Genomic DNA, 144,179 nt, shown 5'->3' on the forward strand with positions numbered 1-144,179 from the left:
ACGGAACCTCCCGGTTGCTGCGCCTACGCCGGGCAGCCTCGGGAAGTGCTGCTGGGGCTGCCTGTCCTAAGTCCGGCGGGGGGGTGGGGGGGGGGCTCCGCTCTTCCCTGACGCGGAGATGTCCCTGCAGTTCGGCCCCTGCGGAGAGGAGCTGGCGGCTGCTCACCACCCGCCTCAAAATACTGCTCTGCGGGAGCCTGAAAGGTGGCATTGCGGCCCTCGGGCTCCTCCTCCGGGCATGCCACACGCCGCTCCTTGACCCGGGGCGACTCCGTGCCCACTGAGACAGGGGCGGCCGGGGCCGAGCACAGAGCAGGGAGGGAGGCCTTGCGCCGGGGAAAGCACCGCACACGCGGCCGGGATCGCTGCTGCGTGGTCGTGTCTCCCCAAGGGATGGAGAGAGGAGATAATGACACTTACAGAATCAGGATAGAACGTGACCCCGACAGGAATGCGGCCGCACCGACGAGAGAGCAGGGGGATATCTGTAGGTTTCTCCGGCTTTACGGGAAATTAGCGGGATGGACTGTGGGGAGCCGAGAAAGCTGCGTTGAGGGAGGGATAAAGGTTCAGCTGGATCAGAGGGTATCCCACGGCGTAATCGCTCGTCGCCCTCCGTCCGATTCTAAGGTTTCTATCTTCCAGGCAGGAGAAATCCCTAGGAGGACTGCAGGTCGCACGGCAAAAAAAAAAAAAAAAAAAAAAAAAAAAAAAAAAAAAAAAAAATAAAAAGAGACCACAGATACCAGGAGAAATTCCTCCCGCGAGCCCAAAATTTCACCCTGAGACAGCCCGGGCCCCGGCAGCTTTCTGGTTACTATAAACTAATAAAAACACTATTAGAAGCTAATAAAAGCTTGCTTAATAATAAATCTGGGTAAATTTCGGGCGCAGAGCAAAGGCGGGAGAGGTTTGAGATGCAGAAAAGAGAGGGTCCGGTGGGTCATGACCATTTTCGAGGGGCTTGGAGATGCGTGTCTGGCGTGCCTCCCTGACACAGCAGCCGTGTTTCACCTGGGTCAAAGTAAGCCGTGTTTGAAGTTCCCGGGCTGTGCCATGAACATATCTCGTGAAGAGGCCAGGGACCACTCCACTGCTCCTTTAGTTGTGCCTAGCGTTGATAGCACGGGAAGGTGGATAAACTTCTGTTTTACATAGTGGGAGGATTACATCCGGCGGCCACAGATCTTTTGAATAGTCCCATTAAAGTCTGCTTCGTTTTAGGTTCGGCCCTAAACGGGATTGTTTACAGTATAAGACATCATGTATGAGGTAGGGGAGCGCAGAGACGTCTCTTGGTTCAAAGAGTCGTGCCTTGAAGAGAAAAAAACCTCCCCTTATATTTATTTTTTTGACCTAACACACATTGAAATGCTGTGTGCATTCCTGCTTTCCTCCCTGGAAAAGCGGGCTTTGGATCCCGTCTCGGTAACAAGGGGCCGGTTGTCCGCCTGCAGCGCCCCATATGAGAACCATTGTGCGCAAGACCCACAGCGCTTTCTGGGGAACGCCACTTTTTCAACATGTGTGAGGCTTGGGGACAACAGCGGGACAACGGGCAGCGTGGCTGCCGGGTGGGTCCTGCTCAAACCCGGGGGAGGTTAAAGCACGCTTGGCTTCTCCCTCTCCTCCTTCCCGGCGGCAGCTCGGACTAGTGACGGTTGCAAGGTACCATAGGCCCCGTGTCTCCAGATCTCTCCGCTGGCCGCACTCAGTCCTGTGGGTGTGGGAGCCGAGGGTTGCATTTGGGCTGGAAAAATAATCCAACAAAAAAGGAAACAAACCCGCAAACGTCAGCTCCCTCAAACTATCCCAAATTGTAATAGCAGCAGTTATCTGCGAAGGAGCAGCTCTTCGACATGCTGCTGTGTGAATGCTGTTTCCTACCAGCAGCTTTAAACTGATTTCTTTTATTTTCCCGACGGAAAAGTAGTCAGGCTCCCTGCAGAGAACAGTCACCTTTCAGACTAAAATCTCCCTGCCGGGACTCGCGCGTGGGCTGCCTCACCCCTGATCCTGGCCCAGCTTTCCTGGTGCCCCCCGTGCGGTGGAAAAAGAGGCATAATCCTCCCGATCTGGGGTCGGAACCATACGACTGCTGAGCCGCGGCAGAGCTGAGCCCCTCGGCCTCCGGGACATGCTTGTCCGGCGACTTTCTCGGGACCAGCTCTTGTGCCCTGACTCTGACAGGGGATCTGGTTGAAGTTCTTGTCCTGGAGTTTGTCTAGATATAGCCTCACTGCCGGCTTTCCCCCGCTCCTTTCGAGGTATCCTAACCCTCTAGAACTCCGAAATTCCTTAAGCATGGTTTACATATTGGGGAAAAAACTCCAAACCAGCCAACAAACAAACAAAAAACCCAACCCAGGCCTATGAACTGCTTTGAAATTTCTCTCAGTCCCGTCTTGCCGGCTAACACCACTCCAGAGTCCACCTGCGAACAGGGGCAGGGGCAGGAAGAAGGAGGCCCCGAGGAAACCTCAGTGACCCAGTGCAGATGAGGCCGGGGGAGCGCGAAGCAGGAGAGCAGCGGAGTCCAGGCGCCCTGCACCTTCTCCTCGGCATCACTGCCCTGTGTGAGCGACTTCGGCTGGTTTTGCCACCTCTTCTCAGGGGTGTGAGCGTGTGTGTGCAAACTAGGTTGTCAGGAAGGTAATGTGGCGGGTGGCATGGCTGATTGGACACCTCTGTCCCTCACCCTTTGAGCCGAGCAGTGCACAGTTTTTTCGTGGTTGTTGTTTTTTGGTTGGTTTTTTGGTTGGTTGGGTTGTTTTTTTTTTTAAATCGTTTTTGGTTGTTTGGTGTTGTTTTTTTTTTTCGGGGGGGGGGGTGGGGTGGCGCTCAGCCCTGCTTTCCGGTGGTCTTTGCCAGCCTCTGCCCTCCTTAGAGCTGCCTCCGGCTTCTCGCCATCCGAGAGCTGCAGCCACGAGGATTCACCTGTCAGCAGAGACCTCAGCACAAGGCAGGGAGGATATCTGCAGAAGCGGGAGGAAAAATAAATAGCTTATTAAAAAGAGGGAGGCAGGAGCAGCCGGGATTGGGTTCGAGGCGCCCGTGGGTGTGAAGCCGAGTGTCCCGGGCGGGCGCGCCCCCAGGCTGTGCCCGAGGGTTGCAGCGCACAGGGAGCGTGGAGCAGACCAGCCCGTGTGTATCTGCGGGTTTCACGCAAGCAGCGAGACCTGAAAGCTGCAGAAACTCCGCGAGCCTGCTGACAAGCAGGCAAAGCGGGTCTGTAGTCTGCAAATGAAGAGAGAGACCATCTAGTCCCCCGCTTGTCGTTCCGGGTTGTTCTGAAGTTTGGCGTGGTAAATACAAAATGCATGGCTTTTAATCCTGCCTGTGTTGTTCCAAGTCAGTAGCTGAGAAGGCAGAAGGGTCTCTAGCCGGGACTTTGGTCTTTGTTTGCGAGGGGAACCTGCTTTGTGTGAATTATTCATCATAATTGCCTATTTCCAAACAGCTCCGCGGGGAGGCTCCGAAATGCAGTCAGGTCTGACTCGTGCCTGGAGAAAAGTGACGCCCCGAGCTGGTGGAAGATCAGGGACAATTTTAAGTTCCCGATTCCCCTCCCCACCGGGAACACTGGGGTCGGGATGGCGCTGAATGGGGGGAGAGGCCCGGGGACGAGGGGCATTTTGTTGCCTTAAACCCAGGAAACGTGCCGTTGCATTTCTGCTCTGCCTGACCTCCTTCTGTCGCCCCGAAAACAGGAGAGGAGAAAATAATATACACGACGAAACAAACAGGGGAGAAGTCCTGGTAAAATGGAGGGAAAGTAGTGGCTGTTTTTTATAGTCCAAGTGTATAATCGGATTTTTTTTTTTCTGTCCTGATAGAAAGCAGATAAATTTAGGAAGGGAGAGCTAAGAGAATAATTACAGGGTGAAGGTAGTTAAATTTTATTTCGAGTCCCAAAGGCAAAACCTGACATTTTATTACAAACATCTGGAAGGGTTAAGAGACTGGCATGGTGTTTGTTTAAACACTAATAGAGATTTTTATTCTGTAAAACACAAACAAAGCCCATTTAAAAACACTTGAGACTGTAAATATTTTGCGGTGGTTCAATTCTCAAAGCCTTAGAAAACCGGGGGAAGAGGAGGGGGAACGAATCGACAGCATAATAAGGGTATAATTATGAATTAGTTAATATACGCAACAATACCGTTTGTGCAGACCATAAAAATAAATTGCAGGCGTATTTTTTTCCTCAGTCACAATAACTGACCCTGCGCAGCACGGGAACATCACCTCGCTCGTGTTTCCAAGCGGCGACTTGTGCTTGCTTTAAACTTGCCTCTTACTAGAGAGCCAGCCTCGAAATCCTCCGATCCGCTAAAAGATAATCGGCGCTGTATTAAAGCCCAGTCAATCACTCGCTCACGTTATCAGACAGCCTTCAGCCCGCACCCGCTGACTGGTTTTAATATTGTTTTCACAAACAAACAAACAAACAAAAAACCAAAACACAAAAACCCAGAGAAATAATAAATCCACTGGCTAAATCTGGATGAAGGACCTTCGGAAAGGTTTTTCTTGCGATGGAGCATGGTTTGAATCTGGCCCAGCCCCTGCAAACAGCACATCTGGACGGCACTCCCGCCCAGCAGCCGGCTCCCCTTATTTCTCTTTTTCCCCCCAAATATTTCCATATATAAACAAATATTTTTCAGGCTCACTCTGCGACAACTGGAAAGCAGAAGTGAATGATTTCTTTATAAACCCCGAGGCCTGGCCCTGCGACCCTTGCTCCTGCCACTTTATTCCAGGGAGCAGTTTCCTGGATTTAATGGGAGCTACCCCTGCGAGTAAGAGTCTGGAATAAAGACCAGGCAAAGGGACGCATTCATCTCTGGCGGCCGGAGGTCGGAGTCGGATCTGAATCCAGATTAAGGCCAGGCCTGTGGTAGACTCGAGGTTTACACCTCTCGCCGCGGGGAGAGGGGACCCTGGCCCCGGTGCCACTGCGGCTGAGGGGAGCCCCGGGGTCCGGGCGTCGGCGGCGCAGCGCGGATGCATTTTTCTCAGTCAGATGTTGATGCAAAGGCTCAACCGAAATCCCATTCCCCGACTCGGGGAGAGGGGGTTTTCTCCGGGTGAGCTTTCTCAGCTCAGGGGGCAGAGAGCCCTGCGAGGGACAGCGTTGGCTCTCTGTCCCCCCCGCCCCTCTCATCCCTCCCCTTTCCCCCGGCACATCCAGTGGGGCCGCAAGGTCGCTGCAGGGTCTGCCCTCTCTCTCCGCTCGCACGACGGAGCAGCAATGCCTTTGTGTTTACCGCTTTTGCACCACCAGGCGCTGACGGGCGCAGGGAGGGCGAGCTCTCCTAAACCTCCCGGGCACCAGGATAGGGTCAGAGAGGAGGGAGAGGAGAAGTCGTCGGGGCCGTGAATCCCTGCGGTCCCGGGAGCGGGGTCCGGGACCACGGGGAGCTGCTCTCTCGCCCCTGGCAAAAGGGTCTGTTCCCTGGGGTTTGACAATTAGGGGCCGTATTGGCTTGGAAAGTGTGCCGTGTTTCTTGTCGTTGCTGCAGAGGCTGTGCTTGGCTGTCAGAGCCGGCCGCGGAGTGCTCGGACACAGCTCGCAGAGCTCGGGTGGCGCAGGAGAGAGCCCCAAGGTAAGAGACCCAAAAGGGGTCGGGGCTGCTTCAAACTGTCCACCAGTAAAACCGCACTTAGTGCTCTGGAAAACGTATTTCTGAATTCTTACATCAGTTCCCAAAATTCGCTAAAATCTCCCTGCCTTTCCAGCACCGTTTCTTTTCACTAAAACGCTATAAAAATAATCCACTGTTTTCTTGGGCTCTTTTGCTAAAATCTCTCTCCAGCTTCTTTAAAAGCCTTCCTCGGTGTCTGCCTCCCAGACAAGTGTTTCCGAGGCTTTCGGAAAGAGGGAAAAGATTTGTTTGGGTGGGGTTTGGGGTGGGGGGGGCTTTTCTTTTCTTTTTTTTTTTTTTTTTTTTTTGTTTGAGACATTCCTTCGCCTGGGAAAAGAGACACAGCCGAGGGACCCGCTGGAAACACATGTGCCCTCCTCCGAGTCCCCGCTCCCGCTGTCGTCTTTCTCCAAGCCCCTGCCTCGGTCGCTCCCTTCTTATTGCTACTCCTGCCCGGCAGGGCTCCCCGCGGAGCCGGGGCAGTGCCAGGGTTGGGAACACACGACATCTCGTGAGGCAGCGCCGCCGTGCCCGTCGCTGAGCCCGCGGAGAGTGACCTGTCAAGGAGGTGTACTGGAGGGGAGGGGAAAGGAGAGACGGGGAGGGGGATGAGGGGTGTAGGGCGGGTGATGGAGACGTACAAAACCTGCTCCTCGGCCTAAATAACAGGGTTTAGCTTTTCCGGGATTTTCCGAAGAAATGGCTTCTTTCCCGCTTTTCATTTGAAATCCGTTTCCATGCGTGTGAACCCCGGGCTGTTGTCAGTCGGTGCTTTAGGCCAGGGCGAGAGCGCTGAAGGGCTCCGCCGTACCACGCTGTCATGGGCACCATGGATCCACTCTGGGAGCAAAAGGAAGTGTCTTTCCCCCCTACACTCCCACACGTGCCCCTTTCACTCGTTTCCAGCCCCATAGGAAAAAAAAAATCGTCCATGAAAAACCTGCCCTAAGCAGCTCTGCACCTTCGGGGAGCAGCTGAGAAACAGTGGACAAAAAATAATCCCTTCCTGTAAATTTGTGTGTATCCTTGCCCGCTTTTCCACCGCGGCTCGCTCCAGGCTAATCCCCTCTCGTACTTAATAATTATTTATATTTGATTTTCAACTTGTATCGAATTAACCCCCCGCGGCCTTCCCCGCTGTATTCCCCGTGTACAGTGTTTCTCTTGACTTCACCTATTTTTCCGGGGTCCCACCAGCTAATGAGAACACACGCTCCTGTCACCTTCTCAAAAGCAGCCCTTGCTGCTTGTCACTGCGGGCCCCCCCGCGCCACGCGTGACCGAGGGGCGTGGGAGCAGCTGCGGACCCGCCTCAGCCGGGAGGATGTCAGGTCAGAGGGAACAAGAGAGAAGAAACAAAATGCTGAATATTATCCAGGCAACCAGCCGGGATATGTACCTAGCGGCTCTGTTTTCGCTGTAGCTAGAATGAGAGAAGGAAGGGAGAAAGGGGAAAAAAAGTTTTTATTTAGATAAAAAGCCCTTCCCAAAGAGAAGGCGCTGCCCGTGCCCGGGGGGATCTGGGTCTCCCAACCAGCCCACGCCGCCTGCTCAGCCCCGCCGCTCCACAGACACTCATCGTTTTGAAGTGAAATTTCAACCCCCTCGAGACGTTGCTTCTGCTTCTACCAAACACCGATTCCGCCAGCAAGGGCAAGTAATACATGGCATAAATGAAGTTTTAAAAACAGCCCCACATCCGGCACCGCTAGGTTGTAAATCACCTCTCTCTCGGGTACTTTGCGTGGGGATTAGCCAGCAGCAGCGTTTGGGAGACCTGGGTGCGGCGGAGAGAAGTGCGGGAGTTGTTACCTCTCTGTGATTAGAGTTATGGGTTTCCTACTTGCTCCCCGTTCTTCAAACAGTTAATTCTCCCAGCCGGTGTTCCAGGACTCAGATGGCCAAAATTCCTCTCCCTCAAGCCCGAGTCTCTCTCTCCTCCCTATTGGGTCGCAGCTTTTGGGTCTCTCCCGAGCTCTCCCTCCTATTGGCCGGGGATATTTTTTTTTCTCCCCTTTTTTTTTTTTTTTTTTTTTTTTTTTTTTTTTTTCTTGACAGGCGCACGCAGCCTGCCTGACTCTTGGAGAAAAAAAAAAAAAATCCCAGAAGTTTGGATCAATCAGAGAGAGACAGAAGGAAAGGGGAGAAGAAAAAAAAAAAAAAAAAAAAAAAAAAAAAAAAAAAAAAAAAAAAGAAATCCAGCCTGCAGCCCCTCTGAGCAAGTGCTGGGACCTGGGCTGAGCACACCCTCCTGGCTCTGCCTGCGGAGTATCTGCAGCCTCATGTAGAGCCTTCAGGAGACTGAGGGCTGGTTCTTCTGGGGGTGCAGCTGGGGAGGGTGGGGGGGGAGAAAGAGGCAAGAGGCTCTGCCTCTGGTCCCCGAGCTGTGTGCTCCCAGCCACTGGTCGCTCCTCTGCCCAAGGGTCTGGGCTGGGGGATAAGATGAGTGAGAGGCGAAGATCGGCGGTGGCCCTCAGCTCCCGAGCGCACGCTTTCTCAGTAGAAGCCTTGATCGGGACAAATAAAAAGAGGAAACTGCGAGACTGGGAGGACAAGGGGCTGGATTTGTCCATGGAAAGCCTCAGCCCCAATGGCCAGCTAGGGGACAATGAAGACCCGACTCAGTGCCTGGACCTCAACCCCGGTTAGTGCGACTCCTTTCTCTTCGGTATCCCCCCTTCCCCGCTCCCTCCCAGCCTCTCTCACCCCGAGTCCTGCCGGGAGCTGCCCGCCGGGCAGCGCGTCCCGGAAAACATCCGAGACTGGGAGTACAGAAAAAAAGTAGCGAGAATTTCGCGGAGATTTCTTTTTGTTGTTGGTGGTTTTTATTTCCTTTTATCTTTTTCTTTTTTTTTTTTCTCTCTCTTTTTTTTTTTTTTTTTTTTCTTCCCCCCTTTCATTTTACGGGGACCTTCTCTTACTTACTGTGTCTCTTTCCGCCCCACATAGCTTCATGGTCTCCCGCGAGGGACGGCGTGTCCCCTCTGCTTCCTTTTCATTCCCCCCTTTTCACTCCCTCCGTGCCTGTCGATAGCGATAGTCCTTCCCGGGTGTCTCGGAACACGCGTTTCGTTTCCCCCCCAGAGTTTCCCAAGCCCCGATCGTGGAGTTGCCGGGTGGGTCGGGGGCAAAGGAATGGGGTGCGACATGCACCCGTCTCCTCTTTTCCGAGTCACCGGGCACCCCCCGCCGAGACAGTGCCTCCCTAAGCGGAGGTTTTGGTGTAGGAGGAGGATTTAGACATCCAGGATCCCCGCTGCTCCCGGGCGAGGGTCGCCGGTTCCTCGGAGCGATGGGGACCCTCTGTATACCCCCGCAGCTCGGGATCTTTCTCCCGGGATCGGACCCGCTGGGTTTCTGGCGGCGCGGCCTCGCTCCGCTGCCGGGACGGAGCGCACAAGGCGCGGCGGAGGCGGGGGAACGCGGAGGGGAACCTGCCCTCTCTGGAGGGAAAACGCTCCCGGCAAGGAAAAGGACCTCAGCGGGTAAGGGGCACTGCGAGGAGTCCAGCCCCGCTCCCGAGCCTGGCTCCTCCCGGGAGCCGCGGCGTGTGGAGCAGCGCCGGGCCCGCGGCCCCAAGGCCGGCGGGACGGGCTCAGGGGAGAGGGAGCACAACACTTCCCTCTCGGTGCCTGAACTTTTAATTTTAAACTCTCGTTTGTTTATTTTTATTTAAAAGGGTTCCAGTAGCTCGCAGCTATCTTTTGGCTCAAGCCAAACCCTCGGTCTCCTCTTGTTCCCCTGGGCCATCTCTCTCCGGCCTAAAACGAGGGTTCCGCAAACGCAGCCGCGGATCCGCGACGATCCCGAGGGTGAAAACGCGCTGGGCCTCGCTCCCCGTGCTGTCCCCGCGCCCTTCTCGTCGTCCCCACGCCCCGCTCCGCGGGGTCTTAACAAGGGAGAGTTATAGTGTGGAGAGAAAGCGAATTTTAGGTCATTTCTTTTTGCTTTTAATGTTCGTATGGGGCAAAAAGGTCAAACGATTTCTTTGCGCAGCCCCTAAGAAAAAGGGCAGAAATATCCTCCACTCCTGCCAAGTCCATTACGCTGCACTTGGAACAGCAAACACCTTTTAAAATTTGTTTTTATTTATTTTGGGTGACATTCCCTGAGCTATCAATTAGCGTAAGTTGCCCAAAACGCAGAGTAAAAAAAAAAAAAAAAAACCCAAACCAACAAAAGAAAACACAAACAAAAGGAGGGGGAAAAATAGAAAGAATTTTTGATCGAGGTATCAAAAATGTTTGCTGTAAAAAAATATATATATATATATATTTAAAGTGTTTTTGGAGGGAGCTAAAGACCATGAAGACCTCGCCCCTCTACGCCCTCAAGTAACCGCATTTCAATTTGCTTTTAACAGCAGCAATTTTTTTTACTTTCCCGGTGCGGATCCTAAGGAGAAATAGGTAAAATCTGCTGCCAGGGTCGTCCCTCTCAGCGGAGGGACGGGCACAAAGGTGAGGGGACAGCAGCGATCAACCAGTCAAAAAAATAGCCTAGGGTTTCAGAGGCTTCCCTGTCCAAAAGAATAATTACACGACCAGAGACAAAAATCCGCTTTCTAATAACAGAGCGTATCTGTGCATCAGGTTTCTTTTTTTTTAACCTTTTTTTTTTTTTTAAGAACAGTTTCTCAGAATTTTTTAGCCGCAATTGGATATATTTTTGTACAGTCTAAAAGTTTAATTTGCCTGTTTCTCTGTGAATTCGAATTGGAAAACTGGAAAACTCTCCGTGCGCCCGATTGGAGAGAGGAAGAGAATGGCTGCTAATGCCTGAAACCTCAGAAAGTAAACGTGATGTTTTTCATAAAGCAAAGGAAATCAAGAACAGTTTGAGAAATCATTTTTAGTAGGTTGATAGACTTTAAATAAAGTCCGCGACTGTAATTTGCACAGTCACTTCATTAAACCTAATTCCTCCGCGGTGTACTTTTGCTGCTGGGTGAAAATTGATTAGCGGCTCTATAATGGCCACCAAATTCCATCTTTACAAGACCTAATTAAGAACAAACTTTACACCTAACGTATTTTAAACTTGCCAAATCTCCAGCGATATAGAAAAAAAAAATTAGACAAGGGAATTTTTATAGCGTCCCAAAGGTTCAACACTCAAAGCCGCTGCCCCCGAGTAGGACGGGCTGTTCCTTCTGCTGGCGGTATTGCTGGTACGCGGGTGTTTGCGGAGAGGCCGCAAGTCGTACAGTACGCGCTGGGAAATTATATCTTGATTTTCGTGGGATAACCTAAATCGGTCTAGACCCATTTATCGATCTTTTCGCCTAGATTGGCTGCATTTCAGCGCGGGAGGGTCTGAGAACCATTCAGTGCGGGGAGTTAAACGCGGCCACGAGTCGAGTGAGGCTTTGCTCTCCTTTTTCCCAGACCTTTTGCGGTCAGGCGGGTATGGGGATTTCTCTCCCAAGCGCGGGACACGTCCTCTGGCTGCGGTGAGGGGAGAAGGAGGCTGAGCGGCCCCGCTTCCCTGCCCGAGTCGGTGCGGATCTGTGCTGGACGTGTACAAATTGCAGCCTTCGGGAGTGCCTGGGAGGCAGCGCTACATGTTTCCCCGTTTTGGCGGAGTCCCTGACCCCTTACGTGCCATCTTACAGCCGTGCCCAAACCCTTCGGTGACGATATTGGCGAGACGGAGTCTCCCCGAGAGACCTCCCCTCCCTCCGGGGCCGCATCTTCCTGGGAGAAGAGAGGTGGCAGGCTGGGAGGTGCCGGGTCGGGCTGTGGCGTGGGCAAAGGTGAGAAAGCAAGCGGATAAATCCGCCAGGTTTGTAAAAAACTTCTCCCGAGAATCCGAGTTATGTCTCAGCCCTGAATTTTTGTCTCCAGAGTTAATGTGCTTTTTTTTTTTTTTTTTTTTTTTTTTTTTTTTTTTTTTTTTTTTTTACGAGACTCATTTAAAAGGGGGATAAACCTGGATTTTAATCATGTGCGGGTTCAGCCTCGAAGTTGTGAAAAGGAATTCGGGATTACAGCGTCTCTCACCTTCTCTCCCCCGCCCCGTGGGCTCGGGCACGCCGTGCGTGGGGCCGCGGCCGGGCCGGGGAAGGCTGAGCTCGCCCACGGGCTCCGGGAAGCATCTCCCGCTGCTCCGCCGCCGCCCACGGCCGCTCTCCCGCGTCCTCCCCCGACACTCAGCTCTCGCCGCCGACAGGCCAAAGGAGGAGGAGGAGGAGGGTGGCGGGACGCCCCTCCGTCCCCTTGGCAGGTTCGGTTTCAGAGGGCAGCAAAACAATGGGCTCGGATGTCTTCTGGGTATTTATAGATTTAACCTGAGCAGCGGAAAGGTCACGGGGGCCCCGGGCGTTGCCTCCCTTGATGTACATATTGTTTACCGTCGCTTACGGCGGTGGCACTCGTCCGCCCGTCCCTTCGACACCCCAAGGGCGCAGGAGGGACAGACCGAGGCAGACCCAAGCGCGCTCCTTTCCTCGTCGAAAGTTTAAGACTTCTTTGATTTTTTGGAGAGGGTGAGTGGAACGTGTCTCCGTGGACGCGTTTGCCTTCACAAAAATACGGCTGCTCCTGCAGGCGGTCAGGGTCTTTTCACGGCGAGACTAGCAAAGGCGCTTCAGAGGCAGAAGAAAACGGTGCGGCCGCTAAATAGATAGACCTTTTTCGGCTTTGGGACCGTCCTTTTCCTCGCGAAGGGACACACAAGCGATTTTGCAAACCAATTTTACTGTCAGTGCAGTCTTTGTATCACACGTCCGTCCCATCGGTTTTTTTGGTCGCATATATTAAAAGTGCACCTACTGGTTAAAAAAACCCCGAAACCACCGGAAAACAAACACACTACTCCCAAACAAGAAATTAAACAAAAGAAAACAAGGCATTTTTCAGAGTTTAATTATTCGTTCCTTGTGTTTATCTGAATCTACACTGCCGAACATCTGCAAAGAAAGAAAAAACACGGCACACATTTTAAGACCATCAAAGTGTTTATTACAAATGCTTATCCGTAAGATTAAGACCCGAGAGCCTGACAAAGCCTTCAGTGGCTTACAAGAGTAAAACCTTCAGCTCTTTTAGCGCGGCATGTTCTCCCGTGTCTCCCGGGGGGTTGCATCGATGTCCATCCCAACCCCGCTCCGCTGCTGGGCTCCTGCTCCTCCTTGCCCACGGGCAAACCCCCTCCGCCGGCGGGGGTGCGGGATTCACGCAGCCCGCCCACCCTCTGGAGAGGTAAAGAGATTTTAAGAGCAGGAGAAAATGCGATTGACCCGTCTACTTCCTTTTTTTCTTTTTAAAGTTTTTTTTTTTTTTTAGTTTTTTTTTTTTTTTTTTTTTTTTAATACCCTTGCTTCTGAATACTTATATTGATGGAGTCCGTTCTTTGGCTGTTAAACCCGTGAAAAGGGAGTGACTTAATTCGGTTTCTCACTTCAGCTTTTGTTTGAGTGCTCGGTGGACGGGGCTAGGATTTCAAGCGCTGGCGGAGCAATTTTTCTTGTCTCTTTCTCGAGGTAGAGCACATTGGCGTACACCGTCCTTTGCATCGTCCTCTGTATGAGGCTTGTAGGTGAGCAGTGCTCTGCGATAACCAGATGTAAGACAGAGAGTGTCAGCTTTCCCTTTGCCTTGGGACTGGGCGTTATTGATGAGAAGTCTTCCTAACGAATTTGTGTGTGACTGGGATTGTATGAATTTATTCCACCTGTTGGATCATCAGTTTGCCTCTTTAAGACGGGATACGGAGCTCAGATCCGTTGGTCCCTTGTGTACACGACTGAAGGAAACGCGAAAATCTGCCCCTCCTAATACCTCTGTTCCCCCCATAGTCCAGCAGCAGAGCAAATGCTCTCATCTTTCCCAGAGGAGACAATTGCAGGAGGCAGATGGAGTTGTCCCGATGAGAGCCAGGAGAGTCGAGCCCTGTGGGGGCTCGGGGATGGGTTGTCTTAGTCAAGTTCATGCAGCTCTGACCTTGGAGCCCCAGGAGACACAGAGCGAGAAGGAGTTTTTTCTGTGGTAATGTGCATCTTACTGAATTGGGGAACTCCTCATGCTGGGTGTGTGAAACTCCTCCTGCAGAGAGGTGAACTACTCACACTGTATTAAAAGAGCAGGTAACAGAAAAATAGAGGTAAATCTTAAAGAACAGCAGGGTATTAGAAAAAGTGTGTCAATCAATATCTTCCTTTCTTTTATATGTATTTTAAATCTGCAGCATTTTTTACACAGGTTTATTCCATCTGCTGATAAGGGGAAAGCTGCTGTTTCAAAAGATGTTTCTTGTCTTCGACAAGAATTTTGGGAGAATCCAAAAAGCTTCTGTTACAAGCAAAAGTCAAGTAATTCCTCACGAACCATCAATCACTTCTCCCTCCTCCCATTTGGGACTGAGCACTTATATCAAATATCAGCCCAGCTAGCCTCTCCTCAGGCAGAAATGTCCTGCTTTATCTGTATCTGTCTTTAAGGAAAACTGATGTTTTTTTCAGATGGAAAAGTTGAAAGATGCCTTCCAAGAGCGCTGCATTCAGAAAAGAGCATTTGCATTGTTTTACAAAACAGTCGGTGCCATTTGAGTCACTTCTATTCACACAGATCACTGTTCCTATTGTAATACATTGGATTCCGGAATGAATCTTTGCTTGCAGTCTTAGGTCTTCAAAGACCATTTCCCCCCCCCCCCCCCAAGGTTTTCTTTTCCTGACTTCTGATCTAGATTAATAAGGTTACAATAGTTTAAATAATGCTAAAACCAGTCTAAGAGTATTGAAAAAACTCCTGAATATATTGAGACAGGATCAGATGGCATTTACATTGTCCTTTTTGTAAAATCAGTAAAATCGGTTCAGATGTGATTTAAATCACCCCAAGTGTCCATTTTGAGATCTGTAGCTTATACTGGTGACGTAAAATCAAATTCAGTGAAAGGAACTTAGATTTTCTAAACCTGACAATGTTTCAGAGATCGACAGAGTTTCCCAGAGAGCCTGAGCTTGCCTGTTTATGGAGTTACAGGATTTTGTGCTAACTCTTAGTTCTCTGACATCCTCTTAAATAGTGCAATTACTTGGCAGTAACGGGGTGGCACCTTCTGTTTAAATCCTGACAGAAAAGGCATCGTGGGTATACACAGGTATGGGCAGTGTCTGTCAGCCTGGCAGCTGTGTGGCTCCTTTGGGAAGAGCAGCAGTGGGCACCTGAGTGTAGGGAAAATGCAGGCAAGTGGGGTCTTCCCAGTTCTCCAGTTCCTAACCCTGTCCAGAGCACCCCTGCATAGCAGGACATTGAAAGATTTTGCTTCTATAGCTTTTTATTCAAACTACAGTTTCCTCAGATAGAGAGTACCATGCAGCAATGCTGAGACATTATTTTTTTCAGAGGGGAAAAAACCCCAAAGGTGTAGCTTTCTGCTGCTTATTTCCAATATTGTTGAAAATAGGTTACGATTGCAACATTTACACCTGTGAAACATCTGCTGTCTCAAAATACAACCCCATTGCATTTCCTGTGTTAAAAGCTGTAGTGTGCTCTGGTGAGAAGTTCTAGGGAGAGATAACATAGTGGTATGGTAAAATTAAATTGAAATATCTTTGAAAGAAGATTGAGGATTTTTGAAACTGAGAAGAAATGAGTGCCAACTAAAATTCTAGTAGCAATTTGCATCCTTGGGGCATCTTTTAATTGCATATTCTTCAAGGTCTGAAAACAATGAATCAGTAAATCAATCCCAGAAGTGATAAAAGCACTTGTTACAATAATATTTACAGTATTATTTTCATATACCCTTTGCTAAACTGAGCTATTGATCTGAGAGTATTGTGAAGATGGTGAAAGGATTTTCTGAGTCAGAGCCCTGTGACAGTGGGCTGACCACTGTTTGCTGTGCGTTTGCAAATGCAGCCTCTCAGCTGTTAGGGGGAAGGATTCACCTAGTAAGTGGCTTAGGCCAGCACATACTGATTCACAGCAACAGAGGAAGTCAGAGGAGGAGTTTCATTTTGGGATTCAGCAGAAAAAAAAAGTGAAGACAGCAAGGATTCACTTCGGTTTAGCTTAGTAAATGATTTAAAAAAAATATTTCATGGAGAATCAGAAAAGCTTAGGGTTTGGCCAGTCTTTAAGTATTTATTTTTGTATCATCAAACTACCTAATGCTTTTCACTTGTGCAACCATTTTAGAAATGGATCTCAAGCCTCCTTGTTTAATTTAATTAAAAAATGGTTTTAAAATAGATCATAGAATGAATTAACAAATAAAGAATAAGGCATTTTTTTATATACTCCTCAAGTAAAGAATTTGGACACTCAAAACTGCTTCCCATTTTTTCTTTTTCTAAAAGTGAAAGCTACTTGGAAAATTTTGCAGGATTTAATGAAGTTTTGATTTCTTCTAAGCTGGATTTTCTTGGTTAATTTTATAAACATATATATAATTAGAAAATAATGTCAGCTAAACTCTTGCATGATAGAACTCAGTCCCTGCCATAGTGGATGGCTTCACTTCACTGCCACTGCACCTGCTCATTCTTCTCAAGGCTTTTGCTTTTTGGGAAAGAAATCTTCCAGTATTGTTAAATGGACATTTCCAACTATGTCCACATATGTAGCTCTTGGAAAGGAGCTTGGGAAGAAATTATTGCAAACCACCTTTGAAAGAACCTATTTAGAGTTTCTAAAGAGTACTTAACCAACTGGTTAAAAGCTGACACAAATCATATTAATAATCAGCACATTTATATGAATGCAGCCACAGCAAAAATTGTTTTAAAATCAGTGGGCCAGGGCACACAAAATAGTTATGAATGACTTACAGTTCTTTGACTTCACTCAGGGGCTGGATGCACTCTTGGCTAACACTGACATTTTTCTATGACCAATGAATTAACAAACCCAAGCTTCAGCTTTTAGGAGCTCCAGGAAATAGAGAACTCCCTGATCAGAAATCTCCCCCAAAACCAAGGAGAAAATTTAAGACATTTAAGTGTCTTTGCTTTTAGTAAGAGTGAAGAACTATGCATCATAGACTTCTTAAGAAGTTGCACTAGTAATAACACTATCCCTAAATGAGATATCAGAAGTGCTGCTTTCTTATGATACCAGTGTCTGTGTGGATGCCCATGCAGAGAAAATAATTCTAATAAGAGCATGTTATAACAGTTAGAAATGTATAGTGCATATGATATGTAGGGTTAGGGAGGCTTTTAAAATAGTTCTTCTTGGTTTACCCCTGAAATGCCTGCAGATCAGTTCTGTAAGTCTGAGTTTATCAAGAAAGAAGGAAGCTTGGGAATAGATGGAGATTCACAGGTTTGGTTTGGGGTGGGTTTTTTTTGGGTTTTTTTTTTTTTTTTTTTTTTTTAGTTTTTTTTTTTTTTAAATTTTTTTAATTTTACCTTAATCGCCACACAGGATTTCCCACAATTCTGCTCTGAGGATCCTATTGAAAGGTCAATTATTAAATGTTCCTAGGTGTTATTGTAAACACACTTAATGACTTTTACAAGAATCACTTTCTTTGATGAAGTAATTATCCAGGTTTTGCCCTGTCAGCACCCTCTTTCAGCTTTGCACTTTGCACAGAAAAAATGCAAATGAATTTTAATTGTGCTTTAAGCAGCCTTTTTCACCAGGGTGAAAAAATTGTGGAAGACCCTTTGAGTATTTCCTTATACTCTCTCTGACTTATTGGAAACATTCCCACTGACTTTTTAAAAGCAAACTTCAGCCTTCCGGTTGTGCTGGACTCTGCTGCTGCCTTAACTTGTAATTAAATACCATGCAAGAATTGGGACTGGGAATACTGAATTTTTAGCTGACGTATCCTAGCGTGAAGGCTGTGTGGAAGCACTGCTAAAGGAGGGCCTGATTCTTTGACATGACAGGTATCTGCCTTTCAAAGGACTATATGGTGCTGATTTTCACGGGTGCAACTTCTGTGACCTTATTTTCAGAGGTGTCAAGAATGTGTAATCGCCACGGAGATCTTAACCTCTCCCTTGATTTCTGCACTGAGATACCCTAAACAGGCTGTGATAGCCAGAAAGTAGGCTCCTCCTCAGCACAACAGTCAGGATTGGAATAATTTTGGGGGGATTCCTTTTTCTTCTACTTCAATACCGTGTCAGTCTGTAGGAGTCAAATGATCATGACAGTGAGGTCAATACCTGGGTGATCATTTTATGCTATAGCTGGACCATGTTTCCTCTTCAGATTTAGTGCAAATGCCTGATAGTATGAAAACAATCTGGTTGGATCAGATGCAGGTTTCTGGATTGTGCCTATCTTTGCAATTTCTAAGTGCTCCTGCCATTTAATTGTGTCATACAATAATACAGTGCTCCATAGAAGGCAACGAGGCTGTTATTTTTACACGGAGAAGTGGGGATTTTTTTCTTCATAAACCCTAATCTCTTTATGCCAGAAGATTGTAGCAAGCTATGAAAATACAGAATTCAGCCCATGATTCTGGGTGCTTAATGGTTTTTATTTTGCTCTGGATTTTAAAAGATAAATGGAAGATTTATTATTGTAGGATTTGGGGGTTTCCTGTGCCAAGCTCCTTGGAGCAAAAAAAAAAAAAAAAGTCCTCATTTACCATCAAAGAAGCCTAGCAAAGTCTCCATGTGCCTAGTGGCAAGGCAGGCACATTATTCACCTCAATGCTTGGGAGTGTTAGCCACATAAACTGTAACATCACAGTGCTGCTGTGCAGGTCCCACACTACCCCATTAGAGACTGCTTGGATTATCCTGTACAGTGTAATTCTGTTTACTCCATAACTCAGGAAATTGTGCCTGAGCTGGGGAAAGGAAGGGCAGCTGTGGAAGTGCCTAGCAGTGTGCCATTACAGAAATGGACAATAATTAATAGCTTTTGTGAAAATATAGCCGTATAATGCAACTTCAGGAATAAAAAAAGCCACCTCAGTCTGCTTCTCAGAATGAAAGATTCGATTGTGAATAGTCTGGTTATTAAGAGCATTTCAGGACTGTTTGCTCTAGTTACATTAAGGTGCTGAGCATCATTTATCCAGGGTAATGCTGGAATAATTGATTTAGAAAAAAATGAAAAGAGGTTGGATTGAGTACACACAGGGCACATAAGAAAGTAATCCAGTATGGTTACAGCCTTTCACAGAAAAGCAGTTTTGCCCCAAAGAGGAATGAAAAATATCTGGGGCATTTTTTGCCCCTGTTCTGTTGCAGTGTCAGATGCCCTGCTCCTGATTGTGCTCTCAGGCACCCACAGGACTGGAGAATCCACAGGCGTCTGTAGGTGCTGCCTTGTCCTCGGGCTGAGAAATGATAGAAAAATAGCAAATCAAAAACAATAGTGCTCTAGCTTAGCTGGACGAGGACTAGGTGTCCTGAATCCTTCTGAGGGGCTGGGACACTTGGCTGGGACAAGGGATGCAGTACACCAGGGAATGAACCAAGTCACCATTGTGTTCATGTTGAGTCACAGGTGTACATTATCCTCCTGGAATGAAATGATGGTGAAATCAGGAAGAGATGAGTAAATAGTGGCAAAGGAGTAGAAAACCAGAAAACTGATAGAAAACCAGAAAGAGGGATCACTGTTGGGAAGGAAGAGGAGAATGAGGTGGGGAAATGGAGCAGTTTAGGGCTTCATTTCCTACCCACCAGCTGTTCTCAGCATGAGAAGAAATTAGAAACTATTTTCAGACTTTCTCCCCGCATCTGGGTACCTTCCTGTGTTGTTTTTATTTTTTTTTTCAGAATAATGAATAGCATGGTTCCTATACATGAAATATACTATTCAAGATGATTTCTGAAGACAACTTAGGACACTATATGCGTAAATGTAATAATTTGGTGTAGTTCAGATATGTAAGAGAGAGGAAAGGGAAGACCTCTCAATTAAGCAGGAGCTTTCATGAAAAAGAGCAGGGTTTCTTCCCATGGTCTTTGTTCTCCATGGTTTAATGCAAAAAAGTTAGAAATTTCAGGAAAAATTAAAAAGACTCTTCTAGGGGAAATATTTTCTCTTATAGTCAGCTCCACAGGATTTTTTTCAAATAATATTTAAAATCCTGTTTGAAACTTTTGCTACTTTATTCAGGTCTTTGGCCTTTTTTATAATCAATAGCTGTTATACATGAAGCTCAGTCTATGGATTTTCATTGAATATAAACATCGTATATTTCAGTACTTCATAGTATTATCATTTAAATTATCAGTATACAGAAGTCTTTTATGTGCCAGAAAGATTATGTTAGACATTATTGCAGTGAGTGTAGTTATTTATTCTACAGGTATACCTAGAGGCAATTTCTAATTGCTAATTAAATTACACATAGCACATTTCTGATTGTTAAGGTGATAATTAAACTCAATTTATAATAATCAAGTACTTCAGATAATTTAGTCTTCTCCCTCTACAAATTTTTAAATGTTATTAAATTAAAATTATTAAATTAAAATGTTATATTGTTTATTTGCATGTGTTTTCTGGGGGCATGGCTGGAAGGAAGTGGGACCAGCTTTTCTGCACACCAATGGAAGTTTTTTGAAATGCCATTCTGGCTAGGACCCCCCAATTTAAATGAAGAATTATAAATAGTAGCAATGGTTTCTTGTTGCAATTACTTGCAGTTGAATGAGAGTATGTGTTTGTGAACTGACTCTCAATCATTTTATTTGTGAATATTCAAAGAATTACAGATTATTAATGAGGATGCTTGAACAGTCATGAATTAAAATATAAATAATGACGTCTCAGGTAGTTGCTATTTGCTGTGCCATTTATAATGATGTTTGCTGTGCAGACAAATGGGAAGAAAAAGCTTATTATTATGGTCATCGAAGGAAGTGAATAATATTTATTTTGCATTTTTCCCCTGAAAATGAAGCATTTATTTTTTAGTCTTCTCCTCCCCCCCTCCCCCTCCCCCAATTTCTTCTTCCTTCTTTTTCTTTATTCCACATTCACAGTTGTATTATTTTTGACCTGTCTGAGTCGTGACTTTTCTCCTGTAAGTCAGGGTGTTTGTCCAGCTCTGTTTCTAAAGCAGGAGGTGATTCATTGTTAGCACTTGAGCCTTTGCACGTACTTTGACTGGTGACTCCTGGTGACAGCCCAGTGCTATCCTTTGCTCACATTTAACAGCACAGCAGAGCACCAATTCACATCCAGGGCCTCAGGACATGGCAGCTGTACAAAGAGTAATATTTTTAAGGTGTTGCTGGTCAGACACTCACCTTTAATAAGACAACATTCGCACCAACTCTTTACACTTTGGTTGGCTCAAATTTTCCCCACGTACTCACTAAGATGTGATCTTCATTGCAAATGCCAGAATTGCCTCTTTGAGCACAGCAGGTCAAATGCTCTTAACTCTTCCCTGATATCTCTGTCATAAGGGCACTTCAATCAGGATTTATCATTATTTTACTTGTGGTCTGATTTTGATATAGTTTAATAATAAATTCAAAAGGATGGTCAGTGATATTTGAGAAGGAAATCAAATCTCAGTGCAGGGGAAATCCTAAATGAAGAATGAAGGAATAATAAAAGTAAAGTTTTGTGAAATAGAACAGAGGTCTTGAGATTTCGTTGGGGGTTTTTTTGGGTTTTTTTTTTTTTTTTTTTTCAGTGCACAATGAGTTACAGATGAGATATCCATTTATAAAGGGATATTTTGTGGAAAAAAACCCCAGAAATTCCTGAACTAAGTTTCCTCTTTGTCTAAGATATTGTGAAAACCTCCCTTTATTTTTGTATATCTTAACAGTAAACAAGGGAATAGAAAGCAGTAATTTCTCCTTTGTGAGGGCAGAGGAATCTGAAGCTGGAGGCCTAGTTTGCAGATTTTGTAGAGCAATTAAGCATATCAGGATTCCTAGTTCAAAACGTTGGCTCAAAATGCATCCTGACTTAAAAAGGAAAGAAGAGGAATAAATTCCTTGCACAAGGGATTTACCAAACTGGAGATCTATCATTTTCATTTTCTATGATTACATTTTGACTACCCTGATAAAAAGGTCACATTTTTAAAATGAGGACATGAATTTCAAAAGTTATTATAAAATATTTGTTTGTTTGTTTTTCTTCAGAAGTGTCTTTAGATACTTATTTGGGGCCAAATTCAGCAAGCAACTGAGAACTCGAGCCCATCCATTTCCTGCATTTAAACAAAAGCATAACAGTAATGATGACTTATACTTTGATATTCCCCATTTTTTGTGAATGTCGTTCTCCCTCTCTTTTTTTTTTTTTCTTGTAGTATTTTTTTAAGAACTGAGATTTTTTTTTCACTGAAGACATTCCCGCTACTCCTACCAACTCAAAAAAAGTGACTATTTAACACCGGACATTTGACAGTTTGAATCCCATTTTACTTGCTTTATGCCTTCTCCACATCATGTGCATGTATAAGTCTCTCCCTCTTTAGATAGATCTATAATATGTACACATATACATTATATATAACTAAAATTATTGTTTTATATATATATTATGTATTCTATATAATACTAGTATTTTTGATATGGTTTTTGAATAGGAATAATCTGTAATACAATCTTTTTCTAGGGACACTTAAATGCTGTATTTAAACATTTAACATATCTTAGGAGGTATTTCAGAAATACCATCCTTCTCCATTCCCATTTTGCACTTACTTTTTTTTTTTTATGGCAACAAGTGTTAGATCCTAGTGTTACATTTGATGGCTAAAAATCAAAGAATTGTGCTTTGCAAGAGCGGTTTCATGCATTTGATGGTGAAAGCTACTTTAATTTTGTAATGGAATTTTCGCACATGTTTTTACATAGAGTTGCAAAAAAAGGCCTTGCTTTTTAATGGGAGAAGTATTGTTTTAAGTAGAGATTTGTCCAATTAAGTTTGCAGCAAGAAGGTAACATTCAGGACTTGAAGGTAGAACTGCCTGCTGTCTTTGGTGCTAATCACTCAACAAGAGCATTCCCCTTTTTCCAGCAGATATATTTGTGGCAGCATGGGTTTCCCTCCAGGCAGAAGTGGATGTGAAATCTTCTTTTAAAGGGCAATTCAAAAAATTCCCTGTGTTAAACAGAAGTGCAAAAAACTCTTCTAATGAAAGACAGATTGCAAGCGTTTGCCTATGATTATCACTCCTCTAAACTGAAGCAGAGCAGCCGAAATTCCTGCATCATTTACATCCTGTGAGCAAGGCAAAGGCAAAAGCTGGAGGGAAAATATTTGATAATGGGCGAGCAAACAGCTGTGAGGAAGAAAAAGCTGCACTTTCAGTCACTGAATGTCTTGGCAAAAGAAAACATTAGTTTCGTCAATGCCAAATGAAGCAAACCCTGGGCTGTGCCATGTCATAAATCCTTAAAGGGACACTCTCTACTTGGATATTTTTAAAAAGTCAGTTCTGGTGTCCTCCAATTTTTTCTCCTTTTAAATACTCTGTCTGGCGCTTAAAAGTGCATAAAACTTTAATTTCTGTTTGTAGGATCTTTCCCTTTTTAATGTTTGCAAAGGTGGTTTCTGTTAGCTCGTTTCCTCCTTGCTATCTGAGGCCCTGATCCTGCCAAAATGTATTCATGTCCTTTATTACAGTGGGTCTCCCATCCAAATCCCTCCCAGCAGGAAAGGTGAGCTCACACTTATGTGTTTGTAGGAGCAGCGCCTAATTGTAGGGGAAATGGAAACTGCACAGGGTTTTGTCTGTGGCACAAAATAAACAATAGAGACTATGGAGTAAAGTATATTTCTTTAAGATTTCAATTATAGACGTGCTAGATGTGATGTGTAACTTTAGTAAGGGACAGTCCCTTCAGAGAGAGATGTAATATTTCATCTTACAAGTATATACTTTTAAACAGAAATATCTATGGAAATAGTATGTATTGAAATGATTTCAGTTGTGAGGTGAGGAATCAAGTTCTTTATTTTCATCCTATATTTTCATTTCAATGTAAAACTGTCAAGTCCTTTTGTTGCTTGCCATGGAACTCCAGTGGGGCTTTGATTTTATTTCCCTCATGCATGATCCTGTTTTGCACATTTAGCAGTTCTGATGTTGGAGCTTTAGGTTAGTCCATTCAGAAATTGCAGTATTTATCAAATCACCTTGTATGGTGTCAACAGAAGACAGAACATGGAATAAAATTAAATTGTGACCCCTTACATGCCACTATTCAGAAAAATAGTCTCACTGAAGTCACTGGCAGCTGCAAAATACATCAGATGCAATTTAGGCATTTACTTGAACCTAAGAGCCTAAACTGCATTTGAAAATGCATGGGAGGTGGGGTGGGTGAGAAAAGTGTGCTTAAATTATTTACATGCCTTCAAAGGTATATCAAGTTTTAAAGCATGGTATTGGCATGCATGACCATAATTGAAAAATCCAGCCTAGCCATAACAGGCTACTTTACCTAGTGCTCGAGGTGGCTGTGCTAGACTGCAAACCTGCTGGCCTCTTACAGAGCTTGGTAAAGCTGCTGCACAAACAGCTGTTAGACCCAACAAGAAGAATGGGAATCATGGAGCACTGAGCTGTTAGGGGAGAAATTATCTTTCTCTCTTTCTTTTCTTCTGGCTGACAACCTGTGGAAAAAGTTGGGCAAAGGTGTTTTACTATTACTTGGTTTTCGGACTTCAGTTGCAGGAAAGTTATTTAGAAGAGAGGTAATCTTTATTTCTTCTTTCTTCTTGCACACTGGTGCAGCAATTTTACTGAAAGTTGTTTGCAGAGCACAGGCAAGATGGCATTATTTAGGTCTTGCAAAATGAAATATGAACAAGCACATACCAGCACTTCAGGAAAATTTTATAAGCATTTTCCACCCCAAAAGCCTAGTTTGGCTCTTCCTTTGGGCCCTGAACTCTTGAAGACTTTTAGAGGGTATACCTGTGAAAGGAACAAGCCTCTTGCAAGCAGCTGGACAGATGATTTGCATCATGTTCTGATGTCAGCAGAAATGTTAGTTCTTCCTGCCCCTTCCCCAATGACTGTATCCTGTTGTTTACCAACATTTTCAGCTCCCCATACATTTCCCTAAATATCTCACAGCATCCTAGGTGCAGGCGAACATTTTCTCCATCTGGCTCCTCCTGTCTGAGGATGTTCTCCTGGGCTCAGCATGCAGAGCAAGTAGTCAAGAGAGCCTCTTCAGTGGAGGTGTTAATTTGTTTTTGATTTTTCACAAAATGTGAAGAATTGTAATTCATTTGACAACTTCTGTCAAAGTTGTTAGAAGCTGACCAGTGAGTCAGTTTGCATCAGTGGCTGAGAATATTAAGGGGAAAAAGAAAATTTACCAACTGATGGCCTTCTGTGAGCCTATATTCCTAAGAAATACAGCTAAAATGTTTGATATGTAGACAGGTAATCTGTCTCCTTATTTTACAACCCAATGTTAAAAAGTGATGCTTTAGGCTAGAGTTATTTTATGTACTTATGAAAAGATGATGAAAAAAAAATTCCACACTTTCACACATTTTTTTGTCATTTGTGTAGTTTCATTCTTCAACTTTCAGATCTGAGTGCCACTTCAGGAAACAAACCCAACTGGATAAAGCTTATGCACATACTGTTAAGAGGTGCTGATTCTCTGTGTCCCTTTGTTCCTGACATAGGTCTTTTAAATAACATTTCTTCTCCTTTCCCAAAATACATATAAGAAGGCAGCTAACAAAAATCAGCATATCACCATTAGCAAACAAATAACAACCTGAAGGTAGAAACAGAATATCAAAAACTGCTGGTTTAGAGATGGCAGATTCACAAAGACATCCATAGGGTTGTTTGCAGTGTTTGGCACCTTGGTTTAAAGGATGTTGCACTTCATTTTTCCAGAAGGAGATCTGAGTTGCTGTACATTCAACCCATGTACTGTAACATTACTTTAATTCTGACTATGGCAAACTATCCAGGAGCGTTTCATTGCTGTGCTTCAGCTACTGCCCCTTTTCTTGGGCTGGCTTACAAGCCCTGACAACTCAGAACGAAGTGTTACCCCTTATTTGGTAAATGGTAACATCTTTAAATGATAACTAACACACAATTAACCTTTCATAATTTTTTTCAATGGTTTGACATAAATAGTTACACCCTCTGTGTAAAGATTTGCCTGTTAGGGAACCCAGATTAAGAACCCATTTACAACATAAGACGAATTAAAACCTCTTATTAAGAGTTCAGTATAGTTGGTTGGTTCTTGTGTGGAGCACTGGATATGAATTTCATCAGAATATTTATAGATACAACATTCCTTCTTTGTATCACCATCTGCTCACCACCTCTGATTCTCTAGCTGAGCTTCAGGGTCTGTACCAATGTCAGCGGAAGCTTTAAAATCTGCCATTAAAATAGAAACAACAGCAGAGATCTGCTGTTAAAATAATAGCAACAACATCCCTCTGTGGGATGCTGGGGAACTCAAAACTATGGACAGGCTTGATCCAGCATTCCTTTCCTGCCCTGGGAGCTCTTTTGGGGGGTAAAAATAAGAAAAGAAAGAATGCACAGGCTGAGCCCGTTTGTGTACAGTTAGATGGAAATGTGGAACTACTTTCTCCCATTGTCCTTCTAGCTGAACACTGGGGAGAGATTGGAACAATGCATGGAAATGCCATGGAGGGAATGTAAAGAGATGCTCAGCAGATGAATTCAATATAAACATAGCTAAAACCATTGATAAAGTCAATTTATACATTTTCCAAATGACTCTCCATGTAATTGTGACTAGGCCAGCTTCTAAGCATATTACAGTTAATGGCAGCAGGACTAAAATTAATAGGAGCAGTGCTTATACTGGATTGTAGTGGGACTGAACTTAGGGGTTATGGATGAAACACCCTGAAAACACACACAAGTAGAGCTGTGAGCAAGAAAATAATGTGTGAAAATAAAAGTAGTGAATAAATGTTAGCTTTTCTGTCTGGCAAATTTTTAGTTGATTGTAAGGTAAAACCACTGAGCAGCATCATCTGGTTTGGCCCATGAGTTGTTCTTTTTTTTTCAAAGAGTGAAAGTGGCCATGGTATGGTTGAGACGTATTCCTGAAGCACATCTCAGAAGACACACATGTCTAATGAATTCACATCATGTTCATCAGCACAACTTCTCAGCCCATCTTCATGTGTTATACTAGCAGAACTTCAGACACAGTGTAATTCCTGACAAGAAAATAGTATTGTGGTGGCTAGTATGAAAGAAAAACATGATTGCAGTGATCAGTTGTATGTCTTGAGAGGCTTCACTTTCCATATTTTGATGCTGCTTTGATAAAAAAGTAGTCTGAAATATAATATAATGAACTTGTTCTAAGAGAGAAACTAAGGGCTTTAAAAATTAGCTTTTTCAACAGAAGAATAATTTAGGACCAACGAATAAAGCTAACCATAACAAAAGGATAAAAAAGGACAAATCCTCAAGACAGAAATTGCCTTTGGACAATTTCTTATCCAGAAAAAAGAATGTGAGAACCATTTGCAATGGATGTTAACAGTGTAAAATCAGTGGGGTGTTTTAGGTGCTTGGAGTGGGATAGGACAAAGTGCATCTCTAGTGCAACAAAACCTGTGAATTCTCATCCTTCACTAAACAAAATTACAGTAGTTAATTGACATATAGAAGGAGGTTTGCTGATTTTGATGCAATTACCTGCCGAAGAGCTAGACAGAAAAATAATTCTGGGTTTTGTGGTGCAATCACTGAGAAGTGTATCACTCACTGGAGGAAGCATGAGGGATGCAGTCTGGAGGACTGTGACTGTTATTAAGTATCAGCAAAATGTCAATGAAGTGATTGTGCTGAATATATGAGTGATAATTGATAACTCATCAGAACAGCAACATTGTTAAAAGCAAAGTGTTTGATCTCTAAAATACTCAAGGTCCTGGTCAGCTATTGCAGGGTACAAATAGACACTTGCAGTTTCATGGCACAGGAAAAATACACACAGAAATAATTAACAACGACTAACACAAAATGGCAGCATGATAAACAATCAGTTAATGTTTCAACAATGTTGAAGTGTAGTGGGAATACAATCTTTGTTCACAAATTAATTCCTCTTATACTGTGTAGGATTTTTTGTCTTGCTTCCCTTGTGCATTCAGAGAGTGCTGTTGGTTAAATGGAACATCAGATGAAGGTGTTAAACTGCCTGTGTCTCTGAGGTCTCTGTGTCAGGGGGGAAAAGTTGCTGCATTTTGTTTTAATCTAAACTGTGTGAGTCTGTCAGCAAGACTGTGGAAATTAACAGGAGACCAAAACAGGAGGGCAAAATAAGAGATCTCCATGAGATAAGGGAACCCAATTTACTATTTTTAATGACAGGCATATGGGAGAGATGCATATACCACAGTAGTAACAAGAAACAGCCTACCATTTAATAACAGGAGAAGATAGCATTTATTTTTATGGCAGGTCAAGAGCCCATGCCACAAAACAGATGAAACTTTGCTTTCATGAGCTCAGCAGGCCAAACCCGCACCATGCAAGCCACAACTGCAGTTGGACTGGCCTTTGAAGTCAGCTGTATCTGCCTTTGCAGTATCAGGCACATGAAGCCCTGGAACACTACAGGACAAAACCTTTAAAAATTACTGAAAGGGGAAGTAGCATAAAAAAAAAAAAAAAAAAAAAAAGGTCAAAATCCACATTCTTGTGGGTATAAATCAGTTCCAGTGGCCTGAGTGAATTTTCCCTTGTTGATACTATGTGACACTGACCCAATAAGACAGAAGGATGAATACAGTAGCCAACTGGAGAGAACTTCAGTGAGATAAGCATTATCTGTGCAATCTGAGATAAATTAATTTTATTTTTGTTCAATCTGTGCAATCTGAGATAAATTCATTTTACTTTTGTTCAATTAGGGAAGAACTGCAAAGTGCAAACCATGCAGAGGTCAGATTGATCTACACCTTTGCTATGTGCCAGTGACTGCAAGTCAGTAATCTACAAGACCTTGAGGCATGGGCTCAAGGCTTGAATTTGATCTCACACATCTATAGCCTTTTACTTTCTTGGTCTTTTAAGACACTATAGGGTGTCTCCTGGTCACTCTGGGTTTTGCAGAGAAGCAAACTGGGGTGGAAAGCATAGAGGAAAGTCTCTGGCTAGGGACACCTTTTCTGTCAGGGATATATCTGCTTGAGTAGGAAGAAATAACAGTTTATTTGGGTATACCAATCCTGCTCGTTCTTGCTTTTTCCTGGCTGTTTTCAGCTACTTTCCATTCAGTTGGTAGTTTATTATCTCTTCTCCAAGTCTCCAGCTTCTCGCTTTTGTTTCAGAATCCCATTTCTTTGCTTTTCCCTAGAAAACTCACCATGCTCATTTTCTTAGACTATCTTGTCTACAGGAACATTACGGTTGATAATTCTCCCCAGATGTTGTCTGGCACATGATCATGAGGCCAGGCACTTCCTAAGCTATTTACCTTCCATTAAATAAATAAGGAAAAAAATCCAAACCAAAAGGAAAGATGATTTTCTGTTTAGACAACTAAAAGCCTCCAGTCCAAACAAAGCTAGAACATGTAGAAATTGCAAAACAAGATATTCAAGATTCACAAGAACGTTAACATGATCCATTTAACTTAATGGAAGTATTATGCCTGTTAACAAATTTAAAGAAAAGTTGGATGTGAATAGTGTATGTGCAATATGTAAATAATCAATATTACTGATAGAAAATACCACGACTAGGAATCTGGGCTTAGTCCCTGCTGAATTTCTGCCTTCTTTGTGAGTTAACAATAGAACTTGGATTTAAAGACACTTTCTCATCTTCTGACTAATTTCTAGAAATGTGAACTGATGGGCTTGTCCATCTGCTGCCAAGGTGTCCCAGAATTAGCAAGCTTTAAAGAGGAAAGGAGAGAGTGGTTCAAGGATGAGACTTGATATCTTCCAGGTTTGATCATTCCACACATAGGGTCTCACAGTAAGAGGGATTTCCTCTCTTCCTTCTGCCCCAAGTAAACTCCACCAGAGGGGCAGGCAGTGGGCAGCCCAGCAGATACAAGGGGATCTATGGTCAAGTCCACTCAGAGCATGTCTGTCATCCCAGGTCCCTGATGCAACTAGGATGACAGGAAAGCAGCTTGCATCTCAAAAGGTTCTCCAGGAAGAAGAATCACCGCACGGAATATACAGTTAATTGCTACAGAGGCAGATACATAGGTAGAAATACTATTTTTTAAAAGTTGGTTTTAACCAAATCACACCTGGAAGATGAGTAGCATCATGTTGTCTCATTCCCATGCTGAGGTATCCATTTCTCTTTAAAATTACATGTGTTTTAGCAATTATTCTATTTTTCCTTGAGTTCATCCACATCAGTTGCTCCAAAGTGCAAAAAGTTCAGATGAGAGCTTGTATATGTTTACTGCTGATTGTTATTGCTGATAGAATAGAGGACTTCTTGATTTAATATAACAAATTTTTGAATAGTATTTGATATCCACCTCCAAAAGGGCTAATCTAATCATTATGACATTATTTGCTGTCATAATGCAAAGAGAAATATTCATTGGATAGAGCCAAGAATTCTTTATTTTTAACCCAGATGGTAAAGAGAGAAAGATGAAGGGGAAAGAGTATTTTCCTACTTACTCAAGGAAGGCCAAATAAAGAAGTGGCATTAATTTAATTTTTTTTTCTTTCTTAATCCCTTTCTTATGCAGTACTCGTCTCAGAAATTTTCTCACACCATTCTCATTCTCTATTAGTCTACAAATATGGCTTTTTCTTCAAGTATAAAGCATCCTTCAGCTGAGGTTTTGTTTCAGCTGAGCTCTGTAACAATGTGCTACCCTTTCAACCCTGTAAGATTTCCCATTGTGGGAGGCCTTAATAGTATGGAACAGTTTGGTTTTGGCTCTGTCTATTGCCAGATGAAATTAATGACAGCAGCTTTTCAAGTCTTTAAAGTGCTGTCTGGTACACACACAAGTAAGTGGTGAAATGGGAAATGAATGTGAAGGAGTATTTTCTTTTTCACATTTTTTTATTTTTTTGCCCATCTGAGAAACCTCTGTTCTTACCTAATTTCTTGAAGTTTCTGAGGACTTGAGACATCCAGGTGTTTCATTGAATCTTTAATCCACAGTCGTTTCTGAGGGCTTTTTTATTTTTTATTGTGGAAATCCAACACCTTCCTTTTCTCTTATCTAACAATTTTTGGTGTGGAAGCTGAGCAGTATGAGGCATCCTGTGTTCCATGTTTCCCAGAGAGTTATTGCATGTCCTGCCTCTTATCTGTCCCTCACTTGCTCAGTTTTGAGAATCCTCCTTGATTTCTCATGGCCAAAATGAACAGCTGTCAGCTGTCAGCAGGGCCTCATCAACTGTCTTCTCCTTGAAGACATTCAATCCAACAATCCACAGACAGACGAGCTGTAGGACCTTTATAGAGCATGAGTGCCAGTCCTTGACATTTCTTCAAAATCATATTGTTTCTGCCATGACTATGAAGTCCTGTTGCTTAATTATTTCTACATCCAGAGACAAGAAGTCCAGCCCATACAATTTTCAAGATTTGAAATTTCCTGGGTTTTAAATTTGTACTTATTTTACTTCTCAAAGAGAAAGTACCATTTTATTGAGCATGATCTTGTTAAATAAGTCAAAGGACACCATATTTAGTCATAAACCCATCTGTTCTTGCTGCCTTATTTACATTCAGACTTTCTATGATAGTACTCACTTCCTCCTTTGAAGTGGGTTATCCAAGAATTCTCAGTGCATACATTTATTTATTTATTTATTTATTTATTTTTTTTTTCTGGTTCTGTAGGAAAGAAGCCCCTAAAGGAGTTTAAAAGTTGTTCGCTTTTGAGAGTTGAGCAATAAATAAAACATGTCCTTTTACTGTACCTTTTGAAGAAACTGCCATATTATCTGCTTTTTCAAAAACCTGCCCACCATCTTTCCCTTACATAATGCATTGGTTTATGCATTTTGGGGTTGGTTCTGTTTAACAGACTTGAAGGAAATCCAGTTCTCCAATCCTTGTGGATTTAAGCATATTTTAACAAAACCTTTAAGTAACTTCCTGTTTATCTCAGACTGAAAGGGATTCACCAAGCCTTTTCTTCACTGATTCTTGATTTTTTAAGATGGAAAGCTTTGCCAGTACCTTTGCCATTTATCCTCACCTTTAAAGCAATCTGCAGAGGTTTCTCATCCCAATGAGTTTACTGGGTTTTTTTTAGATAACTCTGATAGGAGACATCAGTGCCTGAATTTACATCACATGGTTGTCAACAGCAAGAGCATCCTTACCACCTCTTGAATATTACTAGCATCTAACAAGCTGATTAGCTTTAAATTACCTACTGATCTGCAAATCCTGAGCACTTTCCTCTACCAAGGGCTGGATTCATGAACTGACTACAATTTTCTCTTCTGTCCTATATTTTATTAAAAACTCTTTTAAAAAAAGGGAAGTGATATGAAAGAAGCTTGTTCCTGTATGGAACAGTATGGAGTATGTACTCTTTCAAGTTACCATTTTAGAAGTCTTTGATCAGAATATATCTGCCATCTTCAAACACCAACCTTTTAGGATGAAAAGGAGGTATTTGACTAATAAAACTGCCACCCCTACTCCTGGTGGCCTGACAAGCAGTATGGTATATTCTCAAATTGCAGCTCAAGAAGCTTTCATTGTTGCTCTGCAAAGGAGCTTCTTGTAATTGCAAGCCGCCTTATTAATTTTTAAATGTTTTAATTGCTTGTAAAACTTGTTGACCTAAGGTGGTCAAGCATTTAACAGTTAATGACATAATCTGATTTTTTTTCTTCTGCTCTGTTGGCTTTCCAGCTGTTGCTTTTCAACAGTAAAACTTACAAGATTTTATTCTAGTCCTTTTAGCTGATGCTTTCATAAACACCTCAGTGCTGCCTGTTGCAATAGCCAGCATCCCCTTTTATTAATAGAGGAGATAAAAAATTTCAGATAACTTTTCAGGTTTCATGATACCCCCACTTTATTTTCTCACTATATGCTTTATACTATACCACTGCCCTAACATTCATTAGCTTTAGCCATTCTGAATTTCTCCCACCTTAAATACCTTACTGCTAGCCTTCTGGGTCTCCAAGGACTGCAGCGTCCTGTGCCATTTGGAGCACAAATGCAACCTCAAGTGACCAGAAATTACTCATTAACAGAAGGTAGTGACCACTGAAGTGGGAGGCATTTGCCTCAGAGAGATGCTGGGAGAGCAGGGAAGGGAGGACATCATTATTTTAAAAAACTCTGCTGGCCTGGCCAGGGGGGTTAATTACAATAATCCCTGACAGCCTACACAAAAAGCAGCTGTTTGGCTGCCAATCTCTGCAAGCCATTCAAATCAAATGAAGGCCAAGGTTTAAAACACTGCCTGGACGCAAGTGGCAATGTTCAAGATGGTTCTGTTCAAGACGGTGTCGTGCATGTTGTGCACCCACTGCCAAGACAATGGTGTCCACCAGGAGTTTTATTTCTTACATATGGAGGAGGCCTCACCATCCAGGGTAACTTGGCAGCACAAAAGTCTTTGGGTGTCCCCAGAGCTTTTGCTCTCTTTGAAAGTCAAGGCAAGGAAGGCACCCTGCCTTGCTGGAGAGATTTCTGCTGCCCAGACGGGGGAAGTGCTGCTTGTTATTAAGTCTCTTGAAACTGGGAGCAGTTGTGAAAGCATGTTTGAAAGCAGGATATGCTCTACAGTAATATCCAGGGCTCATAAGAGATTTTAAAGGGCTTTAAAGAGGAAATCAGACCTGATCAAGAGAGCTTGAAAACGGTAATTTAACAGGGGAACTCTGTATAGTCTGAGGGTGTTGCTTTCCTGTGTATTGATTTTTCTGTGATTCTGAACTGAAAAAATGCACTAGGATATTAAAACCAGAACTTCTGGAGTAAGTTTGGTCGAAATCATGAAGTGGGAGAGTGTGGCAAATTTGCCCCCACAAAGCCCAGTATAAGCTTTTCCTTGAAAAGTCACATCAAAGCCATAAACATTGCAAGATGTAAAGCACAACAAATGTGCAAACAGAAATACCTCTGCCTGTTCTTTCCTTTTGAGCCTACAGAAGAGAGCATAGGATAGGCTAGAACAGTTAACAATCCAGGATGCAAAAGGAAAAAGCAAAGAAACCTAGTTCAGAACCTAATGCAAATATTAGATTACTCTCACAGGCTTTGCTGCAAATTTACCATCATATGCAGCTATTGGAGAGCTGTTTAGTGTGAAGTAGGTGCAGACGGTACTCCTGATAACACCTCTCCCCTCAACAGAGATCCTCTGGATTCTTGCCACTGGCAGGGAAAGTGAAGGGCATTATGGAATTCGGCATAATGGAATTTGGCCCATCTGCATTGGAGAAAAAGGAAGTTGCTTTACTTCTCCTTTTTTTTATTATTTTTTTTTTTTCATCTTTACCTCTGATTCAAGTTGCCTCTGCTTTTGAAGCTCAGAGGAGCTGAGCAGGGCAACTAACTGATCCCTTCTGTGATGTCTTGCATCCTCTTTGTAGTGAAGCTTAGTGAGTGCTTTTGGCTTTCTACCTTTGATAACATTTTTTTCCCCAATATTGCCTTTTTCTTATAAGTACAAATATAAGCATTTATACTTTAACACTGCAGACCACCTTTTCCACTAGCAGTAGGGATATGCTGTAAAGCACAAGGAGCATAGACTGAATATCCTTCTGATGGGTCTTAGTGGCCTTTTTAGGATTTTCTTCATGTTACACTGATTAGATATAGTGTTTTACAGTTTTCTACCAATAAATAACATCAGCAGCTTGTATTTTGCTCTACAATGTAAAGTGGTATTCACTGTTTTTATATTTGCTATCATGTGATAGGGAAAAGACACACAGTGAGCTTCTATTTATTTATTTAAATAGTAAGAGGGCCACACAGAAAAGGGGCTGTGAAACCCCCTTGAAGTCATCATCAGCATCATCATTATGCAAAGAAAAAGCTTTTTCCTTGTTCAGTGCTTTAATACAAAAGCCTTAAGTTCAATCAACACAACTAAAAGAATTACTCCTTGGTGAGATCACCTGAGATACATATAGATTTATGCACCCTGGTGTGGGGTAAGGGATAGGCTTTGGCATAACATTTTTGCTTACTTTGATGAAAATCCATGGAGACCTGCCAATGTTCTAATTGTGATAAGGAACAGCAGTTTAGATATATGGAGTTTAAGGAACAAAGAGACTCTTAGATTGCCTCATTACCTTTCCATCTACCAGAGACTGAAGCATCTTATTCAGTCAACTTATTATTTGGCTAAAGAATATATTCTAGGAGAGCACATAGGCTTCCTGTGTAAGGTTCAGAAGAAGAATTCAGCACCACCTGCAGCAGGAGATATCCCACTGCTAGGAACATGTGTCTTCTTCCCTTCAGAAAGGAGCTTCAGCTTCCTATTTTGGTTCTTGACAAGCCTTCCGCCAAGAAATTAAAGAATTGCCTTATATTTTAGGTTTTACACTGTTAGCATATTCCTGCATTGTAGGAAACTCACTCTGTCTTCCTTTGGTATACAAAGCTGGCACAGCTCCTTGTATCTTTCTCTGAAACACATTTTTCTCAAAATCAGAAGTAATTTTGCTGTTTCTTTTCTCTATCCTATTGAACTTTTAATTATCCTTTGGAAAATACATGCACAGGACTATATAGAGTAGTCCAGTAGTAGTACCATCTCTTCTTTAAAAGCTTTGAAAATCTAGATTTAAACTACCTCAAGTCCCACTCAATACTCCCCAGTTTAAACACAGTTATTTGTTTTTTCCAGAGCATTACACTGGAAGTTCTCATGGTGTTCTTGTCACTGTGACACCTTATCCCTTTTCAGGCACACCACTGTGCAAAACACAAGCCTCAGTTTGTTGGTTTGGCTCCCAGGCTTTGTTCCTAAACACACAACTTTGCATTTGCCCGCTTTAGCATGCCCTGTTTAACAAGATTTATGTTCCATTGAAATATATGGTCTGGCTTTATTTATATCTTTATTCTTTAGTTTTTTAATGAATGGGATCCCTTCCCAACTTCCCCTGCACTTCCAGCAAACGTTCAAGACCATCACAGCAGGTCAGAGATCTCTTCAGCCAAGTCTCTCAGAATTGTTATGCACAAGTGGCCTTGGCCTGCCAAGTTGAATATGCTTACTCCTAAGGGGCTGATCTGAATTTATGTAGCATCCTCCTCTGTTACTAATAAATATAAATGTTCTTCAGCTTTCTTACATGTTGCTGTCTTACTTCTGAGACCTAGACATGAGTAATGGTTATTTTGTTTTTATATTAATGTATCTGAGTGCATTGATCTTAATAATTCAGCACTCTTAGTTTTATAGGCTACAAGCAATTATTTATTGCTGTTTTCTGATGAAGAGTGTTATGCCTGTAAATCCCCAATACTTTTAGCACTTACTAATGTAGACCTTCTTACTGGTTTAGGCTTGACTCATTCAGATAATTTAAAACTCTATCAAAATTGTCTCCTTTGCCCATTGCTTCTGGCATATTTGTATTCCAATGGACACTTACTTCAAAACTGTGTTGGGATATTGAAATGGGCTGTTTCAGAATACAAATACCAGTGGACTTTTAATCATTTTTCAGGTCAGGCTTGAGAACACAATTTGACCCTTAAACTGTTAACCACAAAAAGTGTTAATCTCCTGCCCCCACCAAGCAAACTATTTTTATGAAAGCGATTATCTCGATGGAAGCACTCCCACCTGCTCTCAGGAAGCCTTGGTGCGTGCTAATAGTTTGCTGTAATATTAGAATTGCAGCTGCTTCGTGACGGGGTGTTCTCGGCCCTGCTGCCATTCATGCAGACACAGGGCTTTCACTATTTGCTCCTGGGACCTGGGTTGGTGGCTACCAGGCCACTGCTGTCAGATTTCAGGGTGCTGCCTCCATCTTCAATCTCTGGAGGAGATCCTGGTGTTTTGATGAACAAAACATCATTTCCATATGTTTGAATTCTTCCTCAGTCTGCTCTTCCCACCCACAACTGGGAATCTGGGTACTGCTACAGTTGCATACACTTGAACTTTTATGGGAGGGAATAATTTTTCTTCAGGTCAGTGTAGGAAGAAAATAACAGGGGAAAAGAAGAAATAGGGGGAACATTCACTTACAACCAACAACCACCTGAGGGATGCATGTTAATTTCTGCTCAGTCCCCTCCCCAGAAAAAAAAAAATTGGTCATACTGAATTATTTTTGACATACAAGGCTCCAGAGACTGGGAGACTGAAAAATTACAACTACTCAGTGTAGAGAGAAAAGCTAAATACCAACAAATGAGTAGGAGACCAAAGGTGAATTTTTGGTTCTTGCAATACAATACCAGGGAGACAAATTTAAGAGCAAAATGCCTGGTGCGTGTAGCAGAGATCATGAGTGAAGTGAGGGTTCCAGATATGTCTGCTGTAAAAAGATCAAAACGTATATAAAACACAGAACAGAGTTATGGTTCAAAATGTTGGCATGTGACTGTGTGAAATATCATGTATAAATAAATAGGTAGCACCTTTATCTCTAATCCTAAAACAGAAATCTCCTTCTTCTCCTGCAAGCCTGTAGGTTAGAATAAGAACTGGAAATTTTGCAGAGACATATTTCCATTCCACTTGGATTTGGTACCGATCAACACCAAAGCATGTTCATTTAAGGTTTCTCTAGGCTTGTCCCATGAACTCACTGCTTTGGTGGGCAGACTCCAGCCCTACAATTCCTTTACTGTGGCATGGGAAAGGTACTTGGAAGATGCAGCAGCATTTCCCTTTTTCTAGGAGAAGGCAAGAACTAGAGAAGGAGAAGATGGGTGGTACCAGAGCTGCTCTTGCATTCTTTGGTTGGAACTAGATATGTATCAGGGCAAATGAATATACATACATTTGCATTTGCACATAACAGTGAAATATAGGGAAACAAGTGACTTTTCTGAGATTATTTCCTGAAAATGCATTAGCTGATTTACATGAAAATCTTGGGTATCTATTTTTTAGAAAGGAAGTAAATGAAATCAGGTCAGCATCATCTTAACTCTCAGTAGGAATTTTCTCTTAAATACCTTATAGCCTTTTAGAAAATCCACTTTAAATTACCAGCTTTGTTGGTTTAGTATAGTTTTCCTGAATATCTCTGTGTAGATAGTGGCTTGAAGAATTCCTGTAAAGGTAGCAATTTTAAAGCAGCATGGGTATTTTTTCAGTTTTCTTAAGATTGTCTTAAAAAAATAAGATTACTAAAGTAAAGTGAAATAATTTACTCTTTACGTAGCTTAAAGAGGTCACAGTAAGGTTTAGTGCTGACTTGCTTAGCAATATTGCTTAAATAATTCTTTCTAATAGAATCTATCTAAAGGCAAAGAAGGAATTCTTCTAACATAGACAACACCCAGGCAAGCTTCTGGTGATAAAATAGGGGCTAATATAAGCAAGATGGGAATCTACTCAGAGTCCATGGAGCCGGAGGGAGGAGGTTAAATGAGACGTTCTGTAGAATGCACTTGGAAATTAACTGTCCTGATAAAGGAGGCATGAAAACCACTGTACAGAAGTTTTCACAATGAAAAAAAAGGTCATCAGGGGAAGAAAAATAATGTCATCATAAAAATAGTGGAAAACTGGGTGTTGGGAAGATTGAAGACCAAAACTACTTCTGCATACGGGAGGCATCAGGAAGGCATAGTTCATGTCACGGTGACTTTGTAGAAATGAATTACTGAGCAAACCCAAACCTGAACTGGAAACACTTTCTGAACTAACCATTGCAGTGGATTCTGATGGCTCTAAATTGAAAGTCAGTTTTAGCGAATATGTTGCTAATTTTTTCCTCATTTGTTAAAATGTTTTTCATTTTCTGGTGTGCTGAAAATATCTCTGAATAGGACCTTACAAATATATGAACTTCTACCACAAACTGTGCAGGCGGTGGTACAAAGAATGTTGGAGAAAATTGCTTTTGGCCTGCGGGACACAGAAGACAATGAGGAGTTTCTTTTAAAAAACCCCCAACCAATCTAGTTTGTATTTTGTTGTGGAGCAGACCATAGGACCTGGTTATGGGAATCATCCCATACAGAAACCCAGCCAGAATCTCATGTTAACAGATTTGTATTGTGCAGCAAAAGATGAGCCCGTATTTTTTGAGGCTTTGGTGGGGGACAAGAAGTGTTAAGTGAATGGACTATCACAGACTGCTCTACAAGAGGAGGACAGCCTCACTCCTTCAGCTTTCCAAGACAAAGTAAAACACTAGAATCCTTCTGCCTTCTAGAAGAGGAAAAAAAAAATCACAGGAGAGCCTGCCTATTGCATTAGAGCTAGGGAAAATACTGTGACACTGGGAAAAATAGGAAACTAGGAGATCGTAGCCAGGCTGTGCAGTATATTGCCCATGTAGATTTTCAGAACAAAACACTTTTTTCCAGTGTTCACTCAAGAGCTGTAACTGACCCTTAACAGGAGCAAAAGCTATCTGGAATAACTACTGCATAGTAACTAAATGTGCAGTTAAACCCAGACTTCAGTTCCTGGTCCGAGCAGTCAGGTCAAGCAGTAGGCAGGGAACTGGGCTGGGAGGAGTGAAGGGAAGAAAACCCTGGGAACTATTTTGAACCTTCTCCACACAAGCCCTGCAGTCTCTTTTGTACCAAAGACTATCTGAGCAGGCCCTGTGGGCAACCATGTCTCTGTTTATCCTTCTTGCCACCTCCATCTGCATTTCCACAGGACCCCACACAGTTCTGGGTAGTGCATGTCTCCCTTTGGCTCCTTTGCACCGAGCAAGGCCAGTGATGATACTGGGTAGAGATCTTTGGCCACCAGTAATGAAACATGGCATTTACAATTCACCAAGTCCCTTTGCAATCAGATTTTTCTTTCTGAATGCCTCTCATGGTATTGTTAGTTTTTGCTCATTTCCTACTCTGATTTGCTCTGTCCATTTGGTAACATACCTCAAGCAGTGTTTTGTCAGCCTAGCTAACAGTTGCTTTCTCTGTCTTCTTTATGTCCAAGGACTTAATCCAATACTTTGTGTCTTTTCCTGGTTTTCATCCAGGTGCTCCCCCTCATTTTATGAAAGGTGAACTCCCCATCTTGTATGCTCTAGCCCTCATGCACAGCCCTGAAGCTTCTCTTCAGAGGCTGAAAATCTAAAAATTAGGGGAAAACCCTCTTCAAAACCAACTTCCTCAATGAATAAATCAGGGCACACATTTTCCAAAACTGCATGTGGTATTTTTGGAGGAAAACCTGAATTGCTCTGTGTGTATTTGCTTTGCATGGTGTTTTATAGAATTCTCAGTGTTTGCCTTAAAAATGCAATCTCAAATGCTGTACAGGCAGAACACTGGTTAGATATTAAATCCTCATTTATGTCTGACTGCCTTTGGATGTAATTAGATGAACTGCAATTACAAACAATTGTATAGTCAGCACACTGTGCAATGCTCAGAATCCCGACCACAGTGTTTGCCTCTGAAATTCTCTCACTTCACTTCACAAAAAAAAAAACAACCAAAAAAACCCCCCAAAACCAAAAAAACCCCAACCAAACAAAAAAACCCCAACGAAAATAAAAGGTGAAACTGTTGTTATTAATTAAACTGCTAGCTGTAAACTGCACCATGTTTCTGTTCTTCCCTGGAGTCCCTAACTGCAGCTTCTAATGACACTGCTCCAGCTGCAAGAATCTGCTCAGTGAAAGAGGAGGAGGAGACGGGGAATGGCTGCTGGCCATTTTTGTTTTCTAACGTGCATGGGTTGAAGAAAGAAGAATCCCTCATGGGATTTGATTTAGATGGTTTTGGCAGCTGTAAATTACTCACAGCATGCTGCAGAGTTTGTGCTACGAGATATTTTCAGTTCCGTTGAAATCTCATGCTAAAAAAAACCCCAGCCTCATGAAACTCGAACAAAAATAAGGCAGCAGGACAGAAGATTGCTGCAGATGACTTTCAGCTGGCTCATGCCTGCCTGCTCCATAGGAGGAGTTTTAAGGAGCTGGGTTGAACACTTGGGGAATCTTGAAAAAACAACAGTGAATGACACTGAAATGTTGTTTTTCACCCTTAATGGCAAAGAAAGTGGTTTTTTTAGACTTTGGATTACATTAGGGTATACTTACTCTTTGTCTTAAGATAATGCTGCACAGGTCTTTAGAGGAATTGTGTTAGTACTTCCTAAAACATTGTTTTCTTCTGTGGTTATGTCCTGACATTTAAGAATGAATCTTAGTCAGAGAGCAAAACTGCTACTTATAAAATCCACCTCCACAAACAAACAAACAAATAAACAAAAACCTGTGCTAAAATTAAAAATGTCTTGTAATCTTTGGTGCCCTGTGTGCAAATACCTCTATTTTATGGAGGGCTGCTCTTAGAGGGAAGTGAGATTACTTTCCATGAAGAAAGGTGTTACTGGAATTGAAAAAATAATGTCTTTTTCAGTGGAAGGGAACATCTTGGACGTACTCAGCTTAGGTTTCACATGCCAAGCCAGTTTGCAAGGTTAGATTTCTCCCAAAAATGTTTGAGACATTGAATGGATTTGACCTAGAGATGACTGAAGAGTGGGCAACACAAGGTGTCCTTGCTGACCCTTTAGTTTTTCAGAGCAGTTGTGCTTTGTCTGGACATTTTGCACTATAACAGGCGTGGGGTTGCACAGTCTTCCCACACCACATGAGGCCTGCAGCAGAGCAGGGCACCTGTAGAATTGAGTTGTGAAAGGAAACAAGAGCTGCTCACCTTTCCTTCTATCAGCTGGATCATTCCACCATCTGTTCTTACAGATGCCCGGTATCTGCATTCTTTTTCTGTTTCCTGCATCACTGCACCTAATAGAGGGTAAAATCTTTTAGTAAGTGGGAATATGCAAGACATTTCAGAACATTACATATGGACATTTTAATATTGACATCTTTACAAATGTAAATTTTTGGAAATATATAAAGAGGATTCTAATCAAAATGAAACAGAGAATTCGGCATAGTTTCAGATATGAAACAATATTACTACCTCTTGGGTACACTTCTACTTTCACGAAATAGCGTTTTCTAAAGAAAAATTATTTCATCAGCAGGTTTTGAGCAGCTTCATAGTTTCATTTTTCCATCTTTTTCTCAGCTAGAGCAGAAAAAAAAAAGAGTCAAGAAATACTGGTATCTTGTGTTACTTTGTTAATGTTTATGAATGTCCAGTGCCTTTGCTACCCTCCTCCTCCTGGGGGGCCTTAAGCTGCAGATAGAAACGCACACATACCCACACACCCAACCCTGAGGCTAAAGCCAGTCTGCTCTAGGCCTTGCTTGATGCCAAGAGCTTGGTCCAGGTGCTCTCACATCCACCCTCTGCTCTGTGCACTCCCATGCATCTGGAGGACCACTGCAGGAGGAATGCTGTTTGGCATGTGAAAAGTTCTTCCCCAGGCTGAGCAAAAAGCCAAAGAAGAAATTGCATGTCAGGTATTCATCCCACATTTTCCCTTTGAGGCCAGAGAAGGACTTCCAAAGTTACTTTGCTGCTGTGGGTTGTGTTGCCTATGCAGGGTGAACAGGGTCCTTGTGCTCCTCAGGTCCATGGTCCAGCACTGTGCTGAACCTGCATGGATGTATTAAGATCATTTTAGGCCTCCTGGATGATTCAGTCACAATCTGTGTTTTACAAAGGCTCCTAAATATTTCTGCTGCTGAGAGTCCCCATATGGTGCAAGAAGGCAGCATTTTCGGAGAGGTCATGGTTGCACTGTATCCTGGTAAGACACTATGATTATAAACTTCTCAAGAAACTGACTTACAGGGCCATGGGACCCAGCCAAGCCTTCTGCTGGCAGCCATTCAACCTCCTTTGATCAAGAGGTATTGGTGGAGGAGGAAATGGGAAAAACAACACGGATATAAATGCAGTAAATTCTGTTGTTAATACTCATTTTGTGTAAGGCATCTGGACCTGCCCTCTCTCTACTATCAGGGGGATTTTGAAGATTGTGCAAAATGTTTTCTTCTGTTCCTCTGCTGGATTAACAGCTGCAAAAACTGGACCAGCTCAGCAGTTTTAATCCCTGGGTACCTGTGTGTACTTTCTCATTTCAGAGGCCTCTGTTGGTAGAGAAAAGAGAATTCATACCTCAGTTTGGGGTCAAATTATATAATAGTGGTTATGGGATGTCATCTGTTGTCTTGCACATAATCTTTGCATGCTTTCCCAATCAATCCATAATTGCTTCTATCTGAGCTTCCACAGGGTGGTGTGGAAAGTCCTGACTTTGACTGTCAGGAAGTCCATTCCAAGGTCCTCGGCAAGCGCACTCTAATTTGAGATGGAGGTGCAGGAGTGTTTTCTCTGATATGTTACACTGCAGAACTTGTTCTCCTTCATTTTGCTGTCTGAGCTATATCTGTGGAGAAAAAGAGCACAATAGAGAACAATTAAAAATCTCCAGTATCACTGGAAATGAGGAAAAATGCCATTGAAGTAGAGAATGTAACAGCTGTGATTGAGGTGAGAGTTGGGATTTAGTTGTATTGAATTAAAAGCGCACAGAGAAACACGGTAGCAGGTTAAGATTCAGTATTAGAGGAGTTTCATAGATCTCCTCTGTAATCCAGTTTATGTGGCTTTTTGCTCACCTACATGTGGTTATGTGTTTCATGCAATGCGGGAATCTCACAGAGGAATAAAAGTTATACCTGGGGAGCACTGGTGAGGTGTTCAAACTCCTTAGCATATAAAAGTAATTCCTGAATTTCAGCTTGACTTGTATTTTCCATAATCCCTTTCCTCTTCATATTTTTCTTTCAAGTTTTTATGCCTTTCTAATGTCCTTTTAATATCTTTATGTTTATTTTGCTTTATTACTTGCACTATGCTTTTTTAAAGCTGTGCTGTTATACAGATTTACTGTCTTTTCATTTCCTAATCTTTTCTCCCACTGATTTCTTTAGCATTTTCCCATTCTCCTTTTCCTGTGCTTTCTCACCCTTCTTACTACAGAGTTTCTACCTGTTTCCTCTGAAGATATTTGAACTCAAGATGGTCTGAAGAGTTTCATGGGTGGATATGAGTCAACAGATCTTTTAGGCAAACTTACAGCCAAAGCCTTAATTTTAGTAAATAAAAAGTATTTTAGCCTTCCCTGTGACTGGAGAGGTGGTTCCTGAATGTTTGCATTAGCTACCAAGCCACATAGGAAATGCTTGAGAATGTTTTCAGTGATTTAATTTCTTGGTTACTAAGTCTGCAGACACTGAATTATTTTGAGTATGCGTGGGCAGATTTTATTTTTGCTTTATTTTTCCACTATTCCTTTATTTCATTAAGTCTTTGGCCCACTGTTTTTATTTTCTTTTCCTCTTCCATAAATTATTTTTCTCCCCATAACCTCACCACATCATCTCTTTCCATCTCTGTCTCTTTCCAGGTCCTTTTCTTCTCACTTCTTGTCCTCTTTTTCTCCTTTTCTTCTCCCTCTTATTGTCCCTAACAGATTTTATCTGCTCCATCTTAATCTGCTGAGAGCAGAGAGCACTATTCCTCTAAAGAAACAGGCTTTTATGATACTAAAAATTGAAACTTGGGGTGTTTGGCTTAGGAGGTCAGAAGATCACCTTTCCTGAGACAGTAACTGAATTGAACCCAAATTTCACATGTGTTTCTCCTGTAATGTACCTTGTGAGATGCCCTGATTTTGGGAGCAGAGAAAAGAAAATGCCTGAGGTGTCTTTTCTTTGCTAAGCACTCAGGTGGAGTCCAGCCTTAGAGAGCACCAGTGTCTGCCACTTGCCATTGCCTATGGCAAGGAAAAATGGAAGACTGTGAAGGGATACAGGATTTGCTGACCAGCTCCTCTTGTCTGTAGCTTCCAGTCCTCAGACACTGTCAGTGAGCCCAGATTCTGGGTGAGGGTTTTGTGTTTGTGCAGGAAAGCAGCCTGCCCAGTGGTGAATGTTAATTCACACATTGCTGCTGCTTTGAGACAGCAACCATGAATTAATCATGGTCTCAATGAGGGAATGGCTCAGGTTTGAGCAATTGTCCTGTGATTCAGCTTGGTCCTCCCCAGGATGCTTTTAGCACAGCTGAGCACAGGCACAGGGAAATATTCCTGGCAGGAGGTTGAGGACATTGTATGTAAGTAGATCTGTGTGTCTTTGCTCTCGCACATGTGTAACCCTTATGTAAACCCCCTCAAAACAACCTTGGTCTAAAATAAGTAGGAAATTGCTTGAGCTCATTGAAGAAGCTGGAATATAACAGTTTTCTGTTAGAAATTCTGGATAAAATTGCTTTAAATTGGATGTGGAAAACAAAGCATTTATTGGGATATTTGGATAGGTACTAAAACAGCCTGTGCTACCACAGATTTTTGCTTTCTGATGTTTTGCACTGTCAAGGCAACCATGCAGCCTTATGAAGTTTAAAAGCTCTACTTAGATGGGCTGTGCTGGCCTGCATGAATGATTTGTGTGAACTGTAATACACTTTTTACTCAAAAGCTCTACATTTCTGGCAGACTCTTTTGAGCGCTTTTCAAACCTTTGAAATAAGAAGCTAAGGAGTAAATAAATGGGAGGAAATCACATGCAGTAAATCATCAGGAGTGCATAGACTGTCTCAGGACTGTGAAAGAAATAAAGTGTGAAATAGCAATGATACTGTAAAAGAGATACAATAAAATCAGAAAAACAGTGGGTCAGGCGCTAAGCAGCATGAAGGCTGCTTTGCTCTGCTCCAGCAGCTCAGTGTAGCAGGTAAACAAACATTTTATAGCTGGAACAGCATACACTAGCTCCTGTGAAGCTGGGTGCTGTGCCCCTCTTTCTCTGGGTGAACGAACAGCACACAGCCCTTACATCGACAGTCTGCAGAACTCATTTAGTGGGTCAGTGTGTGGGGATGGGACAGAAGCAGTACTCACTGAATGTAGATTTCAGTGGTTGGAGTTCCTGCTTAGTTCCCTGCCAGCTCCCAAGTTGCTCTGCCCAGTCCTGCTTACAGCAAGAGTGAGGGAACCCAAGTTTATCTTTGCAAATGTTCACAAATATAACTGTGGCAAGACTGTGCTAGATTCAAGGAAAAAAAAGATTTTGCAGTGAACAACAGCAATATTGACAAATCTTATAATTACTGGTGGTGATAAATCTTACAGCTCTATCACAAAAAAAGCCAAAGGATTTGTTCACTTTGCCTGAAATCACGTTCTTGCCTAATAATAGCCATTAGTACTGTGTGTGACATATTTAAAAGGGGGAAAAAATTATTGTGCAGAAGTAAATGTGGCCAGAGAAGAGAGGAGTGAGAACATGCGAGAGAAACAATTATGCAGACACTAGGGTTGGTGAAGAAGAATGGGAAGAGGTGCTAGAGGTGCCAGAGCTGAGATTTGGAGGTACCAGGGGGAGCAGAGACCCACTTACAACAAATGCAGAACTCCATGCCAGAGCAAGTGGATACCTGGAAGAAGGCTGTGACCCTGTAGGAAGTCCTGGCAGGACCTGTGGACTCATGGAGAGTGGAGCCTATGCTGGAGCAGGTTTGCTGGCATGACTTGTGACCCTGCAGGGGCCCCATGCAGGAGCAGTGTAAATGGACCCACAGTGGAGCAGTTTGTGAAGAACTGCAGCCTGTGGGAAGGACTCATGTTGGAGAAGTTTGTGGAGAACTGTCTCCTGTGGGAGAGACATCATGTTAGAGCAAGGAAAGGGCTTCATCCCTGAGGAGGAAGCAGAAACAAAATGTGATGAGCAGATCATAACCCAAATTCCCATCTCCCCGTGCCTCTGTATAGCAGGGAACTCTGGCTGTTGTGTGAGGGGTTACGTGCAGGGTAGCAGCACCCTGTGCTACATTGCAGGAGAGAACCGTGGTGTTTCCTGGGATGAGGGAAGCTCTTTGTCAGTCTTTCCAGGAGGAGGGGGCTGCTGTGGCTCAGGTTTCAATGAGGGGGACAGCACATGCCTCCTGCTCGTGCTGTGGAATGGGGCAAGCTCTGCCACCTGTCCCTCCAGAGAGGGCTTTGTGGCCTCTTGCTGCTTGAAACACAAGGGACCCGAGAGAAACAAGTTCTGGGGGTGTGAGGCTGGGTAAGTGTGATGAAGACAGTGGAATACTATAGGTTATCCCAGCAATATCCAGCACAGGACACTTGCCCTGTGCTCTGAGGGCTTTTCTGCACAGGAAGTTCTTACTGAAGTTTCTTGTTCTTACAATCTCTTGCTGCTTTTTTTTTTTTTTTTTTTTTTTTTTTGACAATCAGTATAAGGAGTTCTTTATTCAAGAAAAAACACAAACTTGTGCTTGCTGAGTAACCCTATAAGCTGACACAGAGATGCCTTCCTGGATTTAGGAACAGCACAGTTCTTACACAAAGCTTGTCCCATGGATGTGACCTTGTCAGTTCCTCCCACTCAGTAAACAGAGGAATTGGTTGCTCTCTAACTGCGTCTTCCTTTCAAGAAAGGCACACACTTTAGAGTAAAATTCATAAATTAGCTGTTTTTCTGTGAAGTATTTAATTTAATGAGCTTGTCTTGCCCCAGTTGCAGAGAAAGGCACAGAGAGGCAGGGGATGTAATAGATGCAATGCTAGATTTGCTTCGCTGCCTTCTAGGGAAAACCCATTGCTCCTATTTTCAAGTGAGGCCAACAAATTTCATTAGTTTACCTTTCTGTAAATATCATGACCTGTTTTAGCAGCAGAAAGGTAACTGTGGCTGCAAAACTGGCATTTTGCAAAGACATCTTGAAATTCAGCCATAGAAATAGCCATTTAATTTCAGACAGCTACTTCTATTTTCTTTTCTTTTACTTTTTTTTTTTCCCTCTCTTTTTTTTTTGTTAATCTCTGTTCCTCAGTGGAACTTGCCTGCAACTGCTCTGTGCAAATGTATGACAGCATTTTAGTACTAGTTTCTTTACCCCTAAAGGCCATAAAATTTATGTAAAAAAACCAGACTCTCAGGAGTCAAAAACAGAATGCCAGTCAGGATTCTGGGTGCTTTTTGCAACAAAGAGCATTCTATTGAAGCAACCCCACATTTCCCTATTGCGTTAGTGTTTTTCTTCATCATGAAATGGATGTGGGCAAGAAAGCTGCTTAGATGGGTTAAGACGTCCCCCCTTAGCTGATGCACACAGGAAGAAATGAGCTGATCTGCTTGAGCAGATCAGACCTGCAGCCAGCAGTACAAATACAGACTGACATGAGCTGTGGAAAGGGAATGAAGGGATGTTGTGGCTTCAAGAACATTAGCCTGGCTCACTGTCATTACTTCTGCTGGGGAGTTCTGTGAGAAGGTTGTAATGCCTCCTGGACCATCCTCTCTTTACAGCATTTGGTGCCAAGAAGCCAGTTCCACCCAATAAACTGTCCTAATCCCCATCCTCTTCCTTCTCCTTCCTACCCTGTACATTTGTTGTACTTCTGTTTTAGCCTTGTCCTTTCCCTCCCTCTCCATCTTCCATGGAGCATCTCACTGAAGAGCAGACCAGCTGCATCTCAGATCCTGCTGGGCTCCAGGATGGAAGGGGTGGGTCAGAGTTTCACTTTGAAGCACCCCTGGGGGGCTTCCAAACTGTACTGGAAGAGGAAATTGCTGCCTCCTCCCATAGCCACATGGCCAAACTCAGCAGCATCAGAGACCAGCCCAGGCTGCTTTTTACATCAAATTTTACCACACAAGAAGAAGGTGACAGAAGTATGATTGAAGGAAAGGTGGAGAGAGGGGGGGAAAAGTATGTTCTTCTGAGAAAATCATTTTCTTCTTCTCTTTTTCCATGAGAACTGGTGGATCCCTTAGTAGTTCAGTGCTTCTCTCCAGCCACTTCATGCCATAGCATGGGAAGGGCTGAAAGGAAGTTTTGAGCCACAGATGGCAGAATTTCAGCAATAAGGAGGGCATGGGAGGATGCACAAGAGCATCAGAAATAATAAATTAAGTGATTAAATAATTTTTTAGAAACCTAATAAGGAATGGGCTATCTGGCTGTTGTGCCATTATGCTCCACTCCCAATGAAACCCCAGTGACAAAGTCTGTTTTTCCTCTGTGTTCTTCTTGAACTGAGCAGTAAGATAAATCTATAGCAGCATCTGGGAAGGATGTGAAGAATTATCTGTATGTCAGAAAAGTCACACACTTTTTCATTAAGACCTTTTGTGGGGAATATGCTAAATGGTAATGAGTACTGGTAGGACTGACAGGCACTGAATTCTTGGTGTGTTGGTGTCCATGAAGGTCTTTCCATCTCTGGGCTTTAGTCTAAAAGATTTTGACTTTCCATTCTCTGCATTTTCTGCAGTAGCACACCTTCAGCTTTCTCTGTGCCACAGTAGCTTGTGACAGAAACCCCGAAGTGAGAGAGGACTGTCTCAGTGTGCAGGCTCTAAAGCTGGATGGCAGAGTGGCTTTTTGGGAGACATGTAAAGACTGCAAATTCAGTGTGCTATCTCTACATCTGTTGATTTTATTTTAAACTCATATCATGAAGGCTAAAGTAGAAGTTATTGGTGATGTAAATTCTCATTTTCTACTTCAAAAATATATGGAGTATTTGCATTTTTAGTTGTAGCGGAGATTGAAAGTTTTGAGAATTTTGTATATTTCCACATGAGAGTGTTCATCCTTGTTTTCTAAATGAAGTAATTCATTAGAATGCTTCATATTCCTTCTTCTCATCTGCAGTAAGATACAGCAAGCCATTCTTTCCACCCCCAAAAGGCCAACTTTTTTAGAGAAAAGATGGTTGGAAAGAACCCTCAGCAAGCTCAAAATATGCATATAATTTTCCAAGTGTAGTACATGTTTTTAAAGGTTTTAAAAGAATGGGTTATGAAATAGTTTAGTTCTGCATGGCTGAAAATGTGTGGGTATTCATATCCAGAAGATTACTGGCACTCTTTTTGACATCCCTAAACGGTGCTATCTGAGGTCACAGAAACCAACTGCTTTCTAAGGTCACCACTGATGCTTTGACATCACTGGTGGGGGAATCAGGCAAACCTGAAACCTTTGTGTCTTCAGTGCTTCCAGACCATGCACTTCCCAGAGGACATCCCAGTGGGGCATCCTATTGTTTCTAGTTTGCCGAACTGAGAGTCAGGCAGGCAGGAGCATTCTGAATTATTTTTCATAAAATACCAAACTATCAGAAGGTTTTGGCAACATTCTCCTTGAATATATCTTTCATATTAGATGTGGATGAGAGAAACAAAAGAAAACAGACTGGAAATTTTCAACATTCAGAAATGCTGAGTTATGCAATCATCAGTTTTATTCTTAAGCAGCGGGATGTTTTTAGTTTAATAGCTATCTTGATATGATTCTCCATTTCCTTTTATCAGTTTTATTCTGGCACAGCTTCTAACCAGAAAGTGGAAAAGTGAGCCTCACAGTAGGTAAGGCATGTAGGCACAGGTACAGGTATGACTAAGAAATAGAAAGGTGTATATATATAAAGTTGTTGTGTGCAACACCTGTGAAGCGTTTATGTCAGAGCCATTCATGGCCTGTTTTCAGAAGGACCAAGTAAGTGCTTTTAGAGTAAGTGTAAGTGATTGGTTGTATTTCCCTGTGTGTGCCTGTAAATGCCACATTAAAAGCCCATACTTCTTTCAGTGAAGTGAAAAAGGTTATGCACCTCTTCAGTTGTACAGATGAAGTGTTTGTGAGTTCTGCAAAGATGAATGAAGTTCATGGAGTTTTTACAGTGAGCTTGGGATCACCAGATGTTGGAGTATGTGTGTGAACACATGCTGGTGCATCTGTTGTTTGGATAATAGGATATATACACATGTGGGACAACTGTGCAGTTGTAGGTGTTATGACACTTGGGACCACGGCTTCAGCAAGCATAAATCAGGGTGGCTCAGTGGAAGGAACAAAGTCCAGCAGTGTGCGCTTCCTGGAACCAGCGTGTGTGATGGCATGTGGGGACTTAGACTTGTGGGATTGTGGTTGGCAGACAGTGTCAGGATGTGACTTGGGGAGCTTCAGCTGAAGATAGTTGCTAAAAGAAAAGAGAAAAAGCCAAGACACAAATACACATCTAAGGAGCATGAATGTTAAGGGAAAAGGAGAGAATGCATTCACTGAGGCTGATCCCTCAGGCTAAGTCACCAGTTTTGTGCTGCTTTTCCACTGTGGAAGTACATGGGAGCTGTGGGATTTTAGAAAAATTCTGAGGGGAAATCAATTCATGCCTTGGCACGTGTATGTGATATTTCAGATCTCAAATTAAGTTGTGTTTATATGACACAGTTGCTTTTCATAGCACAGGCTTGATTGAAGTTCCTAACACATCTTTTCCAGGTCCATGCTCCATACTGTTGTAATACAGCCCAGTGACCTATTCAGTCACTTGTGGTTCTGTCCCCCATAAACTCACACCAACTCCATCCCCCATGTTGTTACTTTTAAAAATAATTTGGTTTATTCCTGGCTTGATCTTGAAACGCTAGAAGCTAATAAAACCAGAACTGTGCTCAGGTTCTGGAGAATTTTTTTCTGAATCCTACCTGTGTGGCTACATAGTCAGAGGTGGAAAATTGGCTGGTTTGGATGCAAGTCAGTTGTATGCAAAAGAAATAAAAGGAAGAATATGTTTACCATTTGTGAAAATTCCCTGTAATCATTGCTTAGGAAAAACATCTGGTGACTCTGCTGAGGTGATCAAAACAACAAATAGAGCATTAGATTGCAAGAAACTTCCCAATGGAGAGAACCATTGAAAATACTGTAATTTCTGCTATGTGATTCACTGGCAGATCACTGACTTAAACCCCAAATACATTTTTAGGAACTCAATCCCATACATATATTTATGTGTCTTTATGTGTGCGTGTACCCATGTATGTAATAAAAATAGGAGAGATTGAGCAAGTGAGCAGTTGGAGTGTTTAGATAAGGAGAAGCTTTGTCATGAATGAAATCTGAAAGGATTTGGATTACAGTCAAGAGGTTTAGATAGAGGGCAATCTAAATTGTACAAGGGCGGATAGTCTTCCAAAGTCTGGCTCAGAAAGGGATGTGGGAGGTCTGAAAGATAGCTTGGCTAATGTAGCGTGTAGATGAAAAAAATGCACTTTAATGATTTGTTGAACTATTACAAACCCAAACATCAGTTCAACAGGACTAGCCTGATAATTACTGTTTTCCCAAAAGAAAATTGTAGATTGTGAATGAAACGAACAACTCAAACTTGAAACTTCAGCCTAATGGAGCTGTGTTTTTCTTGTGAAACCATTCCCATGGAAATTTCCTAACGATTTCCTTTTGAAATAGTCACATTTAGAAAGGAAATACATAGAGTGGCATGTAACTTGTTACACACAGCAGAAAATGGACAGTCATACTTTAAAGGCAAATAAAAAACACTCTTTCTCTTCTTGTGTATGCAGTTACATTGTGGAACTCACTGCTGTGTGACAGCAGAGCCAAGAGTTCAAAAGGACTAAGGGAAATATAGGACCTTTCTTGTTATTAAGATACCATCTGGCTCCCTGATACTACTGTCATGATAACCACCACGGTATAGGGAAACATGTATAATGCCTCTTTCCGCGTGGTTTGCAGGCCACCAAATATCAACTTGCAAATATTTAAAATGTTAAGCTTCTTCTGTTTGAGCTGTGTTATGCCTACAAAAAAGGTTAATATTTTTGGGACTTCACAGTCATCTTAAATTTCCCAGCGATTTCAGATTGCTCTCAGGGAGAATGGATACCTCTGCGGCCTTAATCTTGTGTCATGTTTTCCTTTTATTATGAAGAATTTTTCTTTTCCTGTCTGGCAGAGAGTAGTCCAAGCCGCAGAATCCAGAAACTGACTGTCCCAGAGTTGGTGCCCCTTTACATCAGGGAAGGGCCTGCCACAGAGCTGGGATCTAGTTTCAAACTCCTGCACAATTTGTGGTTATTTGGAGTCAACATTTTGGTTTGAGTTGGTCTCTAAATATTTGTTGTATGGTTTTATTTATAAGAATAATGGCTCTATGTTTACAGGCTACAGCAAATGTATCTAATGCCTGGTCTCTTATTTTTTTTAGCTTGCTCTAACTTTCAAGTGCATTTCCACTCTTTAATTTTACACAAACTCTTGGACATTGGCCAGACAAATTCTTTGTAGTCTGTACAGTTCAGGATCTTGGCCAGATTAAAGTTGTCATCAATTTCACCTCCCTCTTTTAATAACATCCCACTTTTCTCGCTTGTACCTCTCATGTTTTTAAAGGTTGCTGTTCTCTGCATTCTTCTGTATTTTATTCAATATTATACTGTTTTATTTTTTCTTCTGGTTTAACTGAATCTTACTTTTCTGCATGCTCGTTTTAAGTCCCATATTAGTTTAAATATGGTCATTATAAATATTCACTACTCAGCAGTCTTTTTGTGAGGCTGTATTGGTTTTTCCTTGTCCTAAGTCCAATCTGAATGACAGCTGCAGAGGGTCTCCTCAGGGAATTTTAGGAATCTCTTGGTTTCTTCTATACTGAAATTTCAAATTGCATTTTCCTCAAAGCTAGTCTGACATACTGAAGGCCCAGGTTATTCTTGTTTTCTAGAAGACAATAATACAACATAAAACTCTGAGTCCAACTTTTGCTGCTTCAGAGGATTTTGTTTTGAAATATGATTGCCAGAAGCCTCTGCTGGGAAAAATTATTCCTATAAAATTCCTTCAAACAAACAAGATACCACCATCTACAGATGGGAGAGTTTATAGAACAGGTTTCTGGTTGACATCTATTTGATAAATTCAGTTGTGATAGATAGTCTAAAGCATGGACTGATGAATTGCAGGCAGTTTTACTCAAAGAATACAATGGGATTTGGTATGAAGTCTACAAAGAAAGCCTACACTGTGATACTTCTCAGTACAATCTTGGTAACCTAGCTTACGCTTCTGTAATGAGAATTTGTTCTTGCCAAGGATGAGTTCAGAGCCCTGCAGTCAGCATCTCCATCTTCAGCCGATGCAGTTCAAAACTGGAGTTGATGTCTTGGATGTCTGGTCCTAAACTGAACATTGGCGTAGTGTATAAGTTTTCTTATTCTTAGCATTTTTTGAAAAATTACAATAGGTTGTGAGATGAAAAATTACAATAGATTGTGAGATAAAACCCCACTTTAAAGTTTAAATGTGGGTGATATTCCTTCTTCTGGCTGGAGCAAAACTCAACTTTTAAGGGAAAACCCCCAGGGCTGAGTATACTAGTAAACTCCAGCTGCTTTGTACTTCTTTGCCAATACTGAGAAGTCATAAACCCAATTTAACTTTCTGGTTAAACCAGGTTTACAGCTGTTTTGCATTGCTGGAGTGGAGCAGAGCATCTGGAGCATACCCCTGAACCAGGATGATTTTTTCTTTGCTGAGTCTTGTGTCTCTTTGTTCCGTCTTACATGGAATAAGACAAGGCAGAGGCAGTCAGCTCTTGGCAGCGCACACTCAAACTGATGCAAGACTTGCATTTAGAGCCAAAGCCACCGTGGGGTTTTTGTGTCTTTCTGTTTGTTTTTATATTCTCCTACTAGTTGTATTTGCCATGGGGATATAGATGTGTGATAACTGTACTGGCTTTAAACTCAGCTTTGGTAAGTGCAGCATTTTTTGAGTGGGTTTTGCATGTTTTGTTGGCTCAAGTCATGCTACAAAAACACCTTATAGCACTAATATCAGGAGGATGAATAAGATTTTGAGGTTAAAGTGCCAGCGGGATTCTTCACTTCAGAATCAGCTTGTCTCTATTGGTACCACTTGTGACAGTATCAGGTCATTCCATTTGTCTAAAGCCACATCTCTCCATCTCTGCAACATCTTCCAGTTTTGTCTTTTTGAACCTTGCTGATATGAATGCCATTCTGTCCTGCCTTGGTTTCATGGTCTTAGGCTAGAAATGAATTACTTGAATGCTTCTTTTGGCCGCCTGAGATTGCAATGCAGCATGAGAATAGACAAAGTTCTTGGTTTGGACAGGTTTGTACTGTCTCCAGATCAGTAAATCCTGATGTTGGTTGCAACCTGTAGTCACGAATGGAATAATAATAAGTATTATTGAGGGATACACTAGATGAACTTTAAAAGGTTCCTTTGAGCAAAAAAGCATTCCATGACTCTATTATCAGTAATAAACATAGGTTTAATTAATATAATTAATATAATTAGGTTATAAATTCTAGCAGTATGTAGTCAATAATGGGCTAATGCTGGAAGAAGGAATGATTAATGTGGTAGGGCCTGTGAGTGAATGGAAAAGTTCAGGGGGATAAGATAATCTATAAGAACACCTGCAGAACTATCTTTGTGTTATTTGTTGTGTGCAGTATGCCCATATGGTTACAATCACCAAGTGTTTAGAAACCTTTGCCTACAGCAAGAGCAATTGCTGGATCAGCTGTGCAAAACACACCGTGCTAATTTGAAGTGCTCTGTTGAACTCCAGACTGCTTCACCTCTGCTGCTCCTGCTGCCTTTGCCACAGCCAGACTTCTTGTGTGTTTTTGAAGTTACTGAGGTCTTTGGTTTAGCTTCTCCCTGATTTCTTATCAGGTAAAACAGTTGAGTACCTGAAGTAGTTGCACCAGCAGCTGCCACACCAGAGCCAGATAAATTTCCACTCTTACAAACTGTTTGGACTTGGTGAGTTTCTGTTCTTTCACTTTTATGGGGTTGTGACATTTTGTTTCTAAATTCTAGTAATGTCACGCTGCTTTATGTACGGTTCTTAGGCTGCTGATTTTGTGGGGTGGCAGTAGCCAGTTTGAAAATCATAAATCTAAAGAGAACCATGAAATTGGTCTGTAACCAGCAGGAAAAGCAAGGTGTCCACTCTGCTAATTTCAGCTGAGTTCATAGGAAAAAATAAATTCAAAAAAAATAAAGTACTCCAAATTTTCTTTGTCCATGCATATCTCAGATTTTATACCTTCTTTGTAGTCTGCAGGTCCTAATGGCCAGCAAATCAACTGCAGGGGAAAGGGAAAGACCACCTGTTGCACTAAATATTCACAAACCCTGCAAACAAAAATAAACAGTAAAAGACCAAACCCTTAACAGCTTGTAACAGCTGCCACATTCCACCCAAGAGAAGTCTTTATGCTAATGGAATCTGACAGGATCTACATTAGATACCTACACATTTGGGAAAAAAAAACCTAAACAAAAAAAAAAAAAAAGTCACAAGAGAAAGAGAGTAAGTCTGTTGGTCTCCTATGCGCAGGTGATGTTTTATGTATGTAAGTCTTTTGTCATTGTTCCCACACCTGCAGTTTACATTTTTGATAGTTTGAAGTAAAACAGTTGTTGAGTGCATGAGCTGCATGATACGGCCAAGGACTAAATAGTGCTCTATTTCTTTTATTGGTTAAGTAAGGGGAGCAGTATCCCTGCTGTGCTCCAGCTGCAGAAAAAAATCTGCTGAAGATTCATCTATGAAGATGCGTAGAAAATAGTCCTTTAATATCTCACATACCAGTTTACCTCTTGTACCAAATTGGTGAAAACCCAGGAAATTTACATGAGGAATGCCAGCCAGTTGAGTCATAGAAAGAAGTCAGGCAGTAGCACCTTGCTGATTTGTGTGGGACAGCCCTGATCCCAGGACACTGGTGCTGGAAACTGACTGGAGCTATTGTCTATCATCTTGGGGCACTCAGTGCAAATGCTGACCTCAGAATCACCATGCTTGTCAGAATGGTGTTTACTTTCCTATCTGCCAACAAGAAGCCTGGGGATTTGTGAATCAGAAAAAAATATAAGTTGAGGATTTTCAGGGTGATACAGAGATAGTAGAAATGTGAAAGGGATTAAGATAGAAAAAATCTGAACTACTTTAATTTTCTTCTACAAGCTCAGATATGGCCAAAGGTATCCCTGGAAGCTTTGAAAGTGACCCTCTGGTCTGATTAGACTCAAAGGTTGCTAAAAGTGCTGAGAAATTTCCTCCAATTCTGTTCAACTGCAGTAAGTAGCTGGATGTGTGGTCAGTGTGGTAAGAAGGGATGGTTGGAAGCCATCCAAACAGGGCAGTAGAAAAGGGAACTCTCTTTTCACACAGTGACAGTGAAAGATTTATGCTTCAGGCCTTAGAAAGTTTTTTTTGCACCTTGAACCCAGGGGTCTTTTCCATGAAATTTACAGTATTTTCCCACTAGATAGTTTCAACCTCCTTGAAGTGCAGTTCTTGCAATAGCCTGTCTGGCTTTGACAGATCAGTCCAGGTCCCATGGTCAAAAACACTTGGTCAATCTGTTTGTCCAGTAAGTTGCCTAGAACAAGGAACAGTGTTTTAGTATTTCCTCTGTATTATCTGTAGGGAAAAACGTGTTAGTCTGGAGGAGTGAAGCGTTGACATTTCCATGTGTTCACCACGTCAGTCTCCACAAAAACCAAAATGTTTGTGTTTTCTTCTGGCTATACATCACTCCATAGAACAGCAGAAATAATTGGTGGAAACATCAGAAAAAAAGAACATAAAGAATGAGCAAGAGTGGAAATGGATAGTTTTGGAAGAGATTGGAAAGAATGGGGGAATGAAGGAGGCCGATTGATACTAACTGTGCAGTCAGCAGTAGTTTTGGAGACGTTCACCTCCATAGCTATTGTGCAACAGGAAGGGCCCTGCTTCAAGCAGACAGGTGAGAGGAACAACATTGTAGAGAAAAGCAGTTAAGATCACAAAGTGCAAGTTCATGCATTCTTGTAAAATTGATAAGGAACATTTTGACCTGAGACAGTCCCAACTGAAACTCCAGTGAAATACTGATGGTTTAGAAATCTCAGTTGCATCTACTCCCACTTTTGTTAGTGGTCAGTGATGGATGAGCTGGTTGTGAAATATTAGTTCTCAAAGACTGTAACCTAGCAGGAGAAAATCATAAAACTACTTTAATTGCTGCTTGTTTAACTTATGCCTAAAGTGGCACAAATTACAGATTCATCAGGCTTGAAGGAGACCTTCAAAATCATCTAAAACAGTTAAGCTAGCACCACCATAATCACCCCTGAACCATATCCCTAAGTGCCACATCCAGACACAGTAGGATTGCAGCCTAACATAGTGCAAGAGAGTCAGCATTCCTGGAGCAGTATTCTGAGAAGTTCTCCTAACTCCGAAAAGAATCCATGTCCTGGGGGATCTGCATTTCCCCCTTACTGGACCCTGAGTTCAGAATGTGGGCTTTTTTATAAGGCACCTCTTAAAGGAGAGACAAATGCTCTTATCTTGCCACTTTAGAACTAGAAAAAACTAGAGGTAGCTTATCTTCCTCAGAAATCCTTCTGTTTATCCTTGAGTCATACACAATTTTTAGTACCAGCCCCAGTCTGCATCTCTGGGTGCTCACAGTTTCATAAATCATGTTGGTGCTTCAGGAGCTATTGCCTACTTTCCCTCTGCTCACACCAATGTAAAATAAAAGTAATTTCTTTGAGTTTAGCAAAGCTGCACCCCACTGAAGCTGATGTGTGAAGAAATCAAGTTCCCAGTTTGAATGCCAGAAGAATATTCAGATCTTCTTCCTGATTGTTTCATTTCAGCAAGTATGTGCACAGAGTGGCTTGAGCTGTGCTAGCTGCCAGCGGGCACAGTTAATTACTACTCATGGAGACTAGTTCACCCTGCATCCCTCTAAAGACTGCTCACTTACAGATGTTCACACCTGTCTCCCGATTAATTCAAAATCATAGCACATAGAGAGAGCTCTAGTTAAAAGTCACAGTCTTATGGACCTGGATGTCACTATGGTAGAATTTTATATGTCAGATGCACTTAACCTCTCCTGAAGTCCCTGGGTCTGGACTGTCTCCAACTGGATGACAACATTCAGGAGAGCTTAGCTCAGGAAAGGCTGAAGAATTCACAAAACATGCATCAGTTCCTATTGAGTCTGAACTAAGAGCAACAGTGCTAGTGACTCTCCATTTCCAAAATTAGAAGATGGAGAGGTAACTACTGTACTGTGCACTAACTTGAGGGTAATAATAGTTCGTAACTCAGGGCACAAAGTAATATCCTTGGGGAAAAAAGAGTTCTATTTTCCTTTGTGCCGTACCACATGTTTGAGTAGATACTGGCATATAAGTAATTACTGAAATCCTTTTGCAATTTTTGATTTGTGCCAGCATGGAAAATTATATCCAAGGTTATGGCTCTCCTTTGACTTCCATAATTAAAGAAAGGCCTCTCCAGAAGCCTGTAAAGTCAGTGAGATGATACCAGTATAAATCAGTGAGAGGGGACTTAAGCCTCTGATACTTAATTTTTTTGCAGCATGACATTCCAGTTAATTCTCAGGGATTCCCAAAGCTCCAGCCACATGCCCAGTTTGAAAGGCTGTCCAGGAAATGCTGGAATGAAGAGGGGACAGCACCTAGCCAAATGCCATCTGTTGGCTGTTTACCATACAGCCTCAGAGGACAGTTTCTGAGTCCCTGAACCAAGCACAGATGATGTGGTCTTAAACACATCTCTTTAAATTCAGACCCACAGTTTAGCATCTCATTTCAGAAGGGGGGTTCCACTTTTCCCTAGATCCAGTCCCTTCAGACTACCAGTGTAGTTTATCTTTTAGATGGACATTAGGAAGTATTTCTTCACAGAAAAGGTGATTAGACATTGGAATGGACTGTCGAGGGAGGTGATGGAATCACTGTCCCTGTTTAAGGGAAGACTGGATGTGGCACTTAGTCCCATGGTCTGGCTGCCATCTAGTTGCCACCATATCTTATGGTGGTTTTCAGTGATAGGTTGGACTCGATGATCTCAGAGGTCTTTTCCAGCCTGATTAATTCTGTGATCTCAGAGAAGATGTAAGACACCTGATTAATGGTTTAGGACATGAGCAGGTATACAAACAAATCTTACAGTGATTTGTGAAGTATCCTCTTTCTTTTTGTTGAAGGACAAATTGATTAACCATTCCTAGGGAGACCTAAGCATAGCGACCCCTACTCATGCTTACTTCTCCAACATTTTGAGGTGGGATAATTTGAGCTAGAGGAAGAAGATTTTACTCCTGTGTCACTGGGGTAGTGAAGCAGGGAGAAAAAGTCTCAGCCTCTCTGTACTCTCACATTGATTATCTGTCCTTTGGCCACAGAACCCCAGAAGGATATCCCATATTACCTTGAATCACCTTGTGTGTAGGATATTAGTTTTGGATGTAGGACTGGTCTCCATGTAACAATCCTCTATGCACAAGTTTGTGCCACTCCATTAGAGGGATAGACCTATTATTGCTTCAGCCTAACTTGGGAATCCATGGCAGACACAAAAACCTCCATTTTCAAAATGGATCGGGAGCAATAAGTACTGAACCTTTCTCATGTCCTGCAAAATTTCTACATTGTACTGGCAGATTGTCTAAATAACTGACAAAGCCTACTTAAAAGACCAAAGTGTTATAAGTAAAAGCAAAACAAGCAAAATGTCCACTGTCCAGTGACATCACCTAGGGCTCTCATAAAAGAGAAATGCTTCCTGATGACACTTGGGAATGGAAGTTTCTCATAAACCATCAGTCAAACAGTTTATGTCCATACCATAGCAAAATGGATTTTCCAGAAATGTTTCCATGTGGCAGGAGGTGAGGAAGGTGGATCTGTGGGTGGCATCTTCACTGCCTCCTTCTTATCCATAGCCCTCTGCACTGATGTGCAAGCAGTACACCTCAGCCTCCACGACCTCAGGGTTGTTAAAGAGTTTCTGGCATTTTCTTGGTGTGGAAGGAATTTTACATGACATGATTTAATCACATTTTTAAGACAGATTGTTACTTCTTGTCTCTTTGGGTTTCCTTTGCAGACAGAGATATCTCTTTCTTTCTTTCTTTAAGTGCAGAGAACACATGTAAATTGCTGTTTCGTTCATTCACTGGGATGCTTTTACTGGTGTGATCAATGAGGACGCTCTAAAATAATGTTTCTGTATGTTCTTTGAAATTCACAGAGCTCTTCCTGTGCCACTTGATGGAGTGTTTCATGTAATTTTATTCTTTTCCTAATCATCTATATAATACTCGTGTAAATTTATTAAAAATAAGGTTTGAAACATAAGCACATTGCTTTGCAGAATATATTGTGAATTATATTGATGCAATGTGGGTGTGCAACACTGCTATTTGCAAAATTTCTTAGCCCTCTGTATGAAAATGAGGACTGAATATATGCAGCATATCTACCTGATAAATATATGAAATATTTTTGCAAAGAAATTGCCACCTGACTCAACATGCCAGTCCAGACTTTTAAACTAGTTGAACTTCACTTTTTTGTTGTTTGTTTGTTTGTTTATTTTTTGAGCAAACCTCCTTCTTCTCCCCCATATAGGTGGTTCTGTCATGAGATCTTTTCTGCAGTTTGCTTCAGTTGTTTCCCTGGTAGCATATTCCATATGTTTACTAACACCTTTTTTTGTCCTTTAGTAGCCTAGAGCACTTTCCTCACCAAAAGCTTCATGATTATCTTTCCAGGAAATATCACTGTTCAAAAAAAGTTTTATAGGAGCAAATAAAACACATTTCCAGAACAGTGCTGCCAAATAGCAAAATAAAAAAAGTTTGTTGTTTTTGATGACAAAGATATTAAAGGGAATAAAAAACTGTGTTGTTTAAAAATAACCACCTCTTTAATAGTACTGCAGGAAAATATTCAATTCAATGGAATGTAGTTTTCCAGTAAGCCCATCTTATCTTAGCTTGAAATGACAAGTTGAATTAATTCTTTTTTTTAATTTCTGTTTTTCATCTATATTTTGTACTCCTGCCATTGCTTTCTACTATTTATATTTTATGTTGAGGGTCTTTTTTTCATCAGTTTCTAAAATTTTGCAAAAGAAGCCAGAAATCATGTTGGAAACTCAAAACCCCGAATCAGGCTCTAGATCCCCAAACCTCATAGATATATATGCCATTTAAAACACCACTGTACAATTCTTTAGCACTTCCTGTGTTGACTTTCCTCCTCTTCCCTCCTCTTACGCCTCACAGTAGTTAGAACCGAAGGATCTTACCTGGCTTCTTTACTTTGTAGACTCAGAACAGAGCACTGGGTCTGACACAGAGGTGCTGGCAGAAAGGACATCGTGCTCATTTGGCTCCCATTCTGACCTTACATCTGGTGGCTCAGGCCCTCAGCCTCCTCCGCCTTCATCCATGGAAGAGATCCAGGTAGAGCTGCAGTGTGCAGACCTCTGGAAAAGATTTCATGACATTGGGACAGAGATGATCATCACGAAAGCAGGCAGGTAAGACATCTCTGGCTGTCTGTCTAGTTAAAAAAGAAATCATAACCAAACAAAACAATTTTTATTTCATTGGTTTTTTAAGAAAGAAACATTTTTTTCCTTCTTGATAATCCAAAGGGATAAATATGCATGAAAAATTAAACGGCTGTCTGAGTTTCTCAGCTATATCTCCTATTAGCTTTCTTAAGACAAGTAAATTTGTTTCATATGGCTGTTTGAATGACTGGCTCCGAAGGAGAACTGGCAGCTGTAGGAAACCACTGAGGGTAGTTGTTCCTTTGAGCAAAAAATAATGTACTGTTGGCTGTACTGAATTTAAGATGAGCTATGAATTTGGGGGGTAGCCATTTGAGTTTCCTTTCAAGTTGCCATAGCACTCCATGAGCTTATTGGTTTAATCTCAAATGTAGTGAAATACAAACTCAGCTTTGCACCAAACGAAGATCTTCCTGCAGCTCTAAACAGATGCAGTGTTAATGACTTCTGGTATAAAAACTGTGCAAGCCTAATGTTTTCCTTTGCTATTGCAGTGATACCACGACAGCTGAGGTTAGAAAGAGCCACTAATTAGCCAGATTTTTTTAAAAGGAAAATCTCACCATGACAGTTCAGCCAAGGGGAAGATCTTCACTGCTGAATACCATTTAAAAATGGCTAGGAGTCTGTTTGCCAAAACACGACCTGGAGGTGGTTGCACATTTGTAGATGTCCCAAACTAGGATCTTTAGGCACGTTTGCATTTGCAGGCCGTTTCTTACCTCCACCTAATTGAGGTTTTAATTCCGATTGACGCGGAGAAGGACGGCGTCAGCACCACGGACAGAGCCCGTCAAGACGAGCAAACACCAGGAGTGACCCGGGAGCTGTCCCGACTGCGCCGCAGAGATGCAGCAGGGAAATTTTACCCAAGTTTTGGGGGAAACCCACGGTGCTCTATTGTTTACTGCGTTGTTTCATATCTGTGCTCCCCTAAATTTGCCAGAACAGCTCGACTTCTTGTTTTACATTCTTGTGAAGTGAGGGCTATTGCTCTCTAGCCCCAGAAAGTCCAGATAATTCAAGGAAAGTTACACTGGAAAAACAACCCAGATGATCCCTGAAAAAGGTTATCAGAGTCAGATTAGCTCCCAGTTTTAGATTTCAGTGCCAAAGGAAGCATTTTCCATCAGTACAGAGTGGGATGCTGGTTTTGACCTTCTGCTCAAATGGGAGAGGCAAAGTAATAGGAATGATTTCACTTGGCATTGTGCAACACCTCTTCTCTGGAGATGTTAAAGCAGACACAGAGAAAATCATTATTATCCTCTTTTCATAGGTGGTGACACTGAGACCTAAACAGATCAAGTGATCTGTCCAGCATCATTAAATACGGCACTTGAAGAACCAAACTCCTTTTTTCTGGGTTTATTGTCCTGGTGGCTGGACCATGCTGTTTCAGAAACTTAAAATAATACATTATTACCTGTTAGATTAACTATAATTAATTCTCTGCTGATACATGGAGTAGATAGACCTAAAAGCAGCAAAAAAATCTCTATGTCCACCAGTTCAAAGGAAAATGGCTGGAACTTAGTGGTATGAAGAGGATCTTGGCAGCTAACACATTTCTGAATAAAGTAGCTGACCTTTCTGACACCTTACAAGCTCCAGTGTGGATAATTCTTTCACTTACAGATGACCATGTATGACAATAGAGTCATAACTTCCTGTGAAAATATCTTTGTTATAATCAGAAACAATATTCTTTCTCCTTGAAATGTTTGTAAGTATTTGAGTACTGATGGTCAACTGTCTCATTACTGCCCACAGAAAATCTATGTAACTACTAAATAGATGTGGTTTTTTCTGCTTGATGAAGTTCTTCTCCAGAAGTGATGTGAACAATATTGGAGGGCTGCTGGGTTGTTTTTTGTTGTTGTTGTGTTTTTTTGGTTTTTTTTTTGTTTTGTTTTGTTTTGTTGTGTTTGTTTTTATTTTTGTTTGTTTTTATTTTTTGTTTGGTTGGTTGGTTTTGGTTGTTTGGTTGTTTGTTTTTGGTTTCATTTATTTATTTATTTAATTTATTTTACTGTTGACCACACTTGTAGGTTAATAATTGCAAAGCATAATGAAGAGCTGCACAGTTTCTTGAGGTAATACACCTGCTTATTGAGGATAGTCCTCACAGGTGTGATAGAATTTGCAAATTAAATGGTTAAATAGTTCAACAGGTTAAACAGTTTTCCCTCAGATAAGGTGTGTCTGTGATGGATGAGAGCTGGGTCTAGCAGTTCTGTTTCTCCATATGGGATGCATGATATATGATGCATTCCAGAGATTAGATTTTGATATTTCTGGCATAAATACAGAACTGGTTTTTACCTGAAGATTTCCTACTACTTATTCAAATTCCTAGAGACACACAGTGTAATTTGCATCTTCTTCCCTCTACACAGAAGATTTTGCTCTTCTTGCTTTCTCTTTGGAAACCTTGAGTCCCATAAGGCCTTTTTGTTTTGAAAGCCATTATAATTACATACTCAGTTGCCTATAACTACAGCTCCTCCTTAATTTTCTATGACTTGTAAAGCACTTCCTGGTTCCCGCCTGTCTCCACAATGTCTCTGCTCTTGCTGTGTAATGCTTATTTCTAACCTACATTCTCATTTCAAGCATATTTCTGGGGCTATATCCTGCCTATGTCAGGCACACTACACTTTTTGACTCTCAGACTCCTACTCTCACTCACTTCTAACTCTGCTTTGTTGTTTTTCTTTTCTTGATGCTGTATTTATAGATGTCTCTTTTTTTGTCTGTTTCCATTAACTTACTCCAGTCCTCTTATAACTCTTCCTTTTTCCTTTCCATCAAAACGTTGCTTGCTATTTAGATTTTAATCAGATGCTTATAAAAACACTTCTTTGTTCCTTGTGTAAAAAATGCAAACGGCTGTCACCTGCAGTCATTCAAATCTGCAATTTACCTTTATCGCCTTTCTGTTTGAGAGGTAACCTTGGACTCTGTAGAAAATAAGTTCATCTTAAGCCCCAGATCATACTGATTTGAGCAACTAGTCCTAAATTAATTTTAAACTCTTTTTCTCTACTCTCCTTTACTAACAGTAAAGGAGAGTAGAGAAACACACTGGCAGCATCAGTGGAGGAATTTGAAACCTTTCCCACATCCCTACAATCCCTGTCTAATGTCCATGATCACCAGAGCTGCAGGGGTAACTGTTCCTTAAGTGATGCATAGAAATGCTGCCCAAAGTGGGAAAAAAAGTGCCCTTATTCCTGGGGGAATACACTATAGGGAGTGCTTGGATTCCTCCTCAAGAAGGGAAGGGCTGCCTGCTGTTTATGGAGGTGGTTTTATGAGTGTTGCCACGCATACCAGCACATCCAAGAGGTATCATTCTGGGAGCACAGGTTCTACCTTTAACAGAGCCAGGATCTCATCGCAGCCTTGGGGGAAATGGTCCCATCTGTCATATCACAGTTACTGTATCTGTGCTGCAGGATGGCTCAAACCAAAATTCTGATGGCAAGGATTGGTAATAAGACTGGAAAAAGCCATCAGTGAGTGAAACAGGTGACCTTGTCCTCTCCTGACTTCTCTGTGCCTCCTGATAGTTTAAGTGGTACTTTGTCTGCAGTTTCTTTGCCTCTCTGAAATCATGAGACTGAGTTGTTTGTAGCATGTACTTGGGGCTGTTTACATTACCAGGTGTTATTTTTTCTTTCCAGTGGAAAGAAGGGTGGGTTCCAAAGTGCTCCTCAGTTGGAGAGAGCAGCAGAGATTTTGTAATCAAGCTCTGTTGGTGCTGAAGGGGTCCATCGAGAGGACTTCTCAGAGCAAGGGCTGGCAGGCCACAGCTACCAAACTGATTTTTAGAGTTCCTGGCCCTGTGGGCCAGATAAACGTGCTCCAGGTTCCAGAAGAATGTCCCCTTTGGGAGCAATAGAGAAGATCTGTTGGTCTCCCTCTCCTTCATCAACAATAAATCCATTTGCCACCAAGCCCTGCCCTCAGGTTTTTCTCTCAAAACACACATCTCTACATGATCCCACTACAGAGGGTAACAGAAGGCCATTCCTCCATTGCCTTGCCTTGCCTTGCCTTGCCTTGCCTTGCCTTGCCTCGCCTCGTCTCACCTCGCCTTCACTCCTTACACATTTGTTTTTCTAAAGAAATATACATTTGGCATCAGTCTTAAATTCAAGGAAATATGAGATATGAATTAACAAGGATAACTTCAGGTTGCCCTGTTAACTCACACACATAGTAAACACTGTGCATACTTAATCTGCAGATCTAAATCAGATTCTTTTGCAGAGTTTCTCAATTTGATTATTTTTACACCTTGGAAATGACTATTCTGTCTATTTCTTTTGCTACAGTTGAAGAGCACATCCCTTCATTTTAGGCTTTGCATTTATTAGATGACACCCTTATGCAAGTCTACTCTTATCTAAGTTCCTAACTTAAGGGTAAGAAACTGAGGCTTTATTCTATTAAGGAAAAAATTCCAGTTTGGGGATATACCTGTGATCCTCCTCCTTTGACCAGTTTTCACAAAGTAAAATTAAACTACATTTTAAAAGAAAATCTTAACCACCATCACCACCAAAAAATATACTGCTAATTGCCACCTCCCAACAACTTCTTTTTTTGTTGAAAGATCTCAAATGTGGTTCTTCATATAAGCACACTCCTGTGCTGCAAATACTGTTTTAATCAAGTTCTAGAGATATTTATCTATCATTAGTTTTCTTCACACTTAATATTCATAAACTTCAATCTCATTATGGAGGAAAACAGAAATTGAGTAGACTGAGGCACATAGCTGTTACTAAAATGCTTTAAAAAACACTTCTAAGTGGTCCTAAAGCAGTTGTAATAACTTATTTCATATCACATTGTATTTCCCCTAAAAGGGTACTGTGTGTAAGTTCACAGTCTAAGTTTAGGAAGACTGCTTTCCTGCTGAGTGGTAAAGCTAACATATAAATAACTTGATCATCCCAAACTGCTGCTGATATAAAACCTCCTCCTAAAATATCAGATGTCATCGCATGTTCCCTATGAAAACAGACAGCCTTCATGTCTGTAGCTGTTGACTATGAAGCCAATAGCTTTCTAAATGAAAGATTCTTGACTGTTTATTAATACAGCCCTATTCAAATGGCCTGAATTCCTTCCAAATCTTTGAGCTTCTTGTTTTCTATAAGGCTGGTGCCTCTGGGGAACCTAGAGCCAGCCAAGAGGAAAGGCAGAGAATAGGGACTTTACCAGGATAATACAAGAGCACATCTCTAAGTCTCCACTGTTAGCCTCTGCCTTTTTCATTTCCCTCTTTCCACACAACGGTGCTGCTGGAGACCTGATATGACAGTTCCAGGCCACATCTTTATGGCAAAGAAACCTAAGTTACTTTTATGCCCAGAGAAAAAGAAAAACAGTAATAATTTACAAAACTTCAAAAGTACACTTAAACCTTAGAGAAAGTAGTGGGATCAGCCGAGCTCTCTCAGTTCATTTTAGAGATTAGCCTCTAAGCCTGCTGAATGGTCTGTGGTAATCTTTTACAAGGTTATTTCATAAACAAACAACCCCCACAGCTATACTGCAACTTTACACGGGGCTGCAGATTTGGAGAGAGCTTCTTGGGACACACAGAGCATTCAATTTTCCCAACACAGTGTGCAGACTTAGACCCAAAGAGACTCTGATTTAATCCTGGGTTTCTCATCAACCCTCTGGAACATGACCTACTTCTTTAGCTGCTCCTAAGCTACCTCTCTCTAATTAAAGAGAGCTGGACTGGAAAAGGCCACATCCTGTACCCAATTGGCTTGGCAGATTTAATGAGCCATTGTGGCCGAAACAAGGTAATGCCCTCAAGCCGCTGAAGACTAATCCATTATTCCTTCCCCACCTCCCCCCCAGTCATTCTACTAGCAAACTCACACCATCAGCTGCACAAATTGCTCTCCTTGAAGGGTTTCTGCAGACGATTTTTCTGACAGTTTTACGTCTCTCACAACTCGGTTGGCTGTCCTGTGGCAGCTGTGGGGTGGTGCTCTCCCCACCCCCCACGATAAACATGCCCTTTTCCAAAGCAGATGCAGTTACTAGTAGGTCAGATCTTATCTTCTCAGTGTGGCCTGAAATGAAAGAGCTGTGGGTAGGGCAAAGGCTGAGCATCAACCTCCTCCTCCTTCCCACCCTCTTCTGCAAGTGGCTATATGTGTCTTGGCTGGGAAAGAATGAAATAGATTCTCATGATCACATCCCTGTTGTGCAAAGTTTGACATGTCTGGAAGTGTTGACACAAGCTTTCCTGATTTCTTCCTCCTCCAGGCTGTGTTCACTAGCAACACTGTGAGAAACAGAAATATTAAAAGGAGAACTAAATCTTCTTCTCTGACATTTCACTGCTTCTCACTAAATAGAAGGGAAAGTGCCAGGATGGTTTGTAGGGATGGCTCCTAGAAACATTTCTTGTACACTTTCCTACTATTTTGGCATTGTGATTTTAAATTGCCCTTTAATATCCTTCCTCCATCCACATACTTCCATCCCACAAGGACATGTCTAATTATCAGAGAAGCAGAATATGATTTTGTATAAGCATCCAGTACTTTTGGGTTTTCTCTTACCAAAGCTCTGTATTTTCTAGGCAGAAGTCAATTCAGTTGAGTAACACCATCCTGTAGGACTCTCAGCTTTAGTTTTTCTCAGGTTAAGGCTTTTCTCAGGTAGAGCTCAGGTCTGAGTTAACAGTCAGTGAAACAATGTAGAATTTCTTTCAGTGCTCTGCTCTGATTTCAGTGTTGCTCAATTGCTTCTGCACCTCATTCCGTCCAGCTCCTCAGATTTTATGGAGGTGTAAAAATACCACATTAGTTGCAAATATAATGTGGCATAAGTAATTCCCTCAGCATGCTGTTTGAGGGAGGCGTGGAATAGAAATTGGTCTACTGGCCACCATAAAATTTTTAAGAAGGAGAAATTATGCCATAGCCACACTAACACTAATGCGCTTTAAGGTTAAAATTGTTCTGATCTGTTCTCTTCTGAAATAATTGCCTAGCTACAAACACTTCCACAAGATTGACTGTGTTTAGCAGAGCTTAACTTGTGCTCAGACAAGAAGAAAAAGGCTGGGAATTGTTTCTTGTTGGTGTAGAGTTCCATACCTTGTCTATCAGGAGAAAATGCTTAAGATAGATCTGGATCATATGGCATAGAAAAGACAACACTTATTAAGATTGCACAAAACAGTACCAGGACTTCAAGGAAACCATGACAATAATGCCAGTGTTTCTGTCGAATATGAAGTAGATTGCTAATAAGCAGATTAATTTGAGGGATGTTTTTTTCTTAAATAACTATAAACATAGAGTGAGAGGATTTTTCAGGATGATGTGTTTGCTTTACATGTTACCTCAGTACTTTAAAACCCTAAACTGAAAGGTGACATTCTCAAAAAAAAAAAAAAAAAAAGGAAAAAAAAAAAAAAGAACTAAAGTGATCCTGCATTTAATGGAATATGAGAGAAGAACTACAGGTGGATGGCCAGTGGGAAAAACACAAGGTAAAAGGCACACTGCCCATCCTAGAAATGTTTAGAGAGGATGATTTGTGTGAAGCATAGCAGAACTGTCCATTAGGAACTGGGAATAGACTGCTTGACTGTATTTTATCATTACTTACAGGTTGTTTTCCTATTACACCTTTTCCTAAGTGGGAAAAAATTGAAGATTCAAACCACTGCCAGCAGTCTTTTCTACCCACAGCAAGCCCAGAAGAGTTGTGCCAAGGACTGGGCTGTGTAAAGTAGCATGCTTCTGGTGCCAGAGAGAGGTACAAGGAGCCTCTTCAGTTTCCTTATTCACCATTTTCTTCCTTATTTCTACTCTTATTTTCCTAGGAGAATGTTTCCAGCCATGAGGGTGAAAATTACAGGCTTGGATCCCCACCAGCAGTATTATATTGCCATGGACATTGTCCCTGTGGATAACAAGAGATACAGGTAAGCTTTTCAGGGGCAGAGGTAGGAATCTTGTAAGAGCTTATTGTCAATGACAGCCTAGGAAAGGCACCTGCCATTAAAAACCATTGCAAAGGTGTGCTGGAGAACACCCTATTGATTTACACAAACATAGTTGATTTGACCAGAATCCTTAGACACAAACCCAGTGTTTTAATACAGTATCTTGCAATTTTGGAATGAAATCTTTCTCTTTTCAAGTAGCAGTTTTTAATTGAGGAGATCTTTGTCATGCATTTCCTGATTGACACGATTAGCAATGACTGTCTGAGGGAACCAATAACTGGAATTATCAGTGGGGGGGGGTCTGCAGCCCCTAAAACTTTTTCTGCAAGAAAGGAATGGGCAAGGAGAAGCTGAATTAAGCCAGGCCCCTCAGGTCTGGTGTGAACTGGATTTCTGTTTCAAAAGTGCTCACTGTCCAGCACAGCAGCCTTGGGGAATATTGGTCCCTGATACACAGTATGGAGTCACTGAGAAACTTTCCACTGCTGAGCTAAAGACAGGAAGAAGAGATTTCTCTGATATTAATGGGCTTCTGATGTTAAAAAATACTCTGGAAAACTCATGATCCTCTGCATCCCAGAAAACTCTCTAGACTGATGTGATTTATGTATTCTTATTAAAAGACCCCTGAGAGCAACTCTCTTCTCCAAATACTCTCAACTGAACCACATTTCAATGATTCAGAATTGAACCTCCACTTAAAATGCTAAATACTTCATTTTGCTCCCAATTTGTCCAGAGTTTTATCAGGAAAATGCTTTTCCTGGGAAACATCAAGATAGCGTTTGATACTCAGCTGGATGTTTTTCCTCTTTCAAAGAGAGTGGTTCTAACAATGCTGACATTGAAAACACATTTATTTTCTAACCCTTTGTTTCTGTCCTTGTTAGCTTGTGCAGCCACATAGACGAAATAAGCAGGAAAGGAAAAGACTCCTTTTTTTCCCATTTCTTGTGAAAATACAGGAAATGAGTCACTGTTTGTAGGTAAAAACTGGAACATCTTAGCAGAGCTGAATAGAGATGCAGTGAGGAGGAGCACAGGACAGAACTCAGAGGTGTCAGTGGAACTATTTGTGAAATGTCTCAGAGGGATGGAGCTGCAGGGCAGGAAAAAAAGTGTCTAGGCAAAGCTGTCATAGAGAAATTTATGGCATATGTAGGATGACTAGATCAGGAACACAAAAATATATTTTTCCTCTAATTCCAATGTATGTAATACTATATAGAATTTCCTGTTTCGCAAAATTTCAAACCAGAAATTCTGTTTTATCAGTTGTTTTACTGGTATCCATTGGATATTGCCCTTTCTGGGTGAAGCCATATGTGTTTTCCAAAGTCTGGTATGAGATAAAGTACAGATTTCCAGAAATTGCAGGATTTTTATTAATATTTTCAGACAAGTCTTTGTTTACCCATATTTTCCAGCCTCTTACTCTGGCTCAGAGAGGGTTAAGGAGTTGTAAAGGCACATATGGCAGAGTTTTACAGGAAAAATAACTGCAAGGTGGTTTTAATAAGGAATCAAGTCTGAACAAGTGGCTAAGGGGTAATCTGGCTTTCATTTAGAAGGTAGGAGGTTGCAATAAAGCACATTCTCCCCTGACTGCAAATGAGAGCTTGGGGTGCATGAGGGTGGTAGGGAAGGGGGAGCCCTGGACATGTTCCTGCGGTGAGTGAGTAACAATCTCCCTTAGCCCACCTACCCTTCCTCTTTCAGGTATGTGTATCACAGCTCCAAGTGGATGGTGGCTGGCAATGCTGACTCCCCAGTGCCCCCGAGGGTTTACATCCACCCTGACTCCCTGGCTTCTGGAGACACCTGGATGAGGCAGGTGGTCAGTTTTGACAAGCTCAAGCTGACCAACAACGAGCTGGATGATCAAGGCCACGTAAGTTAGAAGTTAATCCTGCTGCCTATTGTCCTAGCCTTGCTCCTCTCAGACTTGAAAGGGTCTTGCTGCTGCTTTGATGCTCCTGTGTCCTGTTGGGCACACGTGTCTGTGGTTGCTTCCAGATTTATGGAGCTTTTTCTGCTATTTCAGTGCTTTTCCTCAAAATGTTGCCTGACCCTATAAAGCACCTTTCTCTTTGCTCACAGCACAAACTTTGTCTCATGCTTGTAAGAAAAGGATAATTTTCTCCATATTAGCTCTTACTCCATCCCTGCTTTCTTGTACATCTCTATGTTGTGTAAAATATTTTTTGGGGAAAAGAAGTCCTTTTCCTTTTGTTTTCTCTTCAGATAATCTTACATTCAATGCATAAGTATCAGCCTCGTGTTCACGTCATCCGCAAGGATTTCAGCAGTGATCTTTCTCCTACAAAGCCAGTTCCTTCAGGAGATGGGGTGAAAACCTTCAACTTCCCCGAGACTGTTTTCACTACAGTGACAGCCTACCAAAATCAGCAGGTAAATCCTTCATGCTCCTTTTATGTTATGCATTCATAAAAATATTAGCATGTTCCTTGTGACTGAGACACTAACTCCTCTGAGAAACAGAAAAGTTACTCTTTAAAAGCTAGAAAAGAAAATGTTTGCTGTGAGGTATTGTGTAGACATAAAGTATCTAGCTGGGAAACCACCTTGAAGATAAGATGGCTGTAGTTTTTACTGTAAAATAAGTAGCTAAGATCAACTGTAAAGGGGTGTGCTGTGTTCAAATTTCCTTGCTCCCTCATGGTACAAAACTAGAGTATCCTGTCCGCAATATAATTTTAAGGCAGTACAGCTACTCCACATCACTTATCTCAGAGACAAAGCAGTTAGGTTTTTTGTAGCAGTGAAAGAAAAAGCTTTGAAGAAGCCCAGTCTCATCATTTTGTTGACAAAATAAGCCTTTGAATGCATATAAACTGAAATTCTCATGCATTAATGTCCTGAGGTATAGGGGTCAGCTAGGGAGTCAACTTATGCACCTGAAATTTAGGAAAGCAAACTTCCAGCTCAGCAAGAAAGTGGTCAATAGGATCTCCTGGGAGTCTACCCTTAGGAACAAGGCATGGAACAGAGCTGGCAGATCTTTAAGGAAGTCTTCCATACAGGCCAACGGCCAGCAACCCTCAAGAGCCAGAAATCAAACTAGGAAGTCAAGAGACCAGCATGGCTGAGTAGGGACCTGCTGGGAAAATCAGATGGAAAGAAAAATGCACAGGCAGTGGAAACAAAGACAGCTAACATGTGTAGGGATTGGGTGAGGAAGGCCATGGCAAAGCTGGAACGAGACCTGGTAAGGGATGCAAAGAATAACAAGAAGGGATTCTACAGGTAAGTTAACCAGGAAAGGAAGGTTGAAGAAGGTGTACCTCCTCCTGATAAACAATGCTGGAAAACTGGTAACAACTGCTGAAAAGACTGGGGTACTTAACAACATTTTTGCCTTAGTCTTCAAATGAATGAGTCATCTCCTCTCATATCTCTTTGGAGGATGGACAGCAGGACGGGGACTGGGTAAGCAAAATGCTTCCCACTGTAAGAAAGGATCAGAAGAGAAGGTTTAGGGGTGACCTAATTGCAGCCTTCCAGTACCAGAAGGGAGCCTACAAGAAAGACAGAGAGACTTTTTACAAGGGCTTGTAGGGACAGGATAAAGAAGAATGACTTCAAACTGGAAGAAAGTAGGTTTAGACTCGATACTACAAAGGAATTCTTTACTGTGGCAATGGTGAGGCACTGGCACAGGTTGCCCAGAGAAACTGTGGATGCCCCATCCCTGGAAGTGTTCAAGGCCAGGCTGGATGGGACTTTGAGCAACCTGGTCTAGTAGAAGGTGTCCCTGCTTATGGCAGATAGGTTTGAACGAGATGATCTTTATGGTCCCTTCCAACCCAAACTATTCTGTGATTTTTTGATAATTTATGTTTGATTTGGGTCTTGCATAGTTCCCAGTGATGAGACTTAGTATTGACTTTAGATACCATAAGTAAAAGATGTTGTGCAGCAGAATTCTTCCTTTAGGGCCATTGACTTTGTTAGTGGTCTACACTTTTCTTAAACTAGACTTTATTTAGCATTTATGGGCTGAAAGACAGACCTGTATTAAATCACCTTAAGGCAGATTGCAATATTTAACCAATTTTTAACAATTTTGAATTCTAACAGTTTGCTGGAAAGTTATAGAATTTTTTATTTTGCAACGTGTAAGAGAGCACACGTGCAGACAGTGCTCCCATGACTGCTGCTTTTTCCTCCCATGACTCCCAACTTTTTTTTCTCAGTCTTGTCCCCTTGAATTGACCTGAATAAGGATCCAAAATGGAAAAAAAATATTGCTACACACTGGTGGGTTTGCCATCATTGCAGTATGGGAAATTTCTTGCCCCCCTCGCCCAAATGCAGATACTCCACAAATCTTAACTGGAGAACAGACAAGGAAAGAGGATAGGGAAAGGAGGAGAAATGACAGGAAATAAGCCTGTCATTCTTCCTTAATGACCAGACTTATAAGACATAAGTACATAGGGAGGGAGATACTAAGGGAGGGATCCCTGTCAGGGACTGGCACCATAAGCCACCTCACTGTAAAGAAACACAGACATTTCTGTCTCTCTGAATTCCAAATGTTTGGGGAATTAGTTTAAAAAAATGTGGGGGGCAGAATCACATTTTTATAATACCAGTAAGAAGATTCTGGTGAGCTGGTAAAACCTTTTCATTAAAACCAAATTTAAATCCCTTGAATCTGCCTGCATGCCCTCCAGTGGCTGCAGAGCTTTGCCTTACTGGGGGAAGCGTCTCTGGAAACAATTGTAAAATGTTAACAAATCCACCACAGGGATTCCCTCTGCTGTAATTCCATCCTCCACAGAACATATCTGTCTCTGTACACACAAGTCCCAGGACAGCTGCAAAGTCAGGCTAGCGGAAATTAAGTTCACAAATTAAGCTTCTGCAAAAATAGGAGCTGCATTCCAGATCTGAGGTTAATATCCAGAGTAAGGGCTTGGTTCTGACAGAAGCAAAACACCTGCAAATCCCCTTCAGATCAGACTGTATTAAACCAGTCCCTTTTGAGCAGTTTCAGCAAAACCACCTCAAATTTGGTAGGATCTGGAGATCTCACACTCATTCCAAAGACAGAATCTCTAGTACAAGCTGAGGCTGGCAGCGGGAAGCTCCTGTGCTACACCAGGTTGTGGAATAGCCAACAGGGAGTATAATACCAGTCTGCAAGGTCAAAATCCCAGTGTTATATACCACATTTACCAACATGGAAGTCATGCTTAAAAATAAAGCAGAAAGGAAGATTCCTCCAAAGCACTAGTCTGGCTGCTACCTCCTTTATTTAGAGCAGGAAAAAAAACCAAAAAGGAAAAAAAAAATTCCAGACCAGAAAAGTCTTGAGGGCCACCCAGACGCTGACTAGAATAACAGCAACTTGTACGTGTGACTGGGTGGTCACCTGATATCTTTGGGGGCTGTGGCCCGTGCTTTGCTTGGCCTTTTCTTTTCAGCATTGTTTGAAGACCCATGAGTTGCATCCAGCTGCTGGATACCTGGAGTGTTGAGGCTGAGACAACTCAGATAGGAGCCAAACTTGAGCATTGTGCCTGCTTCCCAAACCACAAGGCCACTGATAATTTACAGCTCCTGGGGTTTTGCACCTGGTATACTTCTGCTTCAGGAGAAACTTCTCAGCCCCAGCACTGTGATGGGTTTCGCGATGCTACCATGATTTCTGTCTCTGGTGCCGCTTTTTGATAAGCAGATTATCTGTTCGTGGATAATGGGAGGGCAAATTTAACAGAGGTCTGGAGAAATAAGTTATAAGAAGTAAATATCATTGTACAGGTGGCTTGGGCAAGAATGGTAATAATCTATAATTTTCATTTGTTGAAAGAAAAAAAATTGAAGTTATCAACTAATTCTCTTTTTCTTCCTTTTAGATCACCAGATTAAAAATTGACAGAAACCCCTTTGCCAAAGGCTTCAGAGATTCTGGGAGAAACAGGTAACAGAAGCTTGTTTGTGTTTCCTCACTGATCTCCTCCCTTCTTTCCCTGAGGAGTGCACAGGACATGTATCTAAGGTTGAGAAAGGCAATTTTTTTTTTTTTATTAAACTGAAGAACAGAGATGAAAAAATGGGGGATTGCAGATTGTAAAACAGACCAATAGGTCACAGTCTAACATTGTGCAAAATAATTATTCTTTATTACGTGTAGGGTTGGCTGAAGGGCATTTTTAAATTTTCACAGGAAATGTCAAAACTGGGAATGTAAATGCTTGCTTTATGTTGAAAAAATGAATTTCTCATAGGTGCGCAGGATAAAAGTGCAAAAATGTTCTAGTTTCAAAAAAATTCAGTTTTTCCCCAGCAATGTCCAATTGTTTCACTTTGACTGAGTTGCTTAGTTTTGCCATTATTTTTATGGAAAAATTAAGTAGAACACCTTAAATATTATTTAGAAGGGTTTATATTTTAACAGTACAGTAGTTGAAATGGAGCTTTAATCAATCCCCCCATTGTATTAGTAAAAGATATTACAGAGTTATAAAAAAAGAGAAAGAAAATGCAAAAAAGTTTCAATTTTTTCTGCCATTCATGAATCCTGCAGCAGAATGTGCAGCAGATTTAAATGATGTAGGAATCCCTTAAATCAGTGTAACAAAGGCTTTAAACCTTAATTATACAATTAAACATATCTGACTACATTAAAAGAAGCCTAGGGTTGTAAAGCAAAGCTCTGAGTGTGCAGACCAGAGTAAAAGTTGTGTGCATAGCCCTGATTTGCTGTCCCCATGGGCACTGTAATTCAGTTTTACTTGCATGCTCCTGTTGTGTGTGTTTACCAGGACTGTTGTCTCCTTCCCAAGGAGGTTTGATAAGGTCAGTATTCATGAATGGGCAACTGCCCTTTGTTTTCCAGCACTCCCTTTAGTGCTAGCTCTCCATGATCACAAAGAAGGCATTTAACTGGCTTAGAGACCTCCTAGCTCAGCTCCTCTGCTCTCATTTTACTGAAGTTATGCATAAAGATGTTGCCACCCTCATTTAATCCCTGCTGTGATCATCAGTTCACCTTGAGGCATATGTGACTTTTATCCTGCTCTCCTCTCTTGTGTGGGGAAAGCAGTGTGTGTCCTGGGAACGAAATCTTCCCTGTGCGCACAGATGCAGCTGCACTGGGGGCTGGGTTTGGGAGAGGGATTGATGCAGTTCCAGGTACATGGTGGGCTGTATTAATGTGGAAGGCATTAATAAGGTCCTAGCTCAGTGAATTTGGACAGTTTCCTGAAAAGGTTGGGAATTACTGATCTTTGTAGCTCATTGATTTAAGAAAGGGCAGGAAATTGCTACACGGCTGCAGCTGTGGGGAGGGCTCAGTAAGGCTCTCTGCTGATGTAAAGAGGAATTAAAATCTTTAAGGTATTACACATCAAAGGGAGCAGCCTGAGGCTTTAGGAAGAAAAAAACAGGCAAAGGTATTTGCAAGCATATATAGCAGTCAGGCGCCTGCCTCACAAGCAGGGGTCTGGCTGCAGTTGCACTACTGTTGTCAGCTAGGGGAGGACACGAACGCTCAGCTGCTTCTGTCTCAGAGGACACATACACAGATATCCCCATAGGAGGGAGGACAGCATTAAAGTCCAAGCCGTGTGTGGAAAGGGCTCTCCTGTGCTAGATTGCTTTTCTCTCCCTTGTGTAATTTGTAATCTCATTAGGATCACTGGCCAAAAAACAATTGTGATACTCTACAGGTTCCCACGTCCTTCCCACAGCTACAGTTAACCGCAGTGCATCAGACTGGCTGGAGAAAGTCCCACTGAAAATGGAGGTCTTCTTTGCAAAAGAAATAGGGTAATTTGAAGAAGGGCCATTTGTGAGTCAGGCAAGTGAGCAGTATATGTTCAAGAGGTTTTATGTATAAGATCTTAAAAGAAAAACAAAGGTGTGGCAGCAGCAAGAGACACAGAATTCTGAGGCAGCTCCAGGACATCCTATTCCAGTGACATTGGATACTGAGTCAGAGCCACAGTTAGAGTTTGCCAGCAAATCTTGGAGGAAAGAACTCCCAGTGAACAAGCAGAGCGTGGTGGAAGAAAAGGAATGCTTAAGCCACTTATTTCCTAGAACATTTCCTTTCTGCTTTATGTTGAGGCTCTTCCATTAAACGGAGATGGATATTTTTCCTCCACTTTTTTATTGTTATTGTTTCACTGTTGTCTCTTGCTGCAGAAATTATGGAGGTGAATGTGTTTTTAAAACTAGCTTCCATTTTAGAACTTTCACTTCCATCAGCTTACAGACTTCCCCTTTATTTCCTTATGACTGTGGTCTCCCTTCATCATTGCAAGATACCGCTAAAACCCTGCTGCTCTGGGGCCACCCCATCATGATGTGACTGACTGTATCCATATGGGGGAGCAATCTTTTCCCAGATCATTTCTTGGATCTCTTTCAGTTATTTTCATGAGTGTCTCTCTCCAGACCTTACTGCCTCAGTCTTTGAGCTGGGAGAAGGAGCAATGAGGCCGCTCAGAGGGAAGGATGGAAACAGGTCAGCAGCTGGACAATGTTTTGCAGGTCTTCAAGTACTCAAATCTGTTAAGTAATGGTGTTCAGCAATCTAAACATCAGCCTTGTTGGATTGCAGAGGTAGCCTGTGTTTGAAGGCCAAGTCTTAGCTCCTGTTAATTACAGATTCCCTCTACCTGATTTTCGGGCCTTCCTCACTTTTTGCAAAAGCACATAAAATATCTGTAGAAATGCAAAAAGAGAAGTTCCTGAGGTTGAAAGAAAAGTTTCCTGGTGGTGAAAGGATACCCACATAATGTATGAATGAGGCAGGTTATTACTTGGTTGCTTTCCTGAACTTCAAGCGAATGAGAAACCAGTTTTTGACATATGGAACTCAGCTAGCCAAATGTTTGGGTAGTGAGGGTGCAGGTTTAATGCCACAGAGGTTATTTTTAGAGACTGGGTAAAGTTCATCTGACAGTGGGATGCTTGCAGGAGCTTCTTATCCAGGAGGAAGCCAGAAGGGAAAACAGTCAGGAAACTCAACAGGATGATGGAAGAAAAAACCCTTAGGCTGAAGGAAAACCTGCACTTTTCTTTCAGATGTGGGCAGCTGAGGTGAATAAAAGTTGTTTTTGTTGGAAATGCTCTTTAAGCTTTGTCTAGGATAAGAGAGCCAGGAGGGCACTTGGAGCCAATAGTTTGGCTTCCTCAGCAAACAATGAAATGATGTCCTGAATCCTATATGGAGTGGGAATGGCAAGATCAGCCATATGGGATGGATTACGGAGGTGCGCAGATAGCTTGTTTCATTTTTCAGACAATGGAACTGTTTCATTTATTGCCTATTATTAAAATTTTATAGCACTAAAAATAAAAGAATGAATGAAAAAGAGTGAGCAAATTTTGGATACCTTTTAAAGGACTGACCTTATTAAAAAATGCTGGCAGTGAGACCTCTTCTGATACTTTTTTTTTTTACTTCCTTCATAAAGTTGGTGTGAGAGGGAAAGGTTTATGGCCTGATAGATAGTTTGAAGTTAATTTTTCAGTGCAGTTCTTTGGAAGAGATAGTAGATGCCACATGGATAATGTTCAGCAGACTTGGTATCAGCAACCCTCAGCAAAGGCCCTCCAAATTTTCTGACATTACAGAAATGCTGAAAAGTTGTGTGTGTTTTTTTTTTTTTTTTTTTTTTTTTTTTTTTTTTTTTTTTTCCCCAGCATTTATTATTGTCCCAAAATGTCTCTTCATTGGCCAGGTGGGATTCTTTTCCTTTTTAGCAGGTGGAACATACACAGAATAGCACTCCAGTATTTCTGCTGACTAGGAGAGCACACCAATGTCAAACTGCTATGGGAGAGACAGTTGTTAGAGTTGACAGGGATTCAACTTCTTGATTCCCACCTCATCACCTCAACATTTTCTTTCAAAAAATGGAATACATTGCAGACAGAAGAAAGGGTGGGGATAGGGTTGTGAAATCAGTACACAAAGGTGGTGTGCCTTCTCACCAAGGACTGTTTTTAGCATGACTGCATGTTTTCTCTCTGCAAGACTCCATACGTAGTGTGGTAGATCTTTAGCAGGTTAGCACAAGAAGCTGCTGTCTTATGGATCTTGTCTGATGCCTGGAAGGATGTGAAAATTCAGTAGGGATGTGTTCTGCTTAGAAGCTATTTCAAAAACACCCACAACATTTTTTCTGCATGGAGAAAAAGAGCTCCAAAAGTAGACACTAAAGATTTTAAAAAAAACCCAAAAACACACACACGCAAAAAAAACCCCCCAAACAACAAAAAACCCCCATAAACTAATGGGAAAAAAAGATTGATCTAGTATATAGAGGCTTCAATTTGTGCACAGGAGAAGTGGGCATAAATTTGAGCTCTGTCACCCATGTGCTCAGAGAGGAGGTTTTACACACATGTTCAACATATGCAAACTTGTGAGGAGTAAAGGACTCACATTTGGGGCAGGAAGGGCCAGCTGTGGACTTTGACATTCATTCTTCAGGTACCTGTGACATCACGCTGCCCTCAGCACTGCAGGGCAAGGCCACACTGTTGCTGCCAGTAGTCACAGTGTGGAAAGGGAAGGGTGACAGGAGCTGTGCTCACAGGAAGAGGGTCATTGTAGATTTGCTTCCCTGGAGCAGGATGAGGTAGGTCCCTGTTGGTGTTGGCATCTTTCCTTTCCCTGACATACAGGGCAGGAATAGAGCTGCTTTACAAGTTGTTCTGGCACTCTCAGTGCTCCCATTTACCCTCTATCAGCTCACAGACACAGTCAAGTTCAACCCTTGAAAGCAGTATATTATTCCCAATTTACTGTTTTATTTCCTCTTTTTATTATATCCTGGTTATTCTCTTTTTTCCCTTTTCTTTTAGAAGTGGAAATTACATGGTGCCTGTGAGAACTGTATTGAAACAGGGTAAAGAGTTAGATGGAGAACTGGAAACTGAATTATGAGTCAATTGCTGAGCTGATAATGATCTAGGCTATAGGGAGAGGCAGGGGTAATAGCTTTAATCTGCTTTTAGTGTCTCCATGAGCCACCTCTCATTAGGGACTGGATTTTATTGGAAGGCAGTTGTCGGACCAGAGCTAGAAGCCCAGTGCTGGTGCAGAGTGGGGTTGTGTACCTGGGAATCTAATGACTGAGCCAGACTGTGTCCAGTGCTTTCAGTAAGTTGGCCTCCCTGCTTCTCCACACGATTTTGTGGCAGACACAGAGCAGCTGGAGTAGCACAGCTGGAACTTTCAGTCTGCATTTCTGATGCATTACGTGGTTCTAATCATCAAGGCAGGTCCTTTCAACAACAAGTCTGGTTGCATTGCAGCTTGCTCAGGGCATTTTATGCCTCCTGGATATACAGTACCAGAAAGTCTTCCCTCAGTGTTTGGGCTGGGGATCATTTCATGAGGCTGCAAAAAAGGTAACGTTCTTTTCCTGGCTGTGTGTGTTGAGAAGCAGATGGATTCTGAACATGTGTGACTTTCACACAAAGGGAGCAGAGGAAATTCTGGGAGTGGTACTGGTAGTCAAAGGGCAGCTTTTGCACACAGAGCCCAGCTTAGCTGACAGGTTCAAATTCTGCCCTGCCTTGTTGCCTCTGAGCTCCATGTGCTGGCAGAGGCCACTGTATAAACCAAATAGTTTTGTTGTAATGTGCTCAGCGCTAGTGTGAGACTGCTATGCAGAGATGTCTTCTGTTTCTACTTCTAACAGCTTAGCAGCTAATAAACACCATGCAACAACCTCTCTTCTGAACCTCCTCTTAAAATACAGAGTTTGGTTTGCCAACTCCAATGTATTTAAAGCATCCAAGCTTCCGGGGAGACTTTGGAAAGTTAACTGAGTGAGTGGAGGCACGTGCAGAAAGACATTTTCAGAAGCAAAAGGCAGCTCCAGTGTCAGCTCAACATCTGATGAGAGGCTCTGGGGATGTTGAGCCTTTTGCATTGAAAGGGGATATGTTCTCGCATTTGATGAAGAATCTCTTCTGGTATTCAGTCAGTGCAAGGGCTGTAACCTACTGTGGGAAAACAGGCCGGGGAAGGTGAAGAATGGGGAACAAAGTGGTGTGCAGCTTCTACCGAAGAGAACTTTTCCTGGGAAGAAACTCCAGTGAGTTTGATAATACACCTATGTCCTTACTGAGCCTGTGGTACTAAGAGACTTACAGCAGAGCTGGGAGTTTGTGGTGACAACAAGAACAAATCTGACACCCCAGCCCTTCAAGAAGAAAAATTCTCACTCAGTTTTTGGCTTTTTCTCCTTGATAAGTCTTTGTGGTGAGTTAAGGACCCAAAGCAGATACAGCACTGATCTTTTAGAAAGTGCATCTTCTGCATTTCTAATTGAAGTCAAAAAACAAGAATATTCTCTTTGTGATGACTTCTTGCAGCACTTCAGAAGTGTCCAGAACTGCCAAGTGGCAGGGAAAGGCAATTCATAAAATCTCTCTGATTCCACAGTCTGAATCCCAGGACTCTTCTATTTGCATGACAACTTACATCCAAAAAGTATGGAGAGGCACCCAATGATAAATTGAGTATGCCCAGAGGAGCTGACAGTCATGTATCCCCTGGAAAGCAGATAGAAGGCTTGAGATTCTTGCTAGAAAGGAAAAAGGCATTGAGGGACTGCTAGGAGCTTTTGAAATCCTGGGCTGGGGAAATTTCATTTAACTCTCGTGGTCAGCACCTGTGCAGGAAGACTCACTTGAGGAATTCACAGATGCCAAGGTGACCTTTCAGTGGCCACTCACAGCCTGCCAAGCAAGGTCAGAGCCTTCTCTCCTCACTGCCTGTATCCCCAGCTGGTGGACATTCTTGTTCACTCCTTGTTTTCTTTCCTCTGCTCAGGACAGGGCTGGAGGCCATCATGGAGACCTACGCCTTCTGGAGGCCCCCTGTGCGCACTCTCACCTTTGAGGATTTCACCACCATGCAGAAGCAGCAAGGTGAGCTAACAAAGAGATTGCAAAGACCTGTAGAAAGAGCAGGAGAAGAGGACACCAAAGCAGCAGTGCCCTTTGCTGTGTGTCCAGTGACTGGAATGGGGATGTCACACACATTGTTGAGCTCTTGGCTGAAGTGAGAGGACACAGAGCAGAGAGGGGGATGGAAACAGTGGACAGGCCATGCCTTATGAGGTGGAACCACTTGGGTTCCCTGGTCTCTCTAGAACTAGAGTCCTAAGAGCTAGAAGGAGGAGCAGGAAGGATTTTAGGGTTGGGCAAACCAGCCCAAAAACACAGCATGAGTTAAATGTGAAGAGAGCACAGAAAGACTGAGGAAATGCTCAACCATGTCGGACACCTTGTACTCCATTTACAGTTTACATTTGCCATTTGTATACAAACACAAGCGAAAGGGGGAGGGGTTGCCCTCAGGAAGCTTTAGGACACCAAGGATGTGTCTCCCTTTGGGGTCATGCTACCTTGATTTCAAAGCACAGTGGCCTTGCTGGAGACACTTTCTGCTAGTAAGAATTTGGGAGGAATTATTGGATACCAAGCGTTCAGGCTGTGTCTTTTCATAGCTTCTGCCCTTTACATATCTCATTTGTTAAGTAGGGCTTTCATCTCCAGTTTCAGGCCATGTTGGTATTTTGCTTTTTGCAGGGTCAGTCTTTCCCATTCACTTTAGTGCAGCTATTTCTAGTTAAAAACAGTGATCATGGAGAAAGAGATATTAAGGCAGCAGCCTGATGCGGTTTTTTTTTTTTTATTCCAACATACATGCAAGAAAAGAAACAATTCAAAATGGTGTTCAAATGTGACACCAGCAAAGTTAAGCTATCAAAACCAAATTTTTGCCCTGTGTAGCAGATTCTCACATTCAAGCTTGACTTTACCCCCTCCAAGATCTCTCCAGATCGTGAATCCACCTGGGGATGATGTGTTCTCCTCCAGATGTAGGGAAGCAGTGGTGGCTGTTGGGGCTGCCCATCACCAAGGCAGAATCAGAAGGGTGTCTAGCAGAGGAATCTCTTCTTGCTTGCTGACTGTCCCCCATGCCAGTTCCACATGCAACACTCCAGGGCCCAGGTCACCTGCTAAATAATTTTTCTGATGGCACAGCACATGAGTAGGACAGAGCACACTCCAGTCAGCTCTGTTAGACTCCCCATGCATGGTCTTCACCTGACCACCCAACTCTTCTTGAATAGCACAGCATGGGGCAGGAGAGGTTTTGCACAAGCTCAGGGCCTTGTGTTGAGGAGCACTTCTGGTGGGGCACGTGGTCAGAGATGGGTTAAAGCAGGGATTTAGAAATGTTTTCATCACCCACCTAAATAGAAACATAACAGCCTCTCCTCCTGGTCACAGTCACTGAAGCAGCCTCTCTCCAATGTCTCATCCCCTATTCGGGCTCGCCTGCCTCCCTCCCCTCAGTTATCAGATAACATCCTAGTGGCAAGTCCAACTATTGCTTACGTGGTAAGGTAATATTAGGAAAGGAAAATATTTAATGTATTTTTAGCTTGTTATAATATAGTTTGGCAGCTGGAAAACCAGGAAACAAGCCAGTACCCTGTAACCAGCAGGCCCTGTGCAGACCACCACCTCTGCACCAGAGACAAAAAAGCCTAGGGCAGGCCTTAACTGAAGCTGTCCTCATAGGTTGATCTCAAAACCTAAAAATTCATTGCAAAAGGGTTTTTGAGATCTGCATTTAGCCACGTGAAATAATAAATCAGAAATATTCCAACCCTCATAGTGCTTATCTCTCCAGTAATTGCTGTAACAAACTGATCCCTGGTTTCAAAAATAGGTGGAAATCTAAGGTACAGACACACTCTATTTTAATTTCTGGCTGCTGGGACAGCCCCCATAGGCAAGTACAAACATGCTGGTATGGAGTCCTTGGAACTGCTGGCAGGAAGAGCAAAAAATGCTGAGGTGGCTTTAAGCTACATGTGATTTCTCCCTTCAATAAGACAACCAGGATATATTGTGCCCACACCTCTTTGTCTCCTTGCTTTCAAGCACGTGAATTGGGTGCCAGGTGAGTAAAACACTGCTGTTCAAGAGCTGACATCAGCATAAGCTATTGAACCTCAGATCCTCCAAGACTTTACAGGGATGTGACTTGCCTGAATTTCCTTCTCTCCCTCTTCTGAAGCTTCAGTGCTCTGAGCTGCATGGTGTCATCTCACACCTTTGTATATTTATGAATTAGAAGATTTCAGGGTTTTTTTAAATAAACTGATACTTTAATTGTAGGTCCTGCTGGTTTCATCAAAGCTGGGTGAATATGTGACATTTCTGAATAAACATTTGAGGAAATGCAACCTTTCCTTTTATCCCCTGAAATGTTTATTGGGAAATTGCATGGGGGCTACAGGAAACCTTTGGGAGTAAATGTGTCCACTGCAGCTAAAGAGGAGTGAGTTCTTACTGCAGAGAGACAAGATGAGGGCAGCGAGAGTGTCTACATGCCTAGGACTGATGAAGAGCAAGCCATGGTTGCCCAGCCTGTGAGAAGAGAGAGAATAAATAATAGTACTAAAATATGTCTGTGGTGATAGGAAAAAATATAATAGGTTTCATAAATATATGAAGTTCAAGGATGTGCTGTAACAGTTTCCCTATAGGAACTGTGGAATTCAGTTTTGATTTTCTGGAGATAGATCCATCCTACTGTAATAGGAAAAATTACATTTTCTGGGGCAAAAGCTTGGGGCATCAGCAGCATAAATATGGTGTGTTCCTTGCTTTCAAGCTAAATTTTTCTGTGCTGTGGATTTCTACAGATTTTTAGCTTTTCTTTTGTCACTTAGTAATTTTTTCATGAAACAAAAGTGCTACCTGACTTTTCCAAGCTGCTTTTGTCTAACAAATCCAACCGAATTATTTGGCCGGCTTAGAGATTTGACTGATAAAAATAACTGTATAGATGTGATGATTTTTTTTTTGGAGAGTGTGCAATTTACTGCCACAGGTGCTAGTTTGGAAAAGTTAGTGTGTATTCTGAAATAAGGAGCTGACTGATCTCAAAGCTGATAACTACAAATATGCCCTCCAGTAAGGACAATCCCAGTATTACTCTGCAGAATCTGGTTCCAGCTCTAATTTATCCAGAGCTAAATGAATTAGTGCAGTTCCTAAGAGGTACAAATCCCCAAAAAATACTGCAGAGTGGTCAATAGTGATGGGAACAAAGGGTAGCAGGGGCTATAGAGATTGCTTGGTAACCTGCAAGTTCGCAAACATGCTGCATTCAAAAGACTTAAATTTTTATGTTCTAACTAAATGTTTATCCCTTTTTGTGGGGTGTTAAGAGCTAAGGACATATTTCCTGATCCACCTTCTTCATACATTTATTTGCTTTGCAGGTTTTTATCTCCCCGTTCTGTGCCTCTCAAAGTGAATAGCACCAATCGTTTAATTTCTCTTTTAGTGGGAACTTTTCCAGGTTCTTAATCACTTCTTTAAACACAAGTCTGCACAGAGTATTCCAGATGCATCCATGTGATACAATTATCTAAAGACATTACAATTTTTTCCACATTATCCTTTCTGCCATTCGACCTACATCCCAGTGCTTTGCTCATTTGTTTGGCCCAAGCTTTATGCGGAGCAAGGACTACACTGACACACCAAAATCGATACTTGGTGTGCTGGACGCAGCTGTTTCAGGCGGGGATTGAATAACTTTCTAATCTGCACAATGATAGATTTCAGCTGCCACACAAACTGGAGAGTTTGATGTCGCACCCAGGCGCAGACGCCTGGTGCAGCTGAATCCCATGGTCCATGAACTTAAGTTGCATGTGTTGCCTCTGAAGGACAGCACATCAGCAAGTCCCTGCAGGTCTGTGACCTGAATGGTCACCATGTTGTCCTACCAAGTGAAAGAACATAATTCTTCTATTAGTGAAATCCCCTGGCTTGAGAACTAAACCTCTCTTTTGGAGTTCACAATCCAAAAGTATCCTCAGCTTTGCAAGAGTGAGCACCACGTTGGAGGCAATCACAGCAGGTCTGCAGCCAGTTCCTTCCCCTTTTCCCCTTGAGAAAAACCTTGCACGAAATACTCCAAAAATGGCAGTCCAGCAGCAGCTGACCTTCTGGGGAATGGTATCACCCACACTGCAGTTTACTTACTGCTAGGGAGAAAAGAGGCTTGGGGTTATTGAATGCATATGGCAGTGAGACGCATGGAAAGCCAAGAATCTATTAAAGTCTTTAACTGGAATATATTTTCAAAATTTAGATTGAACCTCATCCAGATTCTCATTATTAAAAATTTGTGGCTCAGTTTCTTGATTTTAAAAGGGAACATAAAAAAAAGAGGGAGAGGGAAAAAGAAAATCAGATTTCCAGTAACTCTGCATTATGTCACCAAGAGTAAAAAGAGCTATTGCTGGCTCATTTGTGATATCCAGTTTCCCACAGGACATTGTGATGAGCAGAATACTATCAGTGACTGTACGTTTTGTGAGGACATTGAGACTAAAAAGGCACTGGGGCAATATAAGAAGAATGATCAGTATCTAATCCTTCCTACAAAAGCTGATGACTTATCAAGAAATGAAATCAAAGGTACCCTGGAAGCTCGTAGGAAGAAGTACCTCCTAAGCAGAATTTCAGGACCAATAGGAGAGTCACATGATATGATCTATCACTAGCCTTGCAGCACATAAAAATTCACTTTGTCATTGAATTGCTGTCCTGACACATGCACACCAAATCCACAGGAGTCAAATATCTTAAACTTGACTGGTCAGCTCTCAAGGCAGCTTTCCTTTCAAATGGGCTCTTTTCTTGAATTAGTGCTTTTGCCACGAACTCCACCAAAGGGTAGACACCATAGATTCAACCCCTTCTCCATCAGCTTGAGCATTTGCGTTGATCTTGGACTGCAGGTAGAGAGTAGAGAGTCCTGCTCTTAGAGGGTCTGCAAAATTGGCATTAATGGTTCTTGAGATTAGCATCGAAAATTGTCTACAAGGGTACTGGAGGGAAAGAGGGGTGTGTTTCTTGCTAGTAAGACAGCTGGTGCTATCTCTAGAGCAGCATGCATGTACGAACTGACTGAGTACAGGTCCCACAGTCTGCTTCGGAGAGGGAAATACCTGCAGTCTTGTGTCAACAAGGATAAGCACAAAAGGCTCCCTCTCCTCGATGTGGAAGAGATTCACAGGTCTCATTTACAGCTGGAAAGGAACAATGTTTTCTTGCAGTAATGATGATTCCAGACAGACCCTAAGTCTGCACCAGCTATCAGCAGAAACGAGACAGATACCGGGAGCTGAGGTGTTGCTGCTTTTCCAGCTTCTCTGTCTGTAAACATTACCCTTTCTGGGCAGGCACCACCTCTGTCTTGCCAAAGTTTGTCTGTACAGCCTGCGACTTTTTCAGTATAATACTCTTCCCCCATGGGGGTGGTTCTCAGAGAGCCACCCTGATTGCACCCATATGAAAACAAAATCCTGGTGGTGTCAAGTGGAAGAAAGACTGAGCCCTCCAGAACTTCATCGGAAGGCATCACAGGGCGTCTGGAGGCAGAAAGAAGTAAATAATTCTTAAGATCCTTTCGGCTTTATCTGAGATCCTAGATCCCAAAAATAGTGTCTCCCAAAAGAGTGGAGCTGCTCATGCCAAGGAAGATTGAACCACCTACAAATTCATCTGATTGGCCCCTTGCCTTCCAAAGGCAGCCATCAGTTCTGTCAGCAATGCCACCGGGATAATCTGGATGCTGCTTCCCTTTGGAAATCAATTGTAAACAGTCTAGGCTATTGGCAGAGGTCAGATAGCTGGGTGTGGACTCAATTATCTGCTTGATTCTTTTGACCTTGAAGAGGAGATTGGAAACAGAGAGATTGTTGCCAGAGTTATTGGGCTCAAGTGCTGGCTTCTACATACTTCAAATGGCTCGTAGATTGCTTCATTTAAACAAAGCACCAGGGAACAAACTGTTCCAGCTTCTTCTAGGCTGAGCTGCAGACAGTTTTCCTTTAGAGAAGGGACTTTTTGGTGCTTCACAGGAAAATTAAAATACACTCCCATATATGACACAAGAAGCTGGAAGTCAAGGTCTGTGCCACTTCCTGATGTCCTAAAAGGAGTCTGCAGTGCTCTGTTACTCCAGAGAGGTGTTTACCCTGCGTTCCAGTGACTGAAGCCTAAGTCTCTGTTATCTCATGAGTGGTGATCAGATTTCATATGAATGACTAGAGGTGAGCAATGATACTTTGAAAATGCACACAGTTTCCTAAGAGTAGCACCTAATTTTCTTATGAATAGAAAATTACATGTTCCTTGAACTTGCCACAGTACTTCAATGTTTTTCCTCAGCTGTCTTGGTGCTCTGGGTTTGGATGGGAAGTGAAATCGCATGTCCTGAATCATACTTTTTGTCCACATTAGAAAAAAAGTTGGTTTTTACCATTAGATCTTGACAATATTTTATCTTGAAGGATGACTGAGACAAGTTTTATCTCTAACTTGCTGACTGCTCAGTTTGCCTTGCAGAAATCTGTAAGATGTAAAGGGAAGTAAAGTATTATTCTGAGTTGTTCTAGATCTACCATTATTTCCAATGATTCTTGTAATTTGAGGTAAACTTATTAAAAAAGTCCTTCTCTATAATTTTCTAACCTTAACCAAAATTTCCTTTCATTCCTCACTTTTGTGCCATACAGTACATACTTTCCCTCTAAAATCTATTGCTGTAATTACCTTTTTTTTTTTTTTTATGTGCTCTGTGAGCTGTATCCGAAAGAACTACAAAGCACTCTTTATGTTTCCTCTACAACCCAGCAACTTGGCACGCAATAGGTTTTGAGTCTCATTTGGGCCTTTTAAAGATTTTACCAGTGGATTCATAATTTGATAATTGGCCAAAGGCTCCAGAGAGAAAAAAGGCAGCTACACTCTGTGAAGAGAGAAATGGCTCTCATTCCCATGAAAGTGGGTAGTTCTCATTCCTAAAAATAGGGAAGGAGTTGAGAGAGTGTCCAGCATGTCACTGACCAGGTGACCCTGCCCCTTCTTAGTGAGAAGACAAAGAACAAGCGTCAAAGCCATTTAGTTTTCCAAGGCAGTGAAGAGGGAACTCAGAGGGGTAGTAATGGTGATGAAGAATCTTTCAGTCCTTCTGAATGTTTTAGGTTTGAATTTTGGTGAAAGCTAGGAATGGTAGCAGAGACCTTGGTCTGCCACTTATATTTGCAAGGAAAAAGTTGCCATAATAGGTGAGAGCAGGAGTGACAGCTGATATTGTGGCATTTAGATATCTGGAGACATCAAGCAGGACTGAGGCATGTGCTGCTTGAAGCAGAAATGGATCCAGGTTTGTGCTGTGCCTGGCTCCAAAAGGACATGAGATCAGATAGTTACAGTGGCACACTCTGGCCTCATAATCTGTCAGTCAGAGCACCTGGCAATCTGCACAAACCCTCCCTCCTGACCTCATTACTCCCTCAGATTCCCATCCTTGGGCAATTAACAAATTTAATTTTTGTTCTGTGCCCAAGGTGAATTAACTTGGAAGGCAGAGAGTAAATTTCATATGCCATACTTAGTGTGCACCTGTGTCCAAGTGCACAGAATGGGAGTAAGATTTATCTTTTTGTTCAAATTTGTTTGCCTGCATGCATGCTATTACATTTATTTACTGTTGTGTCTGAAGATAGAACACTGTGAAACACTGGTAAGAGCTGCTCTTTCCTGTGCTTTAGAAAGTCCCTGTACCTATATGTCCAAGACTGTAGAGTCTTCACTAAAACCAGACCTTTCAGAAATGATTTGGAGTACATTCGCATGGACAGGCTCCTCTGTGCTCCTTGCTGGCCAGACACATGCCAGCTCCTGGCCAGCTCCATTTGGAAAGCTGGAGAGTTCCATTATCATGGCTCTGTGCCCAAGTGAATATAAACTACCTCTCTGGAGGGCTTATTTACTCAAGTTAAGTGCCAGGAGGAGAGTTGTAAGCCAAGTGAATGACTAGTGGCCAGAGTCCCTTTTTCCTGCACCTCCAGGTGCTTGGACACATGCCTATCACATGAAGAAGATGCCAACATCTTGGGGAGGTGTCAGCAGAGGGGCTGTGGGTCCTCCAGGAGATGGATAGGTGAGGTTGTGCACCTACCAATCCAAGCATGAGAGCCTGTTCACATATGGAGGCAGAAGGAGATGGCCTGACTGAGGCTGTGGGCTGCACACTGTCCCAGGGGCTCTGCACAGCCTGCAGGCCGTGGACTGACCATGCTGACCCTGCAGTTCGTGTCTGGCCACCAGCTAAGCTAGCATGTAGATGGGAGTGGGCTAAGCTCTCTGAGAAGCACTTGCTCTCAAAGAAAAACTTTGCGCTGCCTGACCCATCAAAACATAAAATCTTAAGACAAACCACCTTGTTGTTCCCATCCTTGTTAGAAAGTGAGGCACAAACTCTGAGGACACATCTGTTTGCAATGTGACAGTGCATACCAGTGTGAGACCAGCCACGCTGAGAGCTACAGGCTGTGGCCAAGTTGTCCAAACTTCTCTAAAGCTCTTGCCTGTCTGGTGAGACTCTGCCTTTGCCCAGGGTATGGCGTTCATGTTCGGGTATGCTGTGCAGATGGCAACTCTGATCTGAGCAAGGACTTTAAGGACCAAGAGGTCTGTATGGAGGCACTGCAGGTGATGGTAGCATCCAATGCCTGGAAACTTTAGCAAGGAAAATATGCTGCAGTAGAGTACAAAGTTTGATTTATGTGCACTTTTCAGGTAAAGGAGATTGGGATAAGTTGTCGGTCAAGTGAATAGTATTGTGTCATTTGTAAGAGAGATCCCAGAAAATTTTCCATGCACAATTGCTTCAGACTCCCTTGGCACTGATGCTCTCCCCACTGTCTTGCTGTTGCCAGAAAGCTCCTTTGGCTAATGCTGGCTGCTGGCAGACACATTTTCCATCTACACTGCAGTGTTAGAAGTTTACTATGTGACCTGCCTTCTGTGGAAGAGGTCCCTGTAGCATTTCAGATGCCCTGGCACACTGAATGTTTCCAGAATACTCCAAGCCCTCATTTTAAGGCACATCATACCTGTGGACTATGTATGTTTGGGCCGCAGTTTACCCTGAAATTGTCCTTAACACAAGCTCAGTCAAGGTAAAAGCGAAAGCAAGGGATTATTGGGAACACACAGGAAGACAGCACCGTTACTGAGGCTTAGATGCATACCGGTCATAAGCTACTTGAGATGATAATTTAATAAGGCTTCTTGTTGATACCCAGAGGAAAAGCTGTAATTTCTTCCCTATGCCTTGTGAGCATGAATCTGACACTGGTAAACAGACAGCATTTCTATTTGGTGCCACAAGAGGAAATGCTGACAAGAAGAGGAAGGTTTGCCTTTACATGCCATCCTTTCCACGTGGTCTCCCTGTCTTCCACCATGATTTCATTATTCTTTTTCCCTACTTCTCGGTCCCAATTGGCAGATTTTAGCTTCTCTTGCACTTAATCGTTCTCCAGTTCCCCTCATTGAAAATGCTTCTGTCCTGTTGATAAGGTCAGCTTGGTTATCACTTGTATGACCAGACAGCAAGCTCCTTTCAGGATGACAGCACTGCTTGGCTAAGCCCTGGAAAGAATAGCAGGACACTGTGAGGACAGACACTTTCACCTGGCATGTGGGGCAGGGTTCAGATACAAAGAAGGGACCTTTGAAAAATTGGAACCTTTTGTTTTATACAAATGTGACTCAATAACAGCACATATGTGGGACCAGTGTCTGCAGAGCCAAAAAATTATCTTCTGGGGGCTGCTCAAAATAGTAATTAATCGCTCTGGAATCATGGTAAGTATGGAGGTGCGAGATACTGTGACATTGCTGGTAAATGAGTGTGGTGTTGGCAACTATTTCCAGGGGAAATGGTGGGTAGAGAAGAGGAACAGAGGACAATTATGGAGGGATTCATTTTATTCTTGCTTAAATGTGGTTTCAGTTGACTTAAGCCAGACCTAACATAGTACTGCGTGTCAGTTTAACTGGATTGGTTTGTATCCATGCCTTCCATTAAAATGACACACACATCTGCGTATCCAAGACTGTGGTATGGTGTGGATATATTTGCTGGGCTTGCTGCCATCTCTAAGGGGATTTGGCTGACTTTGTAACAACTACAGACCAAGTTATAACTTCACAAAAGTCCAGGTTGTGTATGGCCCATACTAAGGGCTGCCAGCAAAGATGGCTAAGAAATGTCCTTCAGAGCAGAGCGGAGCTGGTCCAAAGAGAATGAGCTGAGACGGGCCTTGCTTTGTATTATTTCCTGTTCCACTTAAAGGTGTGAAGAGTACCCTACACATGATCAGGAACTTCCTGCTTCTGCATTATGCTCTGTTGCAGCAGAAGTCTGGTGTGTCCTTGCTTGTGGTTGGCATTGGTAGCAAAGCACTCCTGAAAGAGAGTTGTGAGGTTTGGTATTTGCTCGCGTTGATGGATGTCTTGCCTCCTCATCATTTTGAAGTTACAGAGAAAAAGAAAAATCTTTTTTACTCTATTTCCTAACTGTTGTGTTGTCACTTCAGGGTTTTCCTGTTGGCCTGCAAATAGGGATTATTCAAATCACAATCACTCAGTCCCTCTTTGGAGGTGACCTGAAATGTGCAATTCTCACTTTTGGAACCATTAAGCAATCCTTGAAACTGCTAACAATCAAAACTTACTCTTACCCTGTGTAGCCAAAGCCTCAGTTTTGGGTACGACTGGATTGTAGTTTCTCAGCAGATGAATCAAGTCTAATGCTTGAGGTAACTGGTGTGTGCACTTTTCTCCTACTGAACTGATAAAGTTTAGCTCTGGGACAAAGGAAGACTGAAATTAAGACATTGTATTTAATAATTTATTCTATATGTTTTATTTCAAGCAGATCATTAAATACTCATACTTATGCATTTTTACTTATTCTCCAGACACTGTCAGCAAGGGAGTCACTTTCTGCAGTTTGCTCATGGAATAAATGGTGTAAAGAGTCAAAAGCAGGATTGCTGTGGGTTAAATACATCTCACTTTGTGCTGTATCTGTTTTATGATTATTTGATCTCTGTATTTTGGGCTTGGATAACTAGATGATGATACATTAATTCATCTGCCTGCCTGTTATCTCTGTTAAAGGTTGTGCTCTTTACAGCAGGGCTAACAAAACAATGATGTTTGTAGTTGTGTTCAATTTCACCTTTATCAGCAATTGCAACTAAAACAGGCTGCGATGGAACTACTTGTGTAGAGGGCAACCTTCCCTTCTGCTGATTCTACTGCAGTATTGATAACCTGTAACAGAGAGACAGGGAGAAAGGCTGGAGGAGGTACCATCTTTACTTACCACAGCCAAAATAGCCCGAGGTTGTCTGACAGAGACATTAAATGAACCAGGGAAGTGTAGCCTTTAAAATAAAAGCTAAATTAGAAACTTACACAACAAGCCTTTGAACTCTGGAGCTAAAATACGAGAGCAAGTTTCAGTATTGTCAAGAAGTGAATGCAGAGTCCAATGTGGCATTTGAAAATTCAATTTCTCTCATTTACTTTAATGGAGATTTGATGCAATGCTTCTCTTTTATGCTTCTGAATGAATGACAAAAACAGTCAGTGGCTCAGCAATAACTGATAAGCATTCCTCCCCATGGCTGGTAATGGGAATGACTGCTTTGGCTTAGCAACACAGAAATTTGCCTTTTGTTAATGTTGTCTGGGTCAACAGCCACACAATCACTCCAGACTCTGCTTACCTAGTATTGTTTTTCTTTTTTTTTCTGAATATGGGTTCAAAAAAATTTAAATTAAAAAATCACAAATATTATTCATGTCCCAAGGCTACATTGTCACTCCCCATTCTGTTTCACCCTAGATGTGTCAGAAAGAGATATAATCTCACTTTCATTCTCACCATCATATACTGACACAGAACACGTCTTTCTAGTGCATCTCTTAACCACTAGCATCAGCTATTCTCCTTTCATCAAGCAACACTGCATTAATTATTTCCTTTTTTTTTTTTTTTTTTTTTTTTTTTTCTTTTCTTTTCTTTTTTTTTTTTCCCCAGCAAACATAGACTGATCTCAAAACCCTGCTGGATTTTTTTCCATAAGATGATACAAGAAAAAGTTGTCCCTTATTTTTGATCCTCAGTGTGCAATCTCTGCCTTGCTGAAATTTCATCTGCCCATTCAAACACCACCTTTCCAAGTCCCTTTGCCTCTCAACTGTAATCTTCTGCCTTGTTGGAATGCTGCCTCCCAGTCCTCTGGGTCTGTTTATTCCCTGGTCAAATTTTTTCCCCAGCACTTCTTTGGTGATTTACAAGAGTCTCCAGTGTTGGTTGCCCTAGTGCAGAAAGGGAATCTTGTACAAAGATAATAATCAAATGAAAATAAAAGGTTTCTCATCGGAAAACTGAACTTTTTTAGGCACAGATTTTCCTGGTTGTTCAAGGAAACTTCCTCCAATTCAGAATGTTGCCTATAAATAATCTCTTGTTAAGCTCAAAATTGTGCCATCATCTTTTTCATAACACTTACTTTCAGTTTGCTACCATTCTTGGTAGTATTACACAGTATTATTTTCCTAGGTCAGAACATGTGAGCATCCCTGCTGTGCAGAGCGGTCAATTCCATCATTCCCAGCATAAGTGTTGTATAATGCGCTGATACTACTGACATGCATATATATCAATATTTGGTTAACATCAGTGGTACAACATATGGAATCCCTTTTAAATTTTAAGCATATGATTGAAAATCCTGACACATCCCCTTTCTGTGCTCTGTGGAGCAGGATATAGCTTGAAACTGTGTCCCTTCATTTTAGTGTTACTTCTGGCTTGAATCAGTGCTGCTGCACTGTGAGCCAGCTGACAAAAGTGCTGAATGGTGTAGAAGTCCAACATACTTTCAACCACTTCCCACCGCAAGCCCCTGAGCAGATGATAAAGGGTGTTTGCAGTGGGACCATACAGTTCACTGAGTGGTGGTCTTCCTGCAGACCAGGAGAGAGGAGAAATTAACTTTTTTTTTCTTTTTCTTTTTTTTTTGTTCCCCTAGAAAGAACTGGATAAACACGCCTGGAAATGGTAGATCTCTTGACTGATGGAGTTGTTTTTCCTTGCAGCTTTTCCCAATGCCTTGGTTTACTCTGTGGCAGGCTTACTTCCCTCTTCGATTTTAAAAGGGAATAAAACATTTGTTGAAAAACAAAGTCGTAACAAAAAAGCAGAAGGAAAGATCAAGGGATGCCATTAATAAAGTGAGGGCCCTTGCAAAAAAGGCTGAGTTTTCCAGTGGCCATTTTGCTACCCTTGCTTCTTTATTGAAGTAAGCTGTTTTTCAATGAGGCCGTCTCACTTTGCAGATGTGGTTCTGGGTGCTGAACATCCTCCCATGTGTTTTGTTTTGCAGGAGGCAGCACAGGAACATCCCCGACCACCTCCAGCACGGGGACCCCATCACCATCCGCTTCTTCTCACCTTCTGTCTCCATCCTGCTCTCCTCCAGCCTTCCATCTGGCGCCCAACACTTTCAATGTTGGCTGCCGGGAGAGTCAGCTTTGCAACCTCAACCTGTCTGATTACCCTCCGTGTGCCAGAAGCAACATGGCAGCGCTGCAGAGCTACCCAGGGCTGAGCGACGGGGGCTACAACCGGCTGCAGAGCAGCACTGCTTCTGCCTCACAGCCCTCTGAAACCTTCATGCCTCAGAGGACTCCCTCCTTGATCTCAGGAATGCCGGCTCCTTCCTCCCTGCCCAGCAACAGCAAGATGGAGGCATACAGTGGCCAGCTGGGATCTTTCCCCAGCTCCCAGTTTCAGTATGTCATGCAAGCAGGCAACCCTGCCTCCACCTCCTCCTCTTCACACATGTTCGGTGGTGGCCACATGCAGCAGAGCTCCTACAATGCCTTCTCCCTGCACAATCCCTACAATCTCTATGGATACAATTTCCCTGCTTCCCCCAGGCTGGCAGCGAGCCCAGAGAAACTCACCACCTCCCAAAGCACTTTACTCTGCTCTTCCCCGTCCAGTGGGGCCTTTGGAGAGAGGCAATACCTGTCCACGGGGATGGATCACGGGATGCACATGATCAGCCCTCCCTCCAGCAACCAGCAGACGGCCGCAGCCTGTGACAATAGGCAGTACGGGGCGGTGCAGGGCTCCTCCTCACAGATGTCCGTGCACATGGTCTAACAAGCCACGCCTCTCCTCGGCATCGAAGGCAGCCGGACCTTCATCCTTCCCAGGGGTGAACCCATCCCAGTACTCCTTTGCCTTCAAACTTATAGTGGAACTAGTATTGTAATGATAAACAAGAACATAAGCCATCTAGGTGTGTGCCCCAGAATCTTCTGGAGAGCCTTGACTGACAGCCATCACAGCTTGTTGTAGCCCAGAGCCTCCAGATTGGCACGGATCATCTGCTTTTTCTGGACATTGCAGAGAAGAGGGCATGACTTTAGCGAGAAGCTGGAGAGAAGCAGCTGAATTTACTGTTTATGCATTAGCTTTAAGCAGTGTGAGCTTTCAGCGTGGAGGGACCCATTCCCTGTGCTGTCTCCTCCCAGTGTTGAAGAAGGGCAGTCTCCCAGGGCTTCATCCTCTGAAGCTGCACTGCCTATGGCTCTAAAGACCTCCCCCTTCCCAGACAGTTCCTCACAGCCAGAGTAGAGTGGCTCAGCCCATTTCTGAAACCAGCAAGGCCTGTGGGTCCTTCTTCCGCTGTAGCACAGGAATGGCGCTGCTGGGCTGGAGCTTCTTCTGAAGAGGTTTCTCATTTTCACCATGGCTCTGCCCAATGGCTTGCTCTTTATGAAAGTCGAGCTCACCAGCACCCAACCTGCAGATGGAGATGGGAGAGAGAGGAGAGAGAAAAGTCTTAGCTCACAAATGAGCCTCAGAGAGAACTTGGGATGGAACTTCGGAAAGGTGAATGGGGGGAGGGGGTTCAGCTCCTGTTGACTTGACTGGAAGTAATGCAGTGAAACCGAATGGATAACAGCCTTTGTGGGGAATGTGTTCCTCCTACAGCACTCATCCCAGTGGGAAGAAACTGTCCAGACTGAGCTCATGGGGAAGAGAGATGAGAAAAGAGAGCTCTACAGGAGTGCAGCTGACCTTGCATGCTAGAGTTGCTGTAGAAAACCATTAGCATTTCAGAAACAGTGAGGTTGAGTATTTGCCAACCTTCCACCTGCCACATGGTCTCTGTTTAACCAAATAGATCATTGCCTTTTAAAATCTTTTTTTTCTGTTTTTTTTTTTTTCTTGTTCCTTTTTTTTTCCCCTTTTCTCTCTTCAAATCCTTAAAAAATAAGAAAACAATTGTAGCTTGGTGCAGGCTATGCATTTAAGTTGTGTGAAAATGCAAATACCAAGTAACAGAATACAGATATTATTGAGAGTTGTTGTGAGGTGTTGTAGATAAATGTATTTATATGCCTAGTGGGGTATTCAATATTATGAATATAAAAGAGGGCAATAAAAATAGTATGTAAAATATGTATGAAGAAAAAGCTGTATAAAGATTTGCCCTATGCACGGAACTCTGTTTCTAAGTGCCAAGCACAGAAAGCGCTAAATAAATCTTTGCAATTGTTCCCTCTGTGTTCTTCTCTGTCTGTGAGGCTTCCTCAGTGGTTTTCTAGAGACAGACATTTTTAAAATACTGTCTTATGTGTTTGCACAACAGAGGGCGTGAAGATACGGTGCTAGATTGTGAAGTTCAGGCAATATTGCAATAAAAATAAAAAATTCTGTCTTCTCAAGAAATTTTAAAAATTGAGTCCTTGGAATTTCTAACTTGCCTTCTTCACAGGAAGTGTATTTTAAAGACAGCTAGAGCTGTTATTTTGATTATTGAAGAAGCTCTTCAGAACAATTTTTCACAGTCAGTACAGTCAATGGTACTTTAAAATAGCAATATAATTTATTTATTATTGAAAAATCATTTAAAAATATAATTTGGGGCTATGTGCCACGTTTTTATTTGCACTGTATTTCTAATGTGAGATTGAGACATTAACACTGAAAGCTGTGGGGAAGCTGAAGCCCCCTCAAACCTGGCTGTAAATTATGGCTATAGAGTTTACAGCTTTCCTTGTGTCAATAAACTTTTTTTCCCTTGAATTGAAAAAGCACCAGAAAGGTAGAAAGACCTTTAAAGATCAATTCTGGAGGCATTTTTTAATTTTTGTTTTTACAGGGGAAGATAAATATAACAATGCCATTCCCAGTTCTGTGCCTAGTCTCTCTGGGTGTATTCTGGCTTTTACTGTGTCTAGCCTTGGATGCTGCTGAAAAGGGTAGGGGGGATTATGGATGGGGACAATCTGTCCTTCACCTTGTTGTCTTTTGTTTACCCTTAATAAGGAATTATTGGTTTAATCCTGACCAGGAAGTTTTAGAGCCTTTCTAAAATCCTTTCAGAGTCTTTCAGAAATGCCCTTCAACCTGTGTTTTGATGTTTGCTTTTGGGTTTAATTCCATTTTATGGCAAGAGTTTCTACAGGTTAGTAGTGTGTTGTGTGAACCAGTATTTCCTTCTGCTGGTTCTTTGTATTAGATTGCTCTTTCTTATTTAACCAATTTAATTCTTTGTGAGTTGGTCTGTATTTCAGCCAGAAGAAGAGACTCAACAAAATCAAAATCATTGTCTACATCAAGATACATGTGTCTAATCTGGATTAAACAACAACAACAACAACAACAACAACAACAACAACAACAACAAAGAATAAAATATTATCACTGGAAACAAAAGGTCAAAAAAGCAAAACACGTATGCAGGTCACAACTTCAATATTGGTGTGAAGAACTGGTATCTAGGTTTCCATGCATTTTAGTAGGAATCCTTGGATAAGAGCTTTGGAATGGTCCCCAGACTCTTCAGCAGTGTGATCCTTCATGTTATCGAGTACTTTTCCCCTGAACCAACCATACTCTTCAAAAAAATCTTACTGCATCAGTATGAATTGAAGTTGCTTTTGGTATGAAGCATATTGGCCCCAGGGTGAGCATTCATGGACCATATTAAAGACATATTTATTTAAATCTTATGGGGCACCTCTATAGAATGAGAGAGCTTAGTTAGCTAGATAGTAGTTATTTCTTAGTGTTTTGTTGCTGCAGGGTCAGAATAGTTAGCGTAAAAACTGAAAAAAGTAGGAAAAAAATCTGAGAGTGACTTCTCTGTTCCAAGACGTAAAGTTGTAAATACACAGATTGTATTTGGTGTGAAATTTACACTGACAGCTCATGAGGACTAAAAACAAGCCAATACTGAAATGGGTAAAAAATATTACACTTTTTCCTTGGCAGTCACTGTGCAAAGCGAAAGCAGAGCAGTGTTTGGAGGGCAGTATCAGAAACAACAGGACAAACTTGTTAAAATTATTTATTTAGTGCTCGTTTATTTGTACAAGGGTAACACTTCCCTGAGCAGAAAACCTGCTTAAGGCCTTGACCCCACCCCAGAAAGATGAGGTGAGCACTGTATTTAAAGTGGACCTAGGTGGGACAGGAATCTCCTGTACAGCAGTGGCTCTTCTCCCCCTGCCACCCACAGACGGATACAAGTCCCTGGGCCATTTGTCACTTTTTACTGGGGCTTCCCAGGGAGAGGTGATAGCAAAGGACAATGGGAAAGATGCACTGGGATCAGCAGGAGAGCAACCAGGGTTCTGCTGGCCTGGTGGGCAGCCTGGGCTGCAGAGCACACAGGAACTGCCCCCAGCAGGCTCCCTTTCCTTGGGTGACTGCCCTAACCACAGGGCTTCAGAACCCTCCTGGCACAGCCCTGCTCTGATCCAGGAGCCCTTTGATTGCTCATTGCTCATTTGCAGAGCATGTGTGTGTGGGTGGCAGAGGCAGCAGAGCTGTGGTTCCTGTCCCCTTCCTTCCTTCCCTACTTTACCATGAATATTTGAATGCTTTGGCCAGCTTTAAGCAGCTTTGGGATGGAAGTTCTCACATATTTCTTTAGAAGAGACAGTGGAGGAGGGCAGGGACCTTATTAATTTTCCCAGTGCAGGGAAGGGCACAGTGTAAAATCTCATTCAAAGAAGCCACACAAGGAAGAGGTGTCCTGTATGCAAGCCCCCAGCCACAAGTTTCATCTGGCATATGGATGTTATTAAACACCAGAGGATCTACCCAGAGCTGCAGAAGCCAGGGAGTCTCAACTCCACCTTTCCTGGGCTAGCCCATTTGGCCTTAGCCCATGCAGTCTTCTGGTTTCTGTTCCAGGATAGAAGAAGGGAAGCATCTCCCAGTTCGATGCTGCAAATTTAAAAGGTCAAATATCACGTATCTCTTTGAAGAAGTGTATCTTTTTAAAAGCCTAATCCAAATCATAGAAAGAGTAGTTGAAATCTCAATGATAGGATATCCCTCATCTTACAGTACAGGCTGTTCCAAGTGCAAACCTGACAACTTGTTACAGAAATAAAAAGAATGGCACAAAAATAATCAGGGTAGGTTTGCAAGCTCTACAGAATTTATTTAGCTTCATTCCTTAGCACACTGACAGGCACAGGACATAAATATTACCACAGCCAGTGCAGCTCAGCAGTACCAGGACACCACAAACCAATGCAACATAGTGTTCCCAGAGGTAATGTAAGCACTATGTGCAAAAGCAAAATATTCAGGGCACAAACATGAATACAAATTAAGTTGCACAGGCTGTGACATTCTCTGAAGTACGTGAGAGGCTGGAAACATTGCTGGTTTGAAACATCTTGTGTGCATGTGTGAGGGTAAGGGCAGGTTGGGCCTTGCCCTGGCAAGGGGATGCCCTGCCCTGCACACCCTATTCTTAGAGGCTGTATCCCAGCCTGGCAGTGGCTGCCAATCCCTGGCACACCAGAGGCAATGCATTCATCTCTGGAACCCTTAATCCAGCTCCTAAAATAACCAGAAGTCCCACAAGGGGGAAGGGCCAAGGAAAGCCAAAGGGTGTTTAACTAAGGACATGCAGCAAGGACATGTCTTGACCCTACTTCCTCTTGTAATTTCTATCAGCTGAACACTGCAGGAACCAGGAGTGGTGGCTATATTTGTCCTTTTCTGTGTCTTTTCTGTCTTTCTCTCTTTCTTCTTCTAATTGCCTCTTCTGGTAATTTTGAGTAATTTACAATCAAATGGGCTTAGACTTTGCTGAGTTGAATGGGCCAAGTTAATGCTTTGGGAAGTGTTTTATATTTTGGGGGCCCTACAATACAGCAAAAATTGCAGAAGATGATCTGCTAGAGTGCCTCATTTATTGCATGCTGGGTGAAGCTTTACTGAGGTGAGTGAGGGCTGACAGATGGCATCTGCCATTAAAAAAATTAAAAAGTCTTCAGATTATTTTTTCCCAACTCAAATAGGTGCACTGATCTAGAGCACACATCTCATGTGAGATCAGCACTAGCAGTTTGGTTTTGCTGGATGTTGCTTGTTGGGCAACATTCTAAATGAAGCAACAACATGAAAATGCAGCCAAGGACTGGGCAGAGGAATGCCTGAGCATGCCCATCTAAAGATGTAGTAGAAATACATCTATAAAAGCAATGTCAGGACTTCTTGAGGAGGGTGGTGGTGTGGCCAAGGGATAGTTTACTATAAATAAGCCTGTCCAGGGAACATCTGATTTCTTCAGCACTTTTTCTTCTATAGAGAGGCAGATTGCAGGGGCAGACTTTTTGGCCAAGTCTATAGCCCGGCATTTTGAATCCACAGATGGGATCATTTCTGAGAGCTTCTCTGTGGGGCAGCTGGGAGGGGCTTCTGTTGCCTGATGCTGACCCACAAAACTTCTGGAAAAGTGGCTCACTCAGTTTTCTGACTGCTTCTTACAGTTTGTGTGTAATTGCTACCAAGGAAACTTTGAAGGAAAATTGCTATCAAGAATATAACTAAAGTCCATGTAACTCCTTTCAAGGGTTACTTGCTACATCACCCACTGTTGCTTATCACCCCAGAGGTGTAACACGGCCACAAATTACAGGAGCACATGTGTACGACTCTTCAAATGTCAGCTCCTTTCTGCTCTAAAAACCTCCAGCAATTCTAGCCTGTCTGAATAGAGGATGAGGCTGGAAAAGAGCAGTTCCCATGGGTGTACACTGTTATCTTCTGACAGCACATTGGTGAGTATGGCTTCTGTGCTGGATAGTGGTCAGCACCAGCTGATTTTGGGAGGAGAGATAAACCTCCCCAGTGGGGATAGTTGTGCAATAACACATCTCTGGAGCACTGAGCTTGTTTCTTTTCTGAGTCAATGTGGAACTCATTGCGTGCTATGGAGGAAAAGGATTAGGAGCATGTAATTTTACACTGGTTGAAGTTCCTACAGATGCTGTTCTTATTCCAGTAATGTTCTGAATTTGTTGAGCATTTTGGAAGCTCTAACACTGAGCTGGATAATGCCCTTCTCTGCTGAGATAGAGTGACTTCTGTGGGCTAACCTGAGACTCTTCCAGGCCCAGTCCTAGACTCTGTTTAGCTGGGTCTGCCCTTGAGCATCCAGCACTGTGCAGAGCTCAGGGCACTGTTTTCCAGCTGGCTGGGTGCAGCTGCACTGCAGAGACACAGAGCTGGCCCAAGTGGGAGCAGAAAAACAGAGCTGGCCCAAGTGCCAGCAGGGACCATTGCCCTTCTTAGGATGATGGAGAGGGTGGTGCTGCTTCAGCCAAGAAGCTGATTAGCTGTTAATAAACTTAGAGTTTTACTCACGTAGTTATTCTCAGTGGAGGGGCCTGTGGCTGGGACTTTTCTCTCCAGACTACACTGATGGCAGCCCTGGAGATGTTCTGTAGCACCCACAGTCTTCCCAGTGTTTCTTTTGTAAGAATTAGGGGCTCCCAGTAACTTGCAGGGAGGTTGACATATCCTTGGGTTCTTTTCCTACCTGAGCTGGTTTACAACATTTCCTTTAATGTGCAGTCAGGTAATTGCATGTGAATATAGTTGCATTAAGTTGGTGTAACCAACCCAGGAACAAGCACAAAGGAACACTGCAGTTGCTGAGCTATATTAAGTAGGTGATGTGGTTTAGTGATTGGAGACATGATGTAATCACCTGCATCTGTCTCTCTCAGTAAAGCTGGAACAAGTTGCAGTACAATTAACCCTGCACAAAATGGATTTATACTGCCAGCCGTCCAAGCCAGGGCCAGCACTGTATTCTGAAGTTTATATTACATTGCCACACAAAAATCTGTACACAGAAATATGAAGATTAGTTAAAAAGATGTATGAATGCAGAGGGGTGTGCAAAAGTGCTAGAGGAACAAGAAAACAAGGGTGCAAAGAATGGCCTGTGCTGACAAGGACAGCCAGGGATAGCCAGGGACATGATCAATGGCAGCGAAACTGGTAAGCTCTGAGGAAGGTGTTACTTTCACCAAAATCACAGCGCGGGTGACTCACCAGCAGAAACCCTGCAAGCAGCAGCTGGAGAGTGGCAGCAAGACTGCAGTGCACTGCTGTGGCATTTCTGTAACTCCAACAAGAAGTCTAGATTTGCTAGCAAGCTACCCAAAATGGGCAAGGAAAAGAAAAGTGCAGCAATGTCATCCAAGATTTACAGTGGGTAATTAACCAAAATTCAAAGGTTAAAGCTCAATATCTGTGACTCCTGAAATATATACAAGATTTGTCCAAATGCCAATATATTTTCACCAGTGAAAAGAAAGCCAGAGGATGAAGAAGTTTCAATGGCAATCACTCCAGAATACTTGGAGACATACATTTTGGTGCTTGTGAGCTCCATGTGTGAGTTGGCAGTGTCATATTTTTTTAGAAAACTAAATAAAAATCACTTTCACTTCTATACAGCATTGCCCTTTTTTACGTGACTTGTAAAAACACGTACAGCTGTAGTGTTATCCATAAAATACTCCAACTCTTAATTCTGTAAACATTACAAAGTCAAGCTTTACAGAAGAGCAGAGGAAACCAGCAAAAAAAATTTGGTGAACTGAGGAAAGAAAAAAAAAAGCTAAAGATTGTGTAAAAAAAGGTTGATCTAACATGAAGAAACCTGTATAAAAAAAAGAGAAATAAAAAGTGCATGGATCTAAAACAAGAGAGAATTTGCTATGGTCACATAGCCAAAGGAACAGCATAGTCTGAAAAGAGATTCTGTGAATAGCTCAGTTACTTTTAGATAATGAATAATAAGCTGTTTTCCTTTTGAATGGATAATTTGAACTTATCCAAGGACCTTGAGATGCTCTAGCTTCTGGCCACACAGATAATAATCGTATCAACAGAAAAATGAACCTTTGAAAGGAAACACATTCACTTCTTCAATGTGAAATGTGCTGTATTATATTTGTTGTTTACACAACAGTTTTCAGGCACTATTTATCATTAAACACAATTGAAAGCACATAAAACTGGTTACATTGCCTATACAGCAACTTAAATGGTTTTAGGCAAAACGTAATTGTTCTTATTTTTATTTAGGGTGTCAAAAACACCATGAAATGTTAGGAGTTATCTCAGCTGTCAGTCCCTGTTACTTGGAAAGATTTTTTTTCCATCACTGCCATGATCTGGGAAGGAAACAATCTGATCCAAAGAACTTGTGGAGATAAAAATCTATTTTGTAGTCATTCTTGATTTATCATGCTTGGTTTCTGTCAAAAAATGAAGACCCTGACTCCTGTCCCAGGTCTACTCATGCAAAAATCCGAACTGGGGAGCTAAATAATTCTGGAACCTGTGTTTTCTACCACACAGGGCATGGTGGGGAGCTCCTGTAATGCCATAAGAGAAACGTAAAGCTGGAAATATCTGCGTAACATGACTATTGTTCAAGCTGCCAACTTAGGCTTGTAAATAGCACAAAGTGAAAGAGGCAGAGAGGTGCAGTAAGGCTTAGCTGTCATATGGCCTTAGTTCTTTGGCTTCTCCTTTCTAATATCCCGGCCATATTCACCCTGTGAGTGTCTGAGTGTGCCATGATACCTGATGTGAAGGGATTCTTTGATGTCCATTTCTTTCAGGTCTAACCTGGTTGGCTATTCCATGTTCATTGTATTGGCACCAAGAAATAAGAAATGCAATCACAGCCTCAAACAAATCCATGTGACCCATGTTCAGGGCATCCCTTGATGCTCCGTTTCAGCAGTGACGTACTTTTCATCTTATACAAGTTGTGAAGAGAAGATAGAACAATAGAAGGGAAATACGAGGGGGAGAAGATAGAACAATAGAAGGGAAATGCGAGGGGAATAATAAATAAAGTGGCTTTTAAAGCCGAATTTAGCTGTGGAACAGAGTTTCAGCTGTAAACCTTGGGGAAGTCTCTGGGGTCAGTCAGTCCAGGGTGGGCTGTGGACCTGGGTGGACTGGATGCCCAGTGCTAATGCTATTTTCCATTTCTAAGCCCAACAGTTCTACAACAGAAGGAGTGACGGCATCCATGAGTTGCCCTTACAAGGTAAACAGGCAAGCTCAATTTCAACTGAGCTTGAATCCAAACCTAAAAATTCTCTGAGTTCATCCATGCGTAATATCTATGGTTTTTTCTCCCTTCATCTGTTGCCACAATTGTGCCACTGGGGGGTTCCTTAACTCATTTCTCCTCTACTTTTACCCATGTCTCCCAGAATGCTGGCAGCTGCAATATAATGAGATTATTTATGTTTTCTAAATATCATCTTCTAATGTATCTCCCAGGCCAGCAAAGCAGCAACCCAGCAAATCTCACTGAACCAGAGCTGCCTGCAGCAATCCCAAAGTGTCCAGCCATCCATTTCCTTTTCCTGGTTTCACTTGTTTTTCATTGCACTTTTTCAGATTTCCTCTGGACTGTTTTTGTGGGGTTTTTTTGGTTGTTTTTTTTTTTTTTGTTTTTTTTTTTTTTTTTTTAATTTTTTTTTTTTTTATTTTTTATTTTATTTTCACAGCAATAATGGAAAGAAAAATGTTATTGACTGCTGTTGTTCAATCCCAAAGAGTCATTGAAGACGGAGTCTTTTTCCCAGGAATATTTTGGTAGCGTACAGAGTACAATGGAAATTCTGTCCTTGACATTGTCCTGAGACATGGATAAGGTGTCCTTGACCCAGCAGCTCCTGAGAGAGAGTCTGCAGTGACACGAGTGCATGTGCTCCCAAAGGTGTCAAGTCTCAGCAGCTGGAATGTCTTCTATTCCTGCATTTCCTTCACCCACCTGGGGCTTTGCATTTTCGGACATGTACATACTTTAGAGGGAACACATTTCTAATGCAGCAAGTGGAAACTCATCTCCTTCAGTGTGAGAATGAGTTGGCTGCTTTTCAGCAAATCTGTTGGGCATATATGCCTAAATACAGATTTGCATATAACAACAAAATAAAATTGCAAAATTTTTATTAAATTCTATCTTATGTTGTTTAAATTTTTAACACCTCTTTTTTGGCTCTGTATAGTCAGGAAAAAAAACAAACCACCCTGTAACCTCCTCTTTGTGATAGTATTTCAAAATCTATCTTCAGCTTTTAGTGCCAAAGCAGCTAGAGAATAACTGTGAATTTCCTGTAGTGCCTTTGCTGGTCCCTGCATTGTGTCCCCATTTTACAGACAGTAAACTGAAAAAAAGACTTGCCCTTGGCCATGTGTGCCAATCTCTGCTGCATTATTGCAAAACTTTTATCACTGGCAGAAGCGATGACAAAGTCCCCATCTTTGGCAGTTTGACACTGTATGAAGGTAACGTAGCTAGATTTATGCTGCAGTATTTAATTCAGATGGGGGGAAGAGCGTGCTGTGTGATGGCTGACACCACCAAGCACAGGTGTCAAGTCTGAGCAGTATTTCTCCTGTTGCTGTTGCAACAAAACCCAGACATGCAGGCTTAGTGGGAACAAGCTTAGTATTTTATCACCGACCCATGGCAAGGTGGTGGGGGAAGAATTTCCAGCTGAGGCTGCAATGCACAGGCAGGAGAACTTCATCATTGCACACTGCTCCAGAGCAGTCCTGCTGCTGGCCAGCAGAAATCTCCTGGACACAACTCCTGGCTCCTGACGAGACTGTGGAGCTGAGAAGTGCACCCTGGAAACACAGCACTTGTGCCGACCGTACTCTGCAGTTTGGTTTTGATTCTCCCTCTGTGTGGGGATAAACACAGCCCTGTGCCAGCAGCCACGTGTAGGTGCACAGAGAAAGAGAGGCAGTTGCTCCAACAATATGGAACAGAGGGCTTGGGAAAGGCATTACATAAATGTAAAGGACATTTATTTTAAAGGAAGGTGTGAAAGCTGCAGGAAGAGCCAAATTACAAAAAAAAAAAAAAAAAAAAAAAAAAAAAAAAAAAAAAAAAAGGTGGGTATTTCAAGCAGCCAAATTAAACAAGACACAATGGGGGCCAACTTTGCCTCCCAGGCATTTCACAAGCCCATATCCCAGAGTTCAGGGGATGCTGGGGGGAGAACCATGTGTCCCTCCAGGTCTTATTTAACTTGGCCATGTGGAACGAACTTTAACTCTTTTGTGACTTGCTGATTTCTACAGCACTTGATTATTACTCTTTTTTTCTTCCTTATTTCTGGTACTTTTTATTGGATAAGTTTTAAATCCTTCAGAAAACAAATGATTCCCTTTGGTTTAAAAAAATAATCATTGGAGGAAAAGCATAAAATCATTTCTGTCATAGAATCCTGGAAGAAAATAGATACAGTATTTTGGAAAGAATTTGAAATGAAAACACAAAGCCTGATGGGATTTAAATGTAGAAAACCAAAAATTCAGTCTTGCCTCCACTTTTCCCTTCCGCTATCCATGAGGTCACCATTTCTCATCTCACAGACTATGGCATCTTGCCGGGATCCTGAGGCAGCCACCAGAAAAAATATTCTTGCTCCTGTGAGCACAACGCAGGATCAAACTGGCCAAGTGAAAATAATCAGAATGCCTTATTCGAAGGTACAAAGAGAGAAACTTCACAGAACTAGCAAGAAAAAGACATCCAGAAAAGGCAGGCAACCTCTTTTGTCCCTCAAAAATTTGTTGCCTAAGCATTTGAGATGAGGTGAAAATGTGTGAAATAGTGGGTGTGCACTGAAATTCAGCAATGCAAACAGCTTGATGGTAAAGGAGTTGTGTGTGTCCATGTGTGCAGGGGGCATACAAAGAATGAGTGTGCATGTCCCTGAGACGTGGCAGACCTCAGTCCAACAAGTTTAATCCTGCTTGGAAGCACTTCCCTGTGGCAGGCTGGCTCTCTGAAGAGCAGGAGTTGATGCTGCTGACCTGTCAGCTTTGCTGCTTCTGGGGCAAATGACTTTTCTCACATCATCTGTCCTCAGACCTGAGGATGTGCTCCTTCACTCAGCCCTGGCATGGCGTGTGCAGGAGCTAAGCTTTGCATCCTGTGTAACACTCAGCCCACATGAAGAAGAAGTGATCACTCTGACACGCTACTGTCCTCATTCAGGTAGAGGTATTTACCTTTTTTAATAAACGGTGATGCCTTTGGGGGTAAACCAAGAGCACAAAGGGAGTAGGGATTTTGAGTGTTCTTCTCCCCTTGCAGATTTCTCTGCAGCAAGACCCTGCAAATTCAAAGGACTTCCTGGCAGTATTGATGGCTCCTACTTGCTCTGCCATAACTCAGAACTGTAGAATATCTCAGCTTGGAAGAGACCCATAAAGATCATCAATTCCAACACTCGGTTCCTCTCAGAAACGCCTAAAACTAAACAATGTTACTGAGAACTTCATCCAGATGCCCTTTCTAGAGGCTTGGTGCTGTGATCACTTCCCTGGAGAGTCTCTTCTTGTGACTGACCACCTTCTCAGTGAAGAATTTTTTCTTGACATCCAACCTGAATTTCACCCAATGCAGCTTTATTCCATTCCAATTAGACTGGAGTGGTGAACAAATATGTCAACAGTCATGGCTCACATTAAAACTTCTCCATGAAAGCAGCAATCTGCTGGTCCCTGGTGTCCATGTCAGATTCCAGAAACTGTTCAACTATACTTACCATAGAATCATAGAGTGGTTTGAGTTGGAAGGGACCTTTAAAAGTCATCTAGTCCAACCCTCTGTCATAAGCAGGGACATTTTCAACTTGACCAGCGTGCTCAGAAACCTGTCAGACCTGACCTTGAATATTTCGAGGCATGGGGTATCCAACAATTCTCTGGGCAACCTCTTATAGTGTTTCATCACCCTCACTGTAAAAAAACCCAAACAAGAGATCTGCCATTTATCTAGTCCATATCTACCCCCTTTTAGTTTAAAATCATTACCCCTTTTCATATCGCAACAGACCCTACTAAAATGTTTGTCCCCACCTTTCTTGTGGGCCCCCTTTAGGTACTGGAAAGCTGCTATAAGGTCTTCCTTTAGCCCTCTCTTCTCTAGGATCAACAGCTCCAACTCTCTCAACCTTTCCTCATAGGAGAGTTGTTCCATGCCTCTGAAGACACAACTCAGCTTCTGGGACAACAGTGGCAAAGTGAACGCTTTAACTCTTACCAAAGTCAGGCACAGTTATTTTCAGTGTACATTTCTGAGTTATTTTGTTGTTGCTTAAATCCAATGTGGATTTAAGTTGAAGATCCAGTTAAAAAATGTGTCCTCTTGACAATTCTCCAACGTAAGAAAGAAGGAGAACTCACTACAAAGAAAAAGTTGTTCCCACTAGAGAGACAGATTTGTTGAATTTTGGATCTGAATTTTCTCCAAGGAAAACTGACAGCATTAAGGGCATGAAGTCAGTTTGGCTGGATGGGATAGTCCTCTGGAATAGGGGAAATGTGCTCATCAAGAACATTCCTAGTATTCTACCCATACTATTATGGATGTCCAATGCCAAAAGCAGCAGCCAATGCCAAAGCACATGAGGTGCCCAGGAGGCAGCAGGGAGGAGCACAGCTCCTGCCTGGATACCTGCAGAGCTCTGTCTGAACACCACGCTCACTTTGCTGCTCAGGACAACACAAGGTCCAGCTGTACCTGACAAACCTTCCAGCCTACCCCAGAGTAAATCCACATCATTCAGAACAATGTTGGGGAAACGTCCTCTGACTTTTCCTGTCCAGTCTGAATGCCTCCACAAAACATGTTCTTCTCAGCTCCTTGAAAGCAAGCAGTGTTCACTCCCGTGCAGTGCCATGCAGCACCTTGGCTTGAGGCACTCCCTGGACTACAGACTGGGACTTTCACCCAGCTCTGCAGTTAGTATCTCTGAAAGTCACATAATTTGGGTTTCATTCTTTTCTCATCCTCTGTTGCTACTTGTGTCCTGGATCAGATGGAGCTCCTCAAGCTGGTACTGATAGTTATTCTCCTTACACCACTTGCAGGAATGCAGGGATGAGCACAGAGTGCCTGGCTCTGACACTGACAGATCTCATACTGTTCCCAGGGAGTTGCTCAAATGCTACAAAGATGAACCATATGGGCAGCCCCAGCACTTGAGGCCATTAATAGGAATTTTTAAGCAACTGTGATTGATGAGGCAGTTCTTACAAGTCTGAGATCAATGAAAATGCAACTTGATCTTTTGAACCCAACTCCTTAATTTTTTGTTCCTTTTTCTGCAGAGAATCCCATAAAACCATTTCTGTGTAGACAAAGGCCGTCTGGGACACTTCATGTGGATTTGTCATGCATTTTCCTTTTTCTTCCCCCTCCACCCTGTTTGCAGTTTCATATGCAGTTTGTTTTTGAGTCTTTCTCCAAGATTTGTACAGCTCAAGATCAGCTTTTTCCATAATTGTAAACAGACATTTTCTTGAGGGTGCTTTTTGAAACTCATTATTTTTCTTTTATTTTCAATTTAGATTATTTACTCCTCATTATACTCTGAACACCAGGGAGAAAATATTGGTAAGGAAAAAGAAAAGCAAAAGTCATTGAGGAGAGAGGAAAGGCTGAGCCACATTCAGGAGAAAGCAGGGAGCCCAAGCAAAGAACAAGAGAGAGGACTATGTCTGACAAGCCTTGAATTATCCAGTCTTGATGTTTTTCCCTCAGGATCAGCTGACACAAACTGACAGTAACTAAAACAGCTCCATCTTCCAATATTTGCTATTAGACTCTTGACAGACAGAGCAGATTTTCCCAGTAACTTTGGGCTGAGACCATCCCAGGCCAAGATGTCAATAGTCTTCCACCGACTGATGGAAATGAAAGGCTCTAAGAGGCAGCCAGTCACTTTGAACTAGAGGAGAGTGAGCCTCGAAAGGCAAAGGGAAGGGGCAGCTTCTTAAAAATCCAGACAGGGGATTAGGGGGAGCCTGAGGAGCAGGGGCAGGGAGGGAGGGCAACATGGGGAGCTGTATTTAGCTAAGGTCACAGCTTGGAGGCACACAAGAGGACCCAGAGTGCAGGAGGGATAAGGCCAAAACCAGTACAGTGACATGGGTGAGTTTGATGGAGCATAGAGAAGCGTGATGCAAGAAGAGAATGGTCCAGAATGAGGATGTGAATGGCAAAGAGCTGCAGAGGAGGTGAGGGGTGCACATCATTGAGGAAAATTGTGAGAGAGGTGAGGGAAGAGCCTTGGAGGGGTTGGGGCTGCTTCCCTGCTCTTAGTCACCATTGTCAAGGAGCAAGGAACTTGACAGAGCACACAGCCAACTCAGAAAAAGAGTCACTGATGGGACTGGGAGCACTCAGTTCTTCATCACCTTTCAAAAGCACAAGAAAAATTGAAGATGTTCCCAGAACCCAGCTTGGCTCTAGACAGCTGGTCACCAAAATAACCTGTGAACTTACACTGTGTGACAAAAATTCCAATACAATCTGTCTCTCTTTTGCTAGGGAGTCAAATCTTTCCCCTGAACAGCACCTGGAATTCTTCCTTACATTATCAGGTTTCCAAAACTAATTCCTGCAGGATATGATCCTTGGCAGGCAGAGGGGTGGAGGGTCACAGCTGCAGGTTAGGGATGACGGGTCCAGCCCACTCCTCTGGAGCTTGCACCCACTTCCTGGGAGAAGGATAGGCAACTGCTAAGCAATGGGAAGTGCTCATGCCCTCTTCAGACAAGTGTTCAAGCACTTTGATAGATTCTACCAGTGGGCACAGATCCATCCGCAGCTGTATGCAACCGAGAGATTTATATCTTCAAATGAGCCCTTTGATGGTGTCACAACATGGGTGACTTCCAGGGTTTTCTAGAGCACCCTTATCTCTGGCTTCCACTCCATATTTGACAATGGGGTATCCCCAGAGATGCACTCACACTAGATGAGTTCTTCCATTAAAACCTTAATATTTGCAAAATTCAGTGCTCCCTCAATAGAAACATTACACTCATTTATCTGATGGTAGTGACTCAGACGTGCTTCAAGCTGGGGAGTGTGCCAGTAGCAATGCTACAAACCTGAGTGGTTTGGGCTTCACAGTCTTTTCTTTGTAACTAATCCCCATGATTAACATTTTCCTTAGAAGCAGTCAGTGGAGCAGCGAGGAACACCAGCCTGGCAACATTAGAAACTGGAGCTGGGTCCCCAGAGAGCAGATGTAGGCTGACAAAGACAGGGCCAGCTTCTCACACCCACACAGGCCTCTGGCCACACAGCTTGGCGTCACATCCAACTCGGAGTGACAGCTTCGAGAAGTGAAGGGCAAGCTTAGTTGCCACTTTCTCAGATGCTGTCTGCAGTTACTGAGGCTGCCAAAAGCCACACGAAGGCAGCCAGATGCCCTTCCTGCATGCTGGCAGGGCTGCCTCTCATGAGCACCTAGAGAAGCCCCCCTTCTCTAGGTCAGCTGCAGCACAGGGCTGGGCTTTACCAAGAGATCCAAAACAACCACCCACTGACCTGTCTCACCTCCCCTTGCAGACAGTCCCTCAGCTGGGCACTACTTGAACCCAAGTGAGTGTTTCCTTCATTGGAACAGCAACAGTCTCTGAGACTGCTCACATATACCCTTTTTCCATCATGAGCATCAGGGAATGCCTAAATGTTTGCAGGGAATTTTCTTTCAGTCTTGCTCTCTCTGAACCCCTGTTTATTTCTTTCAATTCTATCTTTTATTTCACTTTTAAAACTTCCTTGACAGTGACACTGACTCTCCTACTCATAGCCACTGTTCTGAAGCTCAGTCAGCCTTGTTGATCCCAGCTGCAAGTGACAACATTTCTCACTCTTTTATATATCAGCTTAACAGCCTGATAACAACTGGGCAGGGGAGGATATTCCTGGCACTCTGACCATACTGTGCAAAGCTTGTAGTGTGGCACCAGCTCTGTTTTGCTGTCTCTTGCTCCTAAGCTGTTTGCTTCTGACTGCTTGAAAATTACTTACGAGGTTCATATGGTCCAAATCAAGTGAATGGCTGGACACTCGTGATGCTGTAGGTTACTTAAAGAATTTTAGGCAGCATTTTAATATTTCATTTTATGCTGGCAAACTTCTGAGATTTCCCAGGAAACAAAATGCAAATTTTTCAAACTACAGAAATGTTTCATCAGCTGAGGATCTGAACCCTGATTCCAAGCTCATTTAATACCTTTTGTAGCATGCTGTGGTTCATACAGACATAAAGCAATGTTTTTACAAAAACATTGTTCAGTTCTCAAGGGCATTTGTCCATTTTCATGTGCTAGTTTAAGACTAGATTTGCTCTTCAGCCAGTGAACATTTTCACTGGGTGTTCCTTTAAAACACATGCTAAGCATCTATGGGACATTGCCATTATCTTGGGTTGCAGATGACGTTATGTGTATAACAATACCCATTTTGACCTCTGCCTGGAAGAGTCATCTCTATTGCCAGTAGTTCTTTTCCAATCCATCTGAGGAGCTTCTCTCTAGCCACTGTCCCTACTCTTCACCTACCCACATGTGCAGTATTGGCCGTGCCCTCCTGCTCCACCAGCTCTGCTCCTCATTTCCAAAGCAATGCTCGAACACATTCCACAGCACATTTGGTGACATGAGTTGATGAAGAATAGGCAAATGCTTCTCCTGGTGTGCAAATTGTTACTGCACTCAACAACACTTTCTCAGAGCTGCTGTTAAGTATGTAGGTGAGACTCAAAAAGCTTAGGGCAAAAGTCTTGGCTTCTCTATTCTCCATTACCCTAGACCCCTGACCTGTGTACCATTTTGGGGAGCTGTATTTTTGTCTTGGAAGTTACCCTTGCATCTCAGAGTTTCCTGTGTAAAAAAAAAAAATACTCTTCTATAGGTCTTCTTTCTTTGAGTCCCCAGCACTCCCAAAAGGAATGCCTTTTCAAAATGCCTTTAATACTAGGACTGTCCTTTTTAAATTTTAGCAAAAGCGGGAGGGTTTGCCAGTGGTTTTGCTTTCCCAGCATGAGCCAAATGTGCCTGCCAGATTTCTCAAGAGGGGATGTAAGATTTTCCAATTTTTAAATAGGCCAATGAAGCATTAAAATATCAAAATGTAAAATAAATGTGTTTTATGAAAGGATTCTCTGTTGTCAAGGAAGGAGGGCTGGCTAACACCTGAGGGTGCCGGGAACTTCTCTGCTTTGTGACCTGAGGCCTGCGGGAAATGACCTTTACCAGCCTGGAGGCACAGGAATGAGGTGGTGCCAAACTTCCCCTCCACGTGTTGTGGGCAGCTTAATGGGAAAACCTGTAAATATTGCAGAATGTCACTAATTGTTATTGGTATCACTGTGCCTTTAGGTAGAGGCATGTGCTGTGCATTTTATCCTCTGTAACTCACTCTTCATAACAGTTAACCACTGTCTAACAAGGAAAGAGAAGTCAGAGGTTTCATGCTTACAGGAAGTATATGGTGTTGATGGATTTGCATAGTATTTAGAAGAGCTAGAGTTACATGGCAGTGACGCAGTTCTACAGGACTTGCTAATTCCCTCTTCTCCCCAAACACTTCCTCCTACCTCCCACCTTTGGCTCTTTGGACCTACCCACCCTGTTATTTCTCTCTCTCTGGGCTGTGTCTGGAGTTACCGAACAGCTGCACCAGGTATGGTCATCCAGACTCTCTGGACGGGAACCCCAGACATTTGTCTCTTGATGTGTCTTGCCATCTTCCTTTCCATATCAACCCTTTGCTCTCCATTCTTGCACGTATTCCAGCAACTGCAGCAAATCAGGTCTTAAAATCCCATTTGATTGCCTAGCAGAGCACAGCACAGTGTTCCCAGGAAAACACAAACATTGTACAATGGTGATCTCTGCATGAGACGAGAATTATATTTGTCATATTTCCATCCAGAGTTCAGGTTTCACGCAGATATTGCCCCCATCCTTACACACACGTGACAGCTTCTTTCTCTGCAAAGTGTCTGACAGAAGCAGTGCAGCTGTTGTACCATCTGCACCTCTGATTCTGGTGAGAGGGCAAAAGCCTCCCATGAACCATCCAACAGTTTTGCAAGGGTGACCCTGGAAAACTCACTGGAAATGCCCTTTCCTCTTTCCACCTTGAGAGCTGGTTTCAATTGCTCTCCTTTTGTGGCAAATGGGGGTAGAGGTGGTGACATCAAGCCCTTCTTGGCAGCTCCCTTTTCACAAGGAAGCATGCATTCAATTAGAGGATTTTAATTAAAATACTTTCCTGTAGCATCCTGTTTCCAGGCCCTGTTGTAAATTTAACTTGACGTTCTCTCATTTAACAGGTGGGTGAGATTATTGTGAGAGCTGCCAGATGGAAGAAAGCAGAAACAGGGCTGGCTGTTGAGATAGAAGAATGAAGAGAGGAAGAGAGAGAGAGCAAAAGAAAGGAGTGGGACAGAAATCTGCTGCATATCTGTCAATATTTACTATGCAGCATGCGATCCTTTTCTGTGATGGTTCTTCACTGCCATATGCGTGTGACTTCTTAAATGCCTTTTGAAGGATAAAAGCAGCAAACCCGGGATCAACACAGTTGCATTTGATTTCCTTTCCTTTTGGATCAGAGCAGTTCAGGAATAACCAATGAATGGCAATTGATGCAATATTCAAAATACCCTCACAGCTATCCCCAACAAAGAAAAAAAAGCCCACCCTTTGACCTGGCGGCTGAGGAGCAGAGTGAGAGCTTGTGGGGCTGCAGTGGCAGCCCTTGGAGTGGGCAGTTCCCTGGAGGTCCCTTCTGCCACTGCAGCTTTGTCACCACCAGTTTCCCAATGCAACAGGTTAAAGGATATGGGGGAGTAAGAGATTATTTTCAAGTGGTTAAAACAGCAGCTAGCAGGAGCAAGGATGAGGAACGTGAGAACCTGCCACAGTTGGGAATCTCAGAGGTAGAAAGGATGGGGACAATGGGTGGCCAGGAAGGAAAATGAAAGGGACCAAAGGAAGAGGAAAAAAAAGGGTAAAGACAGTTTAGGAAGGAGGGACCTTAGGGAATGGGGAGGAAAGAACCACTCGGGGTTTCTGAGGATAGGGAGAAGACTGAGAAAGCCACAGAGGAAATGGGGAGACAGTGGGGGTGAGAAAGAACAGGGATGAAGAGGAACAAGGACTCTTATACTCTCATTTTCCCTCTTGAAAGCAACTTACGGAACCTAAAGACCAAACTTCAAGCTAATATGGATATGGGTAGCAGCACTGATGTCCTTCCACTGTGCTGTGTTGGGCAGTAGTGCTCTAACCCACCCAGCACACAGCTTGTGCTGCCAGGGGTGAGACCTCTGTGACAATGCAGGCTGGAGGCTGCCTGTGGCAGCACCAAGCTGTGGTGCCAGCAAAGAGAGTGTATTAATCCTCAAGAGAATTGCACAGTGCTGTTAGAAGCCAGAGTGCTACTGTAACTAGTCTGGTGTTTGCGCTGGTTGCCTGAAACAGCTGTTTTCAAAGGAGAGTTTTGCAGTAGAAGGCTTAGCAGATAAGGTGCTACTGAGGAAAGTGCCTGGTAAGCTCTGTCTTTCCCTTTTCCATTTGGTATAGATTGCTTTAGGTTCCAGCTTCAAAGGCCTGGAGCTTTCAAAGCTATTGATTTCTTCTTTAGATGTGCTCTTCTAACTCCAGAAGCCTCCTGAGTAAAACCACTGTCTGAATGATTTAGTTGCAGACTGATAAACTCAAAATTGTTCAAGTAAGCACTGAGAGTCCTCATGATTTCCTCACAAAGAATGGGATTTCAGACACAGCCATGGTTAGGCTTTGCCTGCATTTAGCAAACTGAAATATTTCAATATAAACCAAAATTAAAACATATGGTTTTGAGTCCCCAGTTGAGAAAAATCCTGTACAAAACAAGCTCCCATTAAAGAAAGAGAGAGACAAAGAGAGAGAAACCTCCACAGTTTCAGAGGAAGATTCTTTACCAACAACTATAGACACATTTGCACAAGTTGAAGCTTACATCAGAAAGTTATCACACAAAATCAAGTGCTTTGGCCAGCAAGCATACTTTTATCAGTCACTTCATAATCACTCTCTAAAAAGAGATGTTAATTTTTTCCAACAGGATTTGCTGCCCATATTATAGGGACAGCATTAATACCAGTGGTATTTAATTGCATCAGTATCCTTTAATTCCTTACCAGCCATGTCTCCTATATGTCTTTGTATAATTTTCCTGGGATTGGTGCCAGGTTAATGTGCCTGTATATGTTTGAGCAATACCATTTATCCCTCTGAACACAGGAACAACAATGAGCTTTTTTCCCAATTATCTGGAACTGTCTCACTCTTTCAGGACCCATGAAATAGCAAGAGGAATAGCTCTGAGCCCTCTTTAGCAGGTATTTTTGAAGTTCTTTAGTAAAAAGTATCCAGTCTGTGAACCTTAAAATGTTTAATTTTAGTAATTGTTCAGAACCTTTTCAAGTTACTCTTGGGAGTATTTTCACAGATTGACAGGGAAGAAGGGCCCACCAGGCTGACTGCTGAGACCTCCTGTGTATCACTGACTTGTGGTACACATGTAGTCTACATCATTTCACATTCAGTTCCAAGGCCAAAGCCTGAACAAAGCCAAGGACAGGGCATGGCAGAATCTTCTGACAAGATCCTGTTGTTGCATCCCAGCAGGAGCAGGGAAGCCTCCCTGAACACAAGCACAGCCCTGCAAACAAAGTGCTCCCTGTGCTGCAGAAGGTGAGACTGTGCAGTGTGAGCTTGGGGAAGCCCCATTTGCACCTCGAGTAAGCCATGGACTGTGACCCTGCACAAAGGGGCGCAGGGTATCACCCCCAGGCACCTGCAGCAGAAGTGCTTTGGAGCACAAACCAGCTCCCAGTCAAAGAGCTGCCTTGTTTTTCTATGGTTTCTCAGTCCCCAGGAAAAGGCAAAGCAAGTAAACAAATGTTACTTCTTAACCCCAAAAGCCTGAAAGCACACTAGAATATGTCTGCTCATCAGAACACCAAAGAGAAACACCCTTCTGATATCTGCAGGGAACCAGGCAAAATCCAAATGAACAAAATTTGCTTTCAGCTCTTGCTCATTTAGAGTTGTAGAGAACTGAGGGCATTTGCAGCATTGTGAGGGCAAAGGAAGGTAAGGTTCCTACTGAGAAGTTCAATGTAAGTGACTTTCTCCGAGTCCTTGATTTATAAGCTGTGGGCTCTCCTCCTGGAAACTAGATGGGCATTTGGAAGTTTCAAAATTTTCCCATGGCTCTATCCTTTCCTAACCCCATGAGCAAATGAATCCTCTAAAACTTTCAAATTTTCCCAGATTCACAGGATTTGTGAAAAGAGTATGATTCCGGAAGTTCAAAAAACTGTGTTGTTTAACTTGAGTACCTTCTGTCTCATGTCTTCCTTTGCTACAGACTGCAAATGTTTTACTCCATCCATAATATCTTTATATTTTATATATACTTATGTATTATAAATACTTTATTTTGTCGGTATAGCAGGAATACAATGTGCACTGAATACTTTGGACTTTACAGTTTTGTTGTTAAAGAGACCCATATTCAAGCAAGGTTTGTGGGGAGAGTATTGGGTATTGGTTTGTTAATTTGCTTTTATTATTCAGTTGTTGTTGTAGTTATTGTCATTGTTATTATTGTTGTTGTTATTATTATTACTGTTATTACTGTATTTATTTATTAACATTGACCTTTAGGTTATTTATTGACTCTTGTCCAGCACAAGAGTTCGTACTGAACTATCTCATCCCGGATGCAGGACACTGCATGTAAAGAAATTAGCACATATTATTTTTAGAAACTCTTAGAAGTTTTGTCACTAGTAACGTGAGAAGTCCAGCAAATACTCTCCACATTCTCCTAGGCCAGATGGCTGTCATTCCCCATCCTTAGTGAAACCAGCTGACCTTTATCCCACACGCATTCAAATTTTGTGGTTCTGGAATAGTGACTCTCGAGCATGTTACACTGATGCCTGAAGACATAGCCTCTCTGCTGCCATCCCTCCTGGACAAGTGGTGGCTGTGAATTTTCCTGTCTGTGCTTGGTTGTTATGAACAGGTGAGATAGAGAAACTTTGATTCACACACACAGAGGCATCTCAGAGCTTGGACCCCATCAAATGGTTTGAGAAATGTGCCTCAATGTCTCTGCTCTTGCACTTTGCCACTGCAGAGTATACAGTCCACAGTCACCATGGTCTGACTTGATGCTCACCCATCTCCTTTGGAGACAGAGATATGTCTGTGGACAAAGCTCAGAGGGACACAACTGGAAAGATTTCTTGTAACTTTGTATGTACAAATGTGAGCTAGAATTGTTTTTCGAAGTTTATGTGAATACAGGTTGTATTTCTGATGTTGCTGCTGTAGTTACGTTGCCTACAGGATTGGTTACTCCAGATGCTGCCAAGTTTTAAACATTTGGACTCTGTTTTGTGCCACAGACCACTGCTCAGACCTCTGCATCTCCCATAGTCTTGTTTTTTTCTGAGAAAAAAAAAAGGGATAAAGTGATTTAGTAAGAGTTAATACCCCCGAACAGATGCACCAGCAAGAGATGTGACAAAATGTCAAGTGGAATGTGCCTGAGGGCTTGGAATTTGGCCATGGAAGCAGCAGATGAGTCCCCAGGATGGCATGTCCCCCAGAGGCCCGGCATACTTTGGTGACAGCTGTGATTTTTATGACCCGGCTTCGATGACAGTTTGGGAGGGGTCAGCTCTGCTCTTTTCTGACAAGAATTCGGTTTGTCATCAGATTCTAAAATCCCTCTGATTTATGGTATCAGCCACTGCTAGCATTTTACTGAGATGCAGGTCCTCTCTTCACTCCCTGCAGACAGGGAGGTTAAGGTGCAAACCGTGATGTTCAAATTAAATTAATCCTGAGGAAAAAGGAAGTGGTAGGTCGTGAGGTGACAGGAGACACTGAAGAGTGAGCTCCAAAAATCTCGCATTAAGAGCACTTCAGCTGGAAAGAGGCAGCTCTTCCACCTCCATCTGAGCACCAGCTCTTCCATTCACCTCCACAGTCCACAGCCTGCCAGACACCTTGGTACCATATGGCCTCGTATTTGCCAGTGACAAAGAAACTCCCCAGAAAGGTGATCTGCTTGGATCAGAAATGATTAGGTGTCAAATGCCTCCAGCCACACAGGGGAAGGGCCATGTCAGCACAGCACTCCACAGCTTCTCAGCTCCCACTCAGTGTGACCATGGTGTGCATTTCCATGGTCACTTAGCACCCAGCAGGGGACCCACGTGGTAATTGCAGTCAGTCATTAAGGACACAGGTAGTTTCTGTTTTCCTCCTGGGTTTTCTGAACACTATTTCCCACCCCCCCACCCCCCCAGGCCTGGTAAGCCACAGTAGCACAAACAGCTCTCCTGTGAGCCAAGAACCCAACTCCTATCTCTACCACCATGTAATTCACATCTGAAAGGAGGATGTTGTAGAAAAAGGAGAACAAGGCAGGTCCATTCTGATGATTCTCTCAGCTCGCTCCCAAAGGGAGGTTGCTTCCTCCAAAAATTACCTTCTCACTCTTCGCTTACCTTGCAGGTACAGCTCTGTTGCCAGCCAGAGGCACTGACTTTTTCCTGCTGGAAAACCCAGTTCCACTGAGGCTTCCTAGCCGCAGGAAGATCCAAAAGGGTGGGATATCCTTTGTGGAAGTGAACAGAGGAAGCTGAAGGAGGCCATTCAAATATCTGGAACAAGAAGAAAGGACTGGCTGTGAAGCAGCCTCCCTGCAAGGGTGAGAAACACTGGCCTCAGGCTAATGCAATTGTGATCACAGAATTATTATGAAGTCCTAAAATGGGTACAAGGAGCCACGGGTACATCCTCACAAAAAGGAACGAGGGTCTGCTCCAGTAATTCTCATGAACTCTGCTATAAATGTGGCTGCATAGCCCTGGGACAGAGGATGGAAACTTCAGGGCTCACTTTTTGTGGAGATGACAGCAAAACATCCTAAAACACTGGGTACCCTGAGGCCAAAATTTGTGTGGTCCATGGGATCAAGAGACAAGAATTCTCAGCATGGAATTTGACACTCTTCTAGCAAAATATATGTATTTTCTATTTGGATACACCACCATTCTTGCTTGGAACCCTCCTGCTCTTGAGTCCTGAACATTTTCCTCCCTCTTTCTTCCTTATATTCTCCCACGTGGCATAAGTAGCAGTCTGATTAGACATTCCTTCCATTCCCAGTTCTTTGCATGGTTTTTTTGAAGGCAGAGTCTTACTAACTCTCCAGTGGTTCATTGGATTATTATGAAAGATGTAATTTTCTACTGTAAATTTTTAATGAAGTGAGTAAAAGCTAAAGAAACAAAAATTATGTATTTAACTCTATCAAGAACAACTCAAAGGAATGCCAGGCTCAAATTTCTCATTGAAAGTTATCTGACCACAGGGTTTTGCTGGGTAGATACATCCATTTCTACACAACTGATTGACGGGGTTTTACATTAGCATTCCCACAAAATTTGCTTGAGATGTTTGGCAACATTCTTTGCCCAGGCAGGGGAGAAAATATAAATATTCCCAAAAATAAGAGAAGCAATTCAAATCAATCAAGTATTTTTTCATTGAAATGAAAGTGCCTGGGAGAGTCATAGTAGAGCAACGGCAAGAGGAAATTCAACTCAGATCCTTGCCCACAAATGATGCAGGGGACACAGAGGGTCCCAGGGGGTCTGCCATGACTCTTGAGGCCTTGCAAAAAAAGATGAACTGGCCCTTGCTGTGGAAACATTCCAGTTCAGTTTTTTTTATAAAACAGCTACAGTTTTTATCTGAGGAAAAACACCCATCTCAGTAAGAAATGTCAGGCAGAAGTCACTCAGGATGTCTCAATACTTCTCGTGCAGCAGCAAACTGTATTTTGTCATCCATTCAATAGCATGAAAAAAATTTGAAATATCAGACTTCCCTGGTGGATGGGTGCTACAGACCCCAACTGTGTTTATTGAGAGACAGTTTTTTCTCTGTTTGCCATCGCAGGGCTCTAGTAGTCCCATTACAGCACTTCGCACAACTAGCTCTGTGTGAGAGATGGATATGAATGGCAGTGGAAATCTATTCCACAGGGACAGTTCTGTTTCCTTCATGGCTATTTTGGTTTATGTTCCAGTTGTCATCCTAATATGCAACTGCCTAATCAGATAGCAAATGCTCCCCGGAGACCTCAGGATGTTGTGTGCAGTTTGGGGACAGCACTGAGACAGGATAGGCCAATGCCACATGACATGGAAAAATACATTTTTTATTAATAGTCTGAGTTTTTTCCCCCTGGTTTCCGAGCAGCTGAGTTCAGCGGGCACAACTCTCCTGTTTCCTCAGTTAGAAGGACAGCAAGGCCGAAGCACAGGCTGTGGGAGTGGAGTGGTCCAAAAATTGCAGGGGAAATAAATTACCAAGACCAAGCAATTGTAATTTCTGACACAATCAGAAAGTGAGAAATACTGTTCTGAGGTCCCAAAAGACTCCCAAGCTCTACAGCCATTTGAATGAGGAACCAGAATTTCTGTACCATCTTAGACTCCACAGCACTCCACAGTCTGTTTTTTTTCTTTGCCTGAGAAATGTTTTCCAGATTTCCTCTGCTTCTGGTTCTTGCCAGTGATACAAATACCACAAGAACAGTCTATCTCAAAAGTGTTCTGGCAAACAATTCAGGTGCTGGCAAAGACTCCAATGTGCATTGGCTACATTAGGTTTTTATAATGTGTCAGCTAGTCCCTGATAGCTACCATGTGGTGATAACGATTATTCAGTCCAAGCCCTAAACGAGATGGAGAAAAAGCATGTGTAAAGTGGGAATCCATCTCTGCAACCATGCTCTCATTTCTATACTTGATAGATTTCCTGGGAAAGGAGTCAATTGAGAGTCCTGGGCTGTTACCACTGAGAAAGGACCTGCTCTTCCCAGCCTTATACTTATGGGTTCATCACCACTATTTGTCACCACAATGTCTTCACCTTTTTATTTTTCCCAGCTTAGTGATGCAGAGGTTGTGGACAGCCTAATGCAACTCACATCTCTCTATAAAAGCAGGTAATGATACCAGCGACTGCTGGAGAATATTAATTGTGTCAGAGCAAATGAGCCACTGCTGCGATGATGAACATCCCTGAAGTCAAGGTTTGCATGCAAGTGCAAGACGTTTTGGCGTTGCACATCAGGCATAATTTAATACTGGGAACCCAGAAGTGTCTGACTGGGCTTCAGAGAGAGCCCAGCCACTCTGTTCAGTATGTCAAATTAACTACCCAATAGTGAGCTACCCCGGCTAAATGATCACCCGTTGGCCAGGTGCCACACCACAAAGCTCCCCATACAACCGTCTCAAAAAATGGAAACTTGTTATTCTGGAGCTGCCCTGTGAATACCCGTTCTGTCAAGGCTGGAGGGAAATATTTGGGGCAGGCAGGCTGAGAAAACAGAGAGGTGTTAGGTGTCAGAATTGATTTAAATGGTCTGCAGCTTTGCACGGGAGCAGTGGAGCTCAGCGGCCAGAGGATGGGAGGTAGTCAGGGTGGGGGGGCTCAGGGGCAGAAGAAAATGGGCTAGATATAAGATTCAGATGCTTGAGAGGGTCCTTTGGAGCCAAAGACAGAGTATTGTCTGTTCCCACTTGGCTTCCTAATCTTCACCAGCACTCAGAGGTAGCAATGCCTTTGGTGAACCAATAGAGGTTTCTTCTTGGGCCCTTTGCAGGCAGAACTGCCAGCAGACCTAGTGAGTGTGAGACTGACAAATTCAGCCTCAGAAAATGTTACTGACCCTTACTTGAGTCAGTGTTGAAGCAACCATGTTTGGGAGGCCTTTCTGAACAGCTTTTGAGGTGCTGAGCACTTCCGGGTGCTTCTCCCCTGCATTAGGCAGACCAGAAGAACTCCTGTGGTACATCACATCTCCCTTTTTCTAAAGAAATCAGACTTGGATTAGTGAATCCCAGCTCTTATCTAGACATGCAATCAGGTCTTAATCAGCGTGTCCCCAGGAGCTGGAACCCTGAAAGTTGTTAATCGGTGTCCCTTGATAAAGATGTGACCATGACCTGTAATCACAGAATCTTGATAACTTGAAAGTTTCAGCCCAAGCCTCTGCTTAAACAGAGATGTCTGTGAGAACAAAACAGATAGCTCAGGGCTTGCTGCAGCTGTGCTGTGTAACCCCTTCTCCCTTCTTGTGAGAAATCTCTTTTCTGCTCTAGGTTAATTACCAAGGAATACCTCTCTTCCCCTCTCTTCCAGAAGCCATGTGTTTCACTAACCCTACAGCTGCAAATGGCCAAATACTACAATCGACACCAAGATGCCGTACTAGGAACAATAACAACAGCAAAAGCTATCCAGGTCCACAAGGCATCTAGAGAGATTGGTATGCACGCAAACCCAAGTGGCAAAACACATACCCAATCCTGAGCAGAAGTTTACAGGAAACCAAGCATGAAGAGCTGCACTATCCTTCATGGTGTGTGGTGTGACAAACTGTGCAGTCAGAGAGTACAGATCTTCTCAGAAACAGATGTACGTGCCTGCCTTTTGGTTCATGTGGACATATTCTACATGGCTACTTTCTTGGTCGTCAGAAGGTACTAGTTCTTCCTATTTATTTTCTACTCCAATTTTTAACATCCACAGAATGTCATCTACAATCAATCTATGATACCTAAACAGATTTGAGACAAGCAACAGGTACTCTAGATAAAGGTTTGTCATGAATGTCTTTCACTCTTCTTCTGAAACCCTCTCAAAATTGTTTCCACATTTGGCTGTTACCTAAAATAAATTGTTTCCTTTCTACCTCACAGTGAGCCATTTTCTTCCTAGATTTACACTGGTTTTCCTCTGTTCCACAGCCTGTTGCTTTAAGTTCTGAGCATTTTCAGGCAGCTTTCTGACTTACTCCATCTCACAGTAAAAGACTCTACCATGTTTTCTTCCCCTTTTTGATATCCTATAGCATTACATACAAGAAATTTTCTAAACTCCATTTAATATCAAGGTAGTGTAAATCTAGTTATACACTGTACTACTTAAAATACATTGTGCTAAATGTCCCTGTTACATTTGCATTTACATTATTCATTTGTTTATAATTATAGAGATAAGTTTGTCATAATTTTTTTTAACTTTTCAAATATGAAGATGCTCAGCTCTGTGGCAATAACTTTTCTGGCCACAACCTATTGTGCAACACTCTGATCTGTCACCCCATGAACGGTTGGGCTGTTTTTGTAGTTTTTGTTACACCTGTCTGTCAGCAGTCCTGATGAGGTTGGTTCCTCCCTTTTCAAACATGTCACTCTGCAGGGTGTTTGAGTCTACAGTAAGAGTGCCATAACTTCTCAGACCTTCTGTTTTAGAGACACCCATCATTGCAGGCTTAATGTGACATCTCTGATAGTTTGCTCAAAGATCTTTTCTGAACTTCCATATGGTACATGTGTGTGTATCAGTACTGGCAATATTTCAATCTGGCAGGCCACTCAGAAAAGATGCCCACATATGTTTTGCTATCATGCCAGGCTTCCAGAGAATGTGAATGGTTAACAGACTTGATAAGGCCACAGTATTAAGCAGACATTGCACTGGTATGTATCATGCAATGGGTTTAAATCACACAAGTGGTTTAGAGGTCTCAGAATTTCTATGTATTGCTCTTTCAGCAACTAGAAGAATACTTTAGTAGACAATTCTGAAGGATTTTGATAGTTACACATGTTTTTAGCTACTGTTTATATGATGAGATTGCTTTCCAGTGAAAGCTTTGTTATTTGCTATAAAATCAAAGGTGTAGCTGACTATTTGATGAGGTGTTGTGTGCACTGTGTCTGTTTTGGAAAAACAAGAACTCCATCCCAAGGGAACGCCTGAAGAATTTAGGCAACTGTATTAACATCTGCAGCTATGCCACAAAAATGCTCTGAAAGGGAAGAAGGTTATAAGGTTTAATATGGAAAGACAAAAAAATTGTTATTTTGATCACATTTGATTTTTGAAAGTTTCCGATAAGACTGCCATATGACAATACAAAAGCAGAAGCAGCAAGAATTCTGCTTATTTGCAATTGGGTATTTCAGACAGAAGTATCTCGAGGACCCATAAAATGATGCTTGGCTATTGAATGTTAAAATTTTTGCTTTGCTAGTTGCTTCTGGAGGCACATGACAATTTTCACACGTAAACAAATGGGAATGACACATGCCCTGGTGTCCTTTCTGTAAGCGAGCCTGTGAAATGCAATAATGGGAAAAGCTTCTTCCTAGATTCTACCAGTAGAAAAGGAGTTCACACTATTGCTTCTAAAAACATTATTTTTCTGCCATAACTTCACAGAATCACAGAATATGCTAATTTGGAAGGGACCTACAAGGATCCTCCATTCCAGCTCCTGGCCCTGCATCAAACCATCCCCAAGAATCACAGCATGTGCCTGGGAGTGTTGTCCTTCAGCATGCCGACTTTTGAATTTCATTTAACTATTTGCATAATTTCAGATTGTTTTTGTGACCACTACAGATTCATTAAGAACTACATGACAAAAAAGTCTCCTTAGGCTAACCTTCAAATCTGAAGCTGATGTTCAAATTCAGGGACGCCCTTTGCTGATGTTCAAATTCAGGGATGCTCTTTGCTCTAATTATCATTTCACCTACTCCATCTCTCCTTTCTAAACTGAACAGATTTGTTTTCTTCACTCATCTGGAAGTCTGTCTTGCTTACAACCATTTTTGTCATCTGACACAAACCCTTTGCCAGAAGTTAACCAGAGTTATTTTTTTTTTACCTGGATAGTTCCACCCATGTGGTCACAGAGCAGCCTAACAGTAGGCAAATTAAAGCATCCCACCAGATTTCAATGTACCAGCAAATTCTCATATGTTCATTTGACAGAATGAAATGCAAACATTGGAAGACATTTCAAAAATAGCTTGTGAATTTTCAAATGCCCACATGAGTCATGTGCAAGTATGGGGTACACATTATCTTGAAATCAAAAGTCAAAGTGCCATAAAATTCAAATACAGTAAGCTTGTGTGCAGACAAGCAGCACAGTCTGTGTTTGTGAACTTTATAATGGCTTGGATTAAGGGCCTGGCTGTATCTCTGCCTGCAAAATCAAATTATAGAAATGGAAGAGAGTAAATCTCTGCCCAGCAACTCTGTGCTTGCAGAACAGCAGGTGCAAGTTTCAAGGGCAGGTCAAGGTCACTTTTAAAATGTGGTCTTTCATGTAAGGCTATCAGCCAAAGATAATATTTTTCTTTCTAAGAGCTCGTGACAACACAGCCTGCCATCAGAAATGGAATCACCTTGCCTTTGCCAGCTCAGAACCTTCCTGTTTCAAGAATCTGGTGCCTACTGGGACGCAAATCTAACGCCAGGTCCAAGGGCCTTCAACAACTTTGCTCTAGATGAGGAGACAGCTTCACACACAGGAAAACAATTGCTCACATGCCTTTTCCCATATTCTACCTGCCTGTTTCTTTTTGGCATTTTAGTGGCTATCATCAGGATGAGAAAGGTGGCTTATGGCTGACACAATGAATTTTCACCTTCCTACTCCACAGCTTCCTAGAGAACATTTTATACACACACACACACACACACACACACACATACACACCCCCATATATATACATATATAGTATAGGTCCAACAAAGACGATTTTCTTGCTGATGTGCTAAAAGGCACAAATTAAGTCTTTCCAGTCTTTCAACCTGACCATTATCCCTGCTCAACTCATGCTGGCCTTTCCTTCCTCCAGAATTTCCAGTCTTTTCCCCTAAAAATGTTATCTACATCCAAAGGTCACTTTTCTGCTAAAGAAGGTAGAAGTTGTCTGGCAGTAATATCACACTGCATGTGCCCTCTCAAGGAACGCATTCTCACAGCTTCCTCTCCAACTAACCTGAGCAGAGCCCTTGCCTGCCTGCCAGGAGGCTCTCAGTAGGCAAACTGAACAGCTGATTTCGGGGACATGAGATTTCTGTGTGACCTTGTACAACACAGGAACTTTCCCAGCTTAGCAGTTTCCCCAGAGGTGTAATTCCAAAACACTCCCTGAAACAGTCCCACTACAGCTGCTTTGAGACCACTTCCCAGCCCCCACCATGGATATTCTTGGGATTCACTGTGGCACTACCCCAAACTGTGTCATCATATACACGTTTCTTTTGTTACTGTATATACATTTGGATATACTCATGTATGTTCAACTGTTTTCAGCCCAACAAGTTATCCAGTTTTCTTTGCATCCATCAGAAGCTTTCATCCTTATTTACTACACCATAAATCTTGTGCAATTAACTAGCTCAATTAGAAATGCATTTTATACTTTGACACTATCAGCAAAAATACTCAACAGTGATAGACCAAACCCAGACCTCTGTGGGACCACATTAGAAACACACACACCTTTACTGAAAATTTTCCCACTAGTAAATACAGTTTTAAGTCACTTCACTCATTTCTGATTTGCTTTATACGTGGAATAGTGCTTTGGCAGGCTACTAGTTTTTAATCAGAATTCAAAATATTTCAAAGTCAAATTTGGAAGGAATGGAACCCTACCTTAGCAGAATTAGCTTTGTCAGCCAGGAACACAATCTTTTCAATGAAAAAAGGGAAGTTATTTTAGTAGAATCTCTTTTCTGACTAACACTAATTGAATTCCTATACTTCAATTGTTTTTTGATTGTGTCCCACTGCTATTTTTTCCCAGCATCAATATCACCCTAACTGACCTATAACTTCTCCTGTTTTGCCATTTATCTCTAAAATGTCAGCAGACTAGCTTCTTAATATTTCTTTGGAATCCTTCCAATTCTTCAAAACATGAGAAATTAATCCAGTATTCAGAAAGCTCCCTTATTTGCTTCAAAAAAAAAAACCACACTTGACTGCAAAGTAGTCAGATAATTTAATTTTGAGATATTTAGACTTTCACAGTTACTGTTTGACTAAGCTACCATCACGCTGTGCCCCATATATCAGTACACTACACCAATGCAACAGATCTTTTTTTTTTGCTACTTTCCAAGTTTTGTTCTCTAGGAATTGCACAGGCTCTTGGATCCTTTTAGAGGAAGAGACTGGTTTTAGTTTTTGGATGTTTTCACATTACGGTGTCTGCTATGATTGTTATGACCACTTTGACCAAGATTCTTCTCATGATGGTCGGTTTTATGCACAAATCACAGCTACAAGCCCAAGCACTCCAAGAAAATTCCACATCCTGAGATGCACAACTTTAGCAGCAACATCAGGGTGTGAGCCGTCTCATCTTTTGCTAATAAAAGGTAATTTTATTTTAACTTCTGTGCTTCATTTTTATTAATGTTTTGCTCACAGTCAGGTGACAGTATATGGGCTTTTGGCATTAGCAAGCACAAATACTGAGTAAGTCAATCTGCACTGGATATCTTAGATCCATCAGAACTTGGTGAACTAAAATATTTCTTATTTTGCATAAAATCCAGGATCTGCATGTATATCTTCTGTACGTGCTACTGCATGTGTGTGTGCATCTACATAAACTATACATCACATCAATAAATTATGCCTGTATTATCATCACAACCAACTCAATTTTCCTCATTTTTTTTCACCTTTTCCTCTTTTCCTGTCTTATTTCCCAGTACTAAGACACTCTTCATAAGCCTAGGATATCGATTCTGCACACACCAATCTAAAAATAATGATAATTACCTTCCTTTAATTTAAACCACTCATTTTAACCAGGAAGGTGATGTTCACCAGGCATGGTTCTACCTTGTGTGCTCCAGTCCCTCTTGTGCTCTCCAGGCCTCTTCCTTTCTTTCTGCAGGGGTCAGCACTGTGTAGCAGGACTCTGCTGAAGCCATGCAGCACTTCCTGTGCTCCCCAGCTGCCTTATGGACATGCTCTGCTGGCTCAGCCGATCCCTGTCTTTCTCAAGAATGGAGGTCACCTCCTGGGAGAGGACTAGAGGGGGATTCCTTCTCCTCCTCTGGGGTGATGCCAGACAGAGCAACACATGGAGCCAGTTGGTGCGAGTTCAGGAACAAACTGTGGCACATAAAAAAGGATCTCTCTAGAAGATGACCTCCTTTTGTCATAATCCAAGTCTCTTAAACACAAAATTACTATTAAAATGCAAAATCCAGACCTATTTCATTCCGTGACTGCTACAGGCTGGTAGCAAGCTGAGAAGGAGAAGGGAGTTTTCCCTGTACTCATTTCTGATTCCAGAACTGCTGATCTTCCCTATTTGTTTTGGAATTATGTGGGACAAAAATGAAAGAACTGGTGTCCCCTTAGTCTAGGAATACACACCTGACTTACTCAGTCTCTGTGCTAGCATGCTCCATGATCCTCTTCTTCAGTGACAGAGTTTTGGGCATATGTACAGGGTAGTTTTCCGACATTCCTCATTGACATGCTTTGGACATCAATGCCAATGCCAAAACAGTCATTTAAGTAAGCTCAGACCAGCAAGGGCTTTGAGATGGAAGACAAATGGTTGGGTGAGAGGGTCTGTGTGGCATGCACATCTGGAGTGCTCTGAATACATCATCAGAGAAAGTGGGAATGGCACCAAATTGGCTTCAACTGACTTGATCTCATGTTCTCATGACCTTGAAGAGTCAAAGAGAAGCGAAAGATAGCTGGTATTTTATGTGAAGGTCACAAGCAGCAAGTATATAGGACTCTGTCACTGGGCCAGCGGAAGGCAACACCCAGAGCTCACACTAATTTTGATACAGCAAACCTCATCACTTCTGCTGGCAAAACAAGTCCCCTATGAGGTCTTCTAAACATAGGCCTGCTGCCTCACAGCAATCCTCAGGGAGACCTTAAAGGGGCATTAGATCTGACACAATTCTCAGTTACATGTAGCTAACTTATCCAACTAGAATAGTTCCTTCAAGGACAGAGAGAACCAGACACTGGACCAAGGTATTCTCAGGCAGGGATGTCAACACTTTGCTCTGGAAAGGGCAGTCAGATGTTATGCATAATCCTACACCTGGTGTCGTCTGAAGCCTGGATCTCCACATTTCAGTGACTAAACCATTCTGTCCCTTGACAGCCTAATGAAAAACAAAAGCCACGTAAGTGGAAAGTCTCTTAATCCTAAACCCAGACAAAATCACTGTTTTGGTTTTTCACTGTGATTCAATACAGTCTCTGCAAACACCGTCGATACCTTCTATATCCTAAGTGATACTGGCAGCGATGAATGCTCCTAACTCTTCCCTCTTGGAGTGCCAGCCTTGGCAGAAGCCATCCTGAAATCTTACCTTAAATCTGCCTTATCATTTCTAATAAAAGAAAAGGTCTTAGCTATGGTGTCCTGTGTGAAGGTCAACCTATGTAATTCCATACTGAATTCTTGTAATTTCATGCAAAGTCAACTAGAGTCAAAATCCTTTGTGCTGTGTCCAGGCTTTATGCCACACACTCCTGACACTCAGCTCATTACAAACTGTATGATCCATCATCACCTGAGCACCAGTCCCACAACAATCTCTGCCTTCTTTCAGCATCACTCCAAGATGTGTCACATTTCTATGCCTGAATATATTCAATCCAGAGCTGTAATGTAAATATTTTCCAAGCTTTATGTCCTGTGTTGTGTGCTGATGTAATTAAATACCTTACCAGAATGCAACTAACAGGCATAGACTCACCACGGCAATTGTGACTCTGAGTTTTTCAATATTTTGAAATTAAAGTCTTAACTTTCATGGTTTATAATTATTTTTTAGTGTTAGAAACATCCTTTACAATTTATCTGTTTCTGTGCTCTGGTACCTCTGGTCTACCATTTCTCATGCCCATAGGGAGATGCAGAAGCTTCAAGCTTTTTTTTTTTTTCATTCAACAGATTCCCCTCATACTCCTGACCCAAGGCAAATAATTCTACCTAGATGGCAGGTCACTGATGCTTTGCTACATCAAAAACTACAGTGCATGCTCCTGTGTAACAGAGAGGGAAAAACGTTCAAAGCCTTGAAGGTAGAACTTATTTATTAGACAGAGAAGTTGTCAAAATTTATGTGTTTTGTACTAAAGATAGTTCTGATATCAACATTTATTTTGGATGCACATCTGGAAGAAATGTTGAAACAGTAATGTTTTTACTAAAAGCAAATGTGTCCTTTCTCAGAAAAAGTTTCGCTTCAGCCTGGTTTGATATAGCTGTGTGTCCCTTGGAACTGCCGTGGTGCCTCACGAGGGTGATACATCATGTTGCTCGGTCGATGAAGTTCCCAGCCAGCATCCTGTGATGTTTTGTGGCCATCTGACTCTCAGAGTAGATTGCAAAAATTTAATGAGAGAGATGATTATGATGCATTATGGGAGTATGATGGCTATAAATTAAAATGTCCACAAGGCACATAGTAACTCTTGTGGGCATAAATTAAGGCTGAACTGCCCCTTCATGAAATGTTTTAATTCAGTTTGACAAACCAAAGTATTTCAATTTAGGTTGAGCTAATTCAAAACAAAGCATTTTATTTTTCCCAGTGGGGAGTAAAAATCTCCAGCAAAAGTGCCATAGGGAAATTCAGAGCTCTTGAAGACTAAATTTCCATTCAGAAAAAGATATTCATGGGAAATATCTGACCCCCTATAATACATACTCCATATCCATATTCATAAAAATATATAGACAAATGTCTTAGCACAAGCAAAGATATATAAGGAAGGATGGTTAAATATAGCTTAATATGCTTAATGTACAGTGGGCAATATTTAAATTACAGCTAGTTGTATAATATCCAATACCAGTTGGACAGAGGAAATCATAGAGCATTTATTTCTAATGTGTGTATGAATAACTCTATAAGTTGCAAGCTCAGCTCACTAGAAGGTCTTTTTTATAATTTCTTGGGGGAGAGAGAGCTGAGAGGAAAAGGTGACGCATTTCATCTCAGCTTTGATGAATTCACAGAACTGGCAGGCCTTCTCTTGCTTCATTACAATCCTGTAATACTCTAGCAACTGAGAAACATCTCATTACATTCACACAGTTTTCTGGCTTCCCATTTTAAAAGAGGGAATCCCTGCTTCCCTGAGACAGAACTCCACTATTGCCTTGTGGCAGAAATCTGATGTTTATCTATTGCTGACAGAGGCCTACATACACCTTCTGTATTACCACTGCTCACAGGGAAATATTTCACTTCTTTTGGGCCCTCAGGAAAAAGTATTTCACACTTTTTGTTAAAAGGATTTTTGTTTCCCAGAAACCAAAGTTCTGTTTAGTCCCCAAAGAAGAGTCCTATCCCCAGGAACCTGTGCCATCAGAGGTGGAAAGGTGCAAACAGCATCAAATCCAAACACCTCATCGTTTTTAATGAGGTTTCACAATGGCAAAAAGTATGAAATTACACTCTAGTTATTCTTATTTCAGAAACATGAGTCATTCCAGACCATTTCAGACACAAAATAATGGCAAAGCAACTTTAGAAATCGCTGGTAAGTATTCTCACAGTGACACAATTTGTCACTCACAGCTGCAATGGGGTTTCTGTAAGAAACACAGTGCTAACCTGGCCCATGACTCCGGAGATCCCACAGCCACACCAGCTCTACCAGCTGCATCCTGCTCCCAGCAGCAACCAGGAATTCTGTAGGAGGGGATATTTCTGGGATGCAGCTGAGTCATGGGGATTGCAGCAGCAAAGGTACTTCAAGGCTGTGGAGAGCCCTGTCCAGTGTTCCCATCTGCTCTCTGATCCCACCTGCCTGTGAGGCCATATGACTTTGCTGTAACAGCTTGTGACTGTGGCCTGCCTCTTGATAGAAAACTGGACTGCTCATTTTCCATTCCTCATCTTCCTCACTGAGCTGTAGTGCCTGACTTCCTTCCCTGCCTCAGCCATCTGCCTGGAGGTTATCCATCCTCGTGACTTTTCCAGAGTCTCTGCTTTCCAGGATGTATGCCCACCTCTCCACACTGGAGTGAGTTTTCCATTCTGTCCCACTAGATGCGTATGTATTTATTCAAGCTGAATTTTGCTCAAAAGGTTTGTTCAGATGAATCCTGAACAGGTGAAGCCTGATACAGCAGTCCAAATGAGTGTCCCCTCATCCCCATCCTTCACCACCCCTCCAGCTTTGTCTCCCCTACAAACTTCACCAGCTGCGAGTTTGTTCTTCTCAGAGCCTACTGAAGGCTCCACATCTGCTAAGAGTGTGTGTGGCATTTCCATTCCAAATTATCACTGTACAATATGAGCTGAATGTAAACAGAGTAATAGCTGACAAAAGAAGCTGGAAAATATTGCCTGTGGAAGAGGGATAGCGGAATATGTTGTATAGTAAATACTGGGCAAAACCACTCCAGGAGATATGGATAAAGCTTCAGTCAAGCTTTTATGTATTGCCCTGCTCTTGGGGCAATGAGGTCCTATGTGCCCTCCAGAGAGACAGCAGCTTTCAGGGAGAGACAAGTCTGCCATGCAGGTTGCCTTTTCCTCGTGTCCGGAGCCCTTGCTACATGACAGCCTCACCATCTGTAGCTGTAATTTTGACCTATAAATAACGTGAAACATTTTTTCCTTCCTCTGTGCCCGCTATGCCATTCACGCCACTGATGTCCTGCAACAGACCCATCCAGTCCTTATCCCATCTACCCTTCTCCTTCCCTATATTTCTGCCAGACCTATTTTGAGCCTATCTATGTGAGCCATTAATCATAGCATGGTTAGTCATATAAAAATAAAAAGAATTTCTGGTCTGTGGACGTGACAAGTCATTTCCAGCTACTGAACAGCTCTTGGCAAGAGATTTTTTTTTTCTTTGGTAGAAAATATTCAAGACACAACAGGGAGGGGTTTTTCATCTGTGTGTTTTTTATAAAGAGAACACGTAAATGCGTCAGAGGGGATGGGATGGGAAACAGCCAACTCTTGAGCAGTTGCTAAAGGATGACACTTTGTAAACTATGTTGATAACCCTCTGTGGGAGGAATAGCAAAAACTTAATTAGTCCTGCTATATATTATGAGAAGTCTTATTTTTAGAGTTCTGAAAGGAGCCTGCAGGACCTTCTGGTCCATAACCTCTTGTGCAGAAGTATGATGCCTTGACTCCACGAGAAGGTGAGAGGCTTGACAGAGAAGAAGGCAACGCACAGTTTCCTGTGACTCAGCTTTGTGCAGTCCATACACAATGCTTGCTGACTTCTAGGAAGGACAAAACTCAGGCCTGTAATTTCTGGGATCTAAACTAAAGTGAAGAAGTAAATAGTTCTGACATCTGGAAAAGGACCCCAACAATGAGGTGTCCCAGATCAGTTTGCTGCTGACTCCTTGATTAATATAGAGAAAGTCATTGAACCTTTTTGTACTTTCCCTCTGTCCTGGAAAATGCCAATAATTGCAGCATTTGGGATGCAGATGGCTTTTCCACCATCTCCATATTTTTTGTTTTTAACAAATTTTGTGGGTTTTGCACTAAGGTATGCCTAAAACCTTTTAAAACTGCCCACAAAAAACCAGAGATTGCGGATGAAATTCATAGTGACTACATACTAGAGTCATTCACCCCAGCATGTGAGGGGCTTAAAACTAAATCAAAATTCTAACTCAAGACACATGAGCCCAACTCTTCTCCTGTAAACATTAATACCTCAGTTGCCAAGCTCTTGGCTATTCTAGGTCAGCCCATCCTCATTCTAGTGGGGAAAAGACCCTTCTTCTTTCAGATAAAGAATTTTTCACTAAAGGTAACCCTAGCCCTGCAAAAAAAAAGAAACAAAAAAAAAAGCAGTTTCCTGATGAGAACCTATTCTATTCAAATAGTCTTCCCTATTCCAGACAACATTTTGCATCTTTCACTTTGAGCCAGTCTCATCTGGTCTCTGGGCTTTTCAATGATGCTTCAGTTAAAGTATATGGGTAACATACTGTAAACTCTTGGTTGCCAGTGTCATTTGAGTGCTGCACTTATCTCAGGCAACCTAAGTCTTGTGGGAAGCCCCTTGTTTCTAATGCAGAACACAAGAATAAATCAGTAATAACAAAACTGAACAGTGAAAGACACTTGCTGAGAGCCACATGGGACCACTGTTGTGGATGCCTCTTCCACTGGGTGAAAAGTCAGACATAGCACAGCTGAACAGAGGAACATGGTGAGAAAATCTTTGTATAGCATCAAAGAAAGATACCTAAAAATAGCCCAAATCTCCTTTCTCTACTTGTTTAAATAAACCATCTTTCTTAGGAGAACTGACACTTTGCAACCTCACAGCCATATTTATAGGAGGTGGCAATAATTTTCAAGAATGGTCTAAGCTGGGAGGGAAGTAATTGATCTGGAGGGCCACAACAGATTGGTGATGACTGATTTAAACTGCAGCGTAGTTATGTGAGATTAAGTAGCAGGGAACTTTATAAAAATGTCAGTTGAGAAAGAGAAAAGGCTTTGAGGAGGTGTGAAGGATTCAGAGAGCTTTAGATGCCTCAAGTCAAGGCCTGCAATTGCTTCTGACATAAGGCTTCTCCAGCATTGTTTGCAGCCCTGGCAGATACCAAGGATGTGTCCAGGCTTCCCTCAGTGATGCTTTAGCTCTGCCTCCCTGCACAAGGGGATGCAGTGTTATAACACCATGGAAAAACAGCCTGTGAGATCCAAGCATTTGAGGATCTGTCCTTTTCCTACCCCAGGTAAGACTTTGGAGCCACTGGTGTTGGTGTGGTCCAAATGATTGTCAGCCATAGGAAGAGTTGAGTAAATGTCCCAGGTGCAGCCAGCCAGTGTCCCTGCTGTATGGACAAGACAAGCAAGAGATTTGTTGTTACTTTCAGGAGGCTCTGTCTCATGTCCACCCTGTACAGATCCACACAGATCTGGGCTGAGATGCTAACTCTACAACAAAATCACTTTGGTAAATCCAATGAAAAGCTGTCCTGCATGAAGCATCTCCCCTGGGGACCCTGTTCCTGGAGCTTCAGTAGCTCCAAACACTTTCCGTCATAAAGAGCTCCCATGTTTCCACTACTCCTTGAAAGATAAATGAAGGAAAACTCTGCTGTACCCAGGGAAAGGGAGCCCACAAGAAGTTTTGAATATAAGTGAAATATAAATGTCAGTGTCCTGTACTGTCACAGGAAGCACTGCTCTAAGCCACGTACATCTGTCCCCTTTCTGTATTTTAAGGTCCCCCCTAGGCCAGCAGATCGTGCCGTGTTTCAAGTGCTGCCCTTCCATTGTCAGGCACTCACTGTCCAAGGAAGGGTACTGAAGAAATAAACAATTCCAATGAGCAAGACACTTTTCTTGTGTGATGGGAATCATTTATTCATGCCTATTTCTAAGGTGGGGAGGATTCTGGAGACAAATTTGAGTTTAGCTGGTAAAAATATTCAGCTTTATTAGAAATTTTTATCAGAGTAATATCTTACAGCCTGTAAAGTGATTCCTCCTGGAGATTTTCAACAGTGGGAATTTTATTCCATGTACATTCATGCTCTACACACTGAAGGGAACAGGAAGTTATCAGAGAACAGGGCATATTGAAACAGGCATAAGAAAATATGTGCACCTCTCCTCTTCCTCTCCTTATAGTACTGTGCAAATGCTGCCTCCTAGAGACTCTCAGCCTCTCCCAAGTTTCATGGCTATCTCTGCTTGTGAAATTGAACTGCTGCTACCAGCAAGTGAGCAGCTGCTACCTCCTCCTCCTTAATTTTCACCTCCAGTTTGGGTTCAGTGGTGGGATGAACAGTAGGAAATAGCAGCGTTCATCACAGCCATAAAAACTTTTAAAGAGATGCAAGAATGCCATACCTCAGACACTCCATTTCTCCTCCTGCTAACGAGCCTGCCAAACAGAAGGGCCAGGTTGTCTTGTGAAGAAGAATGCAGGGATGCAGCAGGTCATTTGATATCAGTGGCTAAGGTGGTATTTCTGTTTGCACAGCTGGTCCCTCAGAACACCTTTGCCTGGCACACTGCATTTAGGGGTTTCCTGCAATGTAGAGGTGGGAAGACGACAGGCTGGAAGAGGTGAATCCATCTGCTTAATTGGACCCTATAGCAGGACAGTGGAAAGATTCACTTATGAAAAACAGAAGAAAACTGCTGCAGACTTCTGCTATCAGACGACTATTAACTGTGTTTAGAGACACAGCCCGACCTCATGAATAGCAGATGGGTGTCCAGCTGCCACTCGGACTTGCCACTCTGTTGCGGCAAGCACAGGCCATGATTAGTGCTAACCGTACCATGAAGTGGTTGCAAATGGAATTAAAACATGTCATATGCATAGCCACTACTGTCATTGCTATGGCTTTTGGGGAAGAGAGTGAAGAAGAGGCCAAATACAGCACAAGCGAATCCCTGAGAGACGCAAAAGCTCAGGCATTTGTAACTCCCAGCTGGAAAGTTGAGTTGTTGAAAGGAGACTGTGGTTTTAAGGAAGCTCACTGGATAAATCTGACAGGGTGATAAAAACAGTTTGTGTTTTTGCTCCATCTCCAGCATCGCCCATGTTATTCCCAGCATGGTTATGACTTAGGTCTCAGCCTCCATCTGCCTGCTTAGTGGAGATAATTTCATTGTGTCAGCTGTCACAGATGTGCACAGCACTGCACTGCTAACCTGCTGCAGCAATGTTTCATGGCATCAGTCAAACTCAACAATATTCCTTTACCTGCACTTATCTGACTGACAGCCTCTGCCCTGCCTTCCACATCAAATCCCTTTAAAGACCTATAAAACAGCCAGTGACGTTGCCTGAGGCTAACCTCAAAGGCAGTTGGATCAAATTGTTAGAGTATTATTCAACATGACTAATTTCAGGTGTCTGCAAGGAAGCATTTTATGACTCAGTGGGCTGCTCTGGGTCCTCTTGAAAGTCACAGAGGGAAATAAATACTTTTAGGACCTGATCCGTTTCATTGTTTTAGACATTTACATCACCATGAGGTAACTAGCACTGTGTAAAGGGCGGCTGCACATCCAGACATCCAGCTCAGAGGAAGATGTCCACATCTGGTCAGCTGCATCCCACCCGCTGTGAGTAAAGGGAGAGAATGCATCATACTTGCTCACATTCAAAATTTATACCATCCAAAGCCTTCTGCCAAAACCAGCAAACCTCTTCCTTCACACGAAGAGACAGTTCTCAATGTTTTGTGGTTCTCATTTACTCCTTGAAACCTGAAGAAATCAGAAACTCTAAGTGCAAGGAAGTCGGGAGTGCAACATCAAACTTATCACACAAGACCATTTTCAGTACATGAAAGCCCAACTTCCACGCACAGCTTCTGGCTGATGACTCCAGGCCCTTAATTCACTCACTAGCTAAAAACTTCATTAAAGTTCCATATAACAACAATGGATAGAAGAAGAAAAAAAGGCAGGCTTTGCTCAGAAACATGGTTTGAATTGTTCTTACTAAAGCATAGTCAAATGCTTTCCCAAAGAAAGGCAGAATAAACCTACAGCTAGTATTTAAAATACCTCAAGTGACTAAACAGTACTTGACCCAGCAGGACTGCAGCTTGAGGTTACTGGCAGTTAATGGCTTAGAAACTATTTAGGTGTAAATATGAAGATAAATAACTTATTTTCATTGCAAAGACCAAGAGATTTTTGTGAATTGGTTGACTTTACCAAAATTCTTTCATTTCATACAGTATGAAGTGATATATGTAACAACAATACAGAGTATTTGTAACACATTTCTGCTGTAAATTTGCCTAGAAGGTTTCCTAGAAGGAAAAGCAAGGAAATATATCCATATTGAATTTGACAGGCAGGGATTTTTCCATGCTCCATGACTCCAATTCTTTCACATTCTGCTTTTGAGCAGAATGAAAAAGCTGCAGAAGACTTAAAATTGACTAAAAGCTCATGTCTTCCAACAGTTTTGTGGAGTGTTGCTAGGTGCTAATACATCTGAGCTTCACATCAGTGTTTCACCGGGGGATTTTGATGCTATCATTGGTTGGTTCATTCTGGCTTGTGGCACCAGATCATTGTGGTCCACCCTGATCTAATAGTGCCTACTCCACATCCTGATTTTTTGTTGCTGTAATTCTTACACTACTTGCTTGCTAAATATGTGGTATCTGCCATATTTTAAGCCCTGCAGAGAATCACAAATTATCTTGAGTTGGAAGAAACCCATAAGGATCAACTCCATAAGAGCAACACCATACAGACCATTAATTTATATAAAGGACTTGATTCTGTGCCATCTCTCATCTGGAACTGATGCAGTCCCTTTGCAGGGGAACAGACCTGTTTGGACAGGAGTGCCTGGGCTGGCTCCCTAGACAGTGCACGCCACTCTCTCACGTGCACACACACATGGTTTGCACTATGGAAAGAGGAGATAAGCAATCCACATATGCTGCACACCGGCTGTTGATCTGATTGTATGGGAAAGAGCATTGCATGGGACAGTAAATTGGAGCTGAGTTTAAGTTTTTGGAGATGGTGGTGATGTGACACTGTGCTGGATGGAGCCTTGAAATCAGGAGAACAGCACCAGGCTGCACAAGACACCCCAGACTCAGCCCTGAGAGATAACTGTGCTCTGCTCCTGCTCTGCTCTAACTCAGCAATGCAGCGCTGGCAGGGACTTTGCTGACTGTGCTGGGCTTGCTGCTGAGGTGCTGAGCATAGAGTTCCAGGGCTCCACACCTCCTTCAGCCCCAGACAGGGGGAACTTCATGCACCACTGAGTCAGCCACTTGCTCTGGTTTTTAGTTTAGGGCCCACAAAATTAAAAGTCTCTCCAGTGTGTTGACAGCTGGAATCATTTTGGTTGTGACTGCCCTTCGGCATTGCATTGCTTTTCTGACTATTCTGACTAGAGGACACTAAACAAAACTCAGCTGAGTGCTTCAGACTACAAACAGCTTTGTGAAACCAGAGTGCCCTTGACACACAGCTCTGGGTAACAGCCATCATTCGTTCTCAAAAGTCAGCTTCAAACAGCACCATCTATGTTTGATACACCCTTTCTAAAGATCAGGATTTATTATTGGGAGCACACAATACCCTGGGTCTGTATTAAAGAGCTCATTGTTTGAGTTCACAGGACTTAATAAATATGTCCCAATCTTCAGCTTGCCATTTTAAAGGAAATATTGTCAATTATATAGATAAAACTAGGAAAAAATTGCCTCACACTTCATCTGCCTGTGATTAACAAACTATACCCTGCACTGAACTAAAGAAAGGGCACCATCCAGCCTGGCTGTTTTGGGAGCTCCTGCAAAGGACATGTGTCTTGGAACTTCTGCATAGCACTTGGCAGTGCACACCATTGCTCCAAGTGCTCCTCTGTGTGGGGACAAGTGACACAGCCACCCCTTCCCCACCTGCATGGATCCATGTGGAACTTCATGCTGAAGCTCTTTCCCCATCTTGTGCCTCCCATGGGAAGCCAGTGTGGGAGGTGCTGGTGTGCTGCCATCCAACATGCCTGCTGTCTGCAGCAAGCCCTACCCACCATTTATTTCCTGAACTACCTCTGGCATTATTCAGCTAGATCCCTGCCTGGTGGAGACAAGTGTGTGGACATGAGGGAAAGGGCTGAAAATCAATTGCAGTAAAGTTTTCTGGTGAGAGGAGCACCACAGGCAAAGAAGGGAAAACACACTAGAGATGTAGGGTGCTGAGAGAACAGCATGGTCTGCTGAAAGAAAACAGCCAGTTTCGGGGCCTCAGCACTAATTTTTTAGAAATTCTGTAACACCATTGAAAAGGGCATACTGTGAGAACTGCAGTCTGCTATTGCATCTCTGCAGCACTGTCCACGTCCAAGATCAAGTACGCAAAAGCAGCTTACACTCCAGGCAGCAAGGTACAGGTTCTGTAGAAGATGAGAATGAACCCACATTCACACATTCACAGAGTGACCTTCAAAACAAAACTCTTTTCTTTAGCCTGTGTGGATGGATTGATGGATGGATGGATGGATGGAAGGAAGGAAGGAAGGAAGGAAGGAAGGAAGGAAGGAAGGAAGGAAGGAAGGAAGGAAGGAAGGAAGGGGCATGGAATGGGGGAAAAAGACATGAACACTGGAGACTGATGATGCAGGAAAACTGTACAGAAAACTGGTGAAAGATTAAAAAATTAAAATATAAGGAGGAAAGCCTGTAAGCATGGTTACAGAAGTATAGAGAACCTTATTCTTTGTGCTGATTTCTGGATAAATGGGTAAATCTGATTAAAAGCCTAGGGAGAGAGATAACCCCCTTCAGAAAGAAAAAAAAAATTAAAGAAGTTATCCTTGCTTATGGGCAATGTTATGCTGATTCTACTTTTCCTCAATTATTCCAAAAGCTTGCTTTATGGTTATTGTTTCTATTTATTTGTATTCTTTTGCACTGAAAACCAAGAGAATGACTTCACCATAGAGACAAGCGGTCAAGTCTGGGCCACCTGGAAATTTTGCTGTCTTTAGTGGAGAAGGTTTAAATAGTGAGAGAAGCTTTACAGCACAACACAGGCAGAGAAACAAGACACTCCATCTTGGGGAGATGACATTTGCCAAGTTCTAGGCTTGTTATTGATGTCCTATCAGATACAACCACATCGGATTATTCTGGCAGGAATGGTAACATGCAGCACAGGAGGTGCAAACAGTTATTTTAACTCACTGCAGGAACACGTGCACTCACACACTCCACATTTTGAGGATGTCATCCTGCGGAAGGGACACCTATCAGCTAAAGAGAGGCATAAAGCATTTGGAGCCTTCTCAACACATGCCTGCCCCAGTCAGTTTCATACGCAAACAAGCTACTTCATGAATAAAAAGGTCTAAAGCTGAGATGAGTATTTATTGACCACACACCTAATTAAAATGCTGGGTTTGCTGCCAAAGCAGGTGATTCATGAAAAGAGAAGAAGGAATAAAAGTCAAGAACTTTTTATCAGAAGGGTTAGAAAAACTGATGAAATCACAGTGGCTCTGAGTAAATGTCTTGTCTGAATGCTAATTCTTGCCACTGAAAAGGTACATATAACATCAACTATAGCAACTATTTAAAATATGCGTGCTTTAAACTTACAAACAAACAAAAC

At 42.5% G+C, this 144,179-nt stretch overlaps 1 protein-coding gene across 2 annotated transcripts; it reads left to right on the forward strand.

Moving 5' to 3' along the window:
* Nucleotides 1-7,934: 7,934 nt before the first annotated feature.
* TBX15 (T-box transcription factor 15) lies at nucleotides 7,935-98,567 on the forward strand. Of its 2 annotated transcripts, none has more exons than XM_066175523.1 (8): nucleotides 7,935-8,298; nucleotides 61,647-61,860; nucleotides 69,776-69,877; nucleotides 71,621-71,792; nucleotides 72,146-72,313; nucleotides 75,787-75,851; nucleotides 82,734-82,831; nucleotides 96,268-98,567. In XM_066175523.1, exons 1-8 carry the CDS (start codon nucleotides 8,097-8,099, stop codon nucleotides 97,050-97,052), a joined length of 1,806 nt encoding a protein of 601 aa, XP_066031620.1. In that variant the 5' UTR covers nucleotides 7,935-8,096; the 3' UTR covers nucleotides 97,053-98,567. The 2 variants fall into 2 exon arrangements, with proteins under 2 accessions (XP_066031620.1, XP_066031621.1); XM_066175524.1 differs by lacking the exon at nucleotides 7,935-8,298 and adding an exon at nucleotides 44,723-44,753.
* The last annotated feature ends 45,612 nt before the right edge of the window (nucleotides 98,568-144,179 follow it).

This window comes from Chamaea fasciata, unplaced genomic scaffold (assembly GCF_029207755.1).
Source record: "Chamaea fasciata isolate MVZ Bird 193981 ecotype frontalis unplaced genomic scaffold, bChaFas1.0.hap1 SCAF_2, whole genome shotgun sequence".
Lineage (NCBI taxonomy): Eukaryota > Metazoa > Chordata > Aves > Passeriformes > Sylviidae > Chamaea > Chamaea fasciata.

What these genes read in the sequence shown, in the direction of transcription:
- TBX15 (XM_066175523.1), top strand. Translation starts at nt 8,097, where the DNA reads ATGAGTGAGAGGCGAAGATCGGCGGTGGCCCTCAGCTCCCGAGCGCAC. An exon ending in CAGCCTACCAAAATCAGCAG is followed by an intron (nt 72,314 to 75,786) that starts GTAAATCCTTCA and finishes TCTTCCTTTTAG; the next exon opens with ATCACCAGATTAAAAATTGA. An exon ending in AGAGATTCTGGGAGAAACAG is followed by an intron (nt 75,852 to 82,733) that starts GTAACAGAAGCT and finishes TCCTCTGCTCAG; the next exon opens with GACAGGGCTGGAGGCCATCA.